Source organism: Mya arenaria, chromosome 8 (genome assembly GCF_026914265.1).
Source record: "Mya arenaria isolate MELC-2E11 chromosome 8, ASM2691426v1".
Lineage (NCBI taxonomy): Eukaryota > Metazoa > Mollusca > Bivalvia > Myida > Myidae > Mya > Mya arenaria.
The window spans coordinates 71,557,760-71,662,635 of record NC_069129.1 but is presented as its reverse complement, the minus strand read 5'-3'; the positions used below and the strand labels follow the sequence as shown (position 1 = coordinate 71,662,635).

At 37.2% G+C, this 104,876-nt stretch overlaps 4 protein-coding genes and 1 pseudogene across 7 annotated transcripts; all 5 read left to right on the top strand.

Annotated features, from left to right (window-relative positions):
* The first annotated feature begins 8,164 nt into the window (after window positions 1-8,164).
* LOC128244536 (putative nuclease HARBI1) lies at window positions 8,165-10,928 on the top strand (annotated as a pseudogene).
* A 24,568-nt stretch (window positions 10,929-35,496) lies between these two features.
* LOC128244535 (alkaline phosphatase, tissue-nonspecific isozyme-like) lies at window positions 35,497-45,179 on the top strand. The gene is made up of 9 exons (XM_052962535.1): window positions 35,497-35,570; window positions 35,770-35,938; window positions 36,719-36,893; window positions 38,188-38,348; window positions 39,897-40,001; window positions 42,050-42,152; window positions 43,731-43,871; window positions 44,040-44,231; window positions 44,965-45,179. The coding sequence occupies exons 1-9, from the start codon at window positions 35,497-35,499 to the stop codon at window positions 45,177-45,179; spliced, it is 1,335 nt and encodes a 444-aa protein (XP_052818495.1).
* A 16,304-nt stretch (window positions 45,180-61,483) lies between these two features.
* LOC128243760 (alkaline phosphatase, tissue-nonspecific isozyme-like) lies at window positions 61,484-85,863 on the top strand. 4 transcript variants are annotated; one of them, XM_052961691.1, is made up of 13 exons: window positions 61,487-61,812; window positions 65,944-66,029; window positions 69,869-69,929; window positions 70,167-70,335; window positions 70,954-71,125; window positions 71,492-71,652; window positions 72,808-72,888; window positions 73,146-73,248; window positions 78,642-78,782; window positions 79,151-79,342; window positions 79,821-79,940; window positions 80,463-80,683; window positions 85,365-85,863. In XM_052961691.1, exons 2-13 carry the CDS (start codon window positions 65,972-65,974, stop codon window positions 85,389-85,391), a joined length of 1,506 nt encoding a protein of 501 aa, XP_052817651.1. In that variant the 5' UTR covers window positions 61,487-61,812; window positions 65,944-65,971; the 3' UTR covers window positions 85,392-85,863. The 4 variants fall into 4 exon arrangements, 3 of the variants coding, with proteins under 3 accessions (XP_052817650.1, XP_052817651.1, XP_052817649.1); XR_008262894.1 differs by having other exon boundaries at window positions 61,488-61,812; window positions 80,463-80,840; XM_052961690.1 differs by lacking the exon at window positions 85,365-85,863 and having other exon boundaries at window positions 61,484-61,642; window positions 80,463-80,882.
* On the top strand, window positions 73,255-74,649 carry LOC128243762 (myomodulin neuropeptides 1-like). The gene is made up of 2 exons (XM_052961693.1): window positions 73,255-74,476; window positions 74,507-74,649. The coding sequence occupies exons 1-2, from the start codon at window positions 73,774-73,776 to the stop codon at window positions 74,647-74,649; spliced, it is 846 nt and encodes a 281-aa protein (XP_052817653.1). The 5' UTR covers window positions 73,255-73,773.
* On the top strand, window positions 74,748-75,972 carry LOC128243761 (ribosome-binding protein 1-like). The gene has a single exon (XM_052961692.1). The coding sequence runs from the start codon at window positions 74,748-74,750 to the stop codon at window positions 75,699-75,701; it is 954 nt and encodes a 317-aa protein (XP_052817652.1). The 3' UTR covers window positions 75,702-75,972.
* Window positions 85,864-104,876: the final 19,013 nt, after the last annotated feature.

The following is a 104,876-nucleotide window of genomic DNA, read 5'->3' as shown; positions in this document are numbered from 1 at the left end:
ATATCCAAGAATATTCACTTTAAAAATGAATTAAAATGTATTTGCAAGGATAATTGGTGACTCTTAATATGACGTTTAACGATCTTGGCACATAAACAAATCACAATGAAAAGCTGAAACTGATTTTTTTGATTTGTTTCTCCTTTGAGTTATCACTCATTTTAACATAAAACTCACATATAATATACACACGCATAGTAGTTTTTATGTAAAGAAAACATTTATCAAGATATCTTAATAATAGTTATGGTGGCATATTTCTGCCATCAGATAACCATATAACTAACTAGTTAATTAAGAGGTTAACTAGTTACGTAACTTATCCACTTACAACTTATCCAAAATATCGCTAACTAGTAACTGGTTAACTAGTTACGTAACTAGTTAATCACTTAACTAACTAGTTAATTATGTGGTTAACTAGTTACGTAACTAGTAATTTTTTTCAATAAATAAAAGATCATAACAGAACAGAACAGAACAGAACAGAAAATTTATTTTGACTTAAGCATATAAACAGCTCATCGTCACATTACACAACATACACAATACGCATACACATACAAATAAATAATAAATAGATGAATAAATGCATGAATCAATATTCAATTTCTATATAAAGTGATAGAGAAAAAAACCCCCAAAAAACAAAACAACAACAACAGCTTTCATCGCGCCTATGGAGACCTGTGAGAGTGTTCACTCCCTACTCTCCACAGAGAAACGTTTAGGCAAATGTTAGGCAAGGGTACTTTAAAAGAATACAGTGGTTTGATCACTGTGCTAAATAGTTATAAGTGCAAAGATAACAGTACAAATACAACTAATCTTAAGACATATACAAAACACATGGAATAACATCCGGTATAAGGATATAAATATTTCTAGAAAAAGCATATATGTATTCAAACATAATCATTTCTTTCTTTGAAAGCTTTTAAACAATAAAAACCTAGTTTAACCAGAAGAGGTTTATCATCTGTTTGCAGTAGAGTAATAAATTTTTCCATACTAGGATGTCTTGAATGGTAATTTGGCAAAAACCTTCTACGAATATCAGCATATAGTGGACATCTTAAAACGAAATGGTACTCGTCTTGTATATCGTTAAGGTTGCAATAGGTACATTTTCTATCATGTCTTGCAATACCATTATGGCGGCCAACTTCAATATTAAACCTATGGGAAGATAGCCGTAATTGTGCAAGCACTTGTCTGTATTTGATATTGTCTAATAAAGAAATATAATTAGAAACTTGGTACTTACATTTATATTCTTTATATATATTTAATGAACTACAGCTATCCATACCCAATCTCCATTCTGAAATATAAATATCTCGTAATCTATTTCTAAGCAGAGGTACAAATGCAGACATATTCACTGATTCGGGTAATAACCAAACATCATTAAAACCTGAGCGTTGTAATACATCTCGAACATTCGAGGCCCAATTTTATTCTACTTCACTCACTTCCTTTAAAATGATAGTTCTTAAAATACAATACTTAGATTTGCATATAAGCAATTTAACAAAGTATTTAATACATCGCATGTATCTTTCAATATACAATGGGAACCGGCCCAGCTCGCTATATACCGAAAGAGTATTTGTCGACCTTTTCACTTTGAGGATCCATTTACAAAACCTTTTTTGCACTCTTTCCAAACATTCATACTTACCAAATCCCCATACCTCAGATCCATAATTAAGTATAGACATAACATATGCATCAAACAGATTAAAAAGAATATGGACAGGGGCGAGTGTATCATTTATAACCGCAAATAAATTATTCATAGACCTTACAGCTTTGCCAGCTAAAGTTTTAGCTGCTTGAGCAAATGAGCCACCAGATGAGAAAACAAGACCAAGATAATTGAAGGAATTAACGATTTCTACAACAACACCTTTATATTTCCATTCAACATTTTGTGACAATCTACCGCCTTTTCTAAATACAACAATTTTAGTTTTTTCAAAATTTACAGTGAGATTCCAGCGATCACAGTATGTTTGTAAGTTATCCAATGACGTCTGAAGGCCTTCTTTCGACTCTGACATTAACACAGCATCGTCTGCAAACAACAACAGAAAGATATTTATTTCATCCAGAGAGATCCCGGCATAAGTTCCTTTTTGCATATGTAACTCTATGTCATTTAAAAACAGAGTGAAACAAATCGGGGAAGTTATTTCCCCTTGAAATAATACGACATTACTATGAAAGAAATCAGACAATGTCCCAACATGTTTAACACAAAGCTTCACTTCCTCGTACATTGAGCGTAAGAGGGCCAGTAATTTACCATCGACGCCGGATTTAATTAGTTTATACCATAGCCTGCACCTACTTATACTGTCATACGCCTTTTTAAAGTCCACAAAACAACAATACAACTTCTTTTTAGAGTTTAACTGTCTTTGGATCAATGATTGTAATATAAATATGGGATCTACTGTATTGCAATTGTTCTTAAAACCAAATTGTGCATCCGTGAGAACATCGTACTCCATCGCCCATTTCTTAATCCTCTCATTTAATATACCGGTGAACAACTTTGCAAAGCAACTGATCAGTGTAATCCCCCTATAATTGGTAGGGTCCGAAAGATCTCCTTTCTTATATATTGGAATAATAGCCCCGTTAGCCCATGACTTAATTAACTAGTTAGTTAAGTGATTAACTAGTTACGTAACTAGTTAACCAGTTACAAGTTAGCGATATTTTGGATAAGTTATAAGTGATTAACTAGTTACGTAACTAGTTAACTACATAACTAACTAGTTATTTAAGTGATTAACTAGTTACGTAACTAGTTAACCACTTAACATTAAGCTGGTAAAATAATAAAAGTATGGCAGTTGTAGGCACTAACATGCATTTATTTCCCGTTATGATCAGTTCAGTTCCATAGTTTATTGCATAAAACAATACAATGTTTATAGCATGAACAAAATGATACAATCAAATGGGTAGAATAGAACAGTATCAAGACATTTTCAATAGCATACAATGTTAACGATGTTATACAAAAGTGTTTCTAGGTTTAGTTACTAGTATTGAAAAAAAGTTTTTATGATATTCTAATTTTATTTGCAAAGAATAGGAATTTTGAAATATTATAAATAGTTTTCTTTAATTTTAAGCTCATTAGAATGTTAAATTTGTTTATAGTTGGCCAATAGCAAAAATATTTTTTAAACAGTTTATTCCTTAGTTCTTTGTATTTTGGGCACACTAGAAGAAAGTGATATTCCGATTCGATTAAGTTCATGTTGCAGGATTTACAAAATCTTTCATTTGGAGGGGTGTTTGTATATCTTCCAGTTTCGATTGCCAATTGGTGTGATGATGTTCGAAAGTATACTTTAAATGTTTTTCAGTTATTAAGTCAAGATAAATTTCTTTTTCGATTGTATGTTTGTATAGAGCATAACTGGTTAATTTTGAGGTGTTGTTAACTTCGGAGTACCATTTTTGGTAATAATTATCAAAAATTCTTTTTCGGATCAACTCAATACGATGGTTGTCAATTTCTTCTTCTAGCCATACGTAACTAAAACCATGTTCATTTAGGATGAGTTTTACTTGAGAGACCCAATTTTTATAAGTTTTATTGTTGATGTCATCGTTTTTAAGTGTATTGTACATCTTTTTTACTATCGAAGATTCTTTTAAAGAAAAAACTTTTTTCCAGTATTTGATCATGTTAAATTTTCGATATACATATAATGGGGCTTTGCCCAATTCTCCGTAAAAGGCAATTAGATTAGTATACTTTTTTTTACACCTAACATGCTTCGTAGAAATCTAGTGTGTATTAATTCGCAATCCATGGCTGGATGTAATCCCCATATCTCAGAGCAAAAATTTAATATCGATCCCACTAATATATCAAATAATTTAATTTTTTGGGATATAGGTAGTTCAGTTGTGTCAAAAATTTGGAACAGTTTATGTAACGAGAAAGAAGCATGTGCGATTAGTTTTTGAGAACTTCCATTTTTCCATTTTTTAATAGATGTATACCAAGATATTTAAATGATTGAACAACTTCAATTGGTGCATTATAAATTGATAAATCTACGTGCGTTGACCTTCCGTTTCAAATATCATTGCTTTAGTTTTGCCTACGTTTATCTTCAATCCCCATGTGTTACAGTATGTTTCAACATTTTCCAACATTACTTTTAAACTTTCATACGATTTTGCGAATAGTACCATGTCATCAGCATAAAATAAAATAAAAAGTTTGATATCTTCCAAGGAAATAATACCAGGCAGGTCAGAGTTTATATTTTCTATAAGATCGTTTATAAAAAGCATTGCTAATAATGGAGAACTAGGATCGCCCTGTTTGACGCCAGATGAATAATTGAATAACGGAGAAAACTCGGACTTGAACTTAACGCACGATTTCACAGAGTTATACATTGCTTTCAACGCAAAAAAAAAAATTAGTACTGATGTTTTCATTTAGCAGTTTTTGCCAATGAAGAGAGTGATCAATGCGGTCAAAAAATTGCTGATAATCTATAAAAACACAATATTTTTTTTTTCTTTTTCACTGAGCGTTTTCGATATAACCGAGTGTAAGATGAATATACAATCTGATATTAATTTCCGTCTTTGGAATCCAAACTGGTTTTCTGTTAATTTGTCGTGCTCCTTTGACCATAACAATAATCTATTTAAAAGTATTTGAGAGTATATTTTTGCTAGGATGTTTGTCAGTGTGATTCCCCTATAATTTTTAGCCTCGTTTACATCACCTTTTTTTAAATACGGGGGTAATGATTCCCTTTCCCCATGCCTGGGGGTATTCATGAGTATGAAATATACGATTGTACATGGCTTTTAAGAAAGGAAGTATTATATCAACCGAGCATTTAAAAATTTCAGCTGGAAGTTTATCGATACCCGGGGCTTTATTATTTTTTTGAGACAATATGGCTTTTTTTCAATTTCAGAGATTTCGGCATCTAAGGTATGATCACTAGTATTATTAGAATTATTATTTAGGTCGACATTTTCTTTGGCATCAATTTCGTCTAAATCAAACATGTCTTTAAAATGATTAAATAAGTCCTCTATAGTAAATGAGTCTGATTTAATTCCCTTTTTATCATCCTTGCCTTTATTAATAATTTTCCAAAATTTACGGGGGTTTGATGAAGCTAATTTATCCAGTCGTTGACCTTCTTTAATCTTATGAGCAAACATAGCTTTCTTTTTACTTCGGTTATATTTTGTCCGTGCATCTACGAATGCGTTTCTATTTATTTCATTTTTATTGCGGTTATAAGTATTTCTCTTTAATTTAAAATCTTTTTTGTCAGTGAAACATTTTTCATTAAACCATGGCTTATTTATGCGTGTGTGTATATTTTTGTCGGGGCCTTTTTTCTTGCGTTTGCAAAAAACATCAACTGCTACCGATGATAACATTTGCGTGAAATCTTCGACACTTTTTTCTATATTCTCATTATCTATTTCTAAAGTCAACTGTCGTAATAAGTCATTTTTATTTGATAATTGACCTTGAAAAAAATCCACTTTATCTAAATCGAACACAATGCATGGTTCATTATTTTTAGAGCTTGTTATATTTTCGAAATAATTATCCGTTATATTATTGCTTATCTTAAGTGAGAATGACAGGCATGCGTGGTCAGAAAATTCATTAAAGTTGTTAACCATAAAGTTTTCTATTTTATCACAATTTTCATATTTTAAAAGAAGTTAATCCACTACACTTTCTCCCCTACTGCAATAAAAAGTGAACTCTCCTATTACATCATTTTCAAGCCGACCATTGGCTATTAGCAGACCAGTCACGTGACACAACTGTAGTAAAAGCCTCCCGCACGCATCAGTGACTTTATCTTTACTACATCTACGTAAAATACTATCTTGTTTGTAAATAAAAGGTTGGTTCTCATCCAAGTATTTGTCAAACTGAATAAAATCATAATCGTTTGCAGTGCGGCTATTAAAATCGCCAGTCATAAAAACAATTACTAGATTATCGTATTTTACAATATCTGATTCTAAATGTTCGAAAAAATCAAATTCATCGTTTTCGATTTTAAAGCATCTGGTGTTATTTGGTGGTCTATATGCATGGCAATAAAGCATCTGTATCATATGAAAAGATACACTTGTCAATCTTAATCCTGAAAATTCCATGTTCATTTTTATCAACAATTTTTATACGGTCCTTTAAACAAGTTTTATAATAAAGCGAAATACCTCCGCTATATCGCCCAGATTTTTTATGTTTCGATTTTTGTCCAAATATATGTACATCCTCAAAACCATGTAATCCTAAATTTAAACTATTTATACTAGGTATCCATGTTGGACGCCGATGCCGAAGTTCTGTTGTTTAAGGGCCTGTTGCTTATCATGGTCAAAGGATGTTCTACGCACCTGCTCCCGCTGATGGCTGTAGTGGAACTTTACCACTATAGGGCGAGGCCGGCCGCCTTGGCCGCGTCGCGAGGGGCGGTATGCGCTGTCCAGCAGGATATCGTCGCTGATCTGTAATGTATCGCGAATAACTTTGTTCACCGATGCTTTACAGTCCTCCTGTTCCCCAGGTCCTGCTTCCGGTACACCATAACACAAGATTGTCTTTCATTGATTTCATTTCGAGATCCAGCAGTTTATTTTCAGTCTTTTCCTTGTCATCGCTCATGGTTTTCAGTTTTGATTCAATAGATGAGCAGGAATCTTTTAAGGTTTTAACGTGCGCTTTTGTTTGTATTAACGCTGCGTTGTTTTCCTCGAATTTGGCATCAATGAAAACAGCCGCATTTTCAGTTTGTGTGACCCTCTTATCAATGTCCTTCACTTTAATTTCCAAATCAGCTAGTTTTGTGTTGATGGAATTTACTGTCTTTTCTATTTTTTCAAGAGACTTAACCTTGGCTTTAATTTCCTTTACCTCATGGAGGAGTTCCGAAGCCCATGGTGGTTGAAGTGTTCCCCCTATCCCAAATGGGGAGCCAGGTGGCGAACTATGTCCGAAACCGAGATGAGGGAGGCCGTAGGGTGTAGGTGGATATGCCATGCTAAGCTGATAAAACGAACTGTTGATATTTTCGTAGGTGAAGGTTGAGTCCGACTTTACTTTCTTTACTGACTGACCATTTTCTGTCATTGGTTGTCCACTTACGGTATAATCGCTCGGATTCCTCGTGCTATATACATTGTCCAATATTGGTGAAATCACTTTTCTCTTTTCTTTCCTTAAATTAACACTTTTAGATTTACTATTTTTAAATTTTATTTTCTGTGACATTAATGTATTATGTAAGTTCCTTATTTATCCACTTTTTTATTTGAAAAACTATTTATAAACCTTTAAAAAGTCTGAAAAGTCCACAGCCACATTTCCCGTGTCTACACCATTCAAAACCACGTGACTATGATAACCATATAACTAACTAGTTAATTAAGAGGTTAACTAGTTACGTCACGTTACGTAACTAGTTAACCTCTTAATTACCTAGTTAGATATATGGTTATCTGGTGGCAGAAGTATGCCACCATAAATACTACTACTACTACTACTAATAATAATAATAATAATAATTATTATTATTATTATTATTATTATTATTATTATTATTATTATTATTATTATTATTATTATTATTATATATTTATTTAAATAAAGATAACTCATTAAGTTACATCAGTATCTTCTTCACAATGCGAACACGGCAATGTCTTCTAGTCATTGCGGTGACCGGATTATATCGGTTTTGACACGTGTTTAGGCAAAAGTCTCAAAAAAATGATAGGTAGGGTTATTTATCATTTATGTTTTTACTTATTAAAATATCCCTTTTCCGAACACATGCACGCCGACCTCTATCAACTTGGATCAGGGTCGCGGGACCGACATTTTTTGTATATTACTCTCTCGTTATATTATGAAACAACAACAACAATAACAATAACACGCTTAACAAATCCTATATAGAATCTGCTGCGAGTGACTAACCATTTCCTGTGCCGAAATTTCGCTTTGCTGAACCGACAAGCGAGGACTTCAGCCGTGCGTTCAGTTACCGCAAACGTGAGCCGATAACAGCTCGCATCGCTAACTAGTGTATTGAATGCCTTGTTCGCCGCTAACGATTTCAATATGGCGGACTCAGACAGCGTCCTTAGCATCCTAATCGACGAAATGACTGACGATAGTATACTTGAGCATGTAAAAAGGAATATTACTATCGCAACACAGTCAATGTCCGATTTTTCATGTAAGTTTATAGTTATGTTACGTGTGTACGTATGTTTTATGCGTATTTTCATGTTGTAGTATAAAAAAGTATACCCCACCCATATTTTTGTAAACATTATTCTACCGATAAAAGTTCTATCGCCTGATACATATTACTTAAAGATTCAAAATAAATGCAATTGATTGTTAGTAAATGTAAGATTATTATACAGTTAAATTTGACATTATTTTAATAATACATTTTATAGTACTTAACGCTATACTGTGGTGTTGTATCTATATATACAATATCTATTTTGCTGAATTTGATTCCTCCAAAGATAAGCCCCCTGAAGAATATCTTTTGTCCTCAGGTGTAATTAAAGTTCTCTTAACCACAGATACTTCCTTGATGCTGACGTGTAGCAATCCTGCTCCGGTTCGAGTTGAAGGTTATGTTCCAGACGTAGTGTCAATGTATTCTGATGTGGAATTTCAGTCCCACTTTCGAATGCATCGGTCAACTTTTGAGGTAAAAAATTAGTTAAAATGTAGAGACTTTTATTTTTAAAACATTTGTCCATATGTTTTCAATATGCCAGTATGTCACTGGATGTGATCAAAACAGTAGAGAACTGGTATTCCAAATCGCTTACAAATGTCACATATTTACAACTTTGGATTCGGTTGTCCGGTTAGCGCAGTAGTTAGTGCACTCGCTTCTCACTAAGGTGACCCATGTTCATTTCCCGGCCTGGGTGCATGTGAGTTTGGTTAGTGGTCACCAAGGCGGGCAAGTGCGTTTTCTCCTGGTACTCCGGTTTTCCCCACAACACAAGACTACACTCTCGCGTAACATCGTGCCAATGAAAGTGAATGATATAAGTTGCAATAGCTTGTTTCACAATCGTTTAAAAATTTCAATAAGTTTAAACTAAATTTTGACCTTTTCAATCAATGAAGATGCTTCGCAATCTGTGCTTGGATACCTATATAACATATAGACACTAACTTCATTGGGTTATAATTATGGTGAACACAGGGATTACTGTGAATGTTATATTTTGAATAATGGTTTTTTGTACAAAACCCATTTGTCTCTCTTCCCTAAAGTCCAACTGCACCAGCATCAAAATGGAAATCAAACATTAACATACATTTCGTTGTAGAATTGTGTGCATGTTATTAAAGCATATATATATATCTGTTTCTATTGACCTACATGTAAGTGTTTAATATACATGTATATTCTCTGTACTTTATCAATCTTTTAGGAGCTGTGTAAAATTGTTGCCCCAGATATGGCCAGGGAAAGATCCATTTCTTTGGAGACGAGAATGCTGGCAACACTTTGGATGTTGGGCAATATGGAGTGTTATCGGAGCGTAGCAAACAGATTTGGCATAAGTAAAGGTATCTATTAAAACAGTTTCTGTACTTTAACATGGCATGTTATGTTCAACTGACTGACACATAATTTAAGTCCATTTCAATTCCACAACATATTTTTAAACAAGCACTCTTACTCCCAAATAAGATGTCCCATAATTAATAATACCCATTACTGTTTTAATTTTCCAAAAAGGTAGAAATAATGTCGAAAAAAATGGTTCTTATGAAGGATACCGAGTTTAATTTGAAATAAATGAGCATAAAACATGATGTTTCTACCTTATGAGAATACACAATATATCAGGGCTTTAAAATACATGTTCACGGTTACAACCTCATTTATCCGAGTAATTAATTTTTGCATGAAAGCATTTTTTAATAACAATTGAAGATTTATTAGTCAAAATTGATGTTTATTATACATGTGTATATAATGATTTTGATGAAGAGTGTCACATTAATAAAAATCATTAAAATGTTCATTTAATTTACTGGTACTATTTATTTAATGTACATAATATTTCCATATGGAACTAACAATCATAATTTTGTTACAAACTTGCAATGTATATGTAATACTTTCAATGTCATCTTTCACTGCCAAAAGATAGCTCTCTTACATTCAATAAAAAGATTTGCAAATAACACATGTTATATTAATATTTATTTAATTGTCTATTGAACTTTATGTTTAAGGCACTCTCCATCTGACTGTGATGAGTTCTTCTAAGGCCCTTTGTCAACAGAAGAGCAATTTTATTAGTTTTCTCACCACGAGAAGGGAGATGGATCAGGTCGCAGAGGGGTTCAGTGCCAGGTGTGGGATTCCTGGAATAGTTGGAGCTGTAGATGGCACACACGTTCCAGTTCCTGGTCCACGATCACAGCACAGGGCTTCTTTCATAAATAGGAAGGGCTATCCTAGCATTCAATTGCAGGTTGTTGCGACAGTAATCTCCGGCTGCTGGATACATACACCGGTTGGCCTGGCTCTGTGCACGATGCAAGAGTTTTCAGGAACTGCCCATTACTAGATGTATGCCAGCAGCTCCCTGCACCTTACCACTTGATTGGGGACTCAGCATATCCGCTATCCAGGTATATGCTAGTCCCATATAGAGACAATGGCCATCTTGATGCTCAACAGAAGAAGTTCAACAAGGCTCACTCGTCAACTAGAGTTGATGTTGAACGTGCGATAGGGCTTTTAAAAAGCAAGTTTAGGCGATTGAAAAATCTTGATATGCTTCTGGCTGAACAAATACCAGAAGTTATAACGGCTTGCTGTGTCTGAAATGAATCAAAATTAAGAATAGAAATAAAGAATTAAAATGTTTTTTTAATGAAATATATTAGTATCAATCAATTCATTACCATGAACTCAATCACAGTGCAGGAAAACACACAGTTGAATAGAAAGATATGTTTATTGTACACAAAATGTGTCATGTTTACAGCATACACAATAATGTAATTGAATAATTGATAAGTTGTGTTATAAATCAACAGAACTGCATGTTTCATTATTGTATATAGCATTTGTTTATAAAAAATAAAAAGTACCCACCGGACAATAAGTATTTGATGTGAAAGTGAAGGTTTTTCTCAAGCATAACAATACATGAATAAATGCACAAAAACAAAATACATTTAACATATACAAAAAATGTAGACATTGTTACCTATACTTCTGGGAACGAAATTTCTCGTTACACTGAACGCCATCAACAGTGTGCCCACTGTCTTTCATTTTTTCAGAAATGCATTGCCAGATGTCTTTTTGTTTGAAGCAGGAAGAGGCAAATTTATCCTTATTTTTGCCGAATAAATCAATAAGTAGCAACACTGCTTCATGTGTCCAAGTAAGACCTGAAATATGAAATCATCATGCAAAGTAAACTATCACTTTAAAATGTACTCCATTTTGTTCCATACATATTTTTGTCTTAAATAACATCCACATCTGTTTTATGACACCTTGGATGACCCTGTTGCATCAGACCTGCAGTTTTTATGACAACAAATCTATTGAAAGTCCATATTTCAAGTATATGGATCTATTTATGTCATACTGATAAAGCAATAAGTTAAACAGTAAGTGATAAAAATGAATAAACACACAAATTTAAATTTACTTGTTGCAAGATTGTAGAAAATGTTATAATTTTAAACAAGTTGTGTCTTTAATATAGAATATAAAGCAAAAACATATTCTTAAAATGTAATATATGACAATTCTACAAATTCTAAAGAAAACACTTAATATTTTTAAAAAAAGAAAGTAATACCCCCAGTACATTCATGCTGTTGATCGGCTGATCATGGCTTCCCAGCTCATCAACCATTTGGCTTTCTAAAAGATATCATATCTTACAATGAAATGCATTTCAACATAAAAAAAGTGAAAACAACAGCATTATGATATATATGCAAGAAGAATTCCAAGATCTGGAGTTGAAAGCTATCAACTTTATTCAACTTCAAATATTGGTGTTATTTACTTAGACAGTACACAAAATGATGAACACAATAAGTAAACACATATTATTTTATAAATGTTTGTACATCACAGGTAACAACACCCCAAATGTCCATAAGTAATGGTACAGGTGAAATCAAGCACATATAGGTATACACATTTCACTGTTACATATTATTTACATGCAAATTAGCCTAAAAAACCACTTAAGATAATTACCTTCATCTACAACATCATCTATAACATTATTGTTGCCATCGACGTCAGTTACGTCACCAATGACTTCCAGTGACACTATGGTTTTATCTCGTCCTGTTGAAATCAAATATACTGAGAATGATAAGCAATTAACTAATTGGCTTAAAAGTAAACTAAATATAGATAATAAAATCTTCTAAAAGGGAATTCTTGTCTACTAATTTTCGCTAAAGCAAAGTGGTTCGAATCCTGGCCTGAGCACATATCATTTGATTCGAGGTCACAACTCACAAACATGGCCTACTTCATTTTAACCGGGTTCTCCAGCTGATGCCACATAAAATACCACATTCCCATGTTAAATGTTGGCATTTTAAGAATAGTACTTAATGTAATGTCCTAATAACTTGTTTCCAACAGCTGGAAAATTTGAGGTTTTGGTATAAAAGCTATCTGTTTAAAATAGGGCATTTTAGCAAAAAAATCATTTCAATGTAGTTTGATACTGTATATGTTTCATTTTGATAATGTGTTCAGTAATTCTATGCATGAAATCACTCACCATAGGCTTCCTTGTAACCGTCCACAACCTTTTTTGCAGTCCCTTGATCTATAAAAGAATATAAAATGAAGACGTTATGCATGCTAATAAAAAATTAAAAGAAAAGTAAAATGAGGTATATTTTTAACATTATCACTGCTATTATTAGTAAGACATGAGAACAGGTATGTTTCCAGTTTATCTGAAGAACCATATTACTATGATCAATATACACATAGGCAAGTGGAGTACATACAGTATAAATTAAGTAATTATTATGCACCAGTCAATTTTAACCACTCTATCCCCTAGGTCTCGGGAAATGGACCGAATTTTTACCTTCCCCGTGACTCCACAGTGCTGGGTGAATGCGGTGGTTTTGTCTTCACGTTAAATATAGCGGCAATTGCCCTTACATAGGGTCCCTTGGTGCAGGGGCATTTGCCGGGGATTTTTCCTTCAGTTTGTCCCCACAAAGCAAGGATTTTACCTGGGCTATACCCCTAACTTGGGGGTGGGGGGGGGGGGCTACAATTGACTGGTGCATTATCAATTACTATTTTGATTTTAATTTAGATCAATGTTCATCCTCACCTTGGTCATAAACTTTACTTCGGTATGCCTCAGCATCAACCTGAATGACATCAGTTGCGCCATCATCTAACACAACCCTTAGTTTCATCCAGCCACCAGCAAAAATAGGTTTTCTGAAAGAAATAAACAACAAAATGTCCATGTAAATTACCTTTCGGACAATCACAACATTTAAGAAAACATGAAAATTGAAAAACATACCATTTCTGTATATTTAAAAATCTTGAATTTTACGATGCATTATTTCTAGACGGTATAAGGAACTAATTATTGAAATTTAACTTTCAAAACAATAAAAATATAACATAGCTTCACTTTAAAAATGACAAATTAATATCATGATCAAAAAGTACAATACATAAAAAACATGAGTAATATCCCAAATGTCGCATTTTAACGAAATAAACAAACTCGGAATAACGTTTGACGGCATTATATACTATTTTGTGAAGTTTAATAACAGAAATCGATATGTTTACTTACACGGCAGCCATTTTGTTTTCTTCGCATACGATCCCCGATTGTAGGTAGCGACCGTTTGCGAACGTACACGGCTACCGGTGCGTTCAATACAACTTGTTTGCAACCGTTTGCGAATGTTAGCGACCGTTTGCGGTAACTGAACGCACGACAGTTTCATTCAATAGAAAATATACACAAAATAACTTAAATAAATCCTACTTAGATATGTTCCTTAAACAAATAAAGGTAAGTGTCAGGATGTAATTAGCTGGCAGTATATAGATTTTGAAGTTCCAGTCGCATGGTATTTTATTTCAAAATCATTATCGCTGTTTTATTTTCATTTGTTTCGAAATTAAAAACATGTGGGGCTGCTATTTTATCAATACATCAATAATTTAAGGTGTCCAATCACAAACATACTTATAACACTTGCTGTTTGTCCAACCGATTTCAACTACAACATTCACACTTATAATTCACGAATGACGGATATATTCCGCACTGGCGCCGGATAGAATGCAATTGCAGAATATTGACGGGAATAAACCAAGAAGGGCGCCGACTATATTTGATATTACTTTAGAAATATTCCAACTTAGGGACTAGTTCATAAATTTCATGCTTTCAATGGTTTCCACGTTGCATGATAAAATATGAAGTTGAGATCGTTTTATAAAACTTTACACTTTAATTGATAATGAAACCTTAAATTATATTAGCCCTGTTTATCATTTTGAAAATCTTGATTTTAAATACCAACTCAATCATTATTACTCGGCCATCTCCGAGATAGATACAGGCCGAGGTGTTCCGATTGATATCAAATAGATGAAGTTTACACGGTACTATTAACATATTCTTTATGTTTGTTAACCTAATATTTTTATCCCCGTTCTATATACTCATATGAGTGAAATGTGTTACAAAAACTTATACAAAATATAAAGCAAGGAATTCACATAACATGCCGGTACAAATAAAAGGTGAATTTCATGCTATTGAAATCTATTTATTAGACCATTGACTCTATTTCATCCGAAGAAACGTATGTATATTTTTGTTATAATTCAGTTTTATCCGGATGATTAGCTTGGGAAAACCCCCCAGAATATCTATAATTAAACTATTGTAACAATAGTATTAACCATAATGTCTTTCGAGCATATGTACACCCAACATAAAACAAAATATTATCATTGAAATAATAACCATTTTTGGTTATCTGCATGCACGTTTTTCTTCTAATTTCATTGCGCCGATTTGATGCTATGCATCAACTTTTTTCTTGTTACCGTGTATAATCTTCCTTTACTATTGACTTGTACTTTTTTAAGTCATTTCCTAACTTAAGTCAATTTCTTAATATTTTCAAAGTCAAATGAAAAGAAATGTATAAGTGTTTTTAAAATTAAAGTATTTTTTTTCAATATATCAATAGAAATATTATGTATGTTGGAAATTCTTTATTTTTTATTTCATATAACAAGCGAGATAATAAATTTAGAAAAGTGGCTAAAGTGTTGTATTTTCCAAATTATGAAATGCATATATATAAGTTCACATTTCAATGTTTTTATGATTTAAGCATTCATAACGGGAAGTCAGTTGTCCCGCTCGGTCGAGTACAAATATAGAATCTCAGTAGGATATTTCGTTGAATACACGATTTCCAATTGCGATGGCTTTATAATCATTGGTTAACCACTACCTGAATAGTTCTACTTCGTTTGAGTTTTAGAAGCTTTATAATGATATTTACTCCAGCACAGTTGAACGAAACGGTCAACATTAATTGCGATTGACCAAACAGAACGTTCTGGTCAGATGTTGAACCCTTCTTTAAAATGGTTCCTTTTTTTAATTAAATATATTTTTTGCTTAAAGGCTACTTTTATTTCTAAATGTCTCATTTCAAGGAAAGAACATAAAAAATGCATGTTTTAAAAAAAAATATGGGCAAATAAAATATTGCTTTGACTATTGGCATGCATGTACAAACTTAAACAATCAAAATATCGTCATCAGTAAATGTGTGGGTCATCGCCTTGAAACGGTCATCAAATCAGAAGTTATATAACAAACCTAGTCTTTTCATCACAAAATATGCTCGTTTTTCACTTATATAATTAACCGAGTCTCACCCGTGTATACCAAATAGGAGTTTTGTTCATTTGATAAAGTATGTGCTCTGAAGTGTTAAACATTTATTTTCGCCTATCCTTAACTTTAAGGAAGCTAATGCACTTTTTATAGTACTCCCATTGCTCTCACGTATAACTGAATTTCAAACGTAAGGCTAGAAAAATTAATAATTCAAAATTCAAATTGCAGCTTTAATAGAAATATGAAGAAGATATGATATATAACTGCTTATTCTGCAACTTACTTTTGAGTAACCAACCAGTCCTCTTGATATTTTCTTGAATACAAATATGGTAGAATCTGATTGAGTCGTTTGTTATCTGCAGGTACTGTCATTGAACATTATACATTTTTATATAGCGACCGCTTCCCCTGTACCCAGTTCCGGTGCCTTTGTAAACAAACGAAAATCGTCTAAACACATGGGATAGACTTATATATGTCAAGTGTTTTTTCATGGTACGTGCAAAAATAAGCATAAACTTTTTATTACATAATCAACGTATGAAGTACAGTTTTGTTGTTTAAGGTATAAATATGTGCATAATGATAGGTAATACCTGCTGAATCTGCTAGTGCTCAACACGTTTTATACAGTCGCAACTCGCTATGTCGAACTCTTGTTATCCCGATGTTCTGGTTGTGTCAAACGTTTTGGGATATGTTGGGTTATATAAGAAATGTTTAGTATCTCGTTTATATCGAATGTGTGTTATCTCGAAGTTTTTCACGAACTCCCAATGACTGCTTCATTGCGAGTTTTGACTGTATTAAATATATTTTTTACAGATACTGAACCAATTCTTGCCAGCTTAGTTTAGATCTTTGTTAAACAAAACAAAACAAGCTCGATTACGCCTCACACTATAAAGGGAATACTTTTAATGCTAACGTAAACGACATCAGACCCGTGCGAGATTTTATTTCGGGCAATGCAATGATTCTAGGATCCCTAAATATACGAATCTTTTCCGGTTACAATATCTCGAAATTTGTCTATAAGTGTAAATCCATTGTAAAAACATGTCCGTTTGTACATTTGAAATGGTCTACAAACAGAACGTTCATGCCCATTGGCATTTATGGACTCCCTTCCGTTTGAGGATACTTGTGAGCCCTACATGTATACGGAACAAACAGCTAGGCTGGTAATACAATATACAAACACATCATAGACACGATATCGTCATTAAAAGGAAAAATAGATACACTATTACCAAATAGTGTGTCCAAAATATAAAAAAAAACAATTTTCTAAAGGGACCCAACCACGTTTGATTGAGTCAGACATCGGACAAGTATCTTATCCGTATCATGTTTCACAGTTGGAAATGCTCGATTTTTCAGAACACCGTTAGATACTTTTGTAACGTGCGACGTCAAAGACCCAACAGATCCCTACAGAGAAAAGCATGCTCGACCCTGAAGGGTAAATTTTCAATCCACAAGGAGCCTTTGCTTATTTGCATATTACCAACAAAGAAAACATTCGTACTATGAACGTACTTCCGTCTTTAACGGAATGTTATACTATGAACGCACATCCGCCGCCTACATCGGACCGTTAAATTACTTTCCCCTTCGACAAGACTCGTCCCGAATCTTGGCTTAAGGAACTCGTGGGTAAGGCATCCCCGACTGGGCAGTTGTCAACATCCCATCGCTGCCACCATTTGTAACGTGCGACTTCAAAGACGCAACAAGGCCAACATATCCCTTCAGAGAAAAACATGCTCGACCCTGAAAGGGGTCCGCTGGTCTTTACATACAGTAAATTCTCCACCCACACGGAGCCAGGGCTTTGCTTATTTGCATATTTCAAACCAAGAAAACATACGATTTATGAACGTACTTCCGTCTATAATGGAATGTTATACTATGAACGCACATCCGCCGCCTTCAGCGGACCGTTACATTATTATGAACGCACATCCACCGCCTACAGCTGACCGTTACCCGTTGTCGAAAATTTAATTATGTTAGCAGTGTGGACATACCACGTGGTTTGGCACGTCACATTTAGTTATAACGTGAAGTAAAATACCGCTCAACTCAAAAAGGATTATCGCTGTAAGTATGTTATTTTTATATCAATTTTTATAAAACCTAGCGGAGGCTAAGTGGAAAAATGTACACTACACTCGGTTACTAAGCGGCATGTTGAGTAATTTATAGTTTTTTCAAAAATCGTGGGCAAATGCTGAAAATGGACAAAATATTGTTTGTTATGACGAGAAGCTAATTACGTTTCTGCTCCAAAAAGTTGTTTATATATATATTCACCATGTTTGCCTTAAAACGGAAGTCTCGGAATGCATATTCTATTCTCAGGATATATACATACCTAAAATAAGGCATACAATATATAGAAATATAAAATGTTTGTATTTTGTTATGACGAAAAGCAAAACCTATTTGGTTATGACGAAAAGCAGTTTTTAGGAACAATTGCCGACCTCGCTACATCTTGCAATGAGCCCACTTTAAACCTGTTTTGCAATGAGCATCGGTTATGTTTTACAGCAATTAAAAGACATATATGCATATGACCACTACGTGTCACTGCTAAGTATGTAGCTCATTGCAAGATGGAGAGAGGTCGGCAATTGTTCCTAAAACTGCTTTTCGTCATAACCAAATAGGTTTTGCTTCTCGTCATAACAAACAATATTTTGTCCATTTTCAGCATTTGCCCACGATTTTTGAAAAAACTATAACTTACTCAACATGTCGCTTAGTAACCGAGTGTAGTGTAACCTTTTTCTGCTTAGCCTCCACTAGGTTTTATAAAAAATGATATAAAAATAACACACTTACAGCGATAATCCTTTTTGAGTCGAGCGGTATTTTACTTCACGTTATAACTAAATGTGACGTGACAAACCACGTGTTATGTCCACACTGGTTAAGCTAGGTTTTACAAAAGTCAGTTTAAATGAGTATCCGGCACTTGTTGTTTGATGCTTGTTCATACATTTTAGTTGAATAACTCGATTTGAAAATAAATGAAATCCTATTCGTGGTGAACAAAGAATAAGTATAAGTCTTTTTATCTATTTTTTATTTGCCATTGAATAATTAAAACTAATTTCCTATTATTTAGTAAATGAATTCTCAGTTCACAATGGTTATTATACATGTATCACTAGTTTTTTCGATATATAAACACGATAATAATGTCCCGAAAGGGTCAAATTTCTTTTCCTATCGATAGTTGGGGAGGGGGCGGTAAGACGATTGATGAATGCTTGAACGCATGGCAACGGACATCCAAGTGCGAGGCCGACTTCGAATTGGATATTACCTCGTCTAAGCATTCCATACTCCGATAAAACACTTGTTTTAACTGGGGTGAAATATACCGCATAGGCATTGGAACCACTTGCCCCGTAAGACGATTTTTGCATGAGCGTGAGACCGTCTTGGGAATGATTTTAAACTTGAATGGTTTCAATAATTACGATTAAAACATTCTTTTTACCTAGGATGAAATATCTCCATTTGCTTTTAGTGACAAAAGGTGCCCACTTTCACGATTGCAACATGGTCACAGTCATAAGTGTTTAGTGTAAGATAGACATGTTTTAATCTTTACAAACTTTTCCTAAAAAATCGGATTGAAATGTTGACGCAACTGAAACAGACACTCGTTTGACCTGAACTAAAATAACCTCATTTACATCTAGCAACCAAATGTGACAGCCATCCGAGTGCAAGACCGACTGAAAATTTACTCTCTTTTTTATCTCGGCTAGGCATCCAATACGTTTGATGAAATATGCATCCTTAAGACGATTGTTGAATGTTCGCACACTTTGAGATAGCCATCTGAATTCGAGACAGACATACGGAACTGGTTTTAATATCGTTTAGGCACCCCGGACTTTTCATAAAAAATCGGATTGAAATGTTGACGCAACTCACGACGGGTGTTTGAACAATTTTTAATAGTTTCCAATTTTATCAATACCATTTGCAATCAAATATGGCCAGATAATGAAAACCTTGTGACACAATTAAATGTTATGTCTTGTAACACAAGTTAATGTAATGTCTTGTAAGTTGTAATACAAGTTGAGTTAATGTAATTTAAAATCTAGAATTGAATAGTGTGGTCTCTACTTGTACATGATTTAAATATCAGAATGATAAAGGACCTACTGTTTATTGTGGTCAATCAAAGCCCTACAGGTGTTTCCGTCTACATATTGAGAAAAGTAACTCCTGTAAAAACATTTAGTGACCAAATGTTCGGACGAGTGTTGCATGTTCGCATCCATGGTAACTGCAGTCCAAATTTGAGCTCATTTTGGGACTGATTTAAGTCTTGTGTATTTAAGTCTCACACATATTCGATAAAATCAATTGTTTGACCCGGTCTTTAATAAACTCATTTGTATTTAACGAACAAAGAATGCCTCTTATGGCGATGGTTGCATGTTCGAACGCATGATACGACCCATCAACGTACGAGAGCTACTTGGGACTGGTTTTAATCACCTGGGATAAAATGACTTCATTTGTAATTAGCTACTAAATGTGCCAGCGTTACACACACTATTGTTGAATGTTTGCAAGTATTGAATCAGCCATCCGAGTGCGAAAAAGGACTGGAACTGCTTTTGATCTCGTTTAGCCATCAACTTCTTTCAATACAAACACTCGTTTGACCTGGTATGAAATAAATGCGTTTGTATTTGACCAGGAATGATATTTCCTCATTTGTATTTAGATACAAAATGTGACCCCGTAAGGTGATTTGCACACGCTTGGTGGTAGTCTTCCGAGTAAACGTCCGACATAAGCCTTGTTTAAATCTCGTCTAGACATTCCATACTTTCGATGAAAACACGCGGTTGACCTACGATGAAATTACCTCATTTGCACTAAGGGACCAGCGATTTCCTCGTAAGATGTTGGTTGCATATTCGCAACATGGTGACAGCCATCCGACTGAGAGATAATCATGGGACCTTGTATGAAATTGCCTTATAAGAATTAAGCGATTTAGAGAATTGTTGTATTCTGGCCCACATAGTAACAATCTTGCGATTGTGACACTGACTTGGAACGTGTTTTAATCTTGTCTAGGCTTTTACTTTTTTTAATACGAACTGTGATAAAAAAAAATGATCTCGTTTGCATTTATTGACCAAATGTGCCCAGATTTCTTTCATGTTCGCAAGCATGGCAAGAGCAATCCAGGTGCGTGATAAACTTTGGACTCGTTTTGATCTCGTCTTGGTATCCTAGAACATTCATTCTTTTTTGATCTCGGATAACTGGACCTCATTTGAATTAGCGATTTGATCTTGTTTAGTCATTCCATGCTTTCGATGAAAATACTTTTGACCTGGATACTATTGCCGCATGTGCATTAAGCGTCCAAACGCATCCAAAGGCAATTATTGCACGTTCGACGCAAGATATCAGCTATCCGAATGCGAGACAGATTAAGGATTGAATTGTATGTCCTCTAGGCATCCCCGACATTCTACCTAAAGCATACGTTGGACCTTTGATGAAATAACTCCATTTGCATCTAGCGACACAAGATGCCCCCCCCCCCGTATACAGACGTTATTGTTGCATGCTTGGTTGCATGGTAAGAGCCATCAGAGTGCGATACAGACTTTGGTGTGGTATATTGGTATTGGTTAAAAGGCATTTTTTTTAAACTCACGCTAAAAACTTATAACACCAATATTTTAGTAAAATAGTTATTTTCTCGGTAAAAAGCGCTTTTCCTTAACTTAGAGTGACCAATGGTCAGTTTTATAAATAAAAAGTTACGTGCGCTTATTGTTCTTGTTACCATTCCGAGAGTTAATGTGTAGACGGAACAAAGAAACAATCAAAGACACAGAAATACTAAGCAGCTTTCAATCTGCTAATAGTGTCTGCAGAATTTTTCTTCGTTACTGACGTCTAAAAATCCAGTGGATTTAAATTTGAACGTTGAATATAATCATAGTGTATTTCAATTGTTGTCTAGTCCCACCAATGAAACAGGATTTCTATTTAAAATACTGGTGTCGGAGTTTTATCTTATAACGAAATCACTCGTCGAGGAGTTCATTGGGCCTTGTCAAATGATTAAATTGCACCTTTTCTGGAATCATCTAGTGTCTAAAGTCCCTACTAGTTCGCCATGCCAGTATGAAATACTTGAATATTTTGATAATGTTTTTCTCAGAATATGTACCATGATTATAATGTTTGCATCAAATTTCATCTGATATACCCGCGGACAATACAAAGTGCTTCATCTAACTCCCCAACATTGGTATTACAATGACCTAGTTTAACAAGGTTACCCAATTTAACTGTTACGGGAAGGTTTTACATTCAATTATTTCATTTAAATTAAAAAAAAAATATTGTAAAAAAACATAACCAAAAGCAATTGTTTAGCAGCCTGTTATGGACCTTTGTTTTTAATAAACTGAATTGCAATTAGACATAATCACTGCAGTGAAATTTAAGTATACAAATGTAGATTATAGTTCATGTGCGTGACACATTCAACAAATGGGAGAGATAGCGATCATGGGAATATAAAGTTATACCTGCGGCGGTATTCAATGTAATTCTTAAGCTTATCCTAAGACATGTCGGAGTGATTCCATTTATTCTTTTTGGCTAATTTATTTTATAATTCAATAAAAACACTAAGATTATATCCTTAAAAATAAGATAAATCTTGAGTGGCTATTGAATATGGTCCCTGAATAAAACTCGACCTATAGTTCGGACGTTGATCATCATAAGTAAACTGTGTTTAACGCGTTTAAACACCAAACTTGACGCGAAGCTTGAAGACAAAAGCGAGTTATCATAATCATACCATAATTTTATTATATGTACATGTAATACTGCTTAATATTACGGATATGCATTTACTTCGTATGAGATTTGTAATACAATTAGATCTATGTGTCTAGACATTAAAGTTGTTATATCAGTGGTAATGTCGCAGATTTTTTCATGAATGCAAAACTTTTTATTTACCATATTTAGTTACTATTTTCGAGTATATCTTTGAAAATGGATTATTTCCAGAAGCCTAGGTTAAAGGTGTTATTGTGCATATCCATAAAAAGGGCGATAAAACCGATCCTCTAATTATCACGTTGATGGATTAATATAATTTATAAGTGGTGTGAAACTAATAATAAATTAAATAATGATCAATTTGGCTTTCGCGACAGCCGCAGTACGGTGGATTGTATATTTATTTTGCACACTGTTATTCAAAAAGTTTTATCCAAGAAACGAAAATTATACTGTGCTTTTATTGACTATAAAAAGGCTTTTGACACTGCTATACATGATGCATTATGGATTCAATTAATCCAATCTGGTATAAGTAGTAAAATCTGTCGAAGATTTGCATAATATATCATATTCAGATATCTTTGATATTTTTCTTGGCTTTAAACAAGGGGAACCCCTTTCCCCTCTTATATATTTTGTTTATAAATGATATTAAAGCCAATGTAGATTTTGAATAATCTGACCAATAGTGATATTCACAACCTGTCGTTGTATATGTTACTATTTGTAGACGACATTGCACTGTTCACTACTGATCCTATTAGTCTTCAAGCTCAGCTTGATGCTGTGCAGTGATATTTATGCAAAAGGGATCCTAAAATTAATTTGGTAAAACCAAAATATGTATCTTCGAAAAACGTAAATCATTTTGTCTGGACAATCGGCACTCAATCTATTGAAAATGTCGATAGCTTTTAGCTTTTGTTAAGAGATCAAGCTTTATTAGCATTCAATCACCTTATATCAACATTCAGTGGAATAAAGCTTGATGTTACGACAAAGATGTCATTGTTTGAATCCATGATTGCACCAATCCTTGTGTATGGATGTGAGGCTTGGGGAATTTATGATATGAAAGAGGTTGACAAACTTTATCTTTAACTTCCAATGCAGCCGTTCTGGGTCAGCTGGGTCGTTTTCCTTTATCTCTACTATGTAAAATCAGAGCACTTAATTTTCTATACAAGGTAAAAATTCCAAAACCTCGCGTATACATGACATGTTAAATGAACAAGTGAATGATGCTGCCTGTCCATAGAGCAATGCCAATGATAACTGGTCTAAATGTGTTAATACTTTATTACACTCCTTAAGGTACGTATTTTTGATAGTAGTGGTATGGATCCTTACAAGCAAATAATATAAATTTTGATACGCATTTACATTCATAAACAGAGAACAAATTTAACATATTGATATCATGCCTAGTATCTTTAAGGCAACGTCTATATGATTAGTTTATACAACATTGGTCTGATACTGTTAATTCACAAAGTTTATTAGAAATTAGTATGAGTTATAAATTTAGAATTGCATTATCCAGACTACGACTGTATTCACAATCTCTGGAAATCGAGGTTGGGAGATATAATGATAGAACACGTATAAATCGTATATGTAAACTTTGTAATATTAATATGGTTGAATCTGAATACCACTTAATACTATGCTGTCCTTTTTACTCCGACATATGTTTAAAATGTAATAATTCAACATCATGGAATGCACTGAATAAATATACATAGAAAATGTCATCAAATAGTAATATCCCTTTAAGATGTTTGGCTAAAACATATATACACTGCTATGTTAAGGCGTTCTCTCTCCATTGATGCAGTTGCTTCTTAGTTTAATACCTTCAAGTATTTATAATTGTTGTATGAGGACATATCGAATTAATGTATATACTATGTACTATATGTTAATACCTTTGTATTTTGTGTAAATCTGATTTAATATGTTTTATATCATTCTTCATGGCCAAAGGCTTTTGTATTGCCAATATTGCCAATTAAACTTGTAAACCTGTAAACTTGCTGAAAATTTATGCTAAAAAAGCTGAGATTTGTGTCTTGCATAGCTAATTTGTGAAAACATTTCGGGAATAAATATCTTACTCGGTCCCGATCCATCCTCGGTCCCTTTGCTTAATACCATCTGCGCCTTCTGTTACATAAATAATCTTAAGTTGATTGTTTTGTACAAAAATATCTACAGCAAAAATGCTGAGTGCAAATCGGATTAGCGTTTAATGTAAAGAATGGTTTAATGCATTTCACGAATGTTATTGACTTTTTCAGTGCAAAAAGTTTCTAATAATTATATCTTGTTGTATCTAAGACTCATTTACGCTGTGGACAGTGTCGTATTTCTGTTGTGTTTAATAATCGTATACGCTGTGGAAAGAGTCATATTCTTTGTTGTGAGTATTTTCGCAGTTAAGTCACATGAATTAAACTGTAAATGAACAAAATGTTGATGTTTTACTTATTGCTTACGATTTCAAATAAAGGAAAAACCAAATCTACACATTTATGCGGGTGAAGCAGGGAGCTTTTGTCTGTTTTTTTTTAAGACATTACATAAAAATATATGTCACTACACTAGTCTTTTTGTAAAATTGTATGTGTGAATGTTCTTATTATTCCAACGTACTTATATAATAAAACTATTGTGCGCGCTAGCGTGTGTGTGTTTCCTGGGCCGCTTTGTAATGTTACAAGTTACAAGAGCTAGATCAACGAAATTAATCTATGTGTATTAATCATGTATATACTTAGTAAAACGGATGCGGAAAATTAAGGTCTGATATCATTTCTGGATCGTTCTTGTCGAACGAACGGTCAAGCCAGCCTAGATATAAAAACGCACTTAAGAAAAAAATAATAATATAAAAAAGTATGGGAAAAGTCCTAAGTAAAACAACTCATGTACAAAAACTGTTTAAAGGCACATGGCAAGGCTCCGAATGAGACTGGAATAGAGTCGCACTCGTACAAACACCACGTATAATATGACAATCAGGCCACATACTCATCAAAATAACTTAACCGATACATGATAGGATAACCGCTTTGGGTCGGTCAATGAAGCTGGAGTTCACAGAAAAACCAGCCTACTGATAGATTGTTAACATTTGATTAAATTGACCTATCTTATTTAGTGAGTTCCAAAGTATTTCAAAAAAGTATTATATAGGAGGAGGTTTGAAAATGACCAGAGAAAATAAAGCTTAAGTTCAACTGAATATCCCCTAAGTTTTTTTCTATCCTTGCCGATGCGTTTACACCAGCATTTGTAATGTTGTCCGAAGAAAACTGGGGCAAGCAAGCGAATTCATTGTTTATAAATGAAAACCAGCGAAGCGGAAACCAGTTTAAGTCGGTGTATATATACAGTCAAAACTCTCTATGTCCAAGTCGTTCGGACCACGGGAAATACATCGAGATAACGAAAGGTAATTTCTAGCTATTGAAATGTTCAATGGAAATGATTCAAAACGCAACGCCTTATATATGAAGGATACTGATTGAAGGACTTATAAAGATTTGCATGCGCATTTCGGAAACTAACGCTAGCCTAAGTCGAAAACATACAGAAGGCCAGAGTTAGTTCCTTTAACCTTTACTTAGAAGGCAGCGTTAAAATAATTGTTCAGGGTAATCATAGTAAATGTTATTTAACAGGCTATAATTGTCTCGCCCTGGTTCGATGTTTTTTAAACAAAAGTACAGATAATGTCTGATTTTTTTCGCTTTTATATAGTTTCACTTCAACCGACCAATTCAATCCTAGCATTAAACTGCCCTCGGTAGAACGTCTCTGTGACAAACCAGACTCTTTAAATGCAGATTTTCAAATTATTCGTTATGCAAGTTAAACGTAAATGTATGTTATGTGTTTCACTATGTTTCTAAGACAATGAATAACAATAGTTTACACACACCAGTTTCAAAAACTAAAGAAGTGTTATTTACAGACAATGGTCGGAATATACGCATGGCTGGTTCTTGTTGTCACTGCCTCTCTTATACAGCCGACAGTTCGTAAGTACTCACATAGAGACATTTGCTTATGGTCACCATTATGTCAGTTATATTGTTTTTATCAATTCTTTAAACTATAGCATTGTATAGGTATACGATTCTTGTGTTTGATTGCTTTTTAAAGTCGCAATTTTGCCTTTGATCAATATGTCTGTGTATATTCACAAATAAAGAATCAAATTTCCTATTTTTCTCTTTTCCTTTTGAGAACCTTTTTATTTCTAACTTTCAAGCCTGTAAATGGATTTGAAAATTATTGAAATGTTTTGTTTTTTATTTCTTCAAAAGAACAGATTATGTGCTTTCAACATAAATTGTTACAATGATGTAAATTATGCCCTGCCTAGAAAATAAGTAGACTCTTTAAACATACACTTAATTTGTAAGCTTGTAAAAGGTAAGCTTGAAGTACGGTAGCTCACAAGGGCTGTTTGACCTAGAACTATAGGTGTACACAATCAAAACTAAGTGCTTACATTTTAGTACTAAACACTTAGATCTAAGCTCTAAGAAGTAAATACCAGCAGGCGCGCCATTTTAAGAAGAATGGGAAGATGACAGAGAATAGATCGCATATTTGAATATAAAACAGAGTTTCCTGCTTAAGTGATTCCTTTTGCGATTTTGTTGAGGCTTTCACCCCCGTGGGCCATGAACATTAAACCATATTTTAGTGATGTACCAATTATTATGGTACTTGAGGATCAGCCATACCCTCCATTGTGGCGATCGACAACATCGTGACCATGTAGTGGTGTTGTTATTGGTTTTGTTTATGAATGTTATGGCCCTACAAATGGGAGGGCAAATAAATTTGCATTTTTGCGTGCGTACGTCCGTGCGTGATTTCGTCTGTAACCATGTACTATGCAAATTTGTGTCCCTCAAAACTCTAAATTTTTACGACCTGGAGTCATAATACTTTATGGGAATACTGTAACGTGATAAACTGTGCACTGGGATTTACCAGGTAAACAGTTTGGGACTTGAATCAGGAAAAATAGGTTTTTTAACTTGCGTCGCTCAAAACTGCAAAAATATTTAACATTATGTCATTACATCTTCGATGGAAGTTGTTCAGATTATGAAGTTGTGCACTGGAATGCGTTTTACTGGAGTTGAGATATAACGTTTGAATATGCAAGAATTGCTACTCTGAACTTGTGTCGCTAAAAAACTATATAATCTAGAGTTAAGCTAGGAAACCTTATGGGAATGCTATTAAGGTAATGCAGTTGTGCATCTCGGGTTTTGTTTTGCAACGGCACACACCAGAAGGAGAGTTATGGTCGTTCAAAGAGCAAAGCATGCCTTCAGAACGATTTAAACTGTCATGACACCTTAGCAGAATGTTGGATAGGTAACCAAGTTGTGCACTAGGAATTTTGTTCCAATATATATATGTAGCCATGTACGTTTAAACGGAGTGACTTTACGCTTGGTATGAAACAATAATTATAATTGGTTTGAAATTTTCGAAGGTCCGGTTGGGAATGTGAGGTCCTCAGTGATCTATGGACACAATTGTAGATTCTCATGTATAGTAATTCTTACGCAACGTTTAAGCGTTTTCTAATCACGATTTTGCCTCGAGGAGATTAAGATCAACGCTTAACATTTGTTGCTTGATCGTTTGCTAAGTGGATTGTGTTTTTACCGTTAATGGAAAACATGATAATAAATTATGCTAGTGTTGCCACAGCTGTCATTTTCATGATGAATTTAACTTAATGTTCTCTTTATATATATATATATATCCTACAACGATTGTGAAACATATTATAAAAACATTATTTTTATCACTCTCGCTGGCACGATTTTGCGCTAGGGTGTGGTCTTGTATGGTGGGGGAAACCGGAGTACCCGTAGTACCCGTAGGAAACCCACTTGTCCGGCTTGGTGACCATAAATAAAACGCACATGCGCCCAGATCGGGAACCAATCCCGGGTCGTCTTGGTAGAATAAGTAAGCTAACCTGTACTGCGCTAACCACAGCTTACCGGAAACCAAATTGTACGGTTGTTGTTTGCTATTACGGCAGTAAAATGTGGGATTACGTATGTTTTTAGCTGACGCGTTAAATGGGCTGTACTCCGTATGATAAAATAGCGAATAAAAGAACATAAACTGACATAAACTTGGTATCGATGTGTACAATGCATTGAAACTTACTAACTGAAGTACCATATAGTTTACCATTTAATTTATTTTTAGCAATTATTTCGTATTTTTCCATTAAAAAGATTACCTAGTAGAATTCATTTCTTATGCGTGATTGGCTTGTCGATGTTAAGTTAGGTATATAGTTTAAATATTCCACTCGTTTAGGGTAAGCCTTTGTAGCACAGTGGATACAACTCTGGGTGCGATTTTGGCGACACCGGTTCGAACTCGGTCTCCGACTCAATTTTTTTTGACATTTTCGTATTTTTTTTACAATTATGACATCAAAGTGTAAAACATCTTATTAAATAATTGTCCTGAGATTCGTTACAGAAAAACAACAACTTTTTTTGGTGCCAATCTGGTGTACAGTCCCTTTAATTTTGGAGACTCGAATTTTTCAAGTTCTTCTTTTCTTGAAGTCTTCCATATAAGGACACTTCCAAAAGCACTATCTCTAACGCCATAAACAATGAATATATGTTACATTGTGTTTATGTTTACACATTCTTCGGTCACGTTGGCAATGATCGTTTCATTCTGTAAAGTCTAAGCAGCACGATCAACAAGTACGGTTTTTACAAGGCAGTTAACCTTCTTAATGCAACAAACATTGAACAAGGCGCTATATTTTATTATCGTATATGCGATCTCTTCTTACAGTGTTTTTCTTTTTTCGAAGAATGACCCGTCTCCTGGTATTTACATCTAGAACCTACGTTCTAAGTTCTTAATTCTTAAATGTAAGCAATATGTTCTTATTTTGTAGATCGAAATTCAAATTCTAAACGGCTTATTGGCTTCCGTATCTAAGACTCCCCTTTATTCAAAATGCCAAATTAAATAACCTCGTGTCTGAACTTCACATTGATATTAGAACATGTTGGAATGTATCACACTTTCAAACATGTTTTATGTAAGACCAATCCCGTTTCCTTTATATATAAGCCTACAACTGGATACAAGAAAGACCATTGATGCAAAGCATCAAAGGGCGCCGTTTAATAGTTTATGCATTTGTTATATGTTGAAAAACAAGGAATGTCAAGGTCAACAAGCATATTATGGTGCATTGAACCGCATCTATGAAATCCTCAAAATATTTGGACAGGAAAAGATACAAAGGGAATAACTCTTGCAATACGCTGAAATAGAGTTATTGTTCATGTACACTGTAGTTCTAATCATATAGGAAAGGAGGCAACGTCACCATGCTGGAATGATGACTTGTAGGGAAGAATAAGTTACCTAATTCATCATGAAGAAGTGATATGAAATAACAATTTAACAATTTTTGTAGTACTTTAATAAACATTATCATTTCGTCTGAAAGTTGCAAACATAAATAGAACATAATTATTGAACTGTTTATTGAACTATAAAAAGTGAACATTGTTTACTAGATGAATTGCATTCATAACATAACATGCCTTGTTTTTAGCTGTTTAATAATACTAAAATGTAATGTAAAATTGCATAAAAATCTGGTTTATGGAGTAATAATGTTAATTTTTTCTTTTACATAGTAAAGAAGAGTTGAAAATGGATGTTTTTAGTTGATATTAACATAAAAACAGCATGTGTCTTGTTGGACAATGGCAAAATTTTCAAATATGATAAAAATAACGCATTCAAACTGAATATGTATCAGACTATGTATGAAAGAAATAATACTGTTTCATTTTTAAGGTTTTGAAATACAACAATGCACATATAACCATAAATAGGCCAAATATGCAAAAAAAAAATAGTAATCAATGTGTGAAAGTGATACTGAACACTTAAAATAGGTTTTTGTGCATTGAATGAATATATACCAGAAAAGCAATACTAAATCAAGTCCAAAATGTATAATAACATGAAGAACACCCCTTTATGAATATCTTCATAACAAATCAGAGTACATGTAAACAATAATCATTTATATCATTAGTATCAAATGTGTCTAGTTTAAAGTGTGTTTTCATTTGCATTAAATTACATTGTATACCAGAAAAGCAATTATAAAAATCCTAAAATGTATAAGAAACTGAAGACAATAAAGAATAACAACCATTAATGAATATCTCCAAAACAAATCAGAGGTCACCTAAACAATAATCATTCATATAATTAGTATCAAATGTGTCTAGTTTTTGTGTGTCTATACATTATCTTTAAATGAGCATCTTTAAAGTGAAACTCTTATTTGAAATCAATACATATAATTGTATTTATAACACACATCAAATTGAATGATATTACTGAAATATTGTTTACTGATAACAAGCTTGTGACCCTGTTTATAATAGCAGAAAGCATGACAAATATTAAATGATTGGTGATTGCTAAAATATTTACTGTGGTCTACTATAGTATCACAAGGCAGAAATACCATGTTTTATGTTCATTCTTATTTGCAAATTGAATTTAAGATCCTTCATTAGAAACATTGTTGTTGACATCTATCAACCCATTTAAAAAAATCAAAACAATAATACAATAATAGTAATTGTGATAAGTCTTATTTGGGAGTAAGAGCATCTTTAAAAATAGTGTGTGGTTTTTTTTTTTCACTTAAATATGTAACAAGAAGAAAATATACATAATGTCATGTAACTATACATTTTTATAACTAATAAAATGATTTAAAATCAACCTTTTTCTTGTAAAAATTCATCCCGGGTAATCATTGGAGCCATAACATTTTGTTATGTGTTGAAAATGCTCCAACGCGTCTTCCGTTTTAGTGCCAATGAGTGGAATATGGATGTAAACAGTGAGTATGGTTTCTTATTTTTCATTTTTAGAGGTTTATACGAGTAAATTTAAAAAATTGGAGAATGTAGTTCCACATAGGAATGGCCATGAGTTGTTCTAAATGTAAAAGTTCTCAATAAAATTTAATATCTGATTGTCTAGAACTTGCATATCTTGCTAGACGTTAGTGTTGACAACGTAAAAATCTGGACTTTCGTGAGAATTGTTCTCGTACCTTAGGTTTAAGCATTTTCTTTACATGTGTGTGGCTTTTTTATTGACAAAAGGTTGCCGCGTTACAAATTTTAGAACTTTATTTGTTATAATTGCTGCACTATGCTCGATTTTTTTAACGTTATGGTGCCAATGAATAGGTTGTGGTGCTCATGAATAGTAATTTAGTAGGAAACGAATGGTGAAAAAACTGTAGCAACTTCATAACATGAAAATTAACAATTAACTGAATTAATATCATTTTCGATCTTTTTAAAGTATGACCAACTACCACACTTCTTCGCAAACTTTAAGGTTCATTATGTGTCTAATAAATTAATACTTAAAAACAAATGATCGTCGTAATTCCAATTCTGTATTTCCAGGTATTTTAACGCAAAATCTAACAATTATGTTTATATATTTTCAGATGGGTGTCTTTTAAGGGATAAAGAGGCGTGTATACTCTGTCGAGAAAAAATCACTCCGTAGCTCAACACATAACAAAATGTTATGGCTCCAATGATTACCCGGCGTGAAATTGAAAAAGCTTAATTGGACTTATTCATAAAATGTAATCATTTAAATAAATGAATTTTACTTATGATACTAACTCAGAATTCAGATTTAAAAACAATGAATGCACTTTTAAATTAAAATATGTAAAGAAACAAGTACACTAAGTAGCCCCCCCCCAAAAAAAAAAAAAAAAAAAAAATAATAAAAAATGTCAGAGTGAAAGTTCTCAACTAATGTCTTTTTAATATTATAACATGTAAACAGTCTCTGTTGGTAATCGATGTCTATTTGTTATATTTAGTCAATGGTATTCTAACATTTAGAATTTTTCACAATAATTGTTCACTCTTCAACATTTGAAGTTTGGTTTGTTCCCATGCTTTTGTAATTGTAGTGTGTGCACAGATGATAATTACTCAATGCTGAGTCATTGCTGATTTGGTTTCCATGCCCCTTCAGGTTCTTTACCTATCTAGAATGTTTAGTGCTGTAAAAGAAAAAAAAGTACTTTCTAACTAATTTGTATAGATAATAATACTGCCATACATATACAAAATAAAATATAAACAGTTTATTATTTCTCAACATTATTTAAAAACAACAACAATAAGCTGATACATACATGTATATAATATAAAGAAAATTACTAAATTTATCAATAAAATTCATCATCACCACCACCATCACCACCACCACCACCACCACCACCACTGGATTATTGAATACAGTGAGTTTATAAAACAACAAACACCAACTCAAATATGTTTTATATGAAATACTCACATCACCTCTATCAGATGTGACTGCCTTGTGGATAGACATGGATGTCAAATCTGTCTCAAAGATCCAACAAAGTATTTAATGCAGGCTGGAATTCTTCATATAATAGTAATATTCAGCCATTTTCCTGCCTGAAAGAAATTATACTTCTGATTATCAACCAACAGAAACTATAACCGTAAATTACAAATGCACATGTATTAATTATACATTCTGCACTTATATTCGTTTTAGCCAAGAGAAGGGGTTGGTAGGCACAAATGTGTAGTTGTTGTGCATATGGTTGATAATGATTCACAACACTCAGTATGACGTTCAACGAGACCTACACCAAGCAAATGAATGTCGCTTGTGTCCAAGCTGTCGTGGCTTCCAGCCCGAAACCATGTACATCTTTTAATACAGGTTTATTTTGAAAATATGCAGTTTGTAAACATATAGTGGGTATTTTTAAGTCTAATATTTTTCTAAGATAAAACAATCAAATAAAAGATTACATACTCATATCATATACATAAATGATGTACATAAGTACATTTAAAAATATGTAACATGTACATAATGCACCAGCCAATTGTAACCACAGCCCCCAGGTCTGGGGATATGCCGGGGATAGCCGGGGAAATGGGCTGTGTTTTTACCTTTCAGGTGGCCTCGCAGTGCTGGGTGAATACGGTGGTTTTGTCTTTGAGCAAAATATAGCCGTACCTAGGCTCCCTGGGGTATGGGGCATATGGCGAGGATTTGACCATCAGTTCGTCCCCGCAGGACGAGGATTTTACCCAGGGTTGGCTAGACCGAAAGTCAAAGTCCCAGCTATTCCTCGGACCTGTGGGGGGGCATGGTTACAATTGACTGGTGCATTATAAGTAGATGTAAAGACTAAAGTATGTAACATGCATATTTATAGTACATGTAGAAATATTAAAACGCTGTCTTAACATTTAGCAAATTTTTTTTTTTAAGAATTCCAAAGATAAATGAAAAAATAAACATTTTTGAACACATAAACGTACACAACTACTCAAGGATACTTACATGAATAACCCTTTGATACGAATATCCCAGTTCCATGCTGATTGTTGGCATTAGTATTTTCGACAGAAAATCTTCCCTTACGCGTATAATTCACTTATAATCCATGTTTTACAGTAATGACTCAAATTGTTAGATGTATCGTAATCAACTGTCAGTGTGCACTTTTATTGTTTACTTATTTTAAACGTATATTCATGAGAAAACTTCACCGAGTTTCCAACTATTAATCGACGATGTAGAAATTCCATTATTGACCTATGAATAGCGGGGAAATACCTTCTGGTTCTAAAAAATAGCAACATCCGGATATGTGTACAGTGTTCTAAAAATAAAACAACCCGGGGCAATCGTAATAAAATTTTACTAATGTCACCTTCAACACATTAACAAATAAAGTTAGGTGAACATATAATTCCAATATCGATTAAATTAAAGAAAACAGCTTACCTCATGGTTTAACAATGCAGTAAACATAAGAAAACAACATAACACATAATTATTCCCATTCACATAATTACCGGTCCACACATTTTACATTTCATTCAGAACTCCTCCGAATGTTTGCATTTCCGGCACATGATATTACAGGTAACCAATGGGAAAACGTAAACGAATCGGGAACAGTTATTAAACTTATTTGTCGTTCTTCCGATATAATGTTTTGAAGATAAATTGAAGATAATCTATTCAACCATAAATAGCATTTTAACACCCATGCAATCGCGATCCATTTGCATTTTTAATCATCATAAAATAACAGTAAAACCCAACTGTCAATCAACTTAAAAACCGCTCCTACCACTAACTAAAATAAATTCACATTCCATAATAGGCGCGCACTTCAGTGCGGCGCCAATCAAAATTGCATACTTTTACTCATACTTTCATCATGTATGTCAAGGGCTTATACTCATCCCTCTGTTTAGCCTATCAAAAGTCTTTGGTTATCGAGGTGTTAAAGCCAAAAGGGTTCTAAGTGGGATTAAATTGAGATGCTCATAGAACCGTTTTTACTTTAACCCATCGATTAGCTATATCCAAGCATTGAACAAACATGATATAAGTTACACGTTCTTACATCGTATGTAAAAACATGTATTACATCAAATGTATCCTACAGAAGTTCGAGATGCTACCTTCTATCAAAATGCAGCGAAGAAAGACTTGCTGAACAAATTACGGTAACCTAATTCATTTTCACATCGAGGCTCGACTATATTCCAAACAGCTCTTCTCTTGTATTCTGTGTCAATTTTAACATTCAAACAATAAGAAATGATAATTATTTGAGAAAGGAAACGGAATGAAAAAGACAGACACACAATACGGAATTAACGTATATCTATAACACATTTCTTCGTGCTCTATTACATATGATAGCAATAGAGAAAACAAACGCGTGGCGAAGAACATCATACTTTTCATCGGAGATGGTATGGGTATGTCCACTGTTACCGCCGCCAGAATTCGTAAGGGTCAACTCGAGGGTTATCCTGGAGAGGAGACGGTGCTTAACTTCGAGCGTTTCCCTTATGTAGGCCTCTCTAAGGTAATGCCATAATATTACGCTGCTAATTATTATACATTCGATATGTATGTTTCTGAAGTTTTCCATATAAATGTTTATGAACAATTCCCTTATACAGGGCTCTCTAAGGTAATTCCATTTTATAATGCTGCTAATTATGATATATTTGGTATGTATGTTTCCGCAGTTTTTAATATAAATATATGTAAAAGACTTCACTGGTCAAGAGGTCTTTTAAAGGGAGTTAGGCATAAAAAGAGTTATAATACCTCACGTGTCTTTGCCGCTGTAAAATGGACCGGTAAACATGTTAAGGCGAATTATAACCATCAAGTTTGTAAAATACAAACGTATACATGAAATCAAAGTAAAATGAACAGAAATGGCATATTTGCCAAGAAAATATGTAAAATTGCGGATAAAATCAACACGTACATTTGAAACCATTGCATCGTAGCTCACAATCTGTTCAAAAACTTTTTTATCGTTAAAGTTATGATACCAAACAAAGATGTCGACCGAAAAATATGTTTCGCCTTATACTGGACGAATACATTCTTAATTACACAGAAAACTTCCCTTACCATATAAATGCACCATTTGTTTTGCAACCGAACATTTTCAACTTCAAATTTGCCCCATACAATTTTATCGCACCCTTTCCTCCCTGCACCTTATACTTTACGGTATATTCTCGACTGTTTTATTCACTGTATCCTTTTTATAGATGGATTGCTGCATACTTTTTGTCCTTCATTTCGTTAAAATGTTAAATGCTCGTTGACTCTATAATTTATGTAGGTATACTGTGAGGACGTTCAGGTACCAGATTCAGCCTGTACCGCAACGGCATTATTTACTGGTGTGAAGACCAACTTTGAAATGTTGAGATTGGACGCTTCAACATCACTCAACGATTCCTGCGTTGACCCAGCAAAGGGATTACCCGGACTACTTCAGTGGTCACAAGCAGCAGGTTATTGCTACACTTCACTGACTTCCTTTCATGTGACAGAGGTAGTGATAGTTGAACGTATTGCAGCTATTGCGTATCTTGTCCGTTCGTCACAAAGCTTTGTATAGGGCTTATCTCCAACAGAATATTGAACTTTACAGAGATTCTAACCAGCATGTAAAGATGTTCACCAGGCCCCAATATCACGAAAATACTAATATCAAATCTCAATATGAACCTATTTTACCATATAATAATGCTATTAAAATCAGATATGTTTTAACACCTTTTAAGAGCACATTCAATCAAAGAATATTTTCATTAAAATCTTTGGTGACACTCTTATTCAAAATCATAACATACACATTTATAACAAACATCAATTTCGACTGATAAACCTTTAACTTCTTACTAATCAATCAATTTTGATTCAATGCATTTATGGAGAATATTGATTGTTATGAAGGATACAGAGTTTAATTGGAAAGAAAGGTGCAGAAAACACGATATTTCTACCTTATGAGATGATAGTAGATCACAGTAAATCTTTGAGCATTCACCAATCATTTAATATTTTTGCGTTTTCAGCTATTAAATACACGGCTACAATCTTGTTATCAGTAATTAACAATTTCCATAAATGCATTATTTAGTAAGTAGTTAAAGGTTTATCACTCAAAATTTAAATTTGTAATACTGTAACATGTGTATGTATTGATTTTGAATAAGAGTGATATTGGGGCCAGGAGTTTCGTGTGTGGCTGAAGTCAGTAAGTGCAGAGTTGTGGCTCCAGTTTTTATTAATAAAATAGAATATAGATAATGCAATTTTGTCGCGCGTATCTCCAAAAATCTTTTGTTCATGCCTGTACCCAGCAAAGAGATGGTCCTTGACAATTATTATTAGGCATACAGAGTATGGAATTACGTGATACACTCAAAAAACAACAACAAAAACAGACAAGATAACGTTTTTACTTTAAATCGTTAGATTATATTATTCCATTTTGATAAGATGTCATATATGTAGGTATATCTCGAGTCGGAAAGTTCGGTATTGCCTGTATTTCATTGACTATGGATAAAATACATGGTTTTGTGAAGCAGGCGGAAAGTAAGAGCATACATGACCTATTGACATATTTCTAGTTTATATTGTTAGAAAGTAAAACGAATAAGTGATATTTGATAGGGAAATCTCAAACACCAGTGCTATGACAATACAGTTTGATTCAATGGCACTCGTCTCGGCCAATCAGCAGAATACTATTTTAAGATCATATGACAATATTTAATGTTGAACTGCGGTTTACAGGAAAGTCTACGGGTATCGTAACAACATCCAGGATGACCCACGCCACCCCTGCGGCCATGTACGCTGTGGCCACAAACCGCGACTGGGAGACAGACACGTTGACACCAGCTGGTTGCATTGACATCGCCGATCAACTGATCACACTCAATAGCGATATCAATGTATGCAATCACACTTAATAGCGATATTAGTTTAAGAGATCGCACTCAATGGTATTGACTTGAATAGCGATATAAATGAAAGTGATTTCACTCAATAGCGAAATCAATGTAAGTAATCATACTAAATAGCGATAATTATCAATGAAAGTGATCATACTCAATAGCAATATCAATGATACTGATTTCACTCAATAGCGATATCAATGAAAGTGATCACACTCAATAGCGATATCAATGATGGTGATTTCACTCAATAGCGATATCAATGAAAGTTATCACACTCAATAGCGATATCAATGAAAGTGATTTTACTCAATAGCGATTAAATGAAAGTGATTTCACTCAATAGCGATATCAATGAAAGTGATCACACTCAATAGCGATATCAATGCAATTATTTACACTAAATAGCGGTATCAATGAAAGTGGTTGCACTCATTAGCGAGATCAATGTAAGATGTCACTCTCAATAACGGTAAAAATGTAAGAGATCGCACCCAATGGCGATTTTACTGCATGATTTCACACTCAAATAGATATCAAGAAAAGGGATCACAATAAAAAGCGATATTATCGTAAAAAATCGCACCCCAAAGCTATACCAATGTAAGAGATCACACTCAATATCGACATCAATGAAAACAACTGCGGACTTTGTATATTTATATTTTCTTTATTTCCTCGGACCGAGATGCATTTAACAAATAACATAATAAATGCATGTGCTCACAAATAAAAGATAAGAAATATGTCATGATAGATGCATGTGAAAATAAACTAATGATATGATCAGATATACATTTGCATACAGAAAGATACTACAAAATGGCAAAATAACTGATTTATAATGAAAGCAAAAATGTTACGTTTTCAAGATATATATATGCAAATAACAAACTGAAAAATGAAGTGAAGAAAGGAGAAAAAAGAACGTGTACGATATCTACTGTATTTTTTGTAAAAGCAAACAATTTATTACATAAATATGCAAGAAGTGAAATTTCATTACGATCAAAATTATTATATTCATCATTCGAATTTTTGCTAACGTATGTTTACATGCTAGTTGAACTTGAAATGTATTTTTAAAATAGTTAAGCATTTGTAGACAATGTGTATTGCTATTCTCAAGATATTTCTGTGTACTTTCTCATCTCTGAAAGCTAAATGTCTTTTCCCAATCATATATTGCAACTAAGCCTCCTCATTACCAAACGAAATCAACGTATGTCGGAATGAAAGTTTTCTGAAACCGTTTTATTTTTAATTCATTCGTATATCAGACGATAAATTGCATGGAAACAGAACATGCATTATGTCATTATTTAAAATAACACCAACGCGTGACATAACATTTACTTATTTTAACTTAGTATTTATTTCTTTGTCTCATATATTCATGCTTTAATGTCCTGCTTAACTGTGTTCTTTGAAATAAATTTGTAAAAACAATTGATTGGGAAAGCCGATCACTTTTATCTTAAATCTAAGACAAACAATCGGAGACATATAATTTTAATTAATATAGACCTTACTTTTGTATTTCAGGTAATACTGGGTGGGGGAAGTTCCTACTTTATCCCCTCAGATGGAATTAATCCCGTGACCAACATCAACGATTCAATGCGAACAGATGATAAAGATCTGATTCAGGTTTGTCAAGAAATGTGTCAATATAAAATGGATAACGGTTTGATGTAGTGCGTTGGAGATAAAGTTTCTAATTACGCAATATCGAAATTATGTATACTCGTACGAATCTCAATAACAATCTTTGTGGTAGATTAGTCAGAAAGTCTTAATCCTTCAAATAGTCATCATTGATCAGAAGCGTCATACTACAGTGCATGCTAAATGTATGGTGATGGTAACATCCCAAATATAATATATGATTTCATGATATTTTGTAAGATATCGAGATTAATCAGTGAACGGTTTGATACTTTCACAGAAGCCTTTGCGCCAAGAACTAATCTAACCTCTCCAGTAGCTACTGCCTTTGATCGGAAGTGACTTCCTCACTTTTGACAGTACTCACCTTTTCTCATTATGCAAATTATACGACAATATAATAATTTGATATTAAACTAAACCATATGTTTAAATTTAGGCCCTTTTTGAAACATGAAAACTTACCGCTTATTTGTGAAATGGTTATTCGTTTTCAAATGTTTTCTTTCATCAAACTGCTGGAGAACATGCGATGTTTTATCATATATTTTATATGTACTCAATCTTTCTTCGTAATATGGAAAATCAACACAGCGAACAATAAATCATTTTTATATATTTTTCGAAAACTGTTATTACTTAGGACTCGTTTATTGATACATGTTTGAAATCAAGCACGAGGAAATAATAAACTTTAAAAACAATTATTTGTCCGGAAGACAGCACCGGAATGAAAGTCCACGTCACAGGCGATCTATGCTGCGCGTGAGGGGCTTCCCAATGACTGCAGGGGTAAACCTGGTGTATATTCTTTACATGAATTAATACAATGATAACCATTCAACAAACAAGCATAAAAACACACAAACAGTTGTTGATTTCAGTGTACGGTCGCTTTTTATCTCGCTCGAGATCATAGACAAACAAGAAATTAATTTCATTGGTCATAACAAACTCAAACTAAAAATGCCATTGGTCATTTTAAAATAATATGAAGACCTACTTAACAAAAACGTCTTTTTGCGTCGGGCTTAACCGAATAGCTGACTGTATAGATAAAGAAGGAACTTCTTATTAGTTAGTAAATTGACTCCATTGACGTTTCATATTGAACTATAAGCTTGTTTTAAATACTGGTTTTATAAAGATGTTTTATTCAAGTTGATATGTTTATATTTTATAAAAGCGTTTAGTTGCCATATTTATGTGAAAAACTACAAGCTCAGTAGCCAAAAGTTTTAACATAAACCCCGTCTAATGGCACAGGGTAAACGCCAAAGACATAGGACAAAAAAAATCAGAAACATGGAACAACAGCTCAAAACTCCACAAACAACACAGTACATATATACAATATAAAAACTAGGTATGTTTATCAAGGAGTGTTAGGTAACGCCTTGGAACGGTCAGTAAAATATAAAATTGCTGGGGGTTTAAACCAGTTTACGTTCACAAATCTCACTCTTATCCAACAAGCCACAAGCAAACGTGCTAACACACTACACGGTCGATCGTTTAAGTATAAACAAATGTTCTCAAGAACTCAGTTCCTGTTGGTGATATATTTGCACACCCTACAGTAAATCTAATAATAACGCAGAGGCGTTACGTTATCTCCTGGGGTGAAAACATTTCTGTTTGCAAAAAACCCATATTTTTAGTCAAACATGGCAGTTCCCTGTAATACTGTGCGTGGTTCTGGTATTCCTTTCAAAAAGCTGCACTGACTCAAGAATTACATACTTGAAACAATAATGAAACCAAAACAAATCTCTATGTCTTGTCAAACCATTCGGACACTAGTCATCCCACTGGTAAACAGTGGCATAGTATGTTTTAAGATATCTCTTGTTTGTGTTTATAACAATAAGCTTTATATCTTTAAATAAACATTTGTTTTGTTTTGTTCTATGTCATGCGTGAAAAAAATACGACCCTTCACTAAAATCAACAAATATCCTCTATAGTAATTATTGTGTAATCGGTACCTGGCCTATTACTGACATCCGATCAAATACACCTTTTTTCAGGCCTGGATAGATGACAAAGAAGCGAAGGACGCTTGTCATAGTGTGGCATACAACACCGAACAGTTGCAGGCGATCGATGCTAACTATAAAAAATACATTCTTGGTAGTATATAAATATCATTTATTTCTCAATTAAAAGCTTTGTTCTACTTTATATTTAAGAAAACTACATGAGTTCTTCTGGAGTAAACCATGACAATCGCAAAATTATCATTGCAATTATAATTGGCATTTAACTGTTTCTGAAATACTAATTGAATTCTGGGTAAAAAAAAATAAAAATATGCTTTAACATATGCGTTAGCTTTTTATAAGGATGGCGTATATTCCTGTGTTACACATGTAATATAGCAAAATCACTCTGCGTTTTTGTAAGCAATAATTGGAAATAATTGCTTAGTTGGCAATATTCCGGAAAGTTATACGATATGGCATTTCTTTGTCAGTTTGGAGTATTCGCCTCATCACCAACGCAGGTGAAACAGGTAGGTCCTTTATGGTGAAAAATACTGGATAAACGCATGTGATAAACGTCTTCATATAGTACACGATTATATTCCAGGAGTCCAGGAATAATGTTAACACGCTCGTTAAAAGGCTCGTTCAGTTTCAAATTACTGAACTCGTTGAATGAAAATGTTTAAGTCATAAATCACATTTCCACCATGAAATAACGTCATTGTATATTTTGATGTAACAATATCGAATTATATACTTATAAACTGTGAAATATGCTGTCATATTGACCAAAAATTCCCGTATTTGGTGAAACTCGTAAAAGCCGACTTTTGTCTGTTTAGGGCAAGTTTTGGCATTCAGTCAATTGAACTTATTTATGATGTTCAAAACAAAGCTGCGTCTGTTTTAATAAAGATATTGTTGGAAATAAACATAACTTTCCTTTCATTATGAAAACGACAATCCTGTTGTTCAAACGTTTTCTTGAACTTGAAGCTGAATGTTCGAACATTTGCTTTCTTTCAAAACAAATTAAAGACGAAAACAACTGCTTGAACATAAATTCGATGTTATGTCATCTATCGAATATTTTTTGTAAACTATATGACATTTTTAGTACGACCATACCGCAAATGCACAAAACACTTAACTGATCTTGGTTTACCCCATTCTCCTTAAAATTTGTCAACAACAAAGAGTGGTCTTCACTCTTTATCTGGAAATCGACCCGTCTTCAAGCGAATCATACTGATCTCTGACAGTCAGGGGTGAATGGATACCCAAGCAAACTCCGAAACTTTGAAAAACCGTTTTAAATCCAATGTGAATCCACATTTGATTTCCTTACGCGTTCAACTTTACCAATTATCTTTCAGTAAACGGCGAACATTGTTATATTGGTCATATATTCATCATATAATCATGCCCTGCTCAATATGTAAAAAAACCTTTCGTGCCTTTATGTTATTATTTGGAATATAGATGCATTCATAAAAGTTAATTGATCAATGTTAATAACATGTTAGCACGAGTAAAATATAACTATAAAAAACGTTGAGAATTATTTCTCCACGAAACGGCTCCCGGCTCGTGTAAATGTGTTCATGAAAAATACTTACACTGAAATCAACAAACAAATGTCCTCTATATCATCGTCGAACAAAATTATTAGTTTAAGATATGATTTTGCTAAAACAAATGTGTATAAACGTCTCGCTTGTAGGCCTGTTCAGCAGCAATCACATGGACTATGAATTAGACCGAGACAAGACACCTATGGGCCAGCCTAGCATTGCTGAAATGACAAAAACTGCCATACAGTCGCTTAGCAATGATGAAGACGGATTCTTTTTGATGGTGGAGGGTACGCTCATTGTTACAAATACATACATAAATGTACATATACATTGTTTCATGTAGCATACAACGTTATCACTATGAACAATCAAAATGTTTACATAAGCACTTTTGGACACGAGTGTAAATGTTTTTCTATGTTAACGAGTGTAGTGCTTATGCGAATTTTATACAGGTGCCAGAATTGATCTTGCTCACCATAAGTCATACGCAAAGAAAGCCATCCATGATGTTCTTGCCTTCGAAGAGGCAATACAAGTTGCCTTGGAAAGAACTAACCCCAAAGATACGCTGATAATTGTCACCGCTGACCACTCCCATACGATGACAATAAGTGGCTCCCCACGGCGTGGCAATGCCATTTTCGGTAGGCTTTGGAGTTGTTTTTGTTTGCTTATATTGGTCAACTAGTTCAGCTTGTATCGTCCATATGCTGGTACATTAGCTTCTGTCATATCAAGGGAATGTGATATGTTAATTTCAATATACTCGATTGTCATGTACCGCTGTTTGATTACTAATTGTCGAGTTCATGATTTTAATAACAAAACCGTGCCACATACAAACACATACTGGACTTTTACTCGACATTAGAATCAAGGAACACCTTATTTGATTTAATAGTACGCTCATTTTCAAAGCCACCCCTTGCAAACCTAATCAAAGGTTTGTCCGTCGTGTTTAATCCTTATTAATTTAAGATATTTTCAGACCTTGCACGACCAATCTCTTTTGATCAAAACCAAGATTTTGGAGGCAGGCCATATACCACGCTTCTTTACGCAAGTGGGCCAATTGGACGAAATAAGGAAGAAAACCTTGAACATGTGGATACTGGTAATATATTATAAAACAAACCATCAGCGAAACACAGTTGTTACGATATATATATTGGAGTATAAACTTTGAATCAGAAGAATTCTGTATTTCATCGATCAAATTATTTTTTCTCATTTCAGTATTCTAAATACCAAGAATTCTATCACCATTAACCATCATTTATTATATGTGAAATAGCATATAATAAGTACCCGATGTATGTAAATATTTCATTGAGGTGTTAAGAATCGTAGTATAACCTATTTCATTAAACTATGTAGAAGCAGACGATTATCAATACGAGGCCCTGATTGAGAGAAAAAGTGAGACCCATTCTGGTGAGGATGTAGCCATCTATGCACTGGGTCCCATGGCTCACTTGTTCACGGGCGTTATGGAACAAAACGTCATCTCTTACGCCATGGCGCACGCGGCTTGTATCGGCGATATAGGAATTGACTGTAAAACTGGACGCAAAAGGAACTCGAATATGTAACAGAGCTGTGGTTCTATTTGTTGGAATAAACAATAATTAATTTCATGACAGATCTGGTTCAATTATAAACCGGTGGGCAATATCACAAAAGTAGTTAAGACAAATCTTTATTTCAACTAATTGTACCATTTAAAAGCATGGTATGATTCAAAATATTGTATGTTTTCTTTTTGAAAGACGTAATTTTCTCACAAATTGTGTTGATATTTTTAATGTCTATATTTAACTATTAAAAAACTATTAATTTTAAAACTATTAAAAAACTATTTTCACAGCAAAGAATATACTTGAGAAGATGCTTCAAGACAACGAGTTTTACCGAATTACATATTTTGCTGTATAAGAAATGTTCTTTTGAATCAGAGAGAATAAGTAAAATCATAGACAATTTTAAATAGCTTTTGATTGCTTATGGTAAAATGAGCTGAGAAAGAGATTTGCCTTAAGCACTTTTGTGATATTGAATTCAGTTGCCGTATTCAATAAAACTCAGTTTCAGTTTGTTGTGTTGAGTTGTCGTTTGATAAGCGGAACCCCAATTTAAAAACAACGATATTTTTACATTAAACCTTCCATAATCTAAACATATAATTGAACCACTAAATCTCCCTGAAATATCCAAATTGTCCTCCACTCTAGGTAAACAAATATTCGTGTGAGTGTACAAATTTAAAAAAAAATGTTTATCAATGACTTTGGTGAAAGGAGTAGCTCCAATTGAATGTCTTTTTTTTCAAAACGTCTGCCTTTAAAACGGTCAAGATTTACAAAAAGCTTAAATTGTACCTGTTACAATGCCGAAGTTCTTTGTCTCCTTAACTTTTTACTTTTACCAACAACTAAGCATATCCTTACTAATTAGAGAAAATAATTTAAGGTGCTTAGTGGTTCTTAATGGAGAATTTGTACTTCAGTTTGCCGATATTGCCAATAAAACTTGAAGTATACTGTAGAAGGGCCAAGTGGGGCGTTTCACTAAAGATCGCAAATTGAAATCATTTTAATTAGTAACCTTATTTTTTATTGAATTTTTGTGTGCATTGAACCTTAGACAGTTTTAAAAATGAACACACAATTGAGGACTTAAAAAAGTCAATGTGTTGCCATATGTTTTTACACATTTTATTAATTTAAAGTTACGACTAAAAACTTTTATTAAAACGGATGTGTTAGTTTATTTAAAATAGCACGAGGAAAAGGCCCATTCGGCGAGTGCCTCGATAAGACTGTTTGTCATATTACATGTAGAGTTTTGGAGCATAATGCACAGACAGAATGTAATCCTCGTTAGAACTACCCTGATTCTTTAACGTGCACCAGTGTATAGCACAGTTGCCAAATACATCCCCTCCCCCATTTAATGACCCTCCACACACGTACAGACGCTCTTCATGATATGAAATTAAGCAAACGTCCTGGCCAAATGGACTAACTGTGGAATTTTATGAACATTTCTGGTATATACTTTTCCATTTTTAACGGATACTTTTAATAAATGTTTTGAGAACGAAGAACTTGCATACTCGCAGAAACTATCTATAGTTGTTTGCAAAATCTTTAGCAGCCCGACTTCAAAACAGTCTTACAAAAATATTAACCAGGATCAACAAGGCTACGTAAAATAGATACAATTTATTGGAAAAAACAGGATAATATAAAATATGCTAAAAAGATAGATAAAAGTGGCAATGCTATTTCTAGGCTTCAAAAATGCATTTGCTACAGTGGAATGACCTTTCATGATGAAATGTTTGGAAAGAATGGTTTTAAAGAAAGTTTTAAACAATATATTAACACTTTCACGCGCTACAATTTAAAGATGGCATTCTAAATCTTTAAACAAACTCGAGGCATTAAATATGGGTGTCCAATCTATGCTTTGCTATTTATGATTGTTGTCAAAATTCTCTCGCTAAAAAGTAGAGCGAAGATATAAAAGGCATAAAGTATCAACGAATGTATGCATTAGGATTAAACAACTTGCAGATGATGCTACAGTTTTTGCATACACATGCAAATTAAATCCCTGCTATTCTATACAAAATATATAATTTTAGTCGTGTTTCCGGTCTGTTAATTTGAATAAATAAAACCCCCGGGGCAATATGAATTGGATCTTGGAGAATGTAAAACGGACGTTTCTGGCATCCAATTATAAATATACATAAAGGACTTGTTTTTACTTCGGTACGAATCTAAATCAGATGCAAGAACTGAATTGAAATGATAAATTAAAAAAAAAATCAAATTAAAAAGTAATCAATGGTTCAAATGAGCCATTCCCTGGTTAAATAACGGTAATAAAATAAAATTATTCTATCCAAAATACCATACATTATGCAATCCCTTCCTACAACAAAGAAGGTACTGAGGAATAAAACAAACTGTTTTATATTTTTTTCTGGTCCAATAAGAGCGAAAAAATCAAAAGAACAACATCAAGCTGAAAATAAAACAGCATTGTGGTCTAATAAGGGTGAAAAAATCAAAAGAACAACATCAAGCTGAGAATAAAACAGCTTTGTGGTCCAATAAGGGTGATAAAATCAAAAGAACAAATCAAGCTGAGAATAAAACAGCTTTGTGGTCCAATACGAGTGAAAAAATCAAAAGAACAACACTAATCTAAGATAAATGAGATAAATGAGATGTAGGACTAAAAATGGTTGATAACTTCACATTCTACAACACTTCAAATCAAATGGGTAAAAACACTTATGAATCCAGAAATAGTAAACTGGAAATTAATACCGTCAAGAACTTGTATATGAATATAGACAGTCTAATATCTTTGCCAAGAGCAAAATTAAAACGTTCACTCTTTTATTAACGTTTTTGACAACTTTATTGAACTTAAAAAATCATGTAAATATGCCAACATCCTTTACAGTAATGAGAAAGCAAATCGTATGAGGTAGTCATTTTATTAAAGTAAAAGAGATATAGAGGATATTTATATTTTTACGAGTGGCGTAGCCACGAGTGAAAATAAATTTTTTTTTGTGACTACGAGTGAAATAAAATACGGTCTTACACTGAATTCAACAAATTTTCTTTTCATTTCATGCATATATCGTGTTTTTCCCGCTAGAGTAAATTTCTGTGGCCTCTTTGCGAAGGGAAGTAACTGCGGCATAATCGCTATGTCAAAGTTTCCTCCTCTTCGCGCGAGCAGTCCTTCCACTAAAAAAAAGTTCCGCACTTGATGGAAATGGTTGTTGGAATTGAAATTATTTTTAGATAAAACCCTGCTTCCATCAACGAAACCTATCATGTTTAACATTTAATGAGGCAAAAAACAAGTATTTAAACAAAAGTATTTCGGAAAAAAAAAATGTATCGCGTAGAAATACAATTCAAAGAAACTTGAGCATGTGACATTTTTGTACATTCAAAAACAATTTCAACAGATTTAAATTAACAATGATGGACTTGTACAAGTGTGTATTCGTAAAAGCAATAAAAGTCTGTGTTTAGTGTTTTTCGTAGTGTATATCTAGTCACTGTCGCTCTCAGACTCTGGATCTTACGGTATTTTTTCGGGGTGAATTCATGCTCAGTGCAGCCGAAGGATGTTTTGTTGTTGAGACAGCGAATTAGTCTTATCTATTAAAGTTGAATGTCACGTTCCCATGTGTTTACGAAGACCCCAGAGGAATGGCGAGAAAGTGCCCGAAGATGTTTTGAGAGGGATGCAGCGCAGACTTTGAAAGTTTTTAAAAAGAAAAAGGAATTGTTGAACTGATGAATGTAAACTGGAAATTGGTCAAATTTTTCAAAATGCTTGTGCATACATGTACCTTCGCGGTTAGAGTTTGGAGGAAGAAATGATCTATTAACTCTATTACTAGCACATGTGGCCAAGTAAATATTCAACCGATACCTACCAATCGGGTTAATTGTAACAATATGTTCCATGAAATAGTTCATACATAAATTGGTAAGCTTGTTCTTTTTTAATTGGTACCATGGTATAATTAATCGCAAAAATGTTAGTTTTATCAAAATTATTGCATAATTTGATTTTGACAATTCAATACGATTCGGTCAATGTGTATATATTACTGCACTACAGGCGACAACAAACATGTACTTGTGACATACATGTATTTTTTTCAAAGTCAAGGGAAGCAAATCTTCTAAAGATGGAAACAAATAGTCCCGAGTTGTCTGTACAGAGTGGAATGAGCAAGGGTTATCATTTCACTCGAGCCAGAGTGAAATGATCAAGTTATCAATCACTAATATTTTTCACTCTTTCACCGGCATGCATGAAATAAATCCTTGTATTTAATAAATAGATAGAATCTAAGTTTATATATGTTGACGATATTTTCAAAGGAGAAAAGATTAATGAAGCATATATATTAGGTAAATCTAAACCTAATCTAATTGGATATCTGAAATTCAGCGCTTGAAGAAAGCTATTCCAACAATTTGGAAACAAACATTGAATACGTATCATTCAATAAGATCAAACGTAACAAGAAAAAAGTTGATGCATAGCATCAAGTCGGCGCAATGAAATTAGAAGAAAAACGTGCATGCAGATAACCAAAAATAGTTATTATTTCAATGATAATATTTATTTTTATGTTGGGTGTACATATGCTTGAAGGACATTATGGTTAATATTATAATATTGTTACAATAGTTTAAGCCCGGAATTATAGATATTCTGGGGGTTTTCCCAAGCTAATCCTCCGGTTAAAACTAAATTATAACAAAAATATACATACGTTTCTTCGGAAGAAATATGGTCTAGAACATAGATTTCAATAACATGAAATTCACCTTTTATTTGTACCGGCATGTTATGTTAATTCCTTGCTTTATATTTGTATATTTTTTGTAACACATTTCACTCATATGAGTATATAGAACGGGGATAAAAAATAATATACATCAAGAGGGAAATATCTGGAGTTCATTCTTTTGAATGACATTTTCAAAACAAACAATTAAGCTCAAGGTTAAATTTTCAAAACTCGGCATTTTTGCTGTCACCAAGGGAGATTACTGCGTAGGAGGTTTACAAACATAATGGATATTGTAATAGTACCGTGTAACCTTCATCTATTGATATCAATCGGAACACCTCGGCCTGTATCTATCTCGGAGATGGCCGAGTTGTTATGATTGAGTTGGTATTTAAAATTAAAGTTTTCAAAATGATAAGCAGGGCTATTATAATTTAAAGTTTCATTATCAATTAAAAAGTAAAGTTTTATAAAAAATACAAAAACTTCATATTTTATCACTAAACTATTGAAAGCATTGTTCTGCAATTTATGAACTAGTCCCTAAGTTGGAATATTTCTAAAGTAATATCAAATATAGTCGGCGCCCTTCTGGGCGCCGACTAATAACAGGCTGTACTACCGAACCAGTGTAAGTTCATGAAGAGCTCTTACAAATGCATTAAACGACTCTTGATTTGCAAGAAAATGAGAAAACCGTACATACAAAATCATGGGAAACCGAACTTGATTTTATATTGAGCGGAATTCGCTTAATTTATTGATGTGTCAAAATATTTGATCATCTAATCAAACAATTCAATTTCAAATTAATTCATAGAATAACAGATACACATACAAATTTATACACGTGGAATATACGATGTACTCCAATCTGTTCTGTGTTCAATGATAAAGGATATTTCGATCAGTATTTATACAATGTAAATAAGTAGAAAACTTTCTGGAATGTTATAACTGGTATATTCCAGAGTTTTAGTTTTGACCAATATTTTAAATCACTTAAACATATTTTATAGGGTTCAAAGTTAATAGTAAAGAATATGTGCTGTGAATGTTTGTGTTAAGAGGCTGATTGTAAATGTCTGTGTAGGTTCGCTGTGAATGTCTGTATAGGTTCGCTGTGAATGTCTGTGTAGGCTCGCTGTGAATGTCTGTGTAGGCTCGCTGTGAATGTCTGTGTAGGCTTGCTGTTAATGTCTGTGTAGGCTCGCTATGAACGTCTGTGTAGGCTTGCTGTAACTGTCTGTGTAGGCTCGCTGTGAATGTCTGTGTAGGCTCCGTGCAAATGTCTGTGTAGGCTCGCCGTGAATCTTTGTGAAGGTTCTATGTGAATGTCTGTGTAGGCTCGCTGTGAATCTTTGTGAAGTTCTATGTGAATGTCTGTGTAGGCTCGCTGTGAATGTCTGTGTAGGCTTGCTGTGAATGTCTGTGTAGGCTCGCTGTGAATGTCGGTGTAGGCTCGCTGTGAATGTCTATGTAGGCTCGCTGTGAATGTCTATGTAGGCTCGCTGTGAATATATGTGTAGGCTCGCTGTGAATGTCTATGTAGGCTGTGAATGTCAGTGTAGGCTGTGAATGTCAGTGTAGGCTCGCTGTGAATGTCTGTGTAGGCTTGCTGGTAATGTCTGTGTAGGCTCGCTGTGAATGTCTGTGTAGGCTCGCTATGAATGTCTGTGTAGGCTCGCCGTGAATCTTTGTGAAGGTTCTATGTGAATGTCTGTGTAGGCTCGCTGTGAATGTCTGTGTAGGCTCGCTGTGAATGTCTGTGTAGGCTCGCCGTGAATCTTTGAAAAGGTTCTATGTGAATGTCTGTGTAGGCTCGCTGTGAATGTCTATGTAGGCTCGCCGTGAATCTTTGTAAAGGTCTATGTGAATGTCTGTGTAGGCTCGCTGTGAATGTCTGTGTAGGCTCGCTGTGAATGTCTGTGTAGGCTCGCTGTGACTTTCTGTGTAGGCTTGCTGTGAATGTCTGTGTAGGCTCACTGTGAATGTCTGTGTAGGCTTGCTGTAAATGTCTATGTAGCCTCGCTGTGAATGTCTGTGTAGCCTCGCTGTGAATGTCTGTGTAGGCTCGATGTAGCTGTCTGTGAATGTCTGCGTAGCCTCGCTGTGAATGTCTGTGTAGCATCCCTGTAAATGTCTGTGTAGCCTCGCTGTGAATGTCTTTGTAGGCTCGCTGTGAATGTCTGTGTAGCCTCGCTGTAAATGTCTGTGTACGCTCGCTGTGACTGTCTGTTTGGGATCGCTGTGAATGTCTGTGTGGGTTCGCTGTGAATGTCTGTGTAGGCTCGTTGTTAATGTCTGTGTAAGCTCGCCGTGAATGTCTGTGTAGGCTCGCTGTGAATCTTTGTCAAGGTTCTATGTGAATGTCTGTGTAGGCTCGCTGTGAATGTCTGTGTAGGCTCGCCGTGAATGTCTGTGTAGACTCGCTGTGAATGTCTGTGTAGGTTTGCTGTGAATGTCTGTCTAGGCTCGCTGTACATGTCTGTGTAGGCTCGCTGTGTTTTTCTGTGTAGGCTGGCTGTGACTATCTGTGTAGGCTCGCTGTGAATGTCTGTAAAGGCTCGCTGTGAATGTCTGTGTAGGTTTGGTGTGAATGTCTGTGTTGATTAACTGTGACTATCTGTGTAGGCCCGCTGTGAATGTCTGTGTAGGCTCGCTGTAAATGTCTGTGTACGCTCGCTGTGACTGTCTGTTTGGGATCGCTGTGAATGTCTGTGTAGGCTCGCTGTGAATGTCTGTCTAGGCTCGCTGTACATGTCTGTGTAGGCTCGCTGTGTTTTTCTGTGTAGGCTGGCTGTGACTATCTGTGTAGGCTCGCTGTGAATGTCTGTAAAGGCTCGCTGTGAATGTCTGTGTAGGTTTGGTGTGAATGTCTGTGTTGATTAACTGTGACTATCTGTGTAGGCCCGCTGTGAATGTCTGTGTAGGCTCGCTGTATATGTCTGTGTACGCTTGCTGTGACTGTCTGTTTGGGATCGCTGTGAATGTCTGTGTAGGCTCGCTGTAAATGTCTGTGTAGCCTCGCCGTGAATATCTGTGTAGTCTCGCTGTGAATCTTTGTGAATGTTCTATGTGAATGTCTGTGTAGGCTCGCTGTGAATGTCTGTGTAGGCTCGCTGTGAAAGTCTGTGTAGGCTCGCCGTGAATCTTTGTGAAGGTTCTATTTGAATGTCTGTGTAGGCTCGCTGTGAATGTCTGTGTAGGCTCGCTGTGAATGTCTGTGTAGGCTCGCTGTGAATGTCTGTGTAGGCTCGCTGTGAATGTCTGTGTAGGCTCGCTGTGAATGTCTGTGTAGGCTCGCTGTGAATGTCTGTGTAGGCTTGCTGTTAATGTCTGTGTAGGCTCGCTATGAACCTCTGTGTAGGCTTGCTGTAACTGTCTGTGTAGGCTCGCTGTGAATGTCTGTGTAGGCTCCGTGCAAATGTCTGTGTAGGCTCGCCGTGAATCTTTGTGAAGGTTCTATGTGAATGTCTGTGTAGGCTCGCTGTGAATCTTTGTGAAGTTCTATGTGAATGTCTGTGTAGGCTCGCTGTGAATGTCTGTGTAGGCTTGCTGTGAATGTCTGTGTAGGCTCGCTGTGAATGTCGGTGTAGGCTCGCTGTGAATGTCTATGTAGGCTCGCTGTGAATGTCTATGTAGGCTCGCTGTGAATATATGTGTAGGCTCGCTGTGAATGTCTATGTAGGCTGTGAATGTCAGTGTAGGCTGTGAATGGCAGTGTAGGCTCGCTGTGAATGTCTGTGTAGGCTTGCTGGTAATGTCTGTGTAGGCTCGCTGTGAATGTCGGTGTAGGCTCGCTATGAATGTCTGTGTAGGCTCGCCGTGAATCTTTGTGAAGGTTCTATGTGAATGTCTGTGTAGGCTCGCTGTGAATGTCTGTGTAGGCTCGCTGTGAATGTCTGTGTAGGCTCGCCGTGAATCTTTGAAAAGGTTCTATGTGAATGTCTGTGTAGGCTCGCTGTGAATGTCTGTGTAGGCTCGCCGTGAATCTTTGTAAAGGTCTATGTGAATGTCTGTGTAGGCTCGCTGTGAATGTCTGTGTAGGCTCGCTGTGAATGTCTGTGTAGGCTCGCTGTGACTTTCTGTGTAGGCTTGCCGTGAATGTCTGTGTAGGCTCACTGTGAATGTCTGTGTAGGCTTGCTGTAAATGTCTATGTAGCCTCGCTGTGAATGTCTGTGTAGCCTCGCTGTGAATGTCTGTGTAGGCTCGATGTAGCTGTCTGTGAATGTCTGCGTAGCCTCGCTGTGAATGTCTGTGTAGCATCCCTGTAAATGTCTGTGTAGCCTCGCTGTGAATGTCTTTGTAGGCTCGCTGTGAATGTCTGTGTAGCCTCGCTGTAAATGTCTGTGTACGCTCGCTGTGACTGTCTGTTTGGGATTGCTGTGAATGTCTGTGTGGGTTCGCTGTGAATGTCTGTGTAGGCTCGTTGTTAATGTCTGTGTAAGCTCGCCGTGAATGTCTGTGTAGGCTCGCTGTGAATCTTTGTCAAGGTTCTATGTGAATGTCTGTGTAGGCTCGCTGTGAATGTCTGTGTAGGCTCGCTGTGAATGTCTGTGTAGGCTCGCTGTGAATGTCTGTGTAGGTTTGCTGTGAATGTCTGTCTAGGCTCGCTGTACATGTCTGTGTAGGCTCGCTGTGTTTTTCTGTGTAGGCTGGCTGTGACTATCTGTGTAGGCTCGCTGTGAATGTCTGTAAAGGCTCGCTGTGAATGTCTGTGTAGGTTTGGTGTGAATGTCTGTGTTGATTAACTGTGACTATCTGTGTAGGCCCGCTGTGAATGTCTGTGTAGGCTCGCTGTAAATGTCTGTGTACGCTCGCTGTGACTGTCTGTTTGGGATCGCTGTGAATGTCTGTGTAGGCTCGCTGTGAATGTCTGTCTAGGCTCGCTGTACATGTCTGTGTAGGCTCGCTGTGTTTTTCTGTGTAGGCTGGCTGTGACTATCTGTGTAGGCTCGCTGTGAATGTCTGTAAAGGCTCGCTGTGAATGTCTGTGTAGGTTTGGTGTGAATGTCTGTGTTGATTAACTGTGACTATCTGTGTAGGCCCGCTGTGAATGTCTGTGTAGGCTCGCTGTATATGTCTGTGTACGCTTGCTGTGACTGTCTGTTTGGGATCGCTGTGAATGTCTGTGTAGGCTCGCTGTAAATGTCTGTGTAGCCTCGCCGTGAATATCTGTGTAGTCTCGCTGTGAATCTTTGTGAATGTTCTATGTGAATGTCTGTGTAGGCTCGCTGTGAATGTCTGTGTAGGCTCGCTGTGAAAGTCTGTGTAGGCTCGCCGTGAATCTTTGTGAAGGTTCTATTTGAATGTCTGTGTAGGCTCGCTGTGAATGTCTGTGTAGGCTCGCTGTGAATGTCTGTGTAGGCTCGCTGTGAATGTTTGTGTAGGCTCGCTGTGAATGTCTGTGTAGGCTCGCTGTAAATGTCTATGTAGACTCGAAATGAATGTCTGTGTAGCCTCGCTGTGAATGTCTGTGTAGGCTCGATGTAACTGTCTGTAAATGTCTATGTAGGCTCGCTGTGAATGTCTGCGCAGGCTCGCTGTGATTTTCTGTGTAGGCTCGCTCTGACTATTTGTGTAGGCTCGCTGTGAATGTCTGTGTGTAGGCTCGCTGTGAATGTCAGTGTAGGATCGCTGTGAATGTCTGTGTAGGCTCGCGGTGACTGTCTGTGTAGGCTCGCTGTGAATGACTGTGTAGGCTCGCTGTTAATGTCTGTGTAGGCTCGCTGTGACTGTCTGTGTAGGCTCGCTGTTAATGTCTGTGTAGGCTCGCTGTGAATGTCTATGTAGGCACGCTGTGAATGTCTGGGTAGGCTTGCTGTGAATGTCTATGTAGGCTGGCTGTGAATGTCTGTGTACGTTTGCTGTAACTGTCTGTGAATGTCTGCGTAGCCTCGCTGTGAATGTCTGTGTAGGCTCGCTGTGAATGTCTGTGTAGGTTCGCTGTGAATGTCTGTGTAGGCTCGCTGTGGATGTCTGTGTAGGCTCGCTGTGAATGTCTGTGTGGGATCGCTGTAAATGTCTATGTAGGCACCCTGTGAATGTCTGTGTAGGCTCGCTGTGAATGTCTATGTACGCTCGCTGTGAATGTCTGTGTACGTTCGCTGTAACTGTCTGTGAATGTCTGCGTAGCCGCGCTGGGAATGTCTGGGTAGCATCGCTGTGAATGTTTGTGTAGGCTCGCTGTGAATGTCTGTGTATTCTCGCTGTAAATATCTGTGTAGGCTCACGGTGACTATCTGTGTAGGCTCGCTGTGACTATCTGTGTAAGCTCGCTGGGAATGTCTGTGTAGGCTCGCTGTGAATGTCTATGCAGGTTGTGAATGTCTATGTAGGCTCGCTGTGAATGTCTGTGTAGGCTCGCTGTGAATGTCTGTGTAGACTGTGAATGTCTGCGTAGGCTGTGAATGTAAGTGTAGGCTCGCTGTGAATGTCTATGTAGGCTATAGATGTCAGTGTAGGCTCACTGTGAATGTCTATGTAAGCTGTTAATGTCTGTGTAGGCTCGCTGTGAATGTCTATGTAGGCTGTGAATGTCTGTGTAGGCTCGCTGTGAATGTCTGTGTAGGGTCGCTGCGAATATCTGTGTAGGCTCGATGGGAATGTCTGTGTAGGCTCGCTGTTATTGTCTGTGTAGGGTCGCTGTGAATGTCTGTATAGGGTCGCTGTTATTGTCTGTATAGGGTCGCTGTGAATGTCTGTGTAGGCTCACTGTGAATGTCTGTGTAGGCTCGCTGTAAATGTCTATGAAGGCTCGCTGTGAATGTCTGTGGAGGCTCGCTGTCAATGTTTATGTAGGCTGTGAATGTCAGTGTAGGTTGTGAATGTCTTTGTAGGCTGTGAATGTCAGTGTAGGCTGTGAATGTCAGTGTAGGCTGTGAATGTCTATGTAGTCTGTGAATGTCTAGGTTGTGAATGTCTTTGTAGGCTGTGAATGTCTATGTAGTCTGTACATATCTATTTAGGCTGTGAATGTCAGTTTAGGCTGTGAATGTCAGTGTAGGCTCGCTTTGAATGTCTATATAGGCTGTGAATGACTATGTAGGCTGTGAATGTCCATGAAGGCTGTGAATGATAGTGTAGGCTGTGAATGTCTATGTAGTCTGTAAATGTCTAGGTTGTGAATGTCTATGTAGACTGTGAATGTCTATGTAGGCTGTAAATATCTATTTAGGCTGTGCATGTCAGTGTAGGCTGTGAATGTCAGTGTAGGCTCGCTCTGAATGTCTATGTAGGCTGTGAATGACTATGTAGGCTGTGAATGTCCATGTAGGCTGTGAATGTCTGTGTAGGCTCGCTGTGAATGTCTATGTAGGCTGTGCATGTCTATGTAGGCTGTAAATGTCTGTGTGGGCTGTGAATGTCAGTGTAGGCTGTGAATGTCTGTGTAGACTGTGAATGTCTGTGTAGGCTGTGAATGTATGTGTAGGCTCGCTTTGAATGTCTGTGCAGGCTGTGAATGTCCGTGTAGGCTGTGAATGTCAGTGTAGGCTGTGAATATCAATGTTTGCTGTGCATATCAGTGTAGGCTGTGGATTTCTGTGTAGGCTTTGAATGTCTATGTAGGCTATGAATGTCAGTGTAGGCTGTGAATGTCTGTGTAGACTGTGAATGTCTGTGTAGGCTGTGAATGTATGTGTAGGCTCGCTGTGTATGTCTGTGCAGGCTGTGAATGTCCGTGCAGGCTGTGAATGACAGTGTAGGCTGTGAATGTCAATGTTTGCTGTACATATAAGTGTAGGCTGTGGATATCTGTGTAGGCTTTGAATGTCTATGTAGGCTATGAATGTCTGTGTAGGCTCTGAATGTCGGTGTAGGCTGTGAATGTCTGTGTAGGCTGTGAATGTCAGTTGAGCCTGTGAATGTCTGTGTAGGCTGTGAATGTCAGTGTAGGCTCCCTGTGAAGGTATGTGCAGGCTGTAAATGTCTGTGCAGGCTGTGAATGTCAATGTAAGCTGTGCATGTCAGTTAAGTCTGTAAATGTCTGTGCAGGTTGTGAAAGTCTGTGTAGGCTGTGAATGTCTGTGCAGGCTGTGAATGTCAGTGTAGGCTGTGAATGTCAGTGAAGGCTGTGAATTTCTATATAGGCTGTGAATGTCTATGTAGGCTGTGACTGTCTGTTTAGGCTGTGAATGTCTGTGCAGGCTGGGAATTTCAGTGTAGGCTGTGAATGTCAGTATAGGCTGTGAATGTCTATAAAGGCTGTGAATGTCCGTGTAGGCTGTGAATAACTGTGCATGCTGTAAATATATGTGTAGGCTGTGAATGTCAGTGTAGGCTGTGAATGTATGTGCAGGCTGTGAATGTCAGTGTAGGCTGTGAATGTCTGTGTAGGCTGTGAATGTCTGTACAGGCTGTGAATATCAGTGTAGGCTGTGAATGTCTGTGTAGGCTGTGAATGTCTATGTAGGCTGTGACTGTCAGTGTAGGCTGTGAATGTCAGTGTTGGCTGTGAATGTCTGTGTAGGCTGTGAATGTCTGTACAGGCTGTGAATATCAGTGTAGGCTGTGAATGTCTGTGTAGGCTGTGAATGTCTGTGTAGGCTGTGAATGTCTATGTAGGCTGTGAATGTCTGTGCAAGCTGTGAATGTCAGTTTAGGCTGTGAATGACTATAAAGGCTGTGAATGTCCGTGTAGGCTGTGAATAACTGTTCAGGCTGTGAATGTCTGTGCAGGCTGTGAATGTCAGTGTAGGCTGTGAATGTTTGTGCAGGCTGTGAATATCAGTGTAGGCTGTGAATATCTGCGTAGGCTTTGAATATCTGTGTAGGCTGTGAATGTCTATGTAGGCTGTTAATGTCTGTGTAGGCTGTGAATGTCTATGTAGGCTGTGAATGACTATGTAGGCTGTGAATGTCCATGTAGGCTGTGAATATCAGTGTAGGCTGTGAATATCTGTGCAGGCTGTGAATGTCTGTGTAGGCTGTGATAGTCAGTGTAAGCTGTGAATGTCAGTGTAGGCTTTGAATATATGTGTAGGCTGTGAATGTTAGTGTAGGCTTTGAATATATGTGTAGGCTGTGAATGTCTTTGTTGGCTGTGAATGTCTGTGTATGCTGTGTATGTCTAAGTAGGTTGTGAATGTCTGTGTAGGCTGTGAATATCTGTGCAGGCTATGAATGTCTGTGCAGGCTGTGAATGTCAGTGTAGGCTGTGAATGTCAGTGTAGGCTGTGAATGTCTATGTAGGCTGTGAATGTCTATGAAGGCTGTGAATGTCAGTGTATGCTGTGAATGTCTGTGTAGGCTCGCTGTGAATTTCTGTGTAGGCTCGCTGTGAATGTCTGTGTAGGCTCGCTGTGAATGTTTATGTGGGCTGTGAATGTTAGTGTAGGCTGTAAATGTCTATGCAGGCTGTGAATGTCAGTGTAGGCTCGCTGTGAATTTCTGTGTAGGTTATGAAAATGTATGTTGGCTCGCTTTGAATGCCGTAAGTTGTGAATGTCAATGTAAGCACGCTGTCATTTATGAACACGTTTTCCCTGTGTTTTTGTACATTTTATTACCGCTGTGTTCATGTTAAAATTAGGTTAATTATAACAAGATTTACAGGAGCGTTATTAAACCCATTTTAAATAAAGTGAATAATATATTATATGTTTTGCTCCCGATGTCGGCTAGATAACTATATTTGATTTATACTTATTATTTTGACAACTGACAGATGATATGAATCTCCCTCGAGTCTGTTTCTGACAGGCCTTGAGAAAGAACCCCTTCTTGGGCTCGAGCCCATTTTATTTAAACAGTATATTAACAATACAACCTGTACGACATTTTTCTTTAAATTCACTACACACGTTCATTATTCGGTTTGTCGCATTTCTTTTTTAAATGCAGAAATTCAAAAGCATTTAGTACTAGCAATACTTTTTTTCCATTTTTTCAAAACTGCCCTATACAAGCTTAGCCGTTAATTATACCTCTCGAATTGTATAAGTCCTGTTCATACTTGAACTGTTTCACGATTTTATATTGTTTTCATTTATTCTTTATCATTTGTACTAAGATAATTACTTTCCTCCATGTTGGCTTTACATGTGGATGCGTACGCCAAGAGCGGAAACACGAAAATCGGAAATGGCCGAATGAACCTATCGGATGTTCGCCGATGTACGAGAAAAGAACGAAAACACGCAAAAAGGCGGCGCAAAAACAACGGCATTATGTCTCAGTCACATTAGCTATACGTCTAGGACACAGCGGCTTAAGGCCACCGAAATCGAGAGAGACATGCGGAGACCGTAAAAGATCTGCAGTGGCCTCAGGGTCGCCGTAGGCCGAATCCTTAATTCTATAGGCAGTAGGGGTCGCTGTCAGATAATAGCGCAGAGTTTTAACATTTCTTTGTTTATAAATATACCGTAGCAATTTAACATGCCGTTGCCGTATCGTAACGAGCGGTTCAACGGCGACTAGACGTCAGGCGTACGGTAGCCTTGCGGCTGCCCTAGGGTCTTTCGAAGTACAATTGACTTTTGCGGACCCACCAAAATTTACTGCGGCCGCAGGAGTCCACGAGTGCCCTAGAGCAGCTTTCTGGCCAACGCATGGCTCCCGCATGGAGAGCCACACGCCATCTGTCCAGCCTCCGTGGCAGTCTACGCCGTGCGCGGAGCAGGTATGTATACGACATGTAGTTTTATTCATTGCGGCTACCTTACATCTGCCTTGGTGTTTGTCAAAATCCTACGGCCGCCGCAAGGAACCCCTATGCGATCGGGGGTGATCACTTCCACGGCCATACGCCAGCCGCAGGTCTTCTGTCTCCACAAATTCAAAATAGTCCGTGCGGTTACCCTATCATTTGTGACTGCTACAGTATGTGACCGTGAGAATGCAGCGGCGGCTACAGTAGGTGTCCGTGAGAATGCAGCGGCGGCTACAGTATGTGACCGTGAGAATGCAGCGGCGGCTACAGTATGTGACCGTGAGAATGCAGCGGCGGCTACAGTAGGTGACCGTGAGAATGCAGCCGCGGCTACAGTAGGTGACCGTGAGAATGCAGCGGTTGCTATTTAATTGCTATTGGCCTTAGATATTTTGGACTCTACGGACGCCGCGACAAATGTGAATGAGGCAATAGGCGTATAGGATCGGCTATTTCCAAGAATAAATATTAGCGCACAAGACAATATCTGTGATATTTCGAAATAACAAATGATTAAAAAAAACTGTTAGATACGTTGAGACTTTAAGCTATCCGAATAGCTAGTCCGGGCAAAATGTGGAAAAATTATATCAAACTATTCTGGTAATAACTGACTAAAGTTCATTATGTTATATAACTATGTTCAATAAAAATCAAAACTGGACGTATATGACAAGTGAGGTTAATGTGTTCATTTCATTTCAGCCAATATAACAGTTTGTGTAGTTAATTAATGAACTGTATATAATAATAATACACAAGAGCTCACTTTAGATTGATGGTTTGTTTGACAATCCCCTCGCTTGTCAGCATCCTACACGGATAATGGAGAAGGTAACCGCACGTCAACGTCATGTTCAATACTACATGTACAAACCTAATGTCCTGTATGCCTTAAGTTACTTCATTGTCGCATGTTCAAACAACCTTAAACCCTCAGGCGATGTTTAATAGCGCTCATAGGGTCTGCTTTAAACTGTTGTTATTGAAAGGAATCTACATATTTATATGACAATTGGACGTTAACATTCGCTTTAAGTTTATAGTAAGTAAAAATTCATTACTTAGAAAATGTGAAAAGCTTGTATCATACGTGCAAAGAGTATAAAGTTTTCGATTAATAAATGCGCAAATGTCGAAACAGAAAACACACAAGTGAGCAGCGGGTTTCATTTACGGCCAACCCGCGGACATACGGAAGGAAGTCAGCATAAGGTATGTTTTTTCTACGTTTTTTAATACAATTTTATGACTTTTGTAAGATGATGTTTATCTCCCTGAACACGATCTATAGTGTTATGATACAGGACAGAAGTGACACGTGTATTCAAAAACGGTACGTAAATCCAAGTCATTCACTATAATAGATACTTTACGACGAGTTGTGCAGATATGGATTAAATGGAGACAGAAAAGACATACAAATCCAGTTCACAGGTGTAAAACTATTCTATTTGAAAAAACCTCATTAATTGCGAAGTGAGAGCAATGCTATATAAAAAAAGGTCGCCACATATTTCGCCTGCAATACAATATAAGTAATAGTTAGTTTTACTTCATGTCATCTGTCTGACTTAGAAAAAAACTCATTAGCTGACACAAACTCAGCGCAAAATCTGATACAGTGAGTGTGTAAAGTATGAGTGGCAGTAGGTGGAAAGTCGAGATTCTTAGTGATTTAGCCTATCACTTAATGATTGCCTTTCTGTCATTTCATTGGCTGAAAATGTAGGTTGCATTCTAAATAAATGTATATGGCAGTAAGTAATATAGTGACACGACATGCCTACCATGTAATAGTTAGAAAAGGGGACCCCTTTCATACAACCTCATTTACAGTGAGTGTGTTTCGGATACGTTTTTAATCAATTCTTAATAATACTAATACTTAATGATTGCCCACCTGCGATTTCATTGGGTGTAAATGTTGGCTGTATTTTTAGACTGTTTTCATATCCAGCAAAAAATGTGTTTTGCATTATAACGTTGTTAGATATTGTAACAGCGGGTGACACAGAATACTTTACTCAAACGGTTTCTAAAGAGCGTGAATGTGTTTTACTTGAACGAAGTCCCTTAAGGTTAAAAGTTGCATTTTTTCCTCATTTCTCATCTCTCAGTTAAAGCTATATTCTTTTTCAGAATTAAAATTAACAATGCATAAATAAAACCTGTTTATCAAAGTACATATTGGCCTAATAGAGAAACATCTGCACAACATCGATACAATGAACAATGCAAAAGTGTAACACAGTCGCTTTAAACTTGTAATTTCATTATAACGTTTAAACGTTTAAACGTTTAAACCAACTGTCACGTTAATCAGTACCGGCCGTGAGCCGACGCTGTTCACATGCATCGTTCGTCACCTGTCTACTGTTCTTTGTGAACGATTAAAGAACATTATGACTGACCGTTTAGAATCATCTTTCCTACTTTTCCAGCTGTGTTTTGCGTATATTATGTGTTTAATTGTTCAAATCAAAAGAAGGAAACACCGAATGACATCTTTTTAAAGAGCTCTCTCTCTCTCTCTCTCTCTCTCTCTCTCTCTCTCTCTCCCACACTTCTCTTTCTCCCTCAAAATCTCGCGTGGTCAGTTTATGTTACACTTTGCCCTGTATCCTATGTTTTGATTTTTTGTTCGTGTATATCAAGCACTAGTTTCATGGAGTCCTCCATATTCGTTTACCAATTGTCGAAACAATAGTTAATTTTGTATTTATCCCTAAAGCTTTATTAATGATATAACTGTGTAGGATGTGTTTTTTATGTTTAACGCATATGACTCAAAAATGATTAATTGTTATAAAACTAAATAACATACAGTTACAAAAATTAAGACATCATTATGGGCTTTTACCTCAACATGGGGTTTAATCTCAACATGGGGTTTTACCTCAGCATGGGTTTTAGCCTCAACATGGAGTTTCATCTCAACATTATGTTTTACCTCAGCATGGGTTTTACCTCAGCATGGGGTTTTACCTCACAACAGGGCTTTTAATTCAACATGGGGTTTTACCTCAACATGGGGTTTTACCTCAACATGGGGTTTTACCTCAGCATGGGTTTTTACCTCAACATGGGGTTTCATCTCAACATTAAGTTTTACCTCAGCATGGGTTTTACCTCAGCATGGGGTTTTACCTCACAACAGGGCTTTTAATTCAACATGGGGTTTTACCTCAACATGGGGTTTTACCTCAACATATTCTTTTATTTACCTCAAATGAGGCTTATCTAAATATTCATGTTGAACGAGCGAGAGACAGGCAATTTTCACATATTCAAATCTATGAACAATTTAAAAAATACCAAGAGTTTCCTTTACGCGTGAAACTTGTGTACCAAATTTCTCTGATTGCTAAATGACTGTAATTATTTGATATTTTCTTTATGCTTTTAGTGTCAACTGCCGACGGTATTTATGAAAATAAATATAATTGTAGAAATATTCTTAGATATGACTGACCCTAGAAAATGTAGCAAGGATCATGTTTACATTTAAATGATGAACAAAAACAAACCCAATGTCACGTTCTTGCATAATTTTAAACCAACAAAATAACCAGCTGGCGGAAGTAAATGATCTAAATATATTTGAAAAGTAAACTCTCAACTCTGAGCCATGCAGTTATGGTCGAGCAGATTTTTTAAGTAAAGCGTATAAAGATCTATCACAACAAGTAAGCCAAGTACAATGCAAGGGCGTATATAGACTATACCGCATAATGTTAACTAGACACATAGTTGATCACTGTCCCGCCCCTGTAGCGCGGCCTATATAACATTGCTAATCGGGAAAGGAAAAAGACAAGTACTTGAATGGCAAAAAAATATACAATTTGAATATTTTGTTTAACGCCTTAAGAGTGGGTTGTGCATTATCGTCTGCAGCAACATTACTTAATTCCGTAATACCTCAAAAATACCGTGCGGCAATTTGAGATGACAATGATTTCACAAGGCACATCACTCCCATATTTGCGACGAAACTTTATATGTTGTTGTCCTCCGTTCTGTTAATTTAGTGTATGCCCCTTGGTTCATTATAAGTCAATACCCCATGACATTGAACTAGCAAGTGAAGTCAAACTGACAAGCAGCATTGTTTATTTTAATCACTTATGGGACAGAGTAAAAAAAATAAGCCATAATGATTATTCAGGATAATCTGAGGGCCCTAACTCCTAAATGATTAAAGCGATTTCCATGGCTATCGAACTTGATCAAGATATTATGGTCACAAACATGTGTTAAAAGTTTGGTGAGGATTGGACAAACAGTTTTCAAGAATTAGATCGGAAACAATCTTCGGGACGTATTTTTCAAGTCTTTTTTTGCAAATAAAGGGCCGTAACTCCTAAATGACAAAAGCGATTTCCATGGCTATCGAACTTGATCAAGATATTATGGTCACAATCATGTATGTAAAGTTTGGTGAGGATTGGACACATACTTTTCAAGAATTAGATTGGAAACATATATTTTTGAAGTATTTTTGGCAAAAAAGGGCCGTAACTCCTAAATGACTAAAGCGATTTCCATGACTATCGAACTTGATCAAGATATTATGGTCACAAACATGTGTTTAAAGTTTGGTGAGGATTGGACAAACGGTTTTCAAGAATTAGATCGGAAACAATCTTCGGGAATTTTTGGCAAAAAAGGGCCGTAACTCCTAAATGACTAAAGCGATTTCCATGACTATCGAACTTGATCAAGATATTATGGTCACAAACATGTGTTTAAAGTTTGGTGAGGATTAGACAAACGGTTTTCAAGAATTAGATCGGAAACAATCTTCGGGACGTACGTACGTACGTACGTACGTACGGACAAGGGCAACCCTATATGCCGCCACTTTGTGGGGGCATAAAAAACTATATAAAACTAATAAATCGTACATTTTGTATATACGTTGCATGTAAATGAACATTCTTTCTGTCTCCACAGCTACACAGCTCCCTTTCTCTTCAGTTTTGGGGGAAATAATGTTATATAGTAAAACATATACATCATGTGGTACAGACTTGTTACCAATTAAAAGGAACGTTAGTTGGATTACCAATGTAACGATATTAAAACATATTTAAGATATTTTATATAAAATACAAAAGCATTCAGTACAGCATGAAACCCCTTGCCTTAAAAATAAAACTCTTATTGGTAAATTGATAATGGAGACATTCACAAAGTCATACCGAAAATGCTAAAAAAAAACATACATGCTTGATTAATTTTAATTTTACAAATCGCATTTCGAAATGTTTATCACCGATGCATATCAGTTTAAAAAAGGTGTAATTTTTTCATAGCATATATATCTCATGTGTACTTCAGAAGCTAACTGAAAGGACAGAAACGGAAAATGGACTTCAGAATTGTGTTAGCTGTGGTTATTTGTGTTCTGCTAAAGCCAACAATTCGTAAGTATACTTTTAACTGTATTTAGGAAAGAAACAACCATATTCTTAATGTGTAGAATTTAAATTGACAATTACTTGAAAGTTCAACATTGTTTGAATATTTACACTTTGGGCGTCATATCCTTGCCGCGGCTAAACTAAACGGGGAAGCTTTGTACCCTTAATTTTATCGCGACTGAAACGAACGGGGAGACTTTGAGCGGCATTATCCTTATTGCGACTGAAACGAACGGGGAGACTTTGAGCGGCATTATCCTTATTGCGACTGAAACGAACGGGGAGACTTTGAGCGGCTTTATCCTTATTGCGACTGAAACGAACGGGGAGACTTTGAGCGGCATTATCCTTATTGCGACTGAAACGAACGGGGAGACTTTGAGCGGCTTTATCCTTATCGCGACTGAAACGAACGGGGAAACTTTGAGCGGCATTATCCTTATCGCGACTGAAACGAACGGGGAGACTTTGAGCGGTTTTATCCTTATCGCGACTGAAACGAACGGGGAGACTTTGAGCGGCTTTATCCTTATCGCGACTGAAACGAACGGGGAGACTTTGAGCGGCATTATCCTTATCGCGACTGAAACGAACGGGGAGACTTTGAGCGGCATTATCCTTATCGCGACTGAAACGAACGGGGAGACTTTGAGCGGCATTATCCTTATCGCGACTGAAACGAACGGGGAGACTTTGAGCGGCATTATCCTTATCGCGACTGAAACGAACGGGGAGACTTTGAGCGGCTTTATCCTTATCGCGACTGAAACGAACGGGGAGACTTTGAGCGGCATTATCCTTATCGCGACTGAAACGAACGGGGAGACTTTGAGCGGCATTATCCTTATCGCGACTGAAACGAACGGGGAGACTTTGAGCGGCATTATCCTTATCGCGACTGAAACGAACGGGGAGACTTTGAGCGGCATTATCCTTATCGCGACTGAAACGAACGGGGAGACTTTGAGCGGCATTATCCTTATCGCGACTGAAACGAACGGGGAGACTTTGAGCGGCATTATCCTTATCGCGACTGAAACGAACGGGGAGACTTTGAGCGGCATTATCCTTATCGCGACTGAAACGAACGGGGAGACTTTGAGCGGCATTATCCTTATTGCGACTGAAACGAACGGGGAGACTTTGAGCGGCATTATCCTTATTGCGACTGAAACGAACGGGGAGACTTTGAGCGGCATTATCCTTATCGCGACTGAAACGAACGGGGAGACTTTGAGCGGCATTATCCTTATCGCGACTGAAACGAACGGGGAGACTTTGAGCGGCATTATCCTTATCGCGACTGAAACGAACGGGGAGACTTTGAGCGGCATTATCCTTATCGCGACTGAAACGAACGGGGAGACTTTGAGCGGCTTTATCCTTATCGCGACTGAAACGAACGGGGAGACTTTGAGCGGCTTTATCCTTATCGCGACTGAAACGAACGGGGAGACTTTGAGCGGCATTATCCTTATCGCGACTGAAACGAACGGGGAGACTTTGAGCGGTTTTATCCTTATTGCGACTGAAACGAACGGGGAGACTTTGAGCGGCATTATCCTTATCGCGACTGAAACGAACGGGGAGACTTTGAGCGGCTTTATCCTTATCGCGACTGAAACGAACGGGGAGACTTTGAGCGGCATTATCCTTATCGCGACTGAAACGAACGGGGAGACTTTGAGCGGTTTTATCCTTATCGCGACTGAAACGAACGGGGAGACTTTGAGCGGTTTTATCCTTATCGCGACTGAAACGAACGGGGAGACTTTGAGCGGCATTATCCTTATCGCGACTGAAACGAACGGGGAGACTTTGAGCGGCATTATCCTTATCGCGACTGAAACGAACGGGGAGACTTTGAGCGGCATTATCCTTATCGCGACTGAAACGAACGGGGAGACTTTGAGCGGCATTATCCTTATCGCGACTGAAACGAACGGGGAGACTTTGAGCGGCATTATCCTTATCGCGACTGAAACGAACGGGGAGACTTTGAGCGGCATTATCCTTATCGCGACTGAAACGAATGGGGAGACTTTGAGCGGCATTATCCTTATCGCGACTGAAACGAACGGGGAGACTTTGAGCGGCATTATCCTTATCGCGACTGAAACGAACGGGGAGACTTTGAGCGGCATTATCCTTATCGCGACTGAAACGAACGGGGAGACTTTGAGCGGCATTATCCTTATCGCGACTGAAACGAACGGGGAGACTTTGAGCGGCATTATCCTTATCGCGACTGAAACGAACGGGGAGACTTTGAGCGGCATTATCCTTATCGCGACTGAAACGAACGGGGAGACTTTGAGCGGCATTATCCTTATTGCGACTGAAACGAACGGGGAGACTTTGAGCGGCATTATCCTTATCGCGACTGAAACGAACGGGGAGACTTTGAGCGGCATTATCCTTATCGCGACTGAAACGAACGGGGAGACTTTGAGCGGCATTATCCTTATCGCGACTGAAACGAACGGGGAGACTTTGAGCGGCTTTATCCTTATCGCGACTGAAACGAACGGGGAGACTTTGAGCGGCATTATCCTTATCGCGACTGAAACGAACGGGGAGACTTTGAGCGGCTTTATCCTTATCGCGACTGAAACGAACGGGGAGACTTTGAGCGGCTTTATCCTTATCGCGACTGAAACGAACGGGGAGACTTTGAGCGGTTTTATCCTTATTGCGACTACAACGAACGGGGAGACTTTGAGCGGCATTATCCTTATTGCGACTGAAACGAACGGGGAGACTTTGAGCGGCATTATCCTTATTGCGACTGAAACGAACGGGGAGACTTTGAGCGGCATTATCCTTATTGCGACTGAAACGAACGGGGAAATTTTGAGCGGCATTATCCTTATTGCGACTGAAACGAACGGGGAGACTTTGAGCGGCATTATCCTTATTGCGACTGAAACGAACGGGGAGACTTTGAGCGGCATTATCCTTATTGCGACTGAAACGAACGGGGAGACTTTGAGCGGCTTTATCCTTATTGCAACTGAAACGAACGGGGAGACTTTGAGCGGCATTATCCTTATCGCGACTGAAACGAACGGGGAGACTTTGAGCGGCTTTATCTCTATTGCGACTGAAATAAACGGGAAAACTTTGAGCGTCCATATGTCTGCCGCGGCTGAAAAAAAACGGGAAAACTTTGGGCGTTCATATCTCTGTCGCAGCAAATAAATGGGATAACTTTGAGCGTCCATTTCTCCCACCTCAGATAAGTAGATCCAAAAATTTGACCATGCTTGAAAATCTTATCTTGCCCACGGGCAGATATAAAAGAACCCGTATGGAACTCCATTTTTATTGACATCACACAATTAGCTCCCTTGTTGAAGACCGTCGTCTGTAGCATCAAGGATGTCTTGTCTTCTTGCTATACTTAGAATCCTAATTAATCATTTCGCGCTTCAAATCGCACCAGAAAAATATTTTCACGCTCCATTCAAGAAATACTGCTGCACTCTTCTCAGAACTATTTCAAGAACGACTTGCCTATATAAAATCTGAACCACTGCACGCATATCCATGACAACCAAGAATTATCACATATCTACCATAGCCGCACTCGTAAGATAAGGTCAACCCTCGCGCAATGTGTTTTGCGAAAACTCGGTAAACCTGGCTTCCCACTACGCTCGGGTTAGAATGAACCTATCTTACACTCTCGGCCATGGAATATACTTATAATCTCTGCCGCGGCTGAAATAAAGGAGGTAACTTTGAGCATCCATATCTCTGCCGCTCGTCTACATTCCGCTGGTAAGGTTTTGACGAGAAGACGTCCACTTTGCTAGCTGTTTTTTTTTTTTTCAATCTAGAGATAAGAGATGCGACATTCCACAAACAGTTGGCCAAGAAAGATATTTTACAGCAGCTCAGGTAACTATGCAATTCTGCATTCTTCATACATTGTAATTATTATAAAATAAAGACGATATAAATAAATATATCTTTCGAAATATCGTAAAATATCCTAATCCCGTAAAGCACCATTCTCGTACACCAGAGCGATGATTCTATGCATACAAAATAAGGTAGATTTATCACTGTCGAAACTAATGAATGAGAATGGTAAAGCACTTGATGGCAGTAAAATACAGTTGAATTTGTATCCAGCCAAAAAGAAAACAAAAACATCGCAAAGAATGTGATTGTTTTCATCGGAGATGGCATGGGTATCTCTACAGTGACTGCCGCCAGAATCCTCAAAGGTCAACTTGCTGGTCAACCAGGGGAAGAAACTGTCCTCAATTTCGAGAAGTTCCCTTATACTGGTCTTATAAAGGTACTTATAGATTATATCTTGAATAGTCCTGGAGTTGTGGGTTTGATTAGTTTAAACTAAACTTACAGTCCTGTTTATATACTAGCAATTTATATAAGAATCATAGAACCCCTTGAACCAATAACTATGAACACATATTATTTTGTGACAAATCTCAACTTCATAAAGTACACAAGAACTTGAACGTATGGCAATTGGTAACTGTCAAGCCTATAAAAAATTGCTCAAATATATGTGAACACCACAAACTCGTAAACAATGTACATTTTGAAATCGTTTGACTGTGCTTTGAAAAGGCGTTGTTTGTATGTTACGAATATGTAAATCAAATGAAAAAATACATTAAGATATTTCGTAATTTTTTTGTTCTTATTCAAATTGAAATGCAACGTAAAATTTAGTTTTATTAAAAAAATCTGTTTTGATATCAAAAGCTTGTTTATGATACCATTTTTTTTTTAAATGTCACCCTGTTTAGGCAAGTTTTTACAACCACCTCAAGCCTTTACTGTTTCTCTCAGTTTAACAGCTCTACGAGGCTAATATTGGTATGCCAATTGTCTTGTGAACTAAAACAAAAAAAAATTGTATGAACTTACTTATTCAATCGGATAACAGACGTACAGCGAGGACAAGCAGGTAACGGACTCCGCTGCCTCGGCTACGGCCATATACACGGGCGTCAAAACGAAGTCTCGTATGCTTAGAGTTGACGACAGTCACAAAGTGGGCACATGTGTAAAACCGTCTGAGGGAATACCTGGAATCATGCAATGGACACAGGAGAAAGGTAAATACTGAATACTAATTACCGACGAATGCATTTAGCAATAAGCGGACAATAAACGTTTTCCAATCGCTTTGAAAAAGTATTCGAGATGTCTTCGCAATAGTTATGAATGAAAACGGTGATGTTGTTGGTGGTAGAAATCAGGCATGGTTGTTGTTGTGATTGTTCCTGTTGCTGCTGATATGTATATATCGTTGTAATGGTGATGACGGAAGTGATTGTGGGGATGGTGATGATTTCTGTGATAATGAAGGTAACGGTTGGTGGTAATATACAATGTGATGTTGTTGTTTACTGTTGTAACTCAATACATATAAAATAACAGATAATCACATCAAAACTCGTGTATTGCATACATGTTACTAGGGAAGTCCACGGGTTTCGTGACAACCTCCCGTGTGACGCATGCTACTCCGGCCGGCCTGTACGCGGTGACCACAAACCGGGACTGGGAGTCGCCTAGAGATGCCCCCACCGGATGTATGGACATCGCCACACAGCTTGTCCGCCTCAATCCCGATATCAAGGTTGGTGTGTACCTCAGTGAGTGTGTGTGCGTGCGTGCGTGCGTGCGTGCGCGCGCGCGAGTGTGTGTGCATCCCATCTAGGTTTGCAGATGAAATTATACCAGGCCACAAACTTATCAAATTAGATCTGTCGAAATAATGGGGGGAACACAACCTTGTAATACTTCATTAGGTGATTTGTTGCCAAATATCCGTAATGAAAACCCCATAAACGTTAAATTTAGGAAAGCATGCTGCAAATGCATTTTTTGTGTGCTGATTTTGAAGGAGACAGCTCAATTGCTTGGAATAATGAATATAATGTTTGAAGCCGTTAAAAATCGAACACGAAAATGTTATTGAAGTTGTATTACATCAAAATATGTTTAGATGTACGATTTAATGATGACACAGTCTAGACATTAGCCTGAATTGAAATAATTTGCACTTGCCCGAGACGAGAATCACTTACCACAGGCCTATCGCAAGCAGGGTAGACTTCATTACTATAGGTTGTTATGAGAGAGGTTTTGCTGTTGCATGTTTATCAAATGATGGGCATGAAATAAAAGTAGTACGTGCAAAATTCCACGTAAACAGCGACGAGAATAATATATCCATAATAGCTAAAACCTCCTGTAACTGGCTTTTAACCGGTTGGATGGCTATAAACTGGGTGGATGATCAAATAGTTTGTCCGCTCTACCTACCGAATGACGCGTACGTGTTCCAAATATAGCGCATTTACAATGTTTTCGTTTCAAATACCGAATGTTTTTTTACGTTTTGTACGCTAATAAGTGCTATATTAATACTGGTTAATACATTATATTTCAATATGTATTAACATTTATTAATTTGTTTTTAAATATCCATTTATCATGTATCGCTGACTTCTTCTTAAGATTTTTCTTAAAATATAATAGCAATGTGATGTACACTTGCATGTGTGGGGTAGGTCGTATGAGTATTGGCTACAGACACTAAACCAGTCAAGTGAGTTTCTTCTGCCTAACCCACGATACAAGGCCACATTCTCATGTAACATTGTTACAATAAAAATAACAATTATTGTGCAATAAATGTTTACCTAAGGTATGACATCAGATAACTGACAATTATTTTGTTTATTATTCATATCGTATGCTCTATCCATGTTTATGTTGTATGTTTTAGGTCATAATGGGAGGAGGTGTGTCCAACTTTCTCAAGACTGGTTTTATTGGCGCATCTAACGCAAGTCAAACTCTTATTCAGGTATATAGAGGAATCTGTTTACGACCCAATTCAGTTTTGATGACTCATTTTGTCATGCTATAAGATACTCAATGTCACAATAACATCAGTACCAAGGTCAAGGACAGCACGGCATGTACCAATAGTTATCTAATCGGTGATAGAAGTTAATGTTGCAAAACAACTATGCTACATTTATCATTTCTTTTTAAGTTATATAGTATTTCGGATATAAACATTGACGGAAATCAAAATGCATGAGATGTTTTACATTGTAGGCATGGGAGGAAGACAAAATAAACAGATCAAAGAGTTACGGAGTCGCTTACGACAGGGCACAGCTCGAGGCTATGAATATGGACAAGACCGATTACGTCCTCGGTAAACTCCAAGAGTGTATTATAGGCTTGGTATACACAGTCTTGGTATACGCAGTCTTGGTATACACAGTCTTGATAAACCCAGTCTTGGTTAACGCAGTCTAGGTAAACACAGTCTTGGTATACGCAGTCTTGGTATACACAGTCTTGATAAACCCAGTCTTGATATACCCAGTCTTGGTTAATGCAGTCTAGGTATATGCAGTCTAGATAAACGCAGTCTAGGTATACACAGTCTAGGTATACGCAGTCTAGGTATACGCAGTCTAGGTATACGCAGTCTAGGTATACGAAGTCTAGGTATACGCAGTCTAGGTATACGCAGTCTAGGTAAACGCAGTCTAGGTATACGCAGTCTAGGTATACGCATTCTAGGTATACGCAGTCTAGGTATACGCAGTCTAGGTATACGCAGTCTAGGTATCTAGGTAAACGCAGTCTAGGTATACACAGTCTAGGTAAACGCAGTCTAAGTATACGTAGTCTAGGTAAACGCAGTCTAGGTATACGCAGGCTAGGTATACGCATGCTAGGTATACGCAGTCTAGGTATACGCAGTCTAGGTATATGCAGTCTAGGTATACACAGTCTAGGTATACACAGTCTAGGTATACGCAGTCTAGGTATACACTGTCTAGGTAAACGCAGTCTAAGTATACGTAGTCTAGGTAAACGCAGTCTAGGTATACGCAGGCTAGGTATACGCATGCTAGGTATACGCAGTCTAGGTATACGCAGTCTAGGTATACGCAGTCTAGGTATATGCAGTCTAGGTATACACAGTCTAGGTATACACAGTCTAGGTATACGCAGTCTAGGTATACACTGTCTAGGTAAACGCAGTCTAAGTATACGTAGTCTAGGTATACGCAGTCTAGGTATACGCAGTCTAGGTATACGCATAGGTATACGCAGTCTAGGTATACGCAGTCTATGTATACGCAGTCTAGGTATACGCAGTCTATGTATACGCAGTCTAGGTATACGCAGTCTAGGTATACGCAGTCTAGGTATACGCATAGGTATACGCAGTCTAGGTATACGCAGTCTAGGTATACGCAGTCTATGTATACGCAGTCTAGGTATACGCAGTCTGGGTAAACGCAGTCTAGGTATACACAGTGTAGGTAAACGCAGTCTAGGTATACGCAGTCTAGGTATACACAGTGTAGGTAAACGCAGTCTAGGTAAACGCAGTCTAGGTATACGCAAATGTATAAGCAGTCTAGGTAAACGCAGTCTATGTATACGCAGTCTAGGTATACGCATTCTAGGTATACGCAGTCTAGGTATACGCAGTCTAGGTATACGCAGTCTAGGTAAACGCAGTCTAGGTAAACGCAGTCTAGGTATACGCAGTCTAGGTATACGCAGTCTAGGTATACGCAGTCTAGGTATCTAGGTAAACGCAGTCTAGGTATACACAGTCTAGGTAAACGCAGTCTAAGTATACGTAGTCTAGGTAAACGCAGTCTAGGTATACGCAGGCTAGGAATACGCATGCTAGGTATACGCAGTCTAGGTATACGCAGTCTAGGTATACGCAGTCTAGGTATACACTGTCTAGGTATACGCATAGGTATACGCAGTCTAGGTATACGCAGGCTAGGAATACGCATGCTAGGTATACGCAGTCTAGGTATACGCAGTCTAGGTATACGCAGTCTATGTAAACGCAGTCTAGGTATACGCAGTCTAGGTATACGCAGTCTAGGTATACGCAGTCTATGTATACGCAGTCTAGGTAAACGCAGTCTAGGTATACACAGTCTAGGTAAACGCAGTCTAAGTATACGTAGTCTAGGTAAACGCAGTCTAGGTATACGCAGGCTAGGAATACGCATGCTAGGTATACGCAGTCTAGGTATACGCAGTCTAGGTATACGCAGTCTAGGTATACGCAGTCTAGGTATATGCAGTCTAGGTATACACAGTCTAGGTATACACAGTCTAGGTATACGCAGTCTAGGTATACACAGTCAAGGTAAACGCAGTCTAAGTATACGTAGTCTAGGTAAACGCAGCCTAGGTATACGCATTCTAGGTATACGCAGTCTAGGTATACGCATGATAGGTATACGCAGTCTAGGTATACGCAGTCTAGGTATACGCAGTCTAGGTATACGCAGTCTAAGTATACGCAGTCTAGGTATACGCAGTCTAGGTATACGCAGTCTAGGTATACGCAGTCTAGGTATACGCAGTCTAAGTATACACAGGGTAGGTAAACGCAGTCTAGGTAAACGCAGTCTAGGTATACGCAAATGTATAAGCAGTCTAGGTAAACGCAGTCTATGTATACGCAGTCTAGGTATACGCATTCTAGGTATACGCAGTCTAGGTATAAACAGTCTTGGTATACGCAGTCTAGGTATACACAGTCTAGGTATACACAGTCTAGGTATACACAGTCTAGGTATACGCAGTCTAGGTATACACAGTCTAAGTATCTAGGTATTCACAGTCTAGGTATACGCAGTCTAGATAAACGCAGTCTAGGTATACGCAGTCTAGTTATACGCAGTCTAGGTATACGCAGTCTAGGTATACGCAGTCTAGGTATACGCAGTCTAGGTATACCCAGTCTAGGTATACGCAAGAGTATAAGCAGTCTAGGTAAACGCAGTCTATGTATACCCAGTCTAGGTATACACAGTCTTGGTATACGCAGTCTAGGTATACGCAGTCTAGGTATACGCAGTCTAAGTATACACAGTGTAGGTATACACAGTCTAAGTATACACAGTCTAGGTATACGCAGTCTAGGTATACGCAGTCTAGGTATACACAGTCTAGGTATACGCAGTCTAAGTATACACAGTCTATGTATACGCAGTCTAGGTATACACAGTCTAGGTATACGCAGTCTAGGTATACACAGTCTAGGTATACGCAGTCTAGGTATACACAGTCTAGGTATCTAGGTATACACAGTCTAGGTATACGCAGTCTAGGTATACGCAGTCTAGGTATACACAGTCTAGGTATACGCAGTCTAGGTATACCCAGTCCCCAGTCTTGGTATACACAGTCTAGGTTTACACAGTCTAGGTATGTGCAGTCTAGGTAAACACAGTCTTGGCATACGCAGTCTAGGTATACGCAGTCTAGTTATACATAGTCTTGGCATACACAGTCTTGGTTCACACTGTCTTGGTATACGCAGTCTATGTATATGCAGTCTAGGTAAACGCAGTCTACGTATACACAGTCTTGGTATCCGCAGTCTTAGTATTTTCAGTCTTAGTATACGCAGTCTTGGTATACACAGTCTTTGTATCCGCAGTCTTAGTATACGCTGTCTTTGTATACACAGTCTTGGTATACGCATTCTTGGTATACACAGTCCTGGTATACACAGTCTTGGTATACACAGTCTTGGCAAACGCAGTCTTGGTATCCGCAATCTTGGTATACACAGTCTTTGTACACACTGTCTTGGTATACGCAGTCTAGGTATATGCAGTTTTTGTATCCGCAGTCTTTGTACACACAGTCTTGGTATACGATACGCAGTCTTGGTAAACGCAATCTTGGCATACACAGTCTTGGTTTATGCAGTCTTGGTATCCGCAGTCCTTGTATACACAGTCTTGGTATACACATGTTTGACATATGCAGTCTTGGTATACGCAGTCTTGGTATACACAGTCTTGGTTAGCACAGTCTTGGTAAACGCAGTCTTGGTATACGCAGTCTTGGTATACGCAGTCCTTGTATACACAGTCTTGGTATACACAGTCTTGGTATACGCAGTCTTGGTATACACAATATTGGTACACACAGTCTTGGTTAACACAGTTTTGGTATACGCAGTCTTGGTATACGCAGTCTTGGTATACACAGTCTTGGTATACACAGTCTTGGTACACACAGTCTTGGTAAATGCAGTCTTTGTATACATAGCCTTAGTATACGTAGTCTTGGTATATACAATCTTGGTATACACAGTCTTGGTTAACACAGTCTTGGTTAACACAGTCTTGGCATACGCAGTCTTGGTATACGCAGTCTTTGTTTACGCAGTCTTGGTCTACACAGTCTTGGTACATACAGTCCTGGCATACGCAGTCTTTGTATACGCAGTCTTTGTATACACAGTCTTGGTTAACACAGTCTTGGTATACGCAGTCTTTGTATACGCAGTCTTGGTATAGGAAGTCTTGGTATAAGCAGTCTTGGTCTACACAGTCTTGGTACACACAGTCTTGGTTAACACAGTTTTGGTATACGCAGTCTTGGTATACGCAGTCTTGGTATACACAGTCTTGGTATACACAGTCTTGGTACACACAGTCTTGGTAAATGCAGTCTTTGTATACATAGCCTTAGTATACGTAGTCTTGGTATATACAATCTTGGTATACACAGTCTTGGTTAACACAGTCTTGGTTAACACAGTCTTGGCATACGCAGTCTTGGTATACGCAGTCTTTGTTTACGCAGTCTTGGTCTACACAGTCTTGGTACATACAGTCCTGGCATACGCAGTCTTTGTATACGCAGTCTTTGTATACACAGTCTTGGTTAACACAGTCTTGGTATACGCAGTCTTTGTATACGCAGTCTTGGTATAGGAAGTCTTGGTATAAGCAGTCTTGGTCTACACAGTCTTGGTACACACAGTCTTGGCATACGCAGTCTTTGTATATGCAGTCTTGATATCCGCAGTCTTGTTATACACATTCTTGGTACACACAGTCTTGGCATACGCAGTCTTTGTATATGCAGTCTTGGTATCCGCAGTCTTGTTATACACATTCTTGGTACACACAGTCTTGGTAAACGCAGTCTTGTTATACGCAATCTTGTATATGCAGTCTTGGTATAAGCAGTCTTAGTATTCGCAGTCTGGGAAAACGCAGTCTTGGTATACACTGCCTCGGTATAACCGTGAGTATTGCATATTTCAGATAGTAAATAGAAGTTTCAGTATACTTTTTGAGTTTTCTTTATTCAAAATAGTGAAAAACTCTCTTAGTATATTTCCGAGACTACAAACAACTGTCTTGGTATACCCTGAGACTATAAACAACAGTCTTGGTATAACCCGTGGCATACACGGAGACTATTTGTATACCATTTTGGTCTTGAGTTGTAATATTTTTTGATAAAAAGTAAAGGCTTTTATTATCCTTTTTACATGATTATCATTCTTCAAGGTTGATTTTGATAGATGTATACCATTAACGGTCTATTAGCATGAACTATCTAATTTAATACCTTATTTTTGTTAAAAGTTGAATAATTTAGTAGCATTCTTTACCTTATGAGATAAAGCTGTGTTAATATTCATCATAATGAAATTGACACTGCAATTAAGGTCGAAAAAAATCGATGCACCTGTTCGCAAACCTTCACTGCACACACTATTATTAATTTACTTATTTTCAGGATTATTTAGCAGCGGTCATATGGATTATGAAATTGATCGCAATACAAACCCGAGTGGTCAGCCAAGTTTAGCTGAAATGACAAGAGCCGCTATACATACGCTTCGAAGGAACAGCAAAGGCTTCTTTCTCATGGTTGAGGGTACGGATAGTGCTGCACTCTTACCATAAAACATTCGTCAACATATCGTAAGATTAAGAATTTCAGTTAGCTATTAAGTGAGTGTCACAAATCATTGCCTTTTGCCCAAACGACACTGTACGAGAAAGACAAACAGACAAACTCAAAACACCTCATACTCAACAACATAGCTTAATCAGGATTACTGCATTGTATATGTCAGTTGAACACACACGTTATATGGGGAAGGGGGCCGGTGCAAGTTTATATGCGTTAAATTTACAATTTTTCCAACATTTATCAACTGTTTATATAATTAAGTAAACTTATAGTTCATATCGGAGCTGCGGTTTAACCATACTAACTACCAATATGTCATCCGTAATAAGGTGCCCGTATAGACCACGCCCACCACGAAACAAAAGCCAAGAAGGCCTTATATGATACACTGGCATTCGAGGAAGCTGTTCAAGTGGCGCTGAACCTTACAAACCCGGAGGAGACACTTACTATCGTTACTGCCGATCATTCGCATGTCTTTACCATTAACGGCTACCCTGACAGAGGCAACGGAATTCTTGGTAAGACAAAACATGCTGATTCGGCTTCTGCAAATCCAATCTAAAGTGTTCTTTTAATGTAGAGAAATATGCTGAATCAAAAGAAAATGGACCTGCTTTTACTCAGCGCCTAACATGTTCTTCATTCATTTGTCTTGATGGCAAAAAGGGTAATCATAAAATACCTTAACAATTTGCATGTACTACCACTTAGTAAATCCGAGTTTTATCTCTTTACATTGCATTTCTGTCCGAATTTTATCAGTTTGTGAATGCCTTTTATCAATTGTTTCTGCTGTTTGTTTTTATTTAAAACGACTAGAGTGGCGATTCTACTTTAAATCAAAACAGTGTATGATGCAATTGGAAGTAGAAATATGGATGTCTCATTTATGTGTACATATTAAAAGTATGTTTTTAGAATACACTATACGGAGGAGGTGAATATGGATTGTGACGGGATAAATTGTAATAGCTTACATGTATTATCTATTGCAAGACCTGGCAAGACCAATAGTTGACAACATGGCGCTTGACAACCAGCCTTACACCACACTGATGTACACAAATGGACCAAACGCACAGTCGGTGCGCGCGAACCTTACCTTCAGGAATACTCGTACGTCTAGTAAATAGAACATGGTTTCTGAAGGTTAATGCCTTTTATTTAAAAATTTAAACTGACACGAGGTAAAACAGTTTTCTGCACTAACTAAAGTTGTTTTATTGGCAACTGGTAACGGTTGATTTTCATGACAGGTTTAACAATATAAGTTGTCGTCTGCCTGTGTTTATTCAACTGTTGTATTGAAGTTGAATGCTCACTCCATATCCTCCGACTTTAAACCGACTGCACTAGAGCGATTAATGTTATAAAACAGATGTAAACATTTATACTGACTTATTATGATTAATAAGATAAGTAGGATAAGGTCGAGTTATCTACATTTATGATGTTTTTTTTCCTGTTTCACCATGACAGTTGTGTCATTCATCAAAATCAAATGACATATTCTATCTAAATGGCGTGTCCTTATAGTATTTATATTAAGTAATGTTTAACTTATATAATGCAATTTCATAATTGACTTCTTTCTATATCAATATGCATTTCTGTCATAGATCGATTTTTTACCTTTAGAATACAAAGAGTTTCAACAGCAGTCAACAGTTCCCCTCTCGTCAGAGACCCATGGCGGAGAGGATGTTGCTATATATGCACAGGGACCCATGGCTCACCTGGTAACGGGTGTCAAGGAACAAAACGTCATCGCATACGTTATGGCGCACGCGGCTTGCGTGGGAGATACAGGAATACCTTGTGAAAATGGAAGGGAACAAGTAATGAATGGGCAGAATAATGTACGAAATAGTGGAACGGCATTGAACATTGGTGATATAGTAGTTGTAACATGTATGCATATACTAATGCATGCAATATACAAAGATACATAGCACGGAGACTTTATGTAGACAGCCTAACCTCATCCGCATGTCTTTACTGTTTTGGTAAACTGTGGTAAGATATTTACTTGTTGATTCGATTAAATTATTAATACGGCTTTCGTGTTTCATATGATTTGATTTGTTTTCTTTTAACACAGTTTACGATACCCCTGTATCACTGGATATAACACAGAGCATGCCGGGCTTGTGGAATGGGTCTTAAGAATATATTCAGCGAGTCAGTATGGTGCCGACAAGTTATTGTAGCGAAAATTGATATTAGACATCGTTTGAAAACACGACGAGTTATTGAAGCGAACGCTGATCTTTAAAATCGTTTAATAATGGAAATAATGCGTTATACGAGCGAACATAAATCTTTGACATCGTTTTAAAATGGACGAGAAGAGTTATTGAGGCGAAAATCGATCTTTGACGTAGTTTAAAAAACGACACGAAGAGTTATTGAGGCGATCATTGATCGTTGACATTGTCTAAAAATGTACAAAAAAGAGTTATAGAAGCGAACATTTATTTATGACATCATTTGAAGATAGACACGATGAGTTATTGAAGCGAACATTGATCTTTGACATGGTTTGAAAACGGACACGACGAGTTCAAACAAGCGAACATCGATATTTTATAATTAAAATACAGGGATGAGCAAAACAGACTAATATCAGAAGTATTTAAACTTGCTACAAGAAATGTGAAGGTATGATTTCGATAACTAGTTAATTGTAGAACACCGTGTTCGAGTGGCCATTATGGGACAAACAAGGTCACCAATCAAGCATAAAACATCACTTATAGTCACCAAAAGCATGAAGAGAGCAAACAGAACCGTAAACCATACATGTGCCGTTCCTTTGAAGTTCTCGAACTAGAACTTCCCTCTTACTATTCATGTTAACAAAACGGACACTAATAAGACCAATTAACTTGGATAGTTGCAATGTAATGGGATAACTTCCATGCTGAACTAATCATTAACCATTGTCACGTAAAACATTTGTAGAATGTTGATATGGAAGAGCAAAATAGCGCTGAGATTGTTAAAACTTAAAACTAACGCATGTGTTTTTAATTTCTAACAACATGTACACACTGTGCAAGACAGTTATTAATATGGTGGTTAGTCCTGCGTAACGCATGTGCAGTTTGAATCTTACGCATGTAAACACTGGGAAAGACAATTATTAATATGGTGGTTAGTACTGCGTGTTCATACGGGAAGTTGGATTCGGTCATGTAAATCACCGTATGTAAGAAAATGATTCAAATCAGAAAGGAAGGTCGGAATGCAAATAAAACCAAACAATAATTGTTCGAACACAAATCACAGAAATTCAGTGGATCAATAAACATGTTTCCCATCCTTTATTTGTATCCACCGGACTTTGTCTAACTTAAATTCTTATGTCTAGACTAATTTAAAAAAAAGGTTATCGTTACATCTATCTACATCGTTTAACTGATGAAAACTTTGATACACATTTTATAGTACTGATGGCATTTTTTCATTGGAATCATGATTAAATTAGCGCTTACACATAATAATAACACTCGTACTTATAACACCATACCACTACCATTACAACATTCTGCATCAAGGTCCGGATGACGCACTATTGTGACCTGAAGTCAGGAGAGAGGAATACAGACTACTACTACTACTACTATTACTACTACTACTACTACTACTACTACTACTACTACTACTACTACTACTACTACTACTACTACTACTACTACTACTACTACTACTACTACTACTACTACTACTACTACTACTACTACTACTACTACTACTACTACTACTACTACTACTACTACTACTACTACTACTACTAACAATAATGAAAGATAAAGTAAACTTAAAAAAATGAATTCTTATGTGTCGGGTATGTCGATTGATTTATGTTCTTGGGAGAGAATACAGAATACTATCAAGAAATATCAGTTTATTCAGAGCATGCCTTCAAAACGAAGATCTTTAGAGGCACAAGACACAAAAGTATAAAAACAGCAGCCATGGGTTTGACTGAGACTGTGTTGACAACAATGGGATGTACAACACTACCCCTCTCCACTCTTTCAATGGGAGGTACAACACTACCTCTCCCCCCTTTCAATGAGAGGTACAACACTACCCCTTTCCACCCTTTCAATGGAATGTACAACACTACCTCTCTCCCCTCTTTCAATGGGAGGTACAACACTACCCCTCTCCCCTCTTTCAATGCGAGGTACAACACTACCTCTCTCCACCCTTTCAATGGGAGGTACAACACTACCCCTTTCCACCCTTTCAATGGGAGGTACAACACTACCCCTTTCCACCCTTTCAATGGGAGGTACAACATTACCCCTCTCCACCCTTTCAATGGGAGGTACAACACTACCCCTCTCCACCCGTTCAATGGGAGGTACAACACTATCCCTCATCCACTCTTTCAATGGGAGGTACAACACTACCCCTCTCCACCCTTTCAATGGGAGGTACAACATTACCCCTCTCCACCCTTTCAATGGGAGGTACAACTCTGACCCTCACCACCCTTGCAATGGGAGGTACAACACTACCCCTTTCCACTCTTTCAATGGGAGGTACACCACTACCTCGCTCTCCCCTGTTAATGGGAGGTACACCACTACCTCGCACTCCCCTGTTAATGGGAGGTACAACACTACCCCTCTCCCACCTGTGAATGGGTGGTACAACACTACCTCTCCCCCTGTCAATGGGAGGTACAACACTTACCCCCTCTACCCCCTGTCAATGGGAGGTACAACACTACCCCTCTACCCCCTGTCAATAGGAGGTACAACACTACCCCTCTACCCCCTGTCAATGGGAGGTACAACACTATCCCTCTCCCACCTGTCAATGGGAGGTACAACACTACCCCTCTACCCCCTGTCAATGGGAGGTACAACACTTACCCCCTCTACCCCCTGTCAATGGGAGGTACAACACTACCCCTCTACCCCCTGTCAATGGGAGGTACAACACAACCCCTCTCCCACCTGTCAATGGGAGGTACAACACTATCCCTCCCCCTTTCAATGTGAGGTACAACACTACCCCTCTCCCCCCTGTCAATGGGAGGTACAACACTTACCCCCTCTACCCCCTGTCAATGGGAGGTACAACACTACCCCTCTACCCCCTGTCAATGGGAGGTACAACACTACCCCTCTCCCACCTGTCAATGGGTGGTACAACACTACCTCTCCCCCTGTCAATGGGAGGTACAACACTTACCCCCTCTACCCCCTGTCAATGGGACGTACAACACTACCCCTCTACCCCCTGTCAATGGGAGGTACAACACTACCCCTCTACCCCCTGTCAATGGGAGGTACAACACTACCCCTCTACCCCCTGTCAATGGGAGGTACAACACTACCCCTCTACCCTCTGTCAATGGGAGGTACAACACTTACCCCCTCTACCCCCTGTCAATGGGAGGTACAACACTACCCCTCTACCCCCTGTCAATGGGAGGTACAACACTACCCCACTCCCACCTGTCAATGGGAGGTACAACACTACCCCTCTCCACTCTTTCAATGGGAGGTACAACACTACCTCTCCCCCCTTTCAATGAGAGGTACAACACTACCCCTTTCCACCCTTTCAATGGAATGTACAACACTACCTCTCTCCCCTCTTTCAATGGGAGGTACAACACTACCCCTCTCCCCCCTGTCAATGTGAGGTACAACACTACCCCTTCTCCCCCTGTCAATGGGAGGTACAACACTACCCCTCTACCCCCTGTCAATGGGAGGTACAACACTATCCCTCTCCCCCCTGTCAATGGGAGGTACAACACTTACCCCCTCTACCCCCTGTCAATGGGAGGTACAACACTATCCCTCTACCCCCTGTCAATGGGAGGTACAACACTACCCCTCTACCCCCTGTCAATGGGAGGTACAACACTATCCCTCTCCCGCAAAATGAGAGGTACAAAACTTCATCTAACCCTCAAAATGGGAGGTACACTACCACCCCTCCCCCCCCCAAAAAAAAAAGGGAGGTACAACGCTACCCCTCTCCCCCACTCCTTCCTATCAAAGATCGGCTTATTTAAGTGGTAATTCTCTAGTTTTAACTAATTTATATTCATTAATCATGAATGGTCGAAACCCACGTTGGCTAGAGTTTGGCTCGATTTTCTCGTAGGCTCAAACTGGTCTTAAAGTCCCAATTTTGTTTAACACTTGGTAAGCATTCCCGCTTGGCTAGCTATTTGCGAGGCTCGCTATATTTTGGCCGGACCCTGCGACATCGTGCCAACGGATTTCTGTTTTTTAACCCCAATTTCATAATTATTGAGTGTTATTATTTTGTAACATTGTTCACGTGTTTCTGTAAGCTCAACATCCTCTATATATTTCCACATTAATTAAACAAATATCTCTGTGGGTAAATAAGTTATGAGTATTTTAAGGTACAACACCGATTTCGTCCGCTCATAACAAAAAAATGGGCAATATGTTAGCAAATGTTTTCCGTTATATAATCAGACAGCTGTTCACGTAGACGGTTTTATTTAATGTAATATTTTCAATTTTCTTGCAGATATTATCAGACAGCCGTGTTGGGTGACCATGGTTCTGGTGAAGCATCCATAATTCCGAAACGTTGTAAACATTCATGACGGAAGGAAATTATAACATTTTCATTTTGAAATTCTATACCCTTACTTCCTGAATCATTGGTTTAAAACTAAGATGTCAACTACTTTGACTTGGTATGTTAACATTACAGTGCGTGCAAAATGCAGTGATATCATAGGATCGTATTTTTAGAGCTTGCTACTCGAAAGTACATGAACTTTACTTGCCAAGAAAACGACTTCTTCATCCACATCAGAAAAATTGGATAGCAGAACCACCGTGATTAAAATAGAATATATCGATGTTAATATATACACGTTGATCCTTACCATATATTGACATACGTTATATGCTAATAATTGAAATGAAAATTTGATTGATATAATTGCTTTAAATGAGTTGAAATAACCTTATAGTTGTATATATTATGCATATTTTCTATCAAGAGGAAATAAAGATGTGAAAACACATACAATACAAGTATCGTTAACGTTGGGATTGCTGAGATAGCTGAAAGCCAATATTGTTACCTCTCTCCTTGAATTATGGATTGCATAATGCTTTATATATTGTACGGGTAACATATGGAACGCCAGCTTTTAAATGCGTGAACCCTCAGATGCTTGTTGCACTTTTAACGGCAGTAACAAGCTGATGCTCAACCCCATAATTATCCTCTTGTATCAATACAGCACCTGCACCTATGTTACAGGCATCTACCGTCAACTTAAATATCTGTCGGAATTTAGTTGCAAGGGAACAGGTGAATTCTTGAATATTGCTCACACTCTAAAGTGTTTACATGTGTCATTCTAAATGAGTTACAATCATAGCTTAAGCAAATTTATCAAACCTTCTGCAATTACTGAAGGGTTATTCCCGATAGAAATACAAGCCATACCAATAATTCTCATCAGTTGTCTGTTAAATGTAGGCGCAGTTAAATCATAGATCGATCTGTAACTGAAACATTTTAGAAGAACAAATTTGGTCACATATTTCGCTTTCTCCACTTTGTCTATGCAATCTTCAATTCTCGATATGGGAAATAAATCCTATTTTTGTCACATGCTTTACTTTATGGTTATCTTTGCACATTCTGTTTGCCCCTTTTCGTATTGATAGTAGAATTGCTCTGCCTTGGTTCAATGAAGTCATTATCCAAAAATATTTTACTCCATGTCTTAAGAATTGCTGTTTTTAAGATGTATTCTTATTGTATGTTGTTTTATTGATTTAATGCTCCCCTAACGACATTAAAATAATTATCTTCATTCCTTGTTTCAATATCAGGTAGTTAGTGCTGTCTACGCCTGCAATGAGTGTTTATACGATAATTAAGAACACTGACTATCTTGGATCAATATACCTAGTCTGTTATGATTGACCATGTCTGAGCAGAAGAGCAAGGACGACAGTATCTCCAAGTTTAAAACTCCTTTCTTTAGCATTGTCATCAAGCCTTTGATCCATCTTGCTAAGTGAAATCTTGGTGCTACCTCAAATACCTTGTTTCTGAAGCCAGACATACTGAAACGATTCTATTACAGTTTCAACGTTGTCTCAAAGGAACGTCACGATGCTTCAAGAATAGTTTGGCCTAAAACTTACTCAAAAGGGTTGAAAACATGAGACTCCCGTATAGATTATTCTACTGCAACTAATAGAAAAAGACTGTCGTCGTCCCTGTCTTTCTGTACACAGTATGACTGTATGATATTTCTACATGACTGTCGTCGTCCCTGTCTTTCTGTACACAGTATGACTGTATGATATTTCTACATGACTGTCGTCGTCCCTGTCTTTCTGTACACAGTATGACTGTATGATATTTCTACATGACTGCTGATGAACTCTATTGTTTGATCCCTTGCTCGATTAGTTTTATTTTCAAAAAAACATTTCGAGTTCCCTATGCGCCCCAAATTCTGCTTCGTTATTGCAACGAAAAATCCAAGATTTTAGAAATGGTCTTTCACCTGTGAAACTTTAAAGAAAACACTTAAAGTTTGCCCTTGTACACCTAATACGATTTTCCAGAACATTCTACAAACATTCTTAAGAACTTTCTCTAAAATGTTCTCCATTATAATCGGGTTTATTCCAAATATTCTATACATGTAATCAGAAGAATGTTCTGGGACATTCATACCAAACTGATATTAAAGTATTAATCAATACAATATTAACTTTAGAATATATATACGTGACATTTAATAGAACAATTTGTATTTTAGTTATTTGATCGGCATTCCGATCTTCTTTAATAGCCCTGACAAGTTCTTGAAGTTTGTAAAACTTCGAATAACACATACTACCTATTAACTTAAGAATTGATAAATTTGTCAAATTTTAACGCAATTTATTGTAAAGACTGTCAATTTACTCATGATATCAATCAAGACGTCAGAAAAGGTGGAGCGAACTAAGTTTGGTTATAGCTTATACATTGCTACGAACTCATTCTGGGATCTGTTGCTCTCACACAATGCAGGTACAGTTTCTTTGGTACGGAATACACTTTTATTCATATGAAAGGGATTGACCACAGTACTGGGCCAGACAATATGCATTAGTATTTTAAATAGTTTGTCAGATTATTGTTATAAGTGTTAGATATAACGCATTAACAATCAAGTTTGCAAAATGTCAGTTTCGAGTATAAAATGTCGTGTACATTCGAGATAAATTCCTGCAGTATCTTCTCCTTTGAATGTTTGTGAATATCAAAGAAGCACACCGGTAGTCGGAGAACAAGGAAGCACGACGGTAGTCGTAGAACAAGGAAGCACACCGGTAGTCGAAGAACAAGGAAGCACAACGGTAGTCGTAGAACAAGGAAACACAACGGAAGTCGTAGAACAAGGAAGCACACCGGTAGTCGGAAAACAAGAAGTAAAAAGTCACACGACGACTTCAGTGGGTTATGCAAGTACAAACAGTAAAAATAAGTCACTATTTACATGAACTGACTTATTTCCATTAAATAATGTTATCTGAATGTCTTTAGAGATGGGTGGTTTGTGTAAATTCCACCATCTCACTTCCCGTTTCTTCCACTTTATTGTCCTCTAAACATCGCTCGAACACGCGGTGGTTTTGATATCGTCTTTTCTTCCTATGTACATCAATGCATTGTCCACATAGGTAATGTTTACACTCCACACAGTAGCCCCTGGAATCAACCACTTTATCGCTTTCTGAACACCGCTTGCAGTTAAAGTCATATACTTCCTCGGAACTATTTGCATCCGTGTCATTGGAGTCTTCTTTGGCAGAGTTGACATTAATATAGTGTGAACCATTTTTATGATCCATTTCTTTAAACGAATTAATTTAAGAGAAACTTTACGAAATATGTATGCGTATGAATATGTCCATCGAAAAATGGTAACTAATCCAACATTTAAACGAAAACACACGAGACATTAAATGATAACGTTTTTATGAACACAATTATTTCAATATTGTCGTATTAATGCAATGTGTTGAGTATATAAAGATAATTTGAATATAAGGTATTCAAATCAAGTTTATGTTGAATAATCAACTATCAAATATCCTGAACAGGATTACAAATGTATTGATAATATGATTCCTTTATCAGTGTGTCGATTAAGTTAACTCAAGCATACACTGCAGTGTTCGTGTTGAAGCGCATTCCCTTCTATGGTCCTATTTAACCGACAGTTTTACCTGCATCGAAATAATATGTGACAAAAGTAGATAGATCATTTTTATTTAAACAAATAACAACAAATATTTCAAAAGTTTCGTCAACTGAATTCAACGTGTTTGGCATAGCATGTCCAAAGCAATTGAATGCAACGTGTATGATGACATGTCCAAAGTGACTGAATGAAACTGATTGAATGCAACGTGTATGATGACGTGTCCAAAGTGACTGAATGAAACTGATTGAATGCAACGTGTATGATGATGTGTCCAAAGTGACTGAATGAAACTGATTGAATGCAACGTGTATGATGACGTGTCCAAAGTGACTGAATGAAACTGATTGAATGCAACGTGTATGATGACGTGTCCAAAGTGACTGAATGAAACCGATTGAATGCAACGTGTATGATGACGTGTCCAAAGTGACTGAATGAAACCGATTGAATGCAACGTGTATGATGACGTGTCCAAAGTGACTGAATGAAACCGATTGAATGCAACGTGTATGATGACGTGTCCAAAGTGACTGAATGAAACCGACTGAATGCAACGTGTATGATGACGTGTCCAAAGTGACTGAATGAAACGGACTGAATGCAACGTGTATGATGACGTGTCCAAAGTGACTGAATGAAACGGACTGAATGCAACGTGTATGATGACGTGTCCAAAGTGACTGAATGAAACGGACTGAATGCAACGTGTATGATGACGTGTCCAACGTGACTGAATGAAACTGATTGAATGCAACGTGTATGATGACGTGTCCAAAGTGACTGAAAGATACTGACTGAATGCAACGAGTATGAAGACGTGTCCAAAGTGACTGAATGAAACTGATTGAATGCAACGTGTATTATGACGTGTCCAAAGTGACTGAATGAAACTGACTGAATGCAACGTGTATGATGACGTGTCCAAAGTGACTGAATGAAACTGATTGAATGCAACGTGTATGATGACGTGTCCAAAGTGACTGAATTAAACTGACTGAATGCAACGTGTATGATGACGTGTCCAAAGTGACTGAATGAAACTGACTGAATGCAACGTGTATGATGACGTGTCCAAAGTGACTGAATGAAACTGACTGAATGCAACGTGTATGATGACGTGTCCAAAGTGACTGAATGAAACTGATTGAATGCAACGTGTATGATGACGTGTCCAAAGTGACTGAATGAAACTGACTGAATGCAACGTGTATGATGACGTGTCCAAAGTGACTGAATGAAACAGATTGAATGCAACGTGTATGATGACGTGTCCAAAGTGACTAAATGAAACGGACTGAATGCAACGTGTATGATGACGTGTCCAAAGTGACTGAATTAAACTGACTGAATGCAACGTGTATGATGACGTGTCCAAAGTGACTGAATGAAACGGACTGAATGCAACGTGTATGATGACGTGTCCAAAGTGACTGAATGAAACGGACTGAATGCAACGTGTATGATGACGTGTCCAAAGTGACTGAATGAAACGGACTGAATGCAACGTGTATGATGACGTGTCCAAAGTGACTGAATGAAACTGACTGAATGCAACGTGTATGATGACGTGTCCAAAGTGACTGAATGAAACGGACTGAATGCAACGTGTATGATGACGTGTCCAAAGTGACTGAATTAAACTGACTGAATGCAACGTGTATGATGACGTGTCCAAAGTGACTGAATTAAACTGACTGAATGCAACGTGTATGATGACGTGTCCAAAGTGACTGAATTAAACTGACTGAATGCAACGAGTATGATGACGTGTCCAAAGTGACTGAATGAAACTGACTGAATGCAACGTGTATGATGACGTGTCCAAAGTGACTGAATGAAACTGATTGAATGCAACGTGTATGATGACGTGTCCAAAGTGACTGAATTAAACTGACTGAATGCAACGTGTATGATGACGTGTCCAAAGTGACTGAATGAAACTGACTGAATGCAACGTGTATGATGACGTGTCCAAAGTGACTGAATGAAACTGACTGAATGCAACGTGTATGATGACGTGTCCAAAGTGACTGAATGAAACTGACTGAATGCAACGTGTATGATGACGTGTCCAAAGTGACTTAATTAAACTGACTGAATGCAACGTGTATGATGACGTGTCCAAAGTGACTGAATGAAACTGAATGAATGCAACGTGTATGATGACGTGTCCAAAGTGACTGAATGAAACTGACTGAATGCAACGTGTATGATGACGTGTCCAAAGTGACTGAATTAAACTGATTGAATGCAACGTGTATGATGACGTGTCCAAAGTGACTGAATGAAACTGACTGAATGCAACGTATATGATGACGTGTCCAAAGTGACTGAATGAAACTGATTGAATGCAACGTGTATGATGATGTGTCCAAAGTGACTGAATGAAACTGACTGAATGCAACGTGTATGATGACGTGTCCAAAGTGACTGAATGAAACTGACTGAATGCAACGTGTATGATGACGTGTCCAAAGTGACTGAATGAAACTGACTGAATGCAACGTGTATGATGACGTGTCCAAAGTGACTGAATGAAACTGACTGAATGCAACGTGTAGGATGATGTGTCCAAAGTGACTGAATTAAACTGACTGAATGCAACGTGTATGATGACGTGTCCAAAGTGACTGAATTAAACTGACTGAATGCAACGTGTATGATGACGTGTCGAAAGTGACTGAATTAAACTGACTGAATGCAACGAGTATGATGACGTGTCAAAAGTGACTGAATTAAACTGACTGAATGCAACGTGTATGATGACGTGTCCAAAGTGACTGAATGAAACTGACTGAATGCAACGTGTATGATGACATGTCCAAAGTGACTGAATTAAACTGACTGAATGCAACGTGTATGATGACTTGTCCAAAGTGACTGAATGAAACTGATTGAATGCAACGTGTATGATGACGTGTCCAAAGTGACTGAATGAAACTGATTGAATGCAACTTGTATGAAGACGAGTCCAAAGTGACTGAATGAAACTGACTGAATGCAACGTGTATGATGACGTGTCCAAAGTGACTGAATGAAACTGACTGAATGCAACGTGTATGATGACGTGTCCAAAGTGACTGAATGAAACTGACTGAATGCAACGTGTATGATGACGTGTCCAAAGTGACTGAATGAAACTGACTGAATGCAACGTGTATGATGACGTGTCCAAAGTGACTGAATGAAACGGACTGAATGCAACGTGTATGATGACGTGTCCAAAGTGACTGAATTAAACGGACTGAATGCAACGTGTATGATGACGTGTCCAAAGTGACTGAATTAAACTGACTGAATGCAACGTGTATGATGACGTGTCCAAAGTGACTGAATTAAACTGACTGAATGCAACGTGTATGATGACGTGTCCAAAGTGACTGAATTAAACTGACTGAATGCAACGAGTATGATGACGTGTCCAAAGTGACTGAATGAAACTGACTGAATGCAACGTGTATGATGACTTGTCCAAAGTGACTGAATGAAACTGATTGAATGCAACGTGTATGATGACGTGTCCAAAGTGACTGAATGAAACTGATTGAATGCAACTTGTATGAAGACGAGTCCAAAGTGACTGAATGAAACTGACTGAATGCAACGTGTATGATGACGTGTCCAAAGTGACTGAATGAAACTGACTGAATGCAACGTGTATGATGACGTGTCCAAAGTGACTGAATGAAACTGACTGAATGCAACGTGTATGATGACGTGTCCAAAGTGACTGAATGAAACTGACTGAATGCAACGTGTATGATGACGTGTCCAAAGTGACTGAATGAAACGGACTGAATGCAACGTGTATGATGACGTGTCCAAAGTGACTGAATTAAACGGACTGAATGCAACGTGTATGATGACGTGTCCAAAGTGACTGAATTAAACTGACTGAATGCAACGTGTATGATGACGTGTCCAAAGTGACTGAATTAAACTGACTGAATGCAACGTGTATGATGACGTGTCCAAAGTGACTGAATTAAACTGACTGAATGCAACGAGTATGATGACGTGTCCAAAGTGACTGAATGAAACTGACTGAATGCAACGTGTATGATGACGTGTCCAAAGTGACTGAATGAAACTGACTGAATGCAACGTGTATGATGACGTGTCCAAAGTGACTGAATGAAACTGACTGAATGCAACGTGTATGATGACGTGTCCAAAGTGACTGAATGAAACTGACTGAATGCAACGTGTATGATGACGTGTCCAAAGTGACTGAATGAAACTGACTGAATGCAACGTGTATGATGACGTGTCCAAAGTGACTGAATGAAACTGACTGAATGCAACGTGTATGATGACGTGTCCAAAGTGACTGAATGAAACTGATTGAATGCAACGTGTATGATGACGTGTCCAAAGTGACTGAATGAAACTGACTGAATGCAACGTGTATGATGACGTGTCCAAAGTGACTGAATTAAACTGACTGAATGCAACGTGTATGATGACGTGTCCAAAGTGACTGAATGAAACTGACTGAATGCAACGTGTATGATGACGTGTCCAAAGTGACTGAATGAAACTGATTGAATGCAACGTGTATGATGATGTGTCCAAAGTGACTGAATGAAACTGACTGAATGCAACGTGTATGATGACGTGTCCAAAGTGACTGAATGAAACGGACTGAATGCAACGTGTATGATGACGTGTCCAAAGTGACTGAATGAAACGGACTGAATGCAACGTGTATGATGACGTGTCCAAAGTGACTGAATGAAACGGACTGAATGCAACGTGTATGATGACGTGTCCAAAGTGACTGAATGAAACGGACTGAATGCAACGTGTATGATGACGTGTCCAAAGTGACTGAATGAAACTGACTGAATGCAACGTGTATGATGACGTGTCCAAAGTGACTGAATTAAACTGACTGAATGCAACGTGTATGATGACGTGTCCAAAGTGACTGAATTAAACTGACTGAATGCAACGTGTATGATGACGTGTCCAAAGTGACTGAATTAAACTGACTGAATGCAACGAGTATGATGACGTGTCCAAAGTGACTGAATGAAACTGACTGAATGCAACGTGTATGATGACGTGTCCAAAGTGACTGAATGAAACTGATTGAATGCAACGTGTATGATGACGTGTCCAAAGTGACTGAATGAAACTGACTGAATGCAACGTGTATGATGACGTGTCCAAAGTGACTGAATGAAACTGACTGAATGCAACGTGTATGATGACGTGTCCAAAGTGACTGAATGAAACTGACTGAATGCAACGTGTATGATGACGTGTCCAAAGTGACTGAATGAAAACTGACTGAATGCAACGTGTATGATGACGTGTCCAAAGTGACTTAATTAAACTGACTGAATGCAACGTGTATGATGACGTGTCCAAAGTGACTGAATGAAACTGAATGAATGCAACGTGTATGATGACGTGTCCAAAGTGACTGAATGAAACTGACTGAATGCAACGTGTATGATGACGTGTCCAAAGTGACTGAATTAAACTGATTGAATGCAACGTGTATGATGACGTGTCCAAAGTGACTGAATGAAACTGACTGAATGCAACGTATATGATGACGTGTCCAAAGTGACTGAATGAAACTGATTGAATGCAACGTGTATGATGATGTGTCCAAAGTGACTGAATGAAACTGACTGAATGCAACGTGTATGATGACGTGTCCAAAGTGACTGAATGAAACTGACTGAATGCAACGTGTATGATGACGTGTCCAAAGTGACTGAATGAAACTGACTGAATGCAACGTGTATGATGACGTGTCCAAAGAGACTGAATGAAACTGACTGAATGCAACGTGTAGGATGATGTGTCCAAAGTGACTGAATTAAACTGACTGAATGCAACGTGTATGATGACGTGTCCAAAGTGACTGAATTAAACTGACTGAATGCAACGTGTATGATGACGTGTCGAAAGTGACTGAATTAAACTGACTGAATGCAACGAGTATGATGACGTGTCAAAAGTGACTGAATTAAACTGACTGAATGCAACGTGTATGATGACGTGTCCAAAGTGACTGAATGAAACTGACTGAATGCAACGTGTATGATGACATGTCCAAAGTGACTGAATTAAACTGACTGAATGCAACGTGTATGATGACGTGTCCAAAGTGACTGAATTAAACTGATTGAATGCAACGTGTATGATGACGTGTCCAAAGTGACTGAATGAAACTGATTGAATGCAACTTGTATGAAGACGAGTCCAAAGTAACTGAATGAAACTGACTGAATGCAACGTGTATGATGACGTGTCCAAAGTGACTGAATGAAACTGACTGAATGCAACGTGTATGATGACGTGTCCAAAGTGACTGAATGAAACTGACTGAATGCAACGTGTATGATGACGTGTCCAAAGTGACTGAATGAAACTGACTGAATGCAACGTGTATGATGACGTGTCCAAAGTGACTGAATGAAACGGACTGAATGCAACGTGTATGATGACGTGTCCAAAGTGACTGAATTAAACGGACTGAATGCAACGTGTATGATGATGTGTCCAAAGTGACTGAATTAAACTGACTGAATGCAACGTGTATGATGACGTGTCCAAAGTGACTGAATTAAACTGACTGAATGCAACGTGTATGATGACGTGTCCAAAGTGACTGAATTAAACTGACTGAATGCAACGTGTATGATGACGTGTCCAAAGTGACTGAATGAAACTGACTGAATGCAACGTGTATGATGACGTGTCCAAAGTGACTGAATGAAACTGACTGAATGCAACGTGTATGATGACGTGTCCAAAGTGACTGAATGAAACTGACTGAATGCAACGTGTATGATGACGTGTCCAAAGTGACTGAATGAAACTGACTGAATGCAACGTGTATGATGACGTGTCCAAAGTGACTGAATGAAACTGACTGAATGCAACGTGTATGATGACGTGTCCAAAGTGACTGAATGAAACTGACTGAATGCAACGTGTATGATGACGTGTCCAAAGTGACTGAATGAAACTGATTGAATGCAACGTGTATGATGACGTGTCCAAAGTGACTGAATGAAACTGACTGAATGCAACGTGTATGATGACGTGTCCAAAGTGACTGAATTAAACTGATTGAATGCAACGTGTATGATGACGTGTCCAAAGTGACTGAATGAAACTGACTGAATGCAACGTGTATGATGACGTGTCCAAAGTGACTGAATGAAACTGATTGAATGCAACGTGTATGATGATGTGTCCAAAGTGACTGAATGAAACTGACTGAATGCAACGTGTATGATGACGTGTCCAAAGTGACTGAATGAAACTGACTGAATGCAACGTGTATGATGACGTGTCCAAAGTGACTGAATGAAACTGACTGAATGCAACGTGTAGGATGATGTGTCCAAAGTGACTGAATTAAACTGACTGAATGCAACGTGTATGATGACGTGTCCAAAGTGACTGAATTAAACTGACTGAATGCAACGTGTATGATGACGTGTCCAAAGTGACTGAATTAAACTGACTGAATGCAACGTGTATGATGACGTGTCAAAAGTGACTGAATTAAACTGACTGAATGCAACGAGTATGATGACGTGTCAAAAGTGACTGAATGAAACTGACTGAATGCAACGTGTATGATGACATGTCCAAAGTGACTGAATTAAACTGACTGAATGCAACGTGTATGATGACTTGTCCAAAGTGACTGAATGAAACTGATTGAATGCAACGTGTATGATGACGTGTCCAAAGTGACTGAATGAAACTGACTGAATGCAACTTGTATGATGACGTGTCCAAATTGACTGAATGAAACTGACTGAATGCAACGTGTATGATGACGTGTCCAAAGTGACTGAATGAAACTGACTGAATGCAACGTGTATGATGACGTGTCCAAAGTGACTGAATGAAACTGACTGAATGCAACGTGTATGATGACGTGTCCAAAGTGACTGAATGAAACTGATTAAATGCAACGTGTATGATGACGTGTCCAAAGTGACTAAATGAAACTGACTGAATGCAACGTGTATGATGACGTGTCCAAAGTGACTGAATGAAACTGATTGAATGCAACGTGTATGACGACGTGTCCAAAGTGACTGAATGAAACTGACTGAATGCAACGTGTATGATGACGTGTCCAAAGTGACTAAATGAAACTGACTGAATGCAACGTGTATGATGACGTGTCCAAAGTGACCAATGAAACAGATTGAATGCAACGTGTATGATGACGTGTCCAAAGTGACTAAATGAAACTGACTGAATGCAACGTGTATGATGATGTGTCCAAAGTGACTGAATGAAACTGACTGAATGCAACGTGTATGATGACGTGTCCAAAGTGACTGAATGAAACAGATTGAATGCAACGTGTATGATGACGTGTCCAAAGTGACTAAATGAAACTGATTGAATGCAACGTGTATGATGACGTGTCCAAAGTGACTAAATGAAACTGACTGAATGCAACGTGTATGATGATGTGTCCAAAGTGACTGAATTAAACTGACTGAATGCAACGTGTATGATGACGTGTCCAAAGTGACTGAATGCAACGTGTATTGTAATATCTCTAAATTGGCTGAATGCAACGTGCATTGTAATATCTCTAAAATGGCTGAATGCAACGTGTATTGTAATATCTCCAAAATGGCTGAATGTAACGTGTATTGTAATATGTCTAAAATGGCTGAATGCATAGTGTATTGTAATATGTCTAAAATGGGTGAATGCAACGTGTATGGTAAAATGTCTCAAATGGGTGAATGCAACGTGTATGATAGCATGTCCAAACTGGCTGAATGCAACGTGTATGGTAATATGTGTATGGTAATATGTCTAAAATGGCTGAATGCAACGTGCATGATACTATGTCTAAAATGGGTGAATGCAACGTGTATGATAATATGTCTAAAATGGGTGAATGCAACGTGTATGATAATATATCTAAAATGGGTGAATGCAACGTGTATGGTAATATGTCTAAAATGGCTGAATGCAACGTGTATGATGACGTGTCCAAAGTGACCAATGAAACAGATTGAATGCAACGTGTATGATGACGTGTCCAAAGTGACTGAATGAAACTGACTGAATGCAACGTGTATGATGATGTGTCCAAAGTGACTGAATGAAACTGACTGAATGCAACGTGTATGATGACGTGTCCAAAGTGACTGAATGAAACAGATTGAATGCAACGTGTATGATGACGTGTCCAAAGTGACTAAATGAAACTGATTGAATGCAACGTGTATGATGACGTGTCCAAAGTGACTAAATGAAACTGACTGAATGCAACGTGTATGATGATGTGTCCAAAGTGACTGAATTAAACTGACTGAATGCAACGTGTATGATGACGTGTCCAAAGTGACTGAATGCAACGTGTATTGTAATATCTCTAAATTGGCTGAATGCAACGTGCATTGTAATATCTCTAAAATGGCTGAATGCAACGTGTATTGTAATATCTCCAAAATGGCTGAATGTAACGTGTATTGTAATATGTCTAAAATGGCTGAATGCATAGTGTATTGTAATATGTCTAAAATGGGTGAATGCAACGTGTATGGTAAAATGTCTCAAATGGGTGAATGCAACGTGTATGATAGCATGTCCAAACTGGCTGAATGCAACGTGTATGGTAATATGTGTATGGTAATATGTCTAAAATGGCTGAATGCAACGTGCATGATACTATGTCTAAAATGGGTGAATGCAACGTGTATGATAATATGTCTAAAATGGGTGAATGCAACGTGTATGATAATATATCTAAAATGGGTGAATGCAACGTGTATGGTAATATGTCTAAAATGGCTGAATGCAACGTGTATGATACTATGTCTAAAATGTGTGAATTCAACGTGTATGGTAATATGTCTAAAATGGGTGAATGCAACGTGTATGGTAATATGTCTAAAATGGCTGAATGCAACATGTATGATACTATGTCTAAAATGGGTGAATTCAACGTGTATGGTAATATGTCTAAAATGGCTGAATGCAACGTGTATGATACTATGTCTAAAATGGGTGAATTCAACGTGTATGGTAATATGTCTAAAATAGCTGAATCCAACGTGTGTGATAATTTGTCTAAAATGGCTGAATGCAACGTGTATGATAATATGTGTATGGTAATATGTCTAAAATGGCTGAATGCAACGTGTATGATACTATCTCTAAAATGGGTGCATGCAACGTGTATGATAGCATGTAAAAACTGGCTGGATGCAACGTGTATGATAGCATGTCCAAACTGGCTGAATGCAACGTGTATGGTAATATGTGTATGGTAATATGTCTAAAATGGCTGAATGCAACGTGTATGATACTATCTCTAAAATGGGTGAATGCAACGTGTATGATAATATGTCTAAAATGGGTGAATGCAACGTGTATGGTAATATGTCTAAAATAGCTGAATGCAACGTGTATGATAATTTGTCTAAAATGGCTGAATGCAACGTGTATGATAATATCTCTAAAATGGGTGAATGCAACGTGTATGATAGCATGTCCAAACTGGCTGAATGCAACGTGTATGGTAATATGTCTAAAATGGCTGAATGCAACGTGTATGATACTATCTCTAAAATGGGTGAATGCAACGTGTATGATAATATGTCTAAAATGGCTGAATGCAACGTGTATGATACTATCTCTAAAATGGGTGAATGCAACGTGTATGATAATATGTCTAAAATGGGTGAATGCAACGTGTATGATAATATGTCTAAAATGGGTGAATGCAACGGGTATGGTAATATGTCTAAAATAGCTGAATGCAACGTGTATGATAATTTGTCTAAAATGGCTGAATGCAACGTGTATGATACTATGTCTAAAATGGGTGAATGCAACGTGTATGGTAATATGTCTAAAATGGGTGAATGCAACGTGTATGATAATTTATCTAAAATGGCTGAATGCAACGTGTATGGTAATATTTCTAAAATGGGTGAATGCAACGTGTATGATAATATGTCTAAAATGGGTGAATGCAACGTTTATGATAATATGTCTTAAATGGCTGAATGCAACGTGTATGATACTATGTCTAAAATAGCTGAATGCAACGTGTATGATAATTTGTCTAAAATAGCTGAATGCAACGTGTATGATACTATGTCTAAACTGGCTGAATGCAACGTGTATGGTAATATGTCTAAAATGGGTGAATGCAACGTGTATGGTAATATGTCTAAAATGGGTGAATGCAACGTGTATGATAATATGCCTAAAATGGGTGAATTCAACGTGTATGATAATATGTCTCAAATGGCTGAATTCAACGTGTATGATAATATGTCTAAAATGGGTGAATGCAATGTGTATGATAGCATGTCCAAACTGGCTGAATGCAACGTGTATGGTAATATGTCTAAAATGGCTGAATGCAACGTGTATGGTAATATGTCTAAAATGGGTGAATGCAACGTGTATGATAATATGTCTAAAATGGCTGAATTCAACGTGTATGATAGTATGTCTAAAATGGGTGAATGGCAACGTGTATGATAATATGTCTATAATGGCTGAATGGAACGTGTATGATAATATGTCTAAAATGGGTGAATGCAACGTGTATGATAATATGTCTAAAATGGATGAATGCAACGTGTATGATAATATGTCTTAAATGGGTGAATGGCAACGTGTATGGTAATATGTCTAAAATGGGTGAATGGCAACGTGTATGATTATATGTCTAAAATGGGTGAATGCAACGTGTATGATAATATGTCTAAAATGGGTGAATGCAACGTGTATGATAATATGTCTAAAATGGGTGAATGCAACGTGTATGATAATATGCCTAAAATGGGTGAATGCAACGTGTATGATAATATGTCTAAAATGGCTGAATTCAACGTGTATGATAGTATGTCTAAAATGGGCGAATGGCAACGTGTATGATAATATGCCTAAAATGGGTGAATGCAACGTGTATGATAATATGTCTAAAATAGGTGAATGCAACGTGTATGATAATTTGTCTAAAATGGGTGAATGCAACGTGTATGATAATATGTTTAAAATGGATGAATGCAACGTGTATGATAATATGTTTAAAATGGATGAATGCAACGTGTATGATAATATGTTTAAAATGGATGAATGCAACGTGTATGATAATATGCCTAAAGTGGGTGAATGCAACGTGTATGATAATATGTCTAAAATGGCTGAATGCAACATGTATGATAATTTATCTAAAATGGCTGAATGCAACGTGTATGATAATATGCCTAAAATGGGTGAATGCAACGTGTATGATAATATGTCTAAAATAGTTGAATGCAACGTGTATGGTAATTTATCTAAAATGGGTGAATGCAACGTGTATGATAATATGTCTAAAATGGGTGAATGCAACGTGTATGATAATATGCCTAAAATGGGTGAATGCAACGTGTATGATAATATGCCTAAAATGGGTGAATGCAACGTGTATGATAATTTATCTAAAATGGCTGAATGCAACGTGTATGGTAATATGTCTAAAATGGGTGAATGCAACGTGTATGATAATATGTCTAAAATTGGTGAATGGCAACGTGTATGATAATATGTCTAAAATGGATGAATGCAACGTGTATGATAATATGTCTAAAATGGGTGAATGCAACGTGTATGGTAATTTATCTAAAATGGCTGAATGCAACGTGTATGATAATATGCCTAAAATGGCTGAATGCAACGTGTATGATAATATGCCTAAAATGGGTGAATGCAACGTGTATGATAATATGTTTAAAATGGCTGAATGCAACGTGTATGATAATATGTCTAAAATGGCTGAATGCAACGTGTATGATAATATGTCTAAAATAGATGAATGCAACGTGTATGGTAATATGTCTAAAATGGATGAATGCAACGTGTATGGTAATATGCCTAAAATGGGTGAATCCAACGTGTATGATAATATGTCTAAAATGGGTGAATTCAACGTGTATGATAATTTGTCTAAAATGAGTGAATCCAACGTGTATGGTAATATGTCTAAAATGGCAACGTGTATAATAACCTGTTTGATAACACTTCCACACAAGTTGATTTAAACGGGTTCGATAGCGTATATAAACTGGGTAAATGCAACGTGCTTAATAACATGTTCACACTTGTTCAATGCCACGTCTTTGATAATATTTTTTATCTTCAAACTGGCTAAATGCAACGCCTTGCATCATTGAATAAAGGAAGTATTTAGGATATGTCTGCAGGTCCAAAATTGTGTATCGTGGCTCATTGTTATGGTAAATATTACACACAAAAGACATAAAGAAAACTTGTGTATTTTGTTACATGAGCAAAAAGAAGATATATTCACCAAGGAAAAGCAAGTAATGAATTTAAATACATTAACACTATCAGTGGCGGTTCTACCGGGGGGCACAGAGGGCCCGTGCCCCCCCCCCCCCCCCCAGCGGGCCGGCAAGTAATGTTTTTTGGGGGCACATGTTTATTGATTTAACTGTATAAATAATTTGTTTTGTCACGCTTCAAATTTTATATAAGCATTTGAGCAAATAAACAATTGAACCTGATTATCGAATATATTATAGTATACTAAACGAAAAGGTCTCTTGATTTCATATGACATCGGGGCCCGAACATTCGATAAAAAAAATAATCGGCGCCGCATTTTACACAGACAGCTGATCAAAAGTAGACAAATATGGCTGCAGTTATACGCGTAAGTTTACTGTTTTTAGAATATATCATATACCAGAAATATAAGTTGTTTTAAACTGTTAAGATGTGCACATTATATGTTCGTCATTGCTTTTAATAATGTAATTGTGTGTCAACAAGATATGCGTGTGCATGACATGCATTCAACAAAAGTTTAAATTCAAAACGTTGCCGCCTTGAAACTTTCCATTTCGGCCTTTATTTTCGTCTAGTTCTCGAAATAATATAAACATAATTTATTTGAAACCCTTTTTGGAATTTGTTGTCAAGTTGCTTTTACTTCAGTTAACTTAAATAACAATGACAGCTGATGTACCTACAGTATCGCTGAGTGCAATCAATAAACTGTAGGTTTATATAGCATTAATTATACGGTAGGTGCATGTGTGTCTCAGGTGGGCGAGTGGTTAACGACTTAGCCTGTTAATCCGTCGACCCTGGTTCGATTCAGTAAATGCTATCTTTTTAATTCAATTGATTTGCCAAACATCAATGACAGTGAAGACAAATGTTAATTCCATGTGATTATATGATTAAAATAATGCATTAAAAATTGAAAAATTGATATGTTTATAATTAGTTGTGCCCCCCCCCCCCCCCCCCCCATTAAGAACATCCTGGCTCCGCCAACTATTGAATTGGAATGTCTGTTTATTGTAAAAATACATTATATAAGCGAATTTTAAGGAAATAAAGCTTAACATGGTTTTACTGCTTCGTCATGATCATTGCGTCATTCATTAATGTCACAATACATGTTCTTGCTACCTTTATAATTCAAAGAGTTTTAACAGCAGTCAACAGTTCTGCTCTTGCCAGAGACCCATGGCGGAGAGGATATTGCTATATATGCATATGGACCAATGTCTCACCTGGTAACGGATGTCAAGGAACAAAACGTCATCGCATACGTCATGGCGCACGCGGCTTGCGTGGGAGATAATAAGTATCTTTCATGTGTTTCCGGTACGGATAAAAAAATCCGACCCGAGGGCACGCGTGTAAGCCGGTAACGAGGCTTGCCGAGTAACCAGTCACGCAGCGTGCTCGAGGGTCGGATTTTTCGATCCGGACCGGAAAAACATGATTGATATTTTTTCTTGCATACATAGAATTGTGAATTAGAAAAATTGACGTAGAAAACGCGCTTTTGTACATTTAACCAAAAAGCGCGTGCGACGTTGTGTACTGACGTCATAAAGCGCAGTAATTTTAAATCACTATCGACGTCGAATAGTTCCTTTAAAATCGCGCTTTTACGATTATTTATTTTTAATTTTTTTATTAAAAGTATTGCATACTTATATTGTTGATTCCACTTCATTGAAATTGCATAATATACTTTTCATAAACAATACAATAAAAGAAATAAGAAGTGGCGCGTTTTTGCGCGTGACTCATCTTACATGGGGGGTGTAAGTTTTTCCAGCACCGGTCACATGACCGGAAACACACGTCCGGTATGCAAGAAACATGAATACCTTGTGAAAATTGACGGGAACACGTAATGCGTGCCAATCATGATAGCGTACGCAATATTGGAACAGAAATGAACGTTCAAGTTGCAACGTGTACCGCATGCAGTTTACAAAGATGCATAGCAAGAATACTTGAAAAAGACAGCTTAACCATGTATGTATTTGTTGTCTTGGTAGTGTGGTAAGATAGTTACTTGTTGATTTTGATAAAATTATTAATACGGATTTCTCGTTTCATAACATTTGATTTTTATATCCTTTTTAATACATTTTACTATTATAAGTTTGCATTACTGAAGATAGCACAGAGTGGAATGGGTCTTTAGAATGTATTGCAGCGTATAAGTTTGGTGTCGACGAAATATTGAAACAAACATTGATCATTGTGTATAAAAAGGGGCATCACGTTTATTTAATATTTCGTTAAGTGACGCTTAAGCTCATGCTTAGTAACGCTCTATCCCATGTTAAGTGACACTATATTTCATGTTAAGTGACGCTCTATCCCATGTTAAGTGACGCTCGATTTCATGTTAAGTGACGCTCTATTTCATGTTAAATGACGCTCTATTTCATGTTAAGTGACGCTTTATTTCATGTTTAGTGACGTTGTATCTCATGTTAAGTGAC

Bases quoted from the DNA above. Each gene is read 5' to 3' on its own strand.
- LOC128244535 (XM_052962535.1), top strand. From the start codon at position 35,497: ATGTATCCTACAGAAGTTCGAGATGCTACCTTCTATCAAAATGCAGCG. The intron at 35,939-36,718 runs GTAATGCCATAA...TAATTTATGTAG, and splicing joins CTTATGTAGGCCTCTCTAAG to GTATACTGTGAGGACGTTCA. The intron at 42,153-43,730 runs GTAGTATATAAA...TCTCGCTTGTAG, and splicing joins CTATAAAAAATACATTCTTG to GCCTGTTCAGCAGCAATCAC.
- LOC128243760 (XM_052961690.1), top strand. From the start codon at position 65,972: ATGGACTTCAGAATTGTGTTAGCTGTGGTTATTTGTGTTCTGCTAAAG. The intron at 70,336-70,953 runs GTACTTATAGAT...ATCGGATAACAG, and splicing joins CTTATACTGGTCTTATAAAG to ACGTACAGCGAGGACAAGCA. The intron at 78,783-79,150 runs GTACGGATAGTG...ATCCGTAATAAG, and splicing joins CTTCTTTCTCATGGTTGAGG to GTGCCCGTATAGACCACGCC.
- LOC128243762 (XM_052961693.1), top strand. From the start codon at position 73,774: ATGCTAGGTATACGCAGTCTAGGTATACGCAGTCTAGGTATATGCAGT. The intron at 74,477-74,506 runs GTAAACGCAGTC...TACGCAGTCTAG, and splicing joins CAAATGTATAAGCAGTCTAG to GTATACGCATTCTAGGTATA.
- LOC128243761 (XM_052961692.1), top strand. From the start codon at position 74,748: ATGCTAGGTATACGCAGTCTAGGTATACGCAGTCTAGGTATACGCAGT.